The following is a 144,179-nucleotide window of genomic DNA, read 5'->3' as shown; positions in this document are numbered from 1 at the left end:
TATAACAAAAATCAGAAACAACTAAAAATTCTAACAATAGTGGGTAGTTAAATAAATTATGATATATCTATACATGGAATATTATATAGCCAATAAAACTTTGTTTAAAATACTTAAATGAAATGCTTATATTATAATGCCCATGTAGAAAAATCACAAAATTCCTTTTAAAATATGATCTCAAGTCTGTTTTTAAAGAACTATTTTTAAAAGTTAAAAGGAAGTAAACCAATATGTTAACTGGTCACCTCTGGGCAGTAGAATTATGTGTGATTTATTTTTCCCATACTTTATCCTGATTAGGACTTTCCACATTTTTCTCCAAAAAAACCCAGCCAGAACATAGCCACACACCAAATAAAGAAAATTATTGCTATTTTTTTAGGTCAAGAATAATGTAATTGAGAAAGAGTAAGGTACAAATTTTAGCTTAGTTTGCTTTTAGAAGTCTGCTTTAATAGTGAAAGTTATATAGACTGTTTCAAACATACAATGTAAAACATACACATCAAACACATTACAGTTATTGGCTATGTGGGGATCGGAAAAAGAGAATAGGAATAAAAGGGAATGAATAAAATACAAAAATAAACTATTCTAATAAAGGCATAAAACAGCTTCCTTCAATCATAAGCAAATATGTCCCAGACTTGATTGAGTAAACTAAATTGTAATTTTAAGATTGTATGTATGTTTAGGTTTCATTGTTTACTTTTGAAAGGTTAATATCTACTTTGTAAAGTTAGGTCTGTAAACATTATTCAATGAAGCCAAAAACAATGCCGTACACCATTTACAGCATAAAAGAGTTTCCAGACTGGTTTCTACCGTGAAATTTTCTTCTCTCTTCCCTTCATTGTTATCCTTGAACCACAGTGGATCTACTTACAGAACTTTATCTTAACTAATAATATTTTTTCTCCCCAAGGCATCACAACTCACTAGAAAAGATTCTCACAGGAAAATAGTCTCATAAAAACTATGCTATAAAGAAGTATTAAGAGAAATAGGACATTTTGAATGTCATTCAGCCAAATGCCTGATTCTCATTCATTCCATACTTCATTCGAACTCTGGATCTTTTTGCATATTCTTTACAAAAACATGTTTGATATGTAAACTAAGAATCCAAATCAGTGAATACTGAGCTACAGGGTTTGGTAGGAATTTGTGTTATATACAAATTAGGAAAGTAGCTGATCATATTTGACATTAAAACAATACAAAAGTTTAAAAATAAAGCAATAAACTATTTAGAAACAGAATACTACTGCTTTATGGTAGGCATTAAATTTATCCAGAATAATTTATACCAGGTAAGAAGTAAAGAAGGTTGATTTTATTTTATTTTTTTCCAGTATAATGTTGTCTGTATAATTTACTGTATTTATTGAAAATGCTAATTTAGAGATTGTCTTAGACACTGCTTTTTGGTACCATATGCTATTTTACTCTTTTTTTTTTCATGAAAGAAATATTCCAGGAACGTCCCTGGTGGTGCAGTGGTTAAGAATCCACCTGCCAACACAGGGTACATGAGTTCAATCCCTGGTTCGGGAAGATCCCACATGCCGCAGAGCAACTAAGCCCATACACCACAACTACTGAACCTGTGCTCTAGAGCCCGCGAGCCACAACTACTGAGCCCACGTGCCACAACTACTGAAGCCCACATGCCTAGAGCCCGTGCTCCACAACAAGAGAAGCCACCGAAATGAGAAACCCACACACCGCAACAAAGAGTAGCCCCTGCTGACCACAACTAGGGAAAGCCTAAACGAAGCAACGAAAACCCAAAGCAGCCAGAGATAAGTAAATAAATTTATTCAGGAAAAAGAAAAAAACTCTGTAATGGCCTATATGGGAAAAGAATCTAAAAAAAAAAAATAGAGGATATATGCATACGTATAACTGATTCACTTTGCTGTACACCTGAAACTAACACAACATTGTAAATCATATATATTCCAATAAAAATTAAAAAAAATATATTCCAGGGACTTACATATATGGCCTTTTTTCCTTGTACATTTGGCTTCATCAAATTTCTTCTAAATATAATCTCTTATCCCTTCTGAGTAAATCAGGAACTAAGAAAAAAATATTTTAATCCTTTAGCTGCTCCCTGCTGTCTACAGGATAAAGTTCAAATTCTTTCATTCTTCCATTTATGGCCCTGCACCTTGTTTTCTTTTACCTTCTTGCATATCTTTTCACCGTGTAGAAAAGCCTCACTCATCCAACTCTCCATTCTGCTCATATTCAGATCTGGATCATCCTTCAGTAGAAGATTGTGACAATGGTCTGAGTGTAAGCTGATAGAATAAATGGCAGGAATAAAACAGAACACAGTCAAAGTCATTTTGAAGGTAGAAACCACTTAAGTTTCTTTCTTGGGAAGTCCTAAGTTATAGAGACAAAGAATATGAAGGGAGAGGAGAAGGAAATCTGAAAAATGATAATAATACTGTCTTGTACTATTATTTGAATGTTTCAGTTTTATGTATATTGTAATCTCCTTAAAGGGAGAATATTTTTTTTACATTTTTTCCTTTATATACTCATGTTTTTCATAGCAGTAGGCATTCAATAAATACTTGTTGAATGAATGAACAACATCAATTTTTCCTTGATTGCCATTTTATTACTGTCTCCTTTTGTTTAAAAATGTCTGTGAATGTTCACATTTATAATAATACATTTTACTTATGACAACTTGAATGGCAAAAATGGAGACGTCTGACAATATCAAGTGTTAGAGAAGATAAGGGTTAACTTTAACACTTACATGAGGACTAGGGTAAGTTGGAACAATCACTGTGGAAAACAGTGTGGTGTTACTTTGTAAAGGCAGAACATGTGCATAGCCCATAACCTAGAATTTCCACTTCTAAAGAAATTTTTGCACATACACTAGAGAAACTCTTGCACATGTGCTCCAAAAAGCTCACAGTAGCAATGTTTATAGTAATAAAGTAAAATTAGAAAAACCCAGTGGTCATCTAAAAGAAAATAGATAAATAAACTGTAGTGTGCTCCCACATGGAATAATAAAATAGTATAGATGGATAACTACAAGTTGTAACAACATAGATGGCCTCTTACATACATTATTAAATGAAAAAAGCACAAATCTGCAGGCTATTTCCAGTATGACACAAATGTTATAGCTCAAAACAAGCAAAAATAATACTATATCATCTAGGCTTACATACACATATTTTTTTTAATTTAAGGCAAGAGAATGATAAATCTCTGTGTTGATTCTCAGAGTGAAGAGAAGAGAGGAAGCGAGCATCCAGTTTAGATATAAAACATTGGTAGCATTTTTAAATTCAATGCAGAGTTCTTTGGTGTCCATTATATAATTATACATTAGAATTCACATATAAGTTACATATATTCTTGTTACGTAGCAAGTAGCATATTTTTTAACTGATAATAAAAGTGTTCAAAAATGGCAGCCTTAAAAATTTTTTCTTTTTAGAAAAAAATCTTGTTCTAGTTAGATGTAAACATGATTTGTAGATCCTACCCTAGAGAAATGGCAATGTCATAACAACTAATAGCAACATCTGACAGTGGGAGACTTAGAATTATAATGAATTTACTGGATTCATTACTTGTTTTTACTTCATTAACTTTTTTGCTCTATCAAAGTACTCTAAACAATAAACTTAGTTTGTCCAACATATGGGAAGAATTAGACAGAAAATCTTTTATTTCACATTGTTATGCCCGAACAATTTCTTTGTTTAACCAGAACACTGGCTTTGTCTTCAAATCCACCAGGGACAAGTAGGAGGGGAAAAGTTATGACAAACATCAATTCAAGTGTTTTTGTTCGGTTTTTCTATGTATTTTTGCAGCAACTTTGTCACAAAGAGCATTTCCAGAACTTTACATAGTCTGATTGTGGTACAGAACCTTTACACTTTGATTTAATACAAAGGTTATTAGAAACTACAATGTACCTTGAAAATCTTGAGCCTGTAATTTCCCATTTCCTACCAAGAGATTTTGTCACTATTCCCCCCATCACCATGGATATTCTAGCATATTACCATCATACGTGCCAGTCTTTTTTCTGAATGCATGTCTCCCTTAGGAAATCGTTCTAGTCCAGAGGTAATGTTTGCACTATAAGGTCACATCAAAAGTAAAGCATGTCCTTGAATAACAGCACAACACTTCTAGTGGAAGTGATCCTTATATCTATGAATTTTAAATATCCACTTTTTTTATTAACATCTTTATTGGAGTATAATTGCTTTACAATGTTGTGTTAGTTTCTGATGTATAACAAAGTGAATCAGCTATACATATACATATATCCCCATATCCCCTCCCTCTGGTGCCTCCCTCCCACCCTTCCTATCCCACCCCTCTAGGTGGTCACAAAGCACTGAGCTGATCTCCCTGTGAGATGCAGCTGCTTCCCACTAGCTATCTATTTTACATTTGGCAGTGTATATATGCCAATGCCACTCTCTCACTCCATCCCAGCTTACCCTTCCCCCTCCAAATGTCAAGTCCATTCTCTACGTCTGCGTCTTTATTCCTGTCCTACCCATAGGTTCTTCAGAACCTTTTTTTTTTAGATTCCATATATATGTGTTAGCATATGGTATCTGTTTTTCTCTTTCTGACTTAACTTCACTCTGTATGACAGATTCTAGGTCCATCCACCTCATTGCAAATAACTCAATTTTGTTTCATTTTATTGTGGAGTAATATTCCATTGTATATATGTGCCACATCTTCTTTAACCATTCATCTGTTAATGGACACTTAAGTTGCTTCCATGTCCTGGCTATTGTAAATAGTGCTGCAATGAACATTGTGGTACATGTCTCCTTTTGAATTATGTTTTTCTCAGGGTATATGCCCAGTAATGGGATTGCTGGGTGATATGGTAGTTCTTTTTTTAGTTTTTTAAGGAACCTCCATAGTGGCTGTATTAATTTACATTCCCACCAACAGTGCAAGAGGGTTCCCTATTCTCCAAACCCTCTCCAGCACTTACTGTTTGTAGATATTTTGATTCTGACCGGAATGAGGTGATACCTCATTGTGGTTTTGATTTGCATTTCTCTAATGATTAGTGATGTCTAGCATCCTTTCATGTGTTTGTTGGCAATGTGTACTTCTTCTTTGGAGAGATGTCTATTTAGGTCTTCTGCCCAATTTTGGACTGGGTTGTTTGTTTTTTTTGATATTGAGCTGCATGAGCTGCTTGTATATTTTGGAGATTAATCCTTTGTCAGTTGCTTCATTTGCAAATCTTTTCTCTCATTCTGAGGGTTGTCTTTTCAGCTTGTTTATGGCTTCCTTTGCTGTGCAAAAGCTTTTAAGTTTCATTAGATCCAATTTGTTTTTATTTCCATTTCTCTAGGAGGTGGGTCAAAAAGGATCTTGCTGTGATTTATGTCATAGAGTGTTCTGCCTATGTTTTCCTCTAAGAGTTTTATAGTGTCTGGCCTTACATTTAGCTCTTTAACACATTTTGAGTTCATTTTTGTGTAGGGTGTTAGGGAGTGTTCTAATTTCATTCCTTTACATGTAGCTGTCCAGTTTTCCCAGCAACACTTATTGAAGAGGCTGTCTTTTCTCCACTGTAAATTCTTCCCTCCTTTATCAAAGATAAGGTGACCACATGTCTGTGGGTTTATCTCTGGGCTTTCTATCCTGTTCCATTGATCTATTTTTCTCTTTTTGTGCCAGTACATACTGTCTGATTATTGTAGTTTTGTAGTATAGTCTGAAGTCAGGGAGCCTGATACCTCCAGCTCCGTTTTTCTTTCTCAAGATTGCTTTGGCTATTTGGGGTCTTCTGTGTTTCCAAACAAATTGTGAAATTTTTTGTTCTGGTTCTGTGAAAAATGCCATTGGTAGTTTGATAGGGATTGCACTGAATCTGAAGATTGCTTTGGGTACTATAATCATTTTAACAATATTGATTCTTCCAATCCAAGAACATGTTATGTCTCTCCATCTGTCTGTATCATCTTTAATTTCTTCAGTGCTTATAGTTTTCTGCATACAGGTCTTTTGTCTCCTTAGGTAGGTTTATTCCTAGGTATTTTATTATTTTTGTTGCAGTGGTAAATGGGAGTGTTTCCTTAATTTCTCTTTCAGATTTTTCATCATTAGTGTATAGGAATGCAAGAGATTTCTGTGCGTTAATTTTGTGTCCTGCTACTTTACCAAATTCATTGATTAGCTCTGTATTTTTCTGGTAACATCTTTAGGATTCTCTATGTATAATATCATGTCATCTGCAAAAAGTGACAGCTTTACTTCCTCTTTTCCGATTTGGATTGCTTTTATTTCTTTTTCTTCTCTGATTGCTGTGGCTAAAACTTCCAAAACTATGTTGAATAATAATGTTGAGAGTGGGCAACCTTGTTGTTTACCAAAGGTTGGGCAATCTTGTTCCTGATTTTAGAGGAAATGGTTTCAGTTTTTCACCATTGAGAATGATGTTGGCTGTGGGTTTGTCATATATGGCCTTTATTATGTTGAGGCAGGTTCCCTCTATGCTGACTTTCTGGAGAGTTTTTATCATAAATGGGTGTTGAATTCTGTTGAAAGCTTTTTCTGCATCTCTTGAGATTATCATATGGTTTTTATCCTTCAGTTTGTTAATATGGTGTATCACAAAGACTGATTTGCGTATATTGAAGAATCCTTGCATTCCTGGGATAAATCCCACTTGATCATGGTGTATGATCCTTTTAATGTGCTGTTGGTTTCTGTTTGCTAGTATTTTATTAAGGATTTTTTCATCTATGTTTATCAGTGATATTGGTCTGTAGTTTTCTTTCTTTGTGACATCTTTGTCAGGTTTTGCTATCAGGGTGATGGTGGCCTCGTAAAACGAGTTTAGGAGTGTTCCTCCCTCTACTATATTTTGGAAGAGTTTGAGAAGATTAGGTGTTAGCTCCTCTCTAAATGTTTGATAGAATTCGTCTGTGAAGCCATCTGGTGCTGGGCTGTGGTTTGTTGGAAGATTTTTAATCACAGTCTCAATTTCTGTGCTTGTGATTGGTCTGTTCATATTTTCTATTTCCTGGTTCAGCTTGGAATGTTGTGCTTTTCTAAGAATTTTTCCATTTCTTCCAGGTTGTCCATTTTGTTGGCATATAGTTGCTTGTAGTAATCTCTCATGATCCTTTGTATTGCTGCAGTGTCAGTTGTTACTTCTCCTTTTTCATTTCTAATTCTGTTGATTTGAGTCTTCTCCCTTTTTTCATGATGAGTCTGGCTAATGGTTTATCAATTTTGTTTATCTTCTCAATGAACCAGCTTTTAGTTTTATTGATCTTTGCTGTTGTTTCCTTCATTTCTTTTTCATTTATTTCTGATCTAATCTTTATGATTTCTTTGCCTCTGCTAACTTTGGGGTTTTTTTGTTCTTTTTTCTCTAATTGCTTTAGGTGTAAGGTTAGGTTGTTTATTTGAGATTTTTCTTGTTTCATGAGGTAATATTGTATTGCTATAAACTTTCCTCTTAGAACTGCTTTTGCTGCATCCCATAGGTTTTGGGTGGTTGTGTTTTCATTGTCATCTTTTTCTAGGTATTTGTTAATTCCCTGTTTGATTTCTTCAGTGATCTCTGGGTTATTTAGTAGTGTATTGTTTAGCCTCCATGTGTTTGTATTTTTTAATTTTTTCCTGTAATTGATATCTATTCTCATAGCGTGATGGTCGGAAAAGATACTTGATACAATTTCAGTTTTCATAAATTTACCGAGGCTTGATTTGTGACCCAAGATATGATCTATCCTGGAGAATGTTACATGAGCACTTGAGAAGAAAGTGTATTCTGTTGTTTTTGAATGGAATGTCCTATAAATAGCAGTTAAGTCCATCTTGTTTAATGTGTTATTTAAAGCTTGTGTTTCCTTATTTATTTTCATTTTGGATGATCTGTCCATTGGTGAAAGTGGGGTGTTAAAGTCCCCTACTATGATTGTGTTGCTGTCGATTTCCCCTTTTATGGCTGTTAGTATTTGCCTTATGTATTGAGGTGCTCCTATGTTGGGTGCATAAATATTTACAATTGTTATACCTTCCTCTTGGATCAGTCCCTTGATCATTATATAGTGTCCTTCTTTGTCTCTTGTAATAGTCTTTATTTTAAAGTCTATTTTGTCTGATATGAGAATTGCTACTCCAGCTTTCTTTTGATTTCCATTTGCATGGAATATTTTTTTCCATCCCCTCACTTTCAGTCTGTATGTGTCTCTAGGTCTGAAGTGGGTCGCTTGTAGACAGCATATATATGGGTCTTGTTTTTGTATCCATTCAGCCAGTCTGTGTCTTTTGGTGGGAGCATTTAATCCATTTACATTTAAGGTAATTATCGATATGTATGTTCCTATTCCCATTTTCTTAAATGTTTTGGGTTTGTTATTGTAGGTGTTTTCCTTCTCTTGTGTTTCTTGCCTAGAGAAGTTCCTTTAGCATTTGTTGCAAAGCTGGTTTGGTGGTGCTGAACTCTCTCAGCTTTTGCTTGTCTGTAAAGGTTTTAATTTCTCCATCGAATCTGAATGAGATCCTTGCTGGGTAGAGTAATCTTGGTTGTAGGTTTTTCCCTTCCATCACTTTAAGTATGTCCTGCCACTCCCTTCTGGCTTGCAGAGTTTCTGCTGAAAGATCAGCTGTTAACCTTATGGGGATTCCCTGGTATGTGATTTGTTGCTTTTCCCTTGCTGCTTTTAATATTTTTCTTTGTATTTAATTTTTGATAGTTTGATTAATATTTGTCTTGGCGTGTTTCTACTTGGATTTATCCTGTATGGGATTCTCTGTGTTTCCTGGACTTAATTGGGTATTTTCTTTCCCATGTTAGGGAAGTTTTCAACTATAATCTCTTCAAATATTTTCTCAGATCCTTTCTTTTTCCCTTCTTCTTCTGGGACCCCTATAATTCGAATGTTGGTGCATTTAATGTTGTCCCAGAGGTCTCTGAGACTGTCCTCAATTCTTTTCATTCTTTTTTCTTTATCCTGCTCTGTGGCAGTTATTTCCACTATTTTATCTTCCAGGTCACTTATCTGTTCTTCTGCCTCAGTTATTCTGCTATTGATTCCTTCTAGAGAATTTTTAATTTCATTTATTGTGCTGTTCAGCATTGTTTGTTTGCTCTTTAGTTCTTCTAGGTCCTTGTTAAACATTTCTAGTATTTTCTCCATTCTATTTCCAACATTTTGGATCATCTTTACTATCATTATTCTTAATTGTTTTTCAGGTACACTGCCTATTTCCTCTTCATTTGTTTGGTCTGGTGGGTTTTTACCTTACTCTTTCATCTGCTGCATATTTCTCTGTCTTCTCATTTTGTTTAACTTACTGTGTTTGGGGTCTCCTTTTCACAGCCTGCAGATTCATAGTTCCCATTGTTTTTGGTGTCTGCCCCCTGTGGGTGAGGTTGGTTCAGTGGCTTGTTTAGGCTTCCTGGTGGAGGGGACTGGTGCCTGTGTTCTGGTGGGTCGGACTGGATCCTGTCTTTCTGGTGGGCAGGGCCATGTCCGGTGGTGTGTTTTGGGGTGTCTGTGAACTTAGTATTATTTTAGGCAGCCTCTCTGCTAATGGGTGGGGTTGTGTTCCTGTCTTTCTAGTTGTTTGTCATGGGCCATCCAGCACTGGAGCTTACTGGCCGTTGGGTGGATCTGGGTCTTAGTGTTGAGATGGAGATCTCTGAGAGAGCTCTCGCCAATTGATATTACGTGGGGCCAGGAGGTCTCTGGGGTCCACTGTCATGGACTCAGCTCTCCCACCTCAGAGGCTCAGGCCTGACACCCAGCTGGAGCACCAAGACCCTGTCAGCCACACGGCTCAGAAGAAAAGGAAGAAAATAAATAAATAACATAACATAAAAAAGTAAAAAATAAGAAATAAATAATAATAAAATTTAAAAATAGTAAAATAAAATAAAATTTTTTAATTAAAAATATAAAAGAAGAGAACAACCAAACCAATAAACAAATCCACCAATGATAACAAGCACTAAAACTAAACTAAGATAAACATAAAAATCAGAGACAAATCAGTCACAGACAGCAAACCCCAAGTCTACAGTTGCTCCAAAAGTCTACCACCTCAATTTTGGGAATATTCATTGTCTATTCAGGTATTCCGCAGATGCAAGATTCATCAAGTTGATTATGGGGATTTAATCCCCTGCTCCTGAGGCTGCACGGAGAAATTTCCCTTTCTCTTCTTTGTTTGCACAGCTCCTGGTGTTCAGCTTTGGTTTTGGCCCCGCCTCTGCATGTAGGTTGCCCTCAGGCATCTTTTCCCCGCCCAGACAGGAGGGGCTTAAAGCAGCGGCTGATTAGGGCTATCTTGTTCTCTCAGGCCAGGGAGGCGGAGGGGTACGGCAGTGATAACTGGAATGCAGGGCGAGCCTGCTGTGGCAGAGGCCAGCATGACATCGCAGCAGGAGGCACACCATGTGTTCCCCCCAGGGAAGTTGTCCCTGGATCTTGGGACCCTGGCAGTGGCATGCTGCACAGGCTCCTGGGGTTGGGGGGTTAGGAGTGACCTGTGCTTGCACACAGGCTTATTGGTGGCTGCAGTAGCAACCTTAGCATTTCATGCCTGTCTCTGGGGTCCGTGATGATAGCCACGGCTCACACCAGTCTCTGGAGCTCATTTAGGCAGTGCTTTGAATCCCCTCTCCTCGAGCACCCAGAAACAATGGTCTCTTGCCTCTTAGGCAGGTCCAGACTTTTTCCCAGACTCCCTCCTGGCTAGCTGTGGCGCACTAGCCCCTTCAGGCTGTGTTCACACAGCCAACCCCAGTCCTCTCCCTGCGATCTGACCTCTGAAGCCCGAGCCTCAGCTCCCAGCCCCCACCCGCCCCGGCGAGTGAGCAGACAAGCCTCTCGGGCTGGGAGTGCTGGTCGACACCAATCCTCTGTGCAGGAATCTCTCCGCTTTGCCCTTTGCACCCCTCTAGCAGCACTCTCCTCCCTGGCTCTGAAGCTTCCCCCCCACCATCCCCCGTCTCCACCAGTGAAGGGTCTTCCTAGTGTGTGGAAACCTTTCCTCCTTCACAGCTCCCTCCCAGAGGCACAGGTCCCATCGCTATTCTTTTGTCTCTGTGTTTTTCTTTTTTCTTTTGCCCTACCCAGGTACATGGGGAGTTTCTTGCCTTTTGGGAGGTCTGAGGTATTCTGCCAGCGTTCAGTAGGTGTTCTGTAGGAGTTTTTCCATATGTAGATGTATTTCTGATGTATTTCTGGGGAGGAAGGTGATCTCTACGTCTTACTCCTCTGCCATCTTGAATGTCCCCCTCCACTTTTCTTTTTTTTTTTTTTTAATGAATGGCTGGATTTTATTTATTTATTTATTTATTTATTTATTTTATTTTTTTGGCTGTGTTGGGTCTTCGTTTCTATGCGAGGGCTTTCTCTAGTTGTGGCAAGCAGGGGCCACTCTTCATTGCGGTGCGTGGCTTTTCACTGTCGCGGCCTCTCTTGTTGCAGGGCACAGGCTCCAGACGTACAGGCTCAGTAGTTGTGGCTCACGGGCCTAGTTGCTCCACGACATGTGGGATCCTCCCAGACCAGGGCTCGAACCCATGTCCCCTGCATTGGCAGGCAGATTCTCAACCACTGCGCCACCAGGGAAGCCCCCCTCCACTTTTCTATTACAAGAGTAAGTTTTGTGTCCCCCTTCATGTTTTGAGGGATTATGTCTTAAATATTTTTTTATTCCTAAAAGTAAGAGATATGAGTGAATGATTAAACAAAAAGTTTTCAAGCAATACAAATCTAATGTAATTACTAGGAATTAGAAGAAACCCAGAGATGCTTCATTTGCATGTCTAAATTTTTTACTTATTCACTGTAGGAGAGAAATCAATAAGAGGACTGCATAGAAATTTAGCAGCCAGGGGTTAACTAGAAATTTCTGAATTTCCTAAATGTCTTGAAGAGTCCTATTCCTTCCCATTCCTTATGCACCATACCCTCTCCCTTTGACTCATTCAAATTTACAGATGCAAACTAAAGAGACGTTAACCCCATAAAAGTTAACAAATGCCAAGTCAATAAATATTTCCTGATTAGTATGATAGATTAAAAATAAAAATCTGCAAACCACACCCTAACATGCTTGAGAATCAGAAGTTTCTTTAAGGCATCCTTCCATGTCATGAACACTCCTTTACCCAGCATCTCTGACCAATGGTCATATAGCCTCCAGTGATGGGAAAGGCATCACCATCAAGGGAGGCCCGTTCCATCAGTGGACAGCCTTGTTAGAAAATTCTTAGGTTAAACTGTAATTTATAGCTTTGCATTTTTCCTACTTTTGGTTTTGCTTTTAACCTATTATAATAAGAAACCTGTCCTCATGTTTACATAAAGTTTTTAAAATAATGACTATTTAAAATGTCTCCATTTTCTCTTTTGTTCCACTATAACATTCCCCATAGGACACAGTTTTTAGTTTTTCTTCGAGTTTCCATTTTATTCTCCTGCATAGCATTTTGTCAGTGTAACTCTAAAAACATGGTACCCAGAGCAGATGTACTATTTTGGGTGTAAATCATCTTACATTATAGACTCTAGACTTCTATTACTACAATCAGACATAATGCTAGGTTTTATATAATTCAGTAATTATTCATTCAGCAAACATTTACCAAGTACCTAAGTGCTACGTTTTAGGCTAGACTTTGGGGATTCAAAATCAAGTAGTCCCTGCCCTCATATAGCTGTATTGCACTATTAGCTCATGGGAAACTTATGATCAGTTAGAACCCTAGTTCTTTTTCATTTGTGTTTCTACAAGCAGATCACCATCTCTGTCTACTGATATGTAAAGAAATTTTCCTCCACACTGATGAAACTCACTGTGACTTTAATCACAGCATTCCCTTTAAGAATGACAATTTTTAATTCCAGTTCCCCGTACTGTATATTCTATTCATCACCCCGTTAAACCCTTAAACCAAAGATTAGAAAAAAACATCATTTTTCATCTTCTTAAATGGCTTTTATAAAAATGAGTAGCTTGCAGTCAAGGACAGACACCTATCATGAGCCTTCGACCTCTCTGCTCTGTAAATCACCATGCAACACACCTTGAGTACAGTGTTTTTAACCAGACCAGAATTTATCACTTCTGTCATTCACCCTGCATTTTATCAATTGATTTACAAATGAAAATTACACGAAGCATATCAAATACTTTACTCAAGTGATGTTGTGCACATATTTTCCTGATTTACCATATTAACAACTCTATTACAGAAGGATATAAAATACATTATGGCTTGTTTCCAATGAACTTATTTTGAAGCCTTGTGATGTCACAATTCTCCAAAATTCTCCAAAGTGCTCGCCGTTTTCTTGTTACTGAATTCTACACTTTTCCTAGAGATTGAGATTATGTTTTCAGGTCTTGTTCTCAAGACTTAGGAAACAACTGTTTTCTAACTTTATGTGCTGACATATTTATTAAAGCATAAGCTTATACCAAAAATAATTTATAATAATACATATAGTTGAGAGTCACATGGAAAACATTAAAACTCAGTAAACATTAATAAGGTTATATATTATAAGAATGGTATACCATTGTAAAGCAATTATACTCTAATAAAGATGTTTTAAAAAAAAAAGAATGGCATGTTAAATTGAGACTGAAAAGGTACTTAAAATGGATAAGTTGAGCCAAAAAAAGTCTGGCAGAAACCAATATATTAGAAATAGATAGTAAAGTTAAATTTGCTCAGTGTGTCACTAAATAGAGCCTCATTCTAAATCTCTATACTAGACTTAACCATCTCTTTTCATCCTCCGGAAGTTTAACAATTAGCTGTCTACACTTTTCTGTCACTTTTCATCTCCCACTCCTCCCCAGCACCCACCCCCCCCATAAGAAAATTGTGATACTTAAAGAAGCAGGTCAGTAATGCGAAATGAAGTCATGGACTTACAGTGGGAATAGAAACGTCTGAGAAGAGAATGTCTCTGCATCTTTTACAGCTGGGATTATCAAACTTTTATTTCAGCTCCCATACAATTTCTTCAAGTGAAAACTTAGTAGTAGCCCAATAACTGAAGCACATACAACTGAAAGTTTCTCTGGTTAAAGGAACAGAGCCCCTCTTATAGAACCTTGCCTCTCACACTTTTATATGCATATGAATCTCACCTGAGGATCTTGTTAAACTTCAATTCCCAAATCAGTAGGTCTGTGGTGGGGTCCAAGATTCTGCTTTCTAACAAAGTCCAAGGTGATGCCCATGTTCTGATCCATGGACCAGACCTTGCAAAGCAGGACCCTGGGCCATCTTCACAGTATTCCAAAGATTCCCCCAAAGAATTATACTTCATGTGGCTCTAGCATTTCCACCTGTTTTCTCATAGCTCCACTTCATCTCCCTCTATGGTAGGCACAATTATGCCCCCAACAATGATGTGTCCTAATACTTGGAACCTGTGAATATGTTAGGTTTACATGGCAAAGGGGAATTAAGTTTGCAGATGGAATTAATGTTGTTAATCAACTGACCTTAAAATAGGGAGGTTATCCAGGTAGATCCAATGTAAAATAGGGAGGTTATCCAGGTAGATCCACTGTAATTAATGTTGTTAATCAACTGACCTTAAAATAAGGAGGTTATCTAGGTAGATCCAATGTAATTCAATGTAATCACAATGTAGTCCTTAAAGATGGAAGAGTAAATCAGAGGAAGAGAGAGATGTGAGTCTTGAAGAATTGTCATGGAGATACAGTATTGCTGGCTTTGAAGATGGAGAAAGGGGGTCAGGAGCCAAGGAATGTGAACAGTCTCTAGAAGTTAAAAAAAGGCAAGGAAACATATTTTTTCCTAGAGCTTCCAAAAAGGAACATAGCCCAGCTAATACCTTGATTTTAGTCCAGTGACTGGTGTCAGACTTCTACCCTACAGAACTGTAAGATAATAAATTTGTGCTGTGTTAAGCCCCTAAATCTGTAGTTATTTGTTACAGCAGCAATAGAAAACTAATATACCTGCCTCATGACGTTTGTCACTGGATAACTAAAGAGCTAACTCTAATGGTCTAAAAAATATCATAGCTCTCTCTTTTTTAAAAAAAAGTAGAAAATATTGGGACTTCCCTGTTGGTAAGGTGGATATGACTCTGCTCTCCCAGTGCAGGGGACCCAGGTTCAATCCCTGGTCAGGGAACTAGATCCCACATGCATGCCACAACTAAGAAGCCCACATACCACAACTAAGGAGCCTGCCTTCCACAACTAAGACCCGGTGCAACCAAATAAATAAATAGATAAATAAATAAATAAAAGTGGATTACTGTATATACAATGAGCAAGTGGATTAAAAGGAAAAGAAAAGGAAATATTCGAGTGACACTTTTTCCCTGAATTGCTACTTCATTTTAAGCTATGAGTTGTGTAGATGCTGCAGGGGTCTCTCTATTGACGGAAGTGATTCCTGCACGTAACAATACAGTATACTTTATTGTACTAACCTAGCATCTGAATTTTTTAAAACTCAATTGTTTTGCTGGTTTTAGAACCAGATTTATTATTCAAACAAATTGCCTGGAGTCTGACTTTAAATATGACATTTCATTGTTTTTTAGTGTTCAAAAATGTGTCACCATTACTGTTTTTAAAAAAATACGTGAAAACCCATAAAATGATTTTTGTCAGTATTTTTCGTCATCATGGTATTTAAAAAGAATTTGCCACATTTACCACCAAATAAGTTTAAACATCAGCATAATAAATTTTCCATGATTCTAAATTAGTTAGAATTTTGATTGAAAGGAACCAGTACAAGTATTGAAATTGAAAGTATCAGGAGTTAGACAGGCCTCTTACATGAACAATCTTTAATTTCCCAGAGATGAGGGGTAGGGGTGTCAGATGATGGTTAGCATTTTTTAGCAATAAAGTATTTTTAATTAAGGTATGTACTTTTTTTTGACATAATACTATTACACACTTAATAGACTGCAGTATTGTGTAAATAACTTTTATATGCACTGGGAAACCAAAAAATTCATGTGACTTGGTTTACTGCAATACTCACTTTATTGCAGTGGTCTGGAACTGAACCCACAATATCTCTGAGTTATGCCTGTACATGTGTAAGGAGTCCTTGAGGTCACAAATTCTCTATAAATACATTTACTCCAATCTGACTGAATTTGAGGACATTATGCCACTGTTTTCTGCCAGTTCTCTTGATCCCCAGTTTAAATATCCTGCTCCTCCTGTTAAATTACATTTAAAATTTAGCTACTGGCTAATATCTTACAATAAGCAATATTTTGACAAATGCCTGTATGTTACTGCCTCAAGCACAAATTATTAGCTAAACAAACAATTGGATCAAATACAAAAGTCGAGAAACACATCAACTAACTATTTGCTGAGTAATCTTGCCTGTGGTTGAACAAATACATATGCCAGCTGACATCTGTTTGATTCTGTCCTCCTAGATATAAATTGGTAGTTTTGACCTTATATTTTTCTGCTGCTATTAACTGTGATCAAAGCATCCTATGACAAATTGTACAGGGATCATTGGAAAAAAGAAAGTCTGCTGAAAACTAGTTAGATCAAATCATGGGGGGAAAAGATTTATTTATTTTAAGTAATGTTGAAAGGTTTCCATGTTTCTGAGTTTGTTACATCCGTAGTGGAAACAGTATGTTTAACACCATACCCTGAATTTTGTTACTTTCTATTATTTAATGTTGCTTTTTTTTCTATAGGACAATACAACTAATGTTTTATCAGAAATTTACCATTAGTCTTTTTCAATCTGTGACTTCACTTTTTTCTTGTTAAGTAACAAAATTTTAACTAGTTAAGTGTCATTTCCAATTTAATAATGAAAGCAACAAGAAAAACATAACCGATTCACTTAAAGATTTGGAGAGCAAATCCTCTATTCCACGAAGGGAAGGGTGGGTAAATGGCTATGTGTAGCTCAAACTGTGAAATACCTTCTCTAGTTAAACAAATGCTTATTTATACACAGCTGCAGAAAACTGAAGCATATGAAGAAAGAATCAGAAGTACTCTCAACAAAAATTTCTTTAATTTTTGATGCAGGCCAAGCTCTTCATCTTTGAGTAATAGTTTGTATAGAGAAGTGTCCTAAATTCTTCCAACAGTGCAATTCTAGCTGCTCCAAGTAATACATCTTGTCCTTGTACATGAGAAAGTGTTTAGTAAAACCAGATGGCCAACTGTTTTCCTGTGCTGAAGCACTTGAAACTGGCAAGAATATATATGAGGTCAAAAACCTTACAGATCCTAATGACATGAACAGACACTTGAAAACTCTGGTTCATCAATAATTAGATGATTTCAGTTTTCCCCACCCAACTCTTATTAATTCACAGTTTGTTATCTGAAAAAATATTATTCTAACACACACAGAGCTCAAATCTCCTCCATCCCCATCTCTGTGAAAGTCTATACAAGTCCTATACCATCATTTGAAGCACTAAGGAAATAATGGGGAATTAAAACTAGATTTAAACTTAGCATTTAATCAACTCACCTTTATTACTGGATATACTGAGGGTCACCCCTGAATATTCAACTCAGACAGATCCACTCATGCACCAGAACCCAGCTTGACCATAAAATCTATATGCAAAGACAAATGGATACTTTAGGCCAGTACTTCCCAAAGGAATTGCCTAGCGATCTTATTAATATAAAGATTCTGACTCAGCAGGTCTAGAACAGGCCCTGATGATATGCATTTCTAATAAGCTCCTAGGTGATACCAATGCTTCTGGACTGTGGAACATTTTGAATAACAAGTTTCAAGGGCTAGACAATATTCAGATTCTACTACAGCCATTTCTCTCAACTTTTCCCATGATTTGTTCCCAACCTACTTATTCTCTTCTCCATGACCCACTGTCATGATGCCTCACATCAATTCCCCTTCTATTAACTATTGGTGTAGCCACACAGTTTGTCTCTTTTTCCATCTGTCCAGCCTCCATGTTTCTCATCTCAATGGAGAGTATCTCTTATAGTCTCTGATCTCTAGAATCCCTTCCTTCATTTTAACATCACCTCCAGAGCTTCTTGTCTAGATAACAAGAGTGAAGAGAAAGAATAAAAGAAGATCCTAAAGTACCAAAAGGAAGTATAAGATAGGAAAGGTGCCTTTGGGGAATCTGAAATCCATTTGAGAGTTATCAGATAATTAAACCTAAAAATCTGTTATCAGTGCAAGCTTACATGTATAAGACAAGTGATCAACCAGTGCTTAGGAGTTCAGAGAGAAGAGAAAGTAATCTCAGCAGACTAAAAGTATGGGAGCTTTATCAGAAATAGGAGGGATAAACTTTACTTTAAAATTTGTATAGGGATTAGATTGGTGAAGTAGTATGGAGATAGCATTCCAAGGAGAGAGAATAATGTAAACAAAGGTGCAAGGGTCGAAAAGTTTAAACAAAGGATGTGAGGAGATCAGTGAATACACCCATCAGAGAGACAGGAAGGGTTAATATGAAGTTCCTGAATGCCAAGCTAAAAAAATTAGTTCTATTCATTGGTGATGGAAGGCACTGAGGTTATAGATGGGAGTGACATGACTACGATGAGCCTACTTCCCACTTTGCCTGGGACAGTTCTAGTTTATACCACTAGGAGTAATTATAATAATTACTAATATCCTCCCTTTCATTGTTCAAAGTGATCCCGTTTGAACAATAAATTCTATAGTTGCTCTAAACATAATGAAATTAGTATTTCACTATAATGGATTAGAACAGTGGTATGTAGCCTGTAGCCCCAAGTTGTGTGGTCCACAAATGGAGGACTGCACAGGGTGCTAAAAGAGCATATTTTCTTTGTGTGGTTATGCTGATTATTACAGGTGGATCAAACTTTTATGGTAGTTACACATTACATATCTTGGATTTATAAAATATAGGTAAATTAACTAAGTACCATGCCAACTTATAAATGCAGTTTATTTTATGGTTAGAACTTTTCAAAATATAAAATTCAGAATGAGAAAATTAATAAAAGGATGTGCAGAAGTAACCTCTGAATTAGAATATATTGAGAATAAATTAAGAAGACAATGGTAGTTTGGGAAATGGACATGAAAAAAAAATAAGTTAGATGTTAGATACATTTTAGATGGAGAACTAAAAGGTCTTAGAACTACCTGCCTACAAAAGGCCAGAGAGGGGAAAAGGTAAAGGATGATTTTTGAGTTTTAGACTTGGATACCTGGAAGAAATAAGAAACATAAAAGGAATTATAGAGTAAGAGAGAGGGGAGTTCGGAAGATGGCTTGATGGCATGATCTTCAAATGGACATATCCAATAGGTATTTTAAGTTCTATTTTTGCCTAGGAACTGAATCATTCCCTTTCATTTTTCATTTCTAAAAGTCATATCTATATTGTCTGTTATCGCTTACATACCTTTAGATCCAGAGAAAAGAAAACTCAATGAAATGAATCCTTCCATTTTTGTAGAAATATCAAATTCCTGGTTTATAGTCCCAGTTGCAAAGACATGGAGGTTCAAAATATTTATGTGATTAACTTGACATTGCTTTTTAAAAATTAAATAATCAACACCAGGAAAATTATGAATTTAAGGGATGGTTTACAGTATGTCACCTTAGATATCAAGACATGCCTAAATTCAATATAAGAAAGCAATTTTCGTTAAAAATCGTAAATGAAGGGGAAAAATGGCTTGATTTACATATGTAAGGGTTAGTCTGTCTTCTTTTTTTACCTAGATTCAGTTTACATCAGCAATATATTCCTGCTTTACTCTCTCTTCTTTCAATTCTTAAGCCAGACCTAATTGGGGTTTGTCATTGCCTGAACAGGAAGTGTATGAGGGATTGGAGGAGGCAAAATGTTGGAATAGAGCCTTAAATCTATCTTTCTATTCATTTGTCCTACACTTATGGCTCTTGTCAGTTCCCTAAGTTCAGACTGATCAGATTTCGAATCCTCCAGCCTGCTTTGCCCTGGGCCATGTGTTTCCTCCTGAGTCCGACCAGAGTCCTGACATCCATATTCAAGTACACCCACACTCTTGTTTTTCATCCTAGGTTCTAATGGCATTTCAAACTAAGTCTTTTGTACTCAGGAATGCGTCTGGGCTTCTTACGACTCAAATCGTAATGTTAAAGTAGGAAAAACTCTTGTGGAACACACACTAATTTTATAGATGAAGAAACTAAGCCCAGATAGTTTAATTAGTCAGAATCATATAGCAAATTCGTGGCAGCATTAAGACTAGGAGCCAAATGTTATGTCTTCTAGTTCAAGGCTTTCTTTACCACAAAAGCTTTATTCCTTAGCTGTTGTCTCAGTGCTGAGACCAAGTTTAACAATAATTGTATTTTGATCTTTACCATATATATCATCCTATCATTTGTATCCTCTTACTAAGCTTCATTTACAAGATACAGGTAATTCATTTTCACCTGTAAAACTGAGATACTCCTAGGATGAAATATAATAGCTACTGAAGCAAATCACTAAAAACAAATTAAATTCAAATGACAGACTATAATGTTACCAATTTGAAAGGACATGGGGAATCTAAATGATGCTGAGTAACTATCAAAATGAAAAAGTAGATACAGCTCAAATAATTGTCACCTTAGTAATGTTCTTAGAGAACTGCTACCATCAAGGAGAAGTTTCATGAGGTTTTAAGAAGTCAGAACTTTAAGATTTCCCAGGAGCACAGGACTAATTCAATTGTAAGGTACTGATTCAGAACTGTTTCAAAAGAATAATTCCCCATTCTAAATCGCCAACACTGCTGCTCTAACAAGCAGAAACTCGTTTTGTGTACAGACTTCAATTCCATTTAAAGATAAATTAAACAAGCAACAACAACACAAATGTTATAACCCAGCCCTGATCGTTGCTACCAAAAAAGAAAAAAAAAAGGATGAAAATCATAGTAGAACTCCAGAGTCTCAAATATACATCTTGTTCCAGCAATAACCCACATGAATTTTATCCTTCCCCACTGAAAACCAAAACACTAATTTAAGTGCTTCAAAGCTAGCATGGTTTTTGTGCAAAAGACTTATTGGATGCTTGACAGGGAAATAAATCAAGAGATGGTGAAAAAATGTTTTGCACAAAAGAGTAAGGATTCAGAATCCAGGTCAATGTATTATTTTCCTCACCCTTTTCTACTTTCCATAGCAGGTCCCAGAGGAGAAGATTAGGCATAAATAATGAGATGGGAAGAATAAAAATTTGAACATCTAACCTCTCAAACCCTCAGTAGAAATATATCAATAGAGAAGAAAGATAAAAGCTGAGGCTTGCTTGGTTTCTCACTTACTCTCAGGAGTGGGTGCTCGTTTTTGCTAAAAACTCTTTTTTGTGTGCATCTTTAAATAGAGAAAATAGAAATACATGAAAATAACAAGGCTTCTTATAAAATGCCTTTATAAAATTAACAAAATCAACTTCAATCAGAAGATTTATTAGTTTTTTGTTTTTTTTTTTTTTTGCTTTGAGGAATATAGATACCATACAGACTTCTGAACTAATGAAAGATAAGAAGATATTTCACATTTATGTCCAACATCAGAAATTACTATGTCTCTGTTGGATGTTTTCTCCATCAGTAAGTTAGAGTGGCATGGATGATCTTTTTTCTTACAGTTTTAATCCTGCAAATATTCATGGTAATGGCAAAAAGCCTGGGCATAGGTCAATCCCCCTTGCTACACTTCTGAAAATCTCAGGACTAAAAGTAACCCAATTCACTGAACAACTACTGTGTTCCTGTTTTGATGCTAAGGGCATTAAATACAATATTTACAGCAACCTTAGGAAGTAGATATTATTGACCTTCTGTTAAAGACTATCATGACTCAATGTGAGCCAATGAAGAGGATGAGAATTCTAATCTAAATTTTTCTGACTCCAAAACCTATTCTCGGGACTTCCCTGGTGGTCCAGTGGTTAAGATTCTGCGCTTCCATTGCAAGGGGCACGGGTTCTGTCCCTGGTCAGGGAACTAAGATCCCACATGCCCCATGGTGCACGACCAAAAATAAATAAATAAATAAATATTTTTAAAAATTAAAAAGAAATTTTCTCTCCACAGCTCTGTGCTGCCACTAGTATCAATAAATGCAGGTGATCCACCAAATATGTGAATTAGACAATGAGTTATTGCATTTACTGTGAAGACCACATATGGTCATTTAATTGCATTTGCTGATAACTACAGAAAAACTACTTATGTAATTACTTTAACAGATAGGCTATTCGGAGAAAATACCATGATTATTTTTTTCTTAAAATATCACCGATGCACATACAACTAAAAAATTCTTCTAAGTAATTTAGAAAAATCCCCACACTATTCAGTGCATCATATTTGTGAATATGCATTTAATTGCTCTCTTATTTTCCTCTACATTTCCCTACTAGAAAGAATAGTTAGTGATAAGATGATTTCACAGATGAAATTCCAAAGAATTCGTACAAGATGCAACTTCAAGTTGATTTCTATTAATAGATGTGTTTGCTCCAACCTTCAATTTTGAACAAGCATATGGGGAACAGCCAACCAGAAACTTGAATACAGCCTGTGGCTAAGGAACAATGTGTGTCTCTGTGTGACACTAACCAACACATAGAGAGAGCCAGTCATGTTGACCTCACTGAAACCAATCTGTCATCAAGTAAACTATCTGGGTAGAATGATCTACGAACTCTTGATGGCCCCTCCAAAAACCCAAGAGTTAGCTATATGCATTAGTTCCAAATATAGTCATATATTCAGTTACCAAAAACCTCAGTCATGCATGAAAATGTTAGAAAAAGCCTTCAAATCTACTTTAATCCAGAAACACGTTCTGATTTAAGGAAGAGAATGAAAGTGTTGGTTACTCCTTTATCATACAGAGAAGGCAATAATCCACATACCATTCAATGATCAGAAGCCTCTTAAAATGAGATATCCTCTCCTTTAAGACTCTAAACTTTGCTTTCCTTTAGAAAGGAGTGTTTGGTATTAAGTTCATCTTGTTCAAAGCCACATTACTGCTGAGTGAAATAACAAAACTGGATTATCTAAGCACGGCAGACCGCTAGGCAGCACATTTCTGAGTGGTTATCACAGACCGTACCTTAAGTGGCTGTTGTAAGGCCTGAGGCCAAAAGCAAAATGATTCACAAGAACTGCATAAAACAGCAAGAAATTATTCTGTTTGGCTTTCATACTGATATTGTAAAATGGAATTAATATAGACTAAAGAAGAAAAAACTCTATTAGGTGTTTTCTCCTCATGTTCACAAACTTTGGTTGGAAATGTACCACAGGATAGAAACTATGGATATAACTCTCCAGCTTAAACAGAAATTCTGTGGCTTGTATGTGGTTTCTGGCCACATACTAAGTAAATTAGCCATTGATACATTGTTAAAGTCACTCATGTGACAAGTGAGTCAAAAAGACCATGTGTGCAGTGAGGTAAAGAAGGGAAAGGTGTTTTTCATACATTCAGCAGGAAAATGTTAGCCTCAAAGAACTTTTAGAGAAGATTAATCACCAATTTTCAACAGGTAGTTTTGAGTTACCTGCTTGGGTAGCTCAAGAGAGCTACTCATGACAACTGTACCTGTTGCCAAGGGACCTCAGACTTCCACTTGTTCTACCTGGAATTTAGTAAATTTCAACAAAAAAAATTGAAAAAGCTTAGTTATAGACCAAAGAAAATATGCTAATAATAATAATAGGTACCATTTCATAAATACATGTTATGTTTCAAGAACTTAGTATTCATTACCTCATTAAGTCACAATACCTTTATTTTAGGAAAACTCTGCCTTAGAGATGAGGAAACTAGAGTTCAGACATCAGATAGTGTCTTCAATCACTTGAATATTATCTCCATCAGGGCCAACATGGTACAATTTATTAATGTGAGTTTAGCTCCAAAAACAGTGCCGGGCACACAACAGATGTTCGATCAATAATTGTTGATGGATGGTCTGAACACTTCCAAAGTTGAAGACACTTTCTCCTGTTCCATGCTACTTCTCCAGACACGTAGAAAGACAAGGAAAGAAAGAAAGAGCGAAGGAAGGAAGGAAGGAAGGAAGGTAGGAAGGGAGGGAGGAGGGAGGGAGGAAGGAAGGAAGGAAGGAGGGAGGGAAGGAAGAGAAAAAAGTATCATTTTCTTAGTGGGAAAAAAACTTCTATATTTTCAACTGTTTAAAACGAATGAGCAATTTTTTTTAATTGAAATGACTTACAGTATTATGTTAGTTTCAGATATACTACATAGTGATTTGACATTTGTATACATTATGAAATGATAACCACAATAAGTCTAGTAACATCTGTCCCCATACAAAGTTATTACAATATTACTGACTGTATTCTTTAGGCTGTATGTTACATCTCCATGGTTTCTTTTTTTAACTGGAGGTTTGCACCTCTTAATCCCCTTCACCTATTTCTCCCCACCATATCCCTTCCCCTCTGGTAACCACTGGTTTGTTCTCTGCATCTATGAGTCTGATTTTGTTTTGTTTTATCTATTTGTCTTGTTTATTAGATTCCATATAAAAGAGAAATCATATGATATTTATCTCTCTCTGTCTGACTTACTTCACTTAACATAATACTCTCTGGATCCATTCATGGTATTCCCAAATGGCACGATTTCAATTATTTATGGCTGAGTAATATTGGATAGTAGGTATATATATATATATATATATATATATATATATATATATATATATCTATTCCCCATCTTCTTTATCCATTCATCTATTGATGGACACAAGTTGCTTCCATATCTTGGCTATTATAAATAATGCTGTAATGAACATTTTTGCACATATGTCTTTTCAAATTAATGTGTTTTTTCCTTCAGATAAACACCCAGAAGTGAAAATGCCAGATGATATGGCAATTCTATTTTTAATTTTTTGAGGAAACCTCATACTGGCTGCACCAATTTACAATCCTACCAGCAGTGCACGAGGGTTCCCTTTTCTCCACATCCTTGTAATGGGCAATTATTTTTATATCCCATCCCTGTCTGACTAATGAAAAACTTCATGCTTGTAAATTCAACAAGTTAGATAAAATGGATAAATTCCTTAAAAAATATAAACTACCAAAGCTCACTCAAGAAGAAACTGATAACCTGAATATCTCATTATCTATTAAAGAAACCAAAAATAACTTTCCCACAAAGAACACTAGATTTCATTGTCAGTCACTTTCTCCCCTACATCTAATCAATAACCCATGCTTATCAATTTTTCTTTAAAATTTCTTCTTGCATTAATCTCTGTCTTCTACAACTACCTGGTCAAAGCCTTTTTCAAGTTTTGCCTGAATTAGTATAATAGCTTCTAAGTTGTGACTCTGCTTTCTTTCTTTCCTGGTTAAATATATTATTTAAAGCATTTCTTTTATTCATCTGCTTAAAATAATTTTAAGATTCCCCTTTGTCCATAGATGTGGTCTCAACTCTGTTGAGAGTCAATTTTGCACAGGTCTACCACAGGTTCATCATGAGAAACAAAGCACTGACTGCCCTTTGTTTCACATTATCTTTCAAGGATGTTTATATAGAAGATAGAGATAGCGTCTCTCCCTCTGGAGCAAAGGGTAGGCATGCTACTTTCTAGTATAAAATATGCAGGTCCCCTAAACTCATGAATCCTCTTCTGTAATGAAACCTACTATGTGTAAAGGTATCATCTGGCCCTCTTTGTATCACCCTATGGGACTTATGGCTCGAGGAACCAGCACCAAAAACGTTGATATTTCTATGAATAATAAGCTGCCCTTCATCTCTAACTAAGGAATCTCATGTTTTATGCCAGCATCCTTGAAACTGTGGCAGACTAACTTTTTAGCGAGCAAATAGAGTAAAATTTCAGACCCGTCACTCTTCTTAAGAATTAGAATCATCTTGGGAGATATTTAAAAACACCATGCCAGTCTCCATCAAATCAATTAACTCAAAATCTCTGGAAATGAGCCCGAGTTTTTGGCTTGTTTAAAGCTCCTCAAATAATTATAATATGCAGCCACATTAGAGCAACCTATAGGATAGAATTTGCATTCAAGGCCCTCTAAAATCTGACTCAAATTTGCTTTTTCAAACTTATTTTCCAAGTAGAAAACTGAACACAAATAAGAGACTAACTAAGCTGGAGAAAGAGAGACACCTTCACAAGAGAAAATTGAAATATGGAAGAAAGGATAAACAAATATGATGGAAAAAAATGAGATTCTGAAGGTCTGAATAGAAACATATAAAAAGGAAAAAGAGATGTATCCAGGAATGTTTGATGTTAAAGAAGTCATTAGAAAAGGAAGAAACATCTAATGGCTACTAGAGCCCAACAACATCTGAGAGAGGAAGAGAGAGGTAAAGTCTCAGAAAAGAAAGAAAGGAATGATTTCCCCAAGGAGGCCAGGATCCTGGAAACTATTAAGATGTGGTTTCTTAAGCTACAAATACGGATTCCATTGTAAAAGTAATTGGGGAACAAACTCTTAAGTTTAGGACAGCAATATTAAATTGTTAAAGAACATAAAAATCTGCATATATTTGAGGGGAGAACATTGGGATTACCACAGTAAAATACTCCAAGAACTATCAGGTGAGTTTCAGAGTAATAACAGTGCCCTGAAAGCACATACCAGAAATATGGGTGAAATTAGGACTGTAAGGGATGGTAAAGCAAAGAAGGGGCACATAAAAGTGGAGCCAAGCAAGACCAAAGCAGATGGAGTCTGAATTCGATGTTGGTCTGATGGGAGAATAGCTCCTGGGTAAGATTATCCAACCCAAAACATATAAATTGGGCAAGATATATTTGACAAGCAAAGGTTTTGGCAGTCCTGGAATCATACTATACCACTATTAGCATCTACAAGTAATCTGGAGGAATAGGGTAGAAATAGAAAGAATAAATTAAAAGTAAAAAAGTGAATAGATCAAGCAAACCGTGTTAGAAAAGGAAAGAAAACAACTTAAGAAGCTGATTAAAAATTCAGTTGAGCTTCTCTGAAGATGTAACAGAATAGTAGAGATAAGTGAAACTAGAGACAAATATTCTACAACTACAGAAAAATATTTGGGAGAAAATAATGTTACTCAAGACATTTAAAAACTAAGTACAATGCCTTAAACCGCCGGCCCTTAGGGGTGCAGTTTTCACAGTTATCAAAAGGGTCTTCAGTTGAAAAATCTATTGAGTGATTCTCAGGTAGGTGCCAGGGGAAAACTTCCCTAGCAACAGGTTTCTGGGATCAGGCTGTTCATATTAAAAGGAAAGAACAGGTACGGGTCTGAAAATGCCTGCTGACGAGACATTGGATGGCTATACCTCTGATAAGAGTCCACACTCATTAAGCTCTGGAGTGCCAGAAGCACAAGATTCAAAAGGAAAACTGGGAGTTGAAAGAGTTTAAATACACAGAAGGTAAAGAAAAACATTTCAGATGAGACCCATGGGCCAAAGTTGTCACCATCATAACTCCTAAGCTTGGAGAAAAAATACACAGCACATGGATACGTTCCGCTCCCCAATTCTGGCCATGGGATTTTGCCAAAATTACCTCTTGCTAGGAGAGATCTCAGGCTTTTGAGTTCCCTGGTTGTAGATTTGGATTTCAAAGAACTAATCAAGGACAGGAATTGCAGCAACTCTAAACAGAGAAAAATCTAACTTTCTCCTCTCAAATACTACTTGGACTTTGGCAACACTAAGTGAAAGGCCCTGGAGACAAACTTTTGCTTGGGACCACTGCTCTAGGAGATGGGAATTGGCCCACTTTCTCAATTAGGCTAGTGAGGGGTTGGTGCTCAGATGATTTTTTTGTTCTGTTAACTATTTGGACACTTTTTTAAAGACAAGGATATGAAAGACTCAACTCTTACAACTGAAGGCACTGCATGTTTTTTGGTGAAAAACCTTAGCCAGAGATGCTAAAGAAAACCTGACACAACCCAGGCACCAGAGAGAGAATAAGAAATTGGGGAAGACTTGAAGTCCTTTGATTTTAATTTAACCTCAGCAATACAATTTGATTCGAGACTTTAAATCTTTGGAATCTCCCCAGAAATGTTATACATAGAAGGGATTTATATTCAAATTTAGGACATCTCTGTGTTGATAGCACTTAATTACCAGAGTATCTTAATGTTTGCATTCAACCTCACGGCAAAACCCTGCTAAGCGATTGTGGATACTATGGTCAGCCTTGGTTACAAAATGTCAATTTAATTGGTATGATGTTCTGACTTATTTCAGAGCCTTGAGTGCTAAATCTATACTGACAACCGGTGGTGGTAGAAGTTCAATAACAAGTAGGAGGGGAGTGCCCTCGAGAGGAGTGAAGCTGTCTCAAGATGTTCATCTTCTCCCAAAAAAAGGGAGAGCCACACTCCTAATTGACCAGTCTTTTTTTTTTTTTTTTTGGCCATGCCACTCACATGGCATGTGGGATCTTAGTTCCCCAACCAGGGATCAAACCCAGGCCCACTGCAGGGGAAGCGCAGAGTCTTAACCACTATACCACCAGGGAAGTCCCGACCATAGCCTTAATGGTTAAACCCAAAGGGTTAAAAACAACAAAAACAATAACTCCATGGAATGTGGCAAATAGAGAATGGGGGAAACTCAGTATTCAACTGACAAGTTTGGGAACAAGAACCAGACAAGCAGAGCTGAGATCCTTCCCCTCCTCACCTTCCTTTTAGGAATAATTTGTTTGCAGAGAGTACACATTATCCTCTATCCTTAACACAACTATAACGTTACATCTCTGCCCTGGGGGAGGAGGCCTGCCAGAGTCTAGACAGGCCTGTGGGTTGGAAAGTCTGGGTATTTATGGGATTCAATATTTATGGGGTTCAGTATCTTTGCCACATACCCAAGACGAGTGTCCCAGCAGCCCTGGCAATAATACAACTAACATTTAGATTCTCCTCAGCTAGACTTCTTTGTCTATCCCAGTTGAATCAGAATTCAGAGGAAAGATTCAGGTGGATGTTATGCACTGCTCCTCTCCAAACCCCAGATCTCTCTGATTCTACAAGATGAACCAAAACCATATTGCCTCACACCAGACAGCTCTGGTACCGATCTGACCCAAGTAGATATTTAAATATGACCCCTGGAACAGTATAATCACAGCAGGAGCATGGATGGGATTTAGTGATAGGTTGGTACCAGTTTGGTAAAAGGAAGGAAACTTCATAGATGATGCCAAACATTTTATTTGGGGAAACAGAAAGGAACCTGAAAAATGACGGTGCTCCTGTTAAAAGAAATGGGAAAGCAGAGCTCAGCATGATATCACTACTCTTAGCACATCCATGTGCCAGGAACTATGTTATGAGTTAGTGGTACACAGATGAAAAAGCATGAAGGAAGCTCTTTGCCAGTCACCCCATTGTCTCCTGCCTGGCAGCACCAGCAGTAGCAACAGTAGCACATAACATACAGCACAGTGTAAGATGTCTGATCCAAATCCTTTACTTGCATTCATCAAAGAACAGAAAAAGGAGGTCTAAATGCATGGTCCACAAAAACACAGCAGAGTTCGTTTTTCTCCTCAATTCTCTTGCTCCCCCAAGGTTTCCAGAAACTCGCAGTCTCTAAACTCCCAATTTTTAACTCAGAGATTTTGTTGCTGCCTCCTCTTGAGCCCGGTTCTTCTTCTCTCTTCATCTACCTTCACACCTGATGCTCCTGAAATTTTATCTTCCTGAGGGATGTCATCTAAAATGTCCATGACTTTTCTCTGCAAGAATCAGCCCACTGACTTTATCCTTTCCATATCTGCACCTGTTCTCATCACTCAGCATCACAAACAACCTAAAATCCTTTCTGGAAATATCAGAATCCCTTTGGAAGGTGGTTGAGGGGAAGAGGCTAAGTGAGCACAACCAGAGTCCTCTTCAGGGGAAATGAGAGGGGTAGAACTGAAAACACTTATACAATTTTATCCAATCATAATTATAATAATAAACATAATTAATTAAAAGATTTACTATATGCAAGGACTTATGCTGAGCACTCTTACATGGACTATTTCGCTTGATGTACCAGTTTTTTGAGATAATGGCTGTAACTATTTCTGTTTTAGAGAGAAGGGTGATAAGGCTTAGGAGTTAAATGTTGCCCAAGGTCACAAAGCTAGAAAGAAGCAAAGCCAGAACTGGAAGCTGGGTCTGCCTGACTTGGGAACCCTTAACATTTTCATTTCTTGTTTAGTCCCTGACAGCCTTGCCCTTTTCTTCCCATCACCTTCCCCCCAAATTCCAATTGTTTTCAACATTTTCCAGGGCAAAATATCAGGAATCTTAAAGTGTTTGGAACATCACACGGTATATAAAAGCATGGACATGGTGCCAGCACATTGTGCACACTGGAGTAATATTCACTCATTTGACTTATAATATTTGAAACAAAATCATATACCTCCATCCAGTTCTTAGCCTCCAAATCAGTTGCTGCCAATTTTCCTTCTTCTATAAAGTATATCATTTCCCACATCCCTCTACCCCTAGGTCACAACATCAATCTGGAGTCCACTCTCACAGAATCTGTTGTTGGCCTCTCCTGTTGATTCTTAAGACTGCCCCTCTCATCAGTCTTTTCAGGACCACTATCCTGCCTAGCCTAGACCCCCATCATTTTAGATCATGAAGCACCACAATAGAACCTTAATTGAATTCCTGTTTCTAGTTTCCCAATTACAGTAGATTTGACACACTACATATCAATTTTACATCAGCCCTTCAGTTAGATCCTTTACCATTGCCTTTAGACTAAACTTCTCATTATTTTGTCACAATCTGGACCTACATCTCAAATCTAATAACCTATTGATCCCCAGATCAAAGACTCAGCTCCAAACTGCCTTTTCATAGTTCCCTGAATATATGCTTACATTTCTTTCTCCTAAGTGAAATGCAAACAACAAATAATACACAAAAAATGGGTTCATCCTTACTCACAATTAAAGATACATTAGTTAAAACAATGAAATAAAATTTTAATCCAAGACATAGACAAAGACAAAATTAAAAGGTTGATAACATTCAGTGTTAATAAGGAGGTGGGAAAATAGGCACTCTAATTCATTGACAACACAAATTACTTCAGTGTTTGGAGGGCTATTTCTCTCAAAAATTTAAAAGGCATCCTTTATAACTCTAAGAACTTGTGCTATAAATTCTCTAACACAAGTAGGCAAATATAATATATGCCTATATATATATATATACACATATATATATATATACAAATTTACTTACTAAACATTATTGTGCTATTAAAAATACTATCTAGGAAACAACCCAAAGGTCAAATAAGAAATAAGTAACCAGCTAAATAAATTATGATGCATCTACACAATGGCACACTGCACTTTGGAAATTAACAAATATACATATATATATATATATATATATATATATATATATATATATATATATGATTGATCTATATGTGCTAATATGGAAATATATTTATGATATGTTGTTAAGTAAAAAGAAAAAGTTGCTGCAATAACATCAATGAATCTCAAGGGAATTATGCTGAGTTTTAAAAAAAGGCAATCTCAAAAGTTTACAAAGTATACAATTCCATTTACAGAACGTTCATGAAATAAAATTATAGAGTTGAGCAGGTTACTTATGGTCAGGGTTGAGGGACTGCGGGTGTAGCTGTAACAGGATAGCACCAGGGAGCCTGTGGTGAGGGAACAGTTCTGTACTGTAATTCTGGTGGTAACTACAGGAAGCTGCATTTATGATGAAATTGCACTGAAGTATACACCCACAAACATACTCACACACAAATGGGTGCATATATAACTAGCAAAGTCTGAATAAGCTCTGCAGATTGTACCAATATCAATTTCCTGGTTTTGACACTGTACTACAGATTGAGGAAGTGTAGGTGAAGAGTGCATGGGACCTCCGCATACACATATTTGCCATTTCCTGTGAATATATAATTATGTTAAAATTAAAAAAATTTTTAAATATATAGGCACTCTCTCTGTGTTCACACAAAATATAATATAATAGTGAGTTTAACAACTGTTCAAGTCTTACTAGAAAGGAAGGCTGAATATAGTTAGTACACTAAGAGATCACTTTTGTATAAAGAAGGTTAGAATTATAGAGCATGCTGACATAACCTTATGATCTTTTAATAAACCTTTTAGTAAACAAAAATAAAGAGAACAAGTTGCAAAATAGACAGATTGGTATATCTCATTGGTGTAAAATATAAGAATATTTATGTATTAAAATATCAGGGAATATCCTCAGCTAAGTCTTGATACTGGCTACCTCTAGGCAATGTTAGGAAGAGTTGGGGGCCAGCTCTTTATTGTTTTACTTTCTTTTGTATTAGCACGTATTTCATTTATAACTTAAAATTGATCAGGAGGATAATGAGTAGGAAGAAACTGAAAGAGAAAAGAAAGGGAAAGAAGGAATTTTTCTTGTCTGAACCTTTGCTCATGCCATTTCTTCAAAGCCCAACAGAGGGCCTGAGGTCTCAATAGAACTCTGAACTCCAGAGGTATTTACTTATTGTTTACACTATGTATTTGGGATTTAGAAAAGTCTTCCTTGAAATACTAAACCCTGGGATAGCAGGGTTCTCAAGAAATGTTTATCATGGCAATACTAATACTTTATATTTGCTAAAAATGGATTGTTCACAAAATAGCTGTACCATATTGTCTACCACAAAGAGGAGAATAAAGAAGATCCTAATTTGAAAAACACAGACCTTAATTAAGTACCATAGTCTTAAACTTCTGGGTCAATTAGTCATCAGAAGAAAACAAAATGCAACCTTAAAGAATTATTCAGATTTAATAAAGAAAGATTTTAAGGGTTGTTTGAATACTGCTACTTCTTTTAGAAAAACAACCTAAGTTTTAAAAATTATGAAAACTCAGATTAACACCTAAAAAGGGATTCTGTCCAGCCACACCAGTCCAGTGCTCACCAATCCACTGCCGTACAATTTCTTACAAAAGCCTGCCCTGCACTCTTGTGGTGGCTTCTGTCCTATGCAACAAACGGGAAGAAAATTAATCCAAACTGTATAAGCCACGGCATTCAGACTTCCTGTATCTTTCATTGCTGTTAGGGAAGAGATGGGAATTACTTAATGTATATGAAGGCACAGCAGCAGTAAACACCTCTAAGAGCTAATATGAAGTACTTGAATGTAGACTACTTTGCATTTTACATTGATAGCGGTATGGTTAATGATGGTAATGATATTTGAAAATGTATGATTCACTTGAAATAACTAAAAGAAATGGATAGGATATATTAAATTTTTCTTCACTGAGGGCTAGAAATTAATTTTATAATAATACCAAGAAAAAAATTATATCTGCAATTTAGTATACTCCAAGCAGTTATTGTAATCATGCCACTATCTCAAAGATATGACAAAATGTCATCTCAATTATTAAATTATAATAGATAGATAGAGAAGATTTGGTTTTATTCAGATGCAAGATAAAATCGAGAAAGGCTTTAGGAGTTTTCTATTGATTTTCCAATAACAACAAAAAAAACTGTGCTTTGTGCACCACCTAGAGGAAATATGTAAAATTTATATTGAACATAGTTGCATTGGTTATAGAGACTGAGTGAACAATCTCACCATTAGAGTTATAAAAGAGAAACTACTTTCATCTGCCTGCGGTGATTTTCAGGTAGTCCTGCTGGAATGACTTCCAATCTTATCTAGATGAAGTAGATGTCAGTTGGAGTCTAGCATAAATACTTATAGTTGCAGTTACTAAAAATTTTTTCTTGAACATAATTTAAACTCTAATTTCCCTTCGTAAATTGGAAAGCCTACAGCTAGATTTTCTTCTAACATTATACCAAAGTCTATCTATTTAAAATTAAATGTAACACTTGTGTTACCAACAAATAGTTTAAATAACAAGGAAAAACCTCTCTCTCTTTTATTCTCCTTACCAAAACAAAACAAAACAAAACAAAACTGTATTACTGACAGGGAAACTGAAATGTAGATTATAAAAACTTCCAAACCTAAATGTTTTATTGCCAAAAAAGAGAAGGAAAAATAACTGAATTTCATGACCATTTTTACCAGATATCTTTCTGAGCCTCATAGCCTCTATGTAGCAAAGTGTGTTCAATTAATAGTTACACTACCCTCTATGAGTAAACATTTTTAATATGCAACTCTGTCTTTATGGCATATATTCAATTTATTTTCTAGAAAAATTATTGATATTACTTATAAACACAATTTTTTTAAATGAGAAGAGGCTCCTTACTATGCTATATTGAAAATACTTAAGACTAAAACGCTATGCCTTCAACTCTTCTCACTTATACTCGCTCTTCCTAATTAGTCTCATTCAAAAATAAAGTCTCAGTTAATAGTTTTACATTATTGACTCCAAATTAGTATCCGTATACAGTATACAGATCTTACATCTACATATTCAAAAGCCAACTCAGTATCTCTATTTGCATATCTCAAGGACAGTTCAACTCAACCTGTTCAGAACCATTATGTTCTTTCCCCCCCAAGCCTCCTTCTCTTGCAGCTCCCCTTTGTTGAGGCTATGACACCATGAAACTTGAAAGTCATCCTTAAAAACTGCCTCTTCCTTGCTCTTCAAATCTACTCCATTGTCCAAACCACTAAATAGCTCTGAAATCTGTTCACTGCTGTCCATGTCCACTTCTGCAGCCCTAGTTCAAACAACCGACACTTCTGAATTGGGCAGCTGTCCTAATGTCCAAACTCATCTCCCTTCATCACTCTCACCCACGCTCAGTTTACCACTCAACAGCTAGGCCATTCTCATCACATTGCTCCCACCCCCGAAACCCTCTTACAATCCTTCAGTGGCTTCCCAGTGCTCCTAGGGACCAATACTCCAGTCTTGAATCTACCTAAGAAGGCTAGTTTCACTGATCATATCTGGCCAGTACCTGCTTTACCTATCTCAGGTCACACTGCTCTTCCCCTTGTGCTCCACATTGTAGCCACCAGAATTCTTTCAGTTCCTCTAAGCACCATTCTCTTTTCCCAGCCTGGACCTTTGTAAATAACTTTTGCTTTTTCTAGAACATGCTTCCTCTTACCCCATTTTAATCTAATCACCTCATTCTCAGCCTATTCCTCAGATCTCAACTCAAATTCACTTTCTCAGGGAACCTGCCCTCTGAGATTAGGCCAGATGCCCTCTCTTATCTGCCCCCTTTGTTGTCCTCATGAGCATAGGAAAACTCTCTGGTTTTGCTTATCATTGTATTTTCAGTGCGTGGCATAGAGTTAGCAAGCACTTAATATTTCTTGAATGAATGAATAAATACATGAACGACAAAGGCCATTTTTGTCCTCATTCCAAGAAAAAAAAATCAAGATGAAAGACAGAGTACCTATGTTTATCTCCTCTCTTTCCCAAGACTCAATAAAAACAATATAGAGGTATACACAAAAATGATATACATGGACAATGAGAAAGAGATCGAAAGTGTGGCACTCACCAAATGATTGCAACAAATTTGGGGAAGACCGAAAGCAGATGATGATGAACTAGTGACTGATAAATTAAGGCAAAGGAAGATGCTATACGTATGCACACAGAGTGAGCTGTAGAAGAAAGCTAATCTGCCCGGTGGAATCCAGATGACTGAGAACTTTGAAGTGCCAGCTACAGTGGAGAGCAGAAGTGAGGCCTGGGCTAAAAATGAAGAGATTCATTGAAAGACTTCAGAGAAAACATGTTATCTCCCCCTGCACCCTCCTCTCTCAGCCAACATCTTTCTCAGAAGGTCCAATTACCTAGCATTCACCCTCATCCCAAAGCTGGGTGAAAGGAAGAAAAAAAGAAGAAAGAAAGAAGAAAGAAGGAAGGAAGGAAGGCGGGGGGAGGGAGGGAGGGAGAAAAGAAGAAAGGAGGTAGTAAAAGTAGCCATTCTTCTCTATAAAAATTGAATACGGTGCTTGAGAAGAAGTAGGGCAGCTTGTGTAGGAGTTGGAACTCTGACATTTAAGAGTCCCAAATTATAATGTTCATCTCCGCACCCACACACCTTCAACAAGGCTTGTCAGGGCAGTAACGGCCTTTGACAAAAACTCACTCAGCTTTTCTATTACCTCTTTCTAAAATATAAACAAACAAGCAAGAACCACCAAATATCTGAAGAAAGAAACCTGCACTATGAATGAAAAAGATCAAAATAAGCAAAAATGACTCTAGGAAAAACAGAGGTAATTCCTCAACAAGGAGATTTTTTTTAAAAACTTGTATCCTAAGAAATATTCAAGAAGATACCATATCTATTGCATGTATAAAGCAAACAAAAAAACAAGAACAGGATGCTATTAAAGATTAAATATCATAAAGCAAATGTGTTACAATATATGTCAAATTAAAATATAAATACTAAAAATCTTCCAGCGTAATAGAACTAAAAGACAAGAAATAAAAAATATAAAACAAGATGCCCAACATTAGAAAGAGAGAACAGAGATCATAGAAGAGAGGTGATAATAATAATAAATACTAATAATCATCCTAGAAGAAATCTCCTACAGCTAAAGTACTTCAGTGAAAGTCTGCTCAGTGATATGTCTGGCTCAATTACTAAAAGGAAGACATTCACTGAGCCATAGCATTTTAAAACCTCAAAACAATAAACAAAGAGAATATACTTTAAATTTCTAGTGTGGAAATAAAAACAAATTCCATAAAAAGGAACAAAACACAGACTGTCGTCAGAATTATCAGCAGTATCCGATGATAGAAACCAGTGGATGAATGTTTAAAATTCTGAGGGAAAATGATTTTCCACCTAGAAGTCTGTATACAGCAAAACCACCCATGAACTGTGAGGGCAGAAACAAGAAATATTTTCAGACATGTATGCAGTCGGAAAGTTCAGCTACCATGGTGCTTTCTGATGAAATTCCTTCTAGGATATATGCCAAAAAAAAGAAGGGATAATCCAAGAAAAAGTAAAATACCAGCAAAGAGTGGCTTCTTCTCAGAAGGGCAGTAAAGATAAGCCGCAGGATGACAGTGGAGCCCCCGAACAGCAGGTCATACTGGCTAATCATGAGGATGATGGAGGGCTCCAAGCAAGAGAGCTTGGCAGGAAGAAAATTCACAGTGTCATAGACCGCATGATGGGTAGTTTGAACAAAATGTAAAATGCAGTAAAGGCAAATGATCAAGGAAAAAACAAAACCAGTTAGAAACTCTACAAGAAAGAAACAATTGTAAAAGGAAATATAAATATAATGCACTACTTGCCTCTTCAGTGAATGACATTTATATTTTACACACTCAATCACTAAAAACATGAACAGTGTCTACTGAATTTTATATGTTAAAATCAACTTATGGACAAAGTATAAAATTATCGTGGTTATAGCGTAGAATGTATGTGATGTGAACCGTGAAAAAAGTAAAGTTCAGTGACAAAAGGTGAAGGCGGAAGGGAAACTAGGAAAACTGAAGAACAGGGTTACTGTTGGTGTTTATAGAGAAGTGTCAAAAGATACTCTATAGTTGGAGAAACAAGAAATCAAGATAGTAAAAAATTATACTAGCTAAACTAAACTAAAGCTACCACATAGAAGATTAAATTTTTGATAAAAATATACTGAGAAGCAGGGGAATACTGGAAAGCTTGGCAAAAATGAGCTAAATCCTGATCTATCATAGCAAGAAGTCAATAAAGAATAAAACTGATAAATCTAGCAATAGATATATAAGCATATTTTAGCGATAGAGGTTTACTGTGTGAGAGCTAAATTAACTTAACCACTATGCCTATCTCCTCATCTGTAAAATAAGAACAATAATAGTACATACTTCATGGTGTTTATTGTGAGGATTAAATGAGTTAATATACATAAAATCCCTTACCATCCCTCGGTGTCTTCAGGGTATTAGTTCTGGAACTTCCTCGGATATCAAAATCATACTCAAGACACTCAAGTCCCTAATATAAAATGATGTGATATTTGCATATAATCTACCTCATCCTCGTGTATAATTAAATCATCTCTAGAGTACTTATAATATCTGATACAATGTGAAGGCCATGTAAATAGTTACGTGTGCATGGCAAGTTCAAGTTTTGTTTTTTGGAATTTTCTGGATTTTTGTTTCTAATATTTTTGATCTAGGGTTGATTGAATCCACAGATCGTAACATGTGGCTATAGAAGGCCAACTGTACTGCTTGGTATATTGTGGGTGCCAAATACAAATGTGTGTGTGCGTGTGCGTGTGTGTGTGTTTGTGTGTGTGTATTTTATGCCTCTTGATGAGTAATGCGGGTGGAGATGGGGAAGGGAGCCACAGGGCTCTTAATTTTCATTATTTACCTTTCTTATTATTTTATTTCTTTTAACAAGAATAAGTATTGCTCTGATAACAGGAAAAGTACTTGTTTAAAATAACTTTCAAAATCATGTCTTACCATTGATTAAGGTTAATTCCAAAGCTTAGAAAAGCCAAATTTAAATTTATACGATGAATTTTTAAGCTCTCTCATAATAGTAGTAAACACCTCTATAAAGTCAAATTGAATTAAAGGATTAATATGAGTGCAACTAACCCAAATTCTCATCCTTCTATGATCTTCCAGGCAAAAATGTTTTGGTGCTCTACTCCCCTTTGCTACATACATCAATTGTTCCTTTCTTTTTCCCCTTCACTTCCTTTCATTCCCCACCCCTCCCCCTCCCCCCGAACCCACCCATCCCTTTTTCTCTTTCATTGTCTTCTCTCCCTCTATACTGGTTGCCCTGCCTGAGCGTTAGGATGTTAGTGGCCTGTCTTACAGTGCTAACTTATCCCTCTTGGGGGTATTTAATACTCAGTGGATTGGTGACCATGGAAATAGTTTTCTCAGAAATTAAAATTTATATCAATAACATAACATAGTTATTGTAATACATATTATAAATGCAATTTATTCTATATTATAATGCTGGCATCATTTCCTAGGATCTCAGAAATGACCACACTTTTAAAGTGTAAGAAAATAACCTTTTAAAAATGTTTAAATAAATATTAACCATACTCTAAGGGTATTACAAAACTCTATTGTTCTAGTGAATCATTGAAATACTCAGAGAAATCATGTGCCTTTAGCATCATGTAGACACTTTTTTTTAAAAAACATACCTACAAATAGAATCACTTGCTATGCATTCATGTCTTATCACTAAATATAAAACTGATACTAACCAAGGTGAGAAAAATCTGATCCTAGGAAACAACTCTCTGAAGTACTATATTCAGTGACGTGGCTTTGCTAAGAATGAGCAATTCTAGTGCTGGGATAGTGGAACTTAGGAAATTAATCAAATTAAATACCATTTGGGGCTTCTTAAAATGAGATTCATCTTTCTTTAATAGGCATTTTTTCTTATAAGTAGTCTTTTTCTGCTGTATATATTTTTCACTGAGCGGCCAAAAATAACGCGTGGATTCACAGGTCGCAGCAGTAATGCAGCGTGAACAGCAGAGGGAGCTAGAGGCACAGGCCAACCTGGGAATGTCAGTGAGCCTAGTGTCTCACCACTACAGCTGAACCACGCTGGAACTCGTAGGAGGCATGCATATGCAAAACTCCGCAACGTGAGGGCGTACAATGCGTACTGGTGGAAATAATTGAGAGATTTCTTTATTCTCAAAAATAGCATGAAACTTTCAAACTACCCTCAATGGAGCTCATTCTCGCCAAATACTATTTCATGGGCAAATATAATTAGGAAATTATATTTTAAAAATATTTTGGAAACACCATTAGCAAATATTTCACCACCTCCGTGATCGTCATTGTGAGTATCATCAATCAGTGCAGAGTCTGGGATACTTATATGAAGACTTGACGCCCTGGGTGGGGAATTATGCCAAAACAAATCATCTGACTCATGACTTCTACTAAGAAGGACTTGCTAGGGTGGCCCAGTTACAGATTTATTCCCACAAGTGAGGCATTTTAAAATGCCTATTCAACGTTGAGAGGCGGTAAGACAAGCCTGGAGACAGGGCTGCCTGCAAGGCCTTGGGTGTCCTGCTCATCTCCGCAGCATCTGTTGTTCTGGCTAATGTCTCGCATACTCACATCATGAACCCAAGAACCCTGAGGAGAATCCAGTGATGGTCTGCTTTTCTTGACCGTTTTGTGGATGCTTGTTTCACTACTCAATTTTCCCAACATCGGTATCGTATATAAAGCCCCGGATTGTAAGCAATAAACAAGAATTATCTATCAAAAATAAATAAATAAATAAATAAAATGCCTATTCACTACTCTCTTCTCTATTGTCTCATGTTTTTCTCACTTATTTTTTCATATATTTCTTTTCCTTTGTATTTTACTTCTTTTAATTTTTCTTTCATTTCTACAACTCCTTTTCTCCAAATGACACCTATGTTTTCTATTTTTATCTTTTGTTCCAATCACATTTTATTTCAACCCCTATTTTTATTGCTCTTTAATTTCTTTTTCATAATTTATTCCTTTTTTCATTCATCCTTTTCTTCCATCTGCAAGCTTCCCCTCTTTTATAATCAGCCATTGTTTCAAAATTTTTCTTTTCCTCTTTCTCTTTTCACATTCATTGATAAAGCTACCTCTTTTCCACTTTTGTGAAATGGGAATAACAAAATCTGCTGCTGTAATCACTGATTTACTTATTTTATAAATGCTTAAGGCATGCCTACAGTATGAAAAATATGTAATAGGCAACAGGGTTGCAGGGTGGGGTAGCAATAAGGAATGAATGAAGAAAATAAACATGAAAAAGACATTATTCATTTCCTTTGCCGCTCATAATATAATAAGAAATAGACACAAATAAATATCAAGGCAGTATAATATCAGTACTATCAGGAAAATATAATATTTTTCTATGGGGATATAAGGGATTAACATGAAAACTTTCTAAGGACACAACCTCTGTGAGGAATCTTGAGGGATGGAGGGTTACCAATGAGTGTAAATGGAGAGAACAAAATGAATAATAACACGAGGTGAGAGAGGGAGAAGTTTAAGCGTGTTAAAGAATAACTGGGGGTTTTGTACGTTATTTGTCAAACAACGAGGATGGTCCGTCTGCAATATTCATAATAGACTCTCCCTTTCGGTTAACCTCTTCCACCTTCCTGTAGACTTGGTAGGAAAGACTGAATATCACAATTACTAATCCTCACCCTTCCTTTGCCTCGTTCCCCCTTCATAAAATGGGATTAAAATAGTACTTAATTCATAGGGGTTTGGTGAGAATTAAGTGAGTTAATAAATGTAAAGTACTTTAATTGTTCCTGGAACATATTACGTGCTGTAAAAGTATTTCTTACTGTTGGTGTTTTTGTTATCTTAAGAGTTAATTGAGGCCAATTCAAATAGTACTCTACACTCTTTCCATGAAGTTTTTTCTAATCTCTCCAACTCACTCTGACTTTTAATTTCACTGTACTCCTAGACACTGTTACCCAGTTAATATTTATTCTCTAATTATTTTATGTATTTTCATTTTGTGTCTTCATTGGATCATAAATTCCTTTTGGCAGGTCCCACAAAGTATTGTATGCTTGCTTGATTGGTCCATGAAACTAATATAATTGAGGGCACCTAAAAGACACTCAAAGAAGCATCAGCTAAACTCATCAATGTATTCCATGTCTTAGAAGTGAATAAGTGACTAGTATGACATGTAAGCCTGCACATTCATTAGTGGAAAGTGAAAATTATTAGTAAGCTCAGAAGAAATCTGAGAACTGCTCAAATAAATAAACAGTATTTCACTGTTTCAGGGTTATTTGACAGTATCAGGGAACATTTGTCAGATATTTTACTTTTACATATCTATTTATCCACAATGAATTAATTATTTAATTGAATTTTTGCAACCATCTTATGAGATTTTGTGAGTGAGGCTCAGAAAGGTCTATAGTCACACTGTCATTAATAATGACAGAGCTGGGGTTCAAATCCATGTCTACCAAACTCCAAGTATGTGCTCTTCTATAATAGAAGTAAGATAAATTGGAGAAATAATTTTTTTGGATTAAACAGTTATATTACACAGGCAAAACAACTATGGAAATACCAATAAAGTGAGAATTAAAAAATCAAAATGCATATTTCTAGAGTTATCCAAGGAAATTTACCAAGAATTAGCAAATGTCAAAAAGTAACTAATATAAAAGATTAGAACTCTGTAAATTTATTGTAAAGTCTCAAATCATTACTACTGTAATATTTTTTACAAGTGGTATGGAAAATCTTAGACACATGTTTATTGAGGGAACAAGTAATAGCAATAAAGTACCTTGATTTGTATTTCATGTTTTTAAGGGTCAACCTAAACTTTTTATTGACCCCATTAGTGGGTCATTTCTTTGATAACTTGGAGTAGGGCTAATACATTATTAAATGGAGCCTGTCTTTCCGCCAGTTCCATTTTTTTCTTTTTACGTATCAAGTATTGCTTATTCATTAAACATTTTCTAGCTAATGACAAATATCACAGAGTAAGGTGAACTTCTTCCTTACCTGGGCCAGGACTGATGCCCAAGAAAGCTAACCCAAGGAGTAGTTGGGGTGCTGTAATGCTCACCTGAGGTATAGTTTGCTAAAACTGCCATAACAAAATATCACAAACTAGATGTCTTAAACAACAGAAGTTTATTTTCTCACTATTCTGGAGCCTAGAAGTCCAAGATCAATGTGTTGGCAGGTTTGGTTTCTTCTGAGACCTCTCACCTTGGGTTGCAGATGGTCACCTTCTCATTATGTCCTCACGTGCTCATCCCTTGGTCTGCGTGTTGTCTGTGTCCTAACCCTCTTCTTCTTATAAGGACACAAGTCATATTGGATTAGGGCCCATCCATCTGACCTTATTAATTACTTCTTTAAGGGACCTGCCTCCAAACAGTCACATTTTGAGGTCCTGGTAGTTAGAATTTCAACATAGACATTTTTGGCAGGGGGGTGGGGGAAGACACAGTCCAGCCCATAACATCAAGATCTGAATCATCTGTCTGGTTAAAGCAAGACTTGAACTGTAGCACTCAATTACCTAACTAAGCACTAGGCAAAGCAGGAGAACCAAAACATGTTTTTGTTTGTATTTTGGGGTTTTTGTTTTGTTTTGTTTTTGCAGATTTTGATATTTTTAAAAAGCATCAAAACACTCATCATGGAAAAAGCAGAACTTTTTTGCATTTTCTTATACTTATGATAACAGTCTTGTTAATTGGCCTCTAAGGGTCTTAACCAGTCTGTGGCCAATCCTGGCTAAGGGCTAAGGGAGCAGCGCAGGTAAGTGGATGGGTAGCCAAGGCAGGACTCTGACCTAACATGGGAATTAGAATGCAAATCAGAAGACTATGACTGAATTCCAGTTATAGGGTCCACAGGAGTTAAGAGAGTTGAAAGGGAAGGCTGCCACTGTGGACCGGGAAAGCCACACCCTCACTCCACGTACATCAGATAGGAGGCCTGGGATACCAGGTTTGGTTTGGATTCCTTTAGAGTCCCCGAAGGGTAAATCCTAAACAAAGTGGTGGAAAGACATCAGCTTTAAAGTGAAAAAGTTCTGAACCAAGACACTAAATATGAATCATACTGTTTGTGAATCTATGAAAATGTGATCACACCTCTTTGGGTCTCAAATTCAGTAAATATCTCCATAAACACTAGTTCTTTTTCTTTACCCTTTTTGCACAGCTGAGTAGGACTGGAGGAGATAATTACCAATTATAAATGTAATCTAGTGAAAAGTAAACCAGAACTAAATCGGGCCAGTAGCAACATGGAATGTATCTTCAGCCACCAGTGTCACAAAGTCACATGTAATAAATCTACAGTTTCCTGACTTTGCATTAATATGTTATGGAAATATCTAAGAACAAAGGTATCTCCTTTAATGTCTATCTAACAGTCAAAACTTCCCTGAACACCACATATTAGAGTATTTTCTGTTAAGCTTAAACATTTGCTTATTGCCATAGTAGCGTAGTGTTGACATTTCTGGTTGCTAGGAGTGTCATAGTGTTGGGTACGTATACAATAGCATTCTGTCAGCTCAGATGTGGGACCTTTTAATCAGCAGGACTTTCTTTTTCTATGCTGGTACAATAATCGAATGTATAGATTTACCATGCAAATTATACATGAATATCTGAACTCACTAATCCAGAGAGATAAAACACGAGTATTTAATAACTTATATTTAAGGATTTTTTTTCAGCATCTTTCAGAGTGAAAAAATAAATAAAAGCCTTGAAACAAAATGGATGCCCGCCAGTAACATAATGGCTGAATATATTGTGCTGCACACACACCTCGGATACCATGGAGTCATTAAAAGAAGTAAATTACAGCTATGTCAGTTGACTTGAAAGAATTTCCACCCTGCGTTGTCAAGTGAGGAAAGCAAAATGCATAAAACTATGTATCTATAGTAATGTTCATAGCAACATTATTCACAATAGCCAAAAGGTAGAAGCATTTAAAATTTGATTATGTAATTCTTTTTTTTTTTTTGGTTGCGTTGAGTCTTCGTTTCTGTGCAAGGGCTTTCTCTAGTTGCGGCAAGTGGGGGCCACTCTTCATCGCGGTGCGCGGGCCTCTCACCATCGCGGCCTCTCTTGTTGCGGAGCACGGACTCCAGACGCGCAGGCTCAGTAGTTGTGGCTCACGGGCCCAGTTGCTCCGCGGCATGTGGGATCTTCCCAGACCAGGGCTTGAACCCGTGTTCCCTGCATTGGCAGGCAGATTCTCATCCACTGTGCCACCAGGGAAGCCCTGTAATTCTTAATATTTTATAACTTTAAAACATATTAATATAACCTTAATTTTAAATACTTTTACATTTACTTTAAAATACATTTTGTAAAATATATTCAAATTTGGATTTTAAATGCAATCATGCTTTGAATACAATTACATTTTAAATTATTTGATCATTACCATTAGAACACAGATTATGCAAAAATCTTGATCTTGACAAGATCAAATCTTGACAACCTAACTAATGATTTTGTTGAAATAAAGGCAAGAAAAAAAGTTTATAGAATAAACATATAATGATTTATGAATTATATATGTCTTTATTTTATTAGTCATGTAAAACACTTCCTATTCAATGGACACCAGACAAAAATAACTAAATTTGGTCTTTTGGATATTTTGCCAACTTATGGTCCTTATAAAACTATAGTTTTACACATATCTTTCAAATGTTATTATGAAGATATATTTGTCAAGGTAGGAGGATTTCTACCTTGTTTTTACAGTTTGTTAACTTGATTTGTGATGTTCAAAGGTTCTAAAATGCGTATGCGGGCCTCTATTTTTACTTTTGACCCAGGCTACCCGAATCTCCTGAACGGGCCTGGAAAGCACTCTGAACACAGGATTTATGAGAGTCCTAAGGTTAGAGCACCTACAGAATGGCAGAGGCTACTGGCTCAAGATATCTTGTTACTCAGTTCAGTTGAGAGTGGAGAAAGCCTATTGGCTTTCTGTTTCTAGTTGATGTTTCTAGTCGATACATGTATCCTGAAGTTCATTCATTTCGCCAAGGAAAAATCACTTCCACATCCATTTTCCTAACTAACAAAACTTTTGGTTTTGGTTAATTTTTTTTTTTAATTTTTTTTTTTTTAATGAAATTAAGATAAAGCCTTCAGAGAGTGAGCTTTGCTTAATCTTTCAAGTGCTAACTAACACCCCTGGAGTCTGCATACATAACTAGGGTAATTCAAATGTTAACTAACTGCCCTTAGGGTGCAAATTACACTGAACTATCACACTATATACCACTGTTTAAATAGCAGTATTTTAAAGTAAATTATAGCAAATGTAACAATCACCGTATATAAGGGCTTTATAATCATGAGTTCTGCCATTAACTAGCAGGTCTTTAATATGTTCTTGCATTCAAACAATGCCCAGACTTTTCTCTGAAAGGTCAGAAGTCATTCAACTCTATCCTAACAGACCTCAATTTGATATCTGCTGTTCAGAACCCACACTGTGAGCCCAGAGACTAGAAAGGACATCTCCCTTTCCAGCTGGTCCCTCGATGCTGCTCATAGTAATTGGCTAAACTGTAAACAGGTTAGAAGTGGTTGCCACCTCTCCCTACACACCTCTCAGATCATGGCACACATCGCTGACAGTGGTATCTCCTCACTGAAGCCAATTTCTCCAGTTCAATCTTGGGTTCAAGGTATGGGTAAATTTCTGTACACAAGCCATATAACCCACCCAACTCATTTGAGGGGGCTCAGATCTCCACCGTCAAATGATTTGAATAAAATGATCATTTAAACCCCACTGTCTAGAAAGATGAAGTCCAAACACCTATCTTGGCTACCACCTCCACTTGGAGCAAAACCAGTCCCAAGGGAATGGAAACCGGACCCCTAGCACGATGCTATTCTAGTGGAAGGCTTACATCACAGGCCATGTCACCAATCTACTACATTTTTCTAATGCTTCCAGTTCTTTTAAGTTTTCTGGCCTTGAGTTCTCTTCCTTATCAATATCTTTCAGCTTGGGTCTGGGCCTCCACTAGGATATTGGTTTGTGGGGTACATAGATTCCTTCTTTTTATCAGCTATCTGTTGGGGGTGCCTGTGAAAGAGTACCTCCACCTTGCTTCCAGAAAGGCTAAGAACTGCATTAAAGTTGTAGATCTCTCATTTGTGCTAGCTGCTATACAAGTCACCTGGCTTAGCTTGATAAGTCAACGCTTCCTGTCCAACATTGGTAGCTTGAAGAGGCTGGAGTTATGGTGACGAACATTCCTGGTTTTCCTGGGGCTGAGGTAGTACCCGGGACATAGGATTTGCAGTACTAAAATGGGAAAGTCCTGCACAAATCTGGACCAGTTTGTTACTGTCATTGGGTGATTGGCTGGATTTTAGCACATGTGGCATACAATGGAAGTTTCATGTACAGCAGTGCCCGCCCAAGGCTGGTACAGTGATACTAACACATTTCCTACTTAAAAAGCTCCTCCGGCCAGTCCCTTTTACATCCAAGTTGTAGCCTTAGAAAGAAAGAAGATTCTTCTTTGACCTTCTTGAAAATTTTAAGAAATTAACTTTCACAGTCTCCTAGCCCTCTACTTATTCAAAAGCCATAGGGTCTTTAAGCATTTTGCTGCCATTGCCAAAGGTTCGTTTGTTTCAAAGACAAATGACCTCAAGCCTGGGACTCTATGACATTCCATTAATGTCTGGCATTTCCAGGATTCTGATACTTATTCCACAAATAGCTCCTCAATCACATACCTTTCAGCTGAGCTATCCTTAAGCTCCCCTTCCCTTCATTTTCTTCTCCTATAAACTAAAAAGTTTGTATGGACTGAGCCCTAATAAGTTGTAAGGTGTTTCTTTATTATTAAGTAGAGTACATTTTATGCAAAAGGTATCAGAAACTAAAATTATTCATTAACAAATATTTATTGAGCTGTTGCTATATTATAGCACTGTGCTAACTGCTAAGGATACAAGAGTGAACAACGCAAGCACAATCTGCTAGGCTAGTGAGGGTTGCTGAGAAGTAAATGAGCAACTGCAACGTGGCAAATACCATGAGGGTCAAGTTCCACATGCTATGGGGGCACAGGGGAGGAACGAGTCATCCAAATTTGGGGGTCATGGAAGATTAAACGGATGGTTAGCACTCATCTGTTCACGTATTCATTGCTTAATTCAATAAATATTTATTGAGAGTCTTATGTGTACCAGCACTGTGAGAGCCATTTTAGATGAGAATAAATGTAAATATGACTTAGTCTTTATGCTGAAAGTGTTTCATAGTCTAGTATGAAAAAAACACATGTAAATAAATAACAAGTAGTTATTTATTTAGTTATTAATAAGTGCTATTATAAAGGCCTCCGGGGAGAGTTTGACTGAAAGAGGTGACTTCTGTATGGAATTGTATTTGACCTTGAAGGTTAAGGAGGAACTTTCTTTTGGGACAATGGGGAAGAAGAAGGGCTCTCCACACAGAGGTAACATCTCATGGACATATGTAAAGGTATGGAAGCACAGGATCTGCAAGGTAAGTACAAGAATTGGGTGTGGCTAAGGGTTAGGTGTTTGTGGAGAGTGGTAGACAATGACTGAAACTGTAGGTGGCATCAGATCACAGAAGGTCATTTTATGCCATCTTTAAGGGGGTTTGGATTTATTCTGAAAATAATGGGAAGCCGCTGAACAGTTTTAGGTCAGGAAGTGACCTTTTCAGATTTGTGTCTTGGAAAGATCTCTGTAAAGATTGTGAGCGTGGACTGAAGGAAGAAGCGCTTTATCGAATTCTCAAAACCACTCTGTGAAGTGAGTATAACAGGTATTTTTACTCACATTTTACATAGAAGAATCTAAGATTTAGAGGTGTCAAGTGATTGGCTTAAGGCCCCATAGGCCATTCCAAAATTGACGAAAATCAACACTTGGTCCAGATAGGAATATAAATAGCTGGGAACCTCTATGCAGTTAGCCTTTGGCTTCAGTCTTGCTACCCTTGAAAATAATAATTACAAGCTAGTTCCGGTTGTAGTGCCGACTCTAAGTAGTTTTGCATAATCGATTAGATAGAATTGATTCAATTTGAATCAGACACTTTGAAGTTTCAAAGCACACCACAGTGTGCTTTTCTATTTCCTAGGCAAAGGTCTGGGTCACTCATATTTTCTAATGTTATTCTATATCTTCTAAATCTTACATTCCAGGCTGCAAGTGAGCCATGGAAATATTCCAACTTTTCTAATTTGTAGCCAACAGGAGGCAATTCACTTTAAGGAAATGACATTTTTATCCTCTAATATTGTAAACATTTCAAAATTGTTGACCCTGGCTCAAATATGTTTCTTCTGATATTTGTGGGATATTGTAGGTGGCAAATAATTGAGAATTAGTTTGATTTGGTTTTCTTCCCTTCTCAGTTTTATATTTAGGTGCAAACGAGCCAATAATGATTTTCTTTTCCCCTAAATGTCTCTAATCAGTACTTAAAGTTTCCAAAGAGTTTATTAATTACAATAAATATTAAAGATTATGTTCATAGAAAAAGAAAACACAGTAGTTTAAATTATTCCTGGAAAGTCTGGATTTTGTTGAGGTGAAGGGTGAGTAGCAATGTCTGTAAATGTTAGCAAGGGAAAGTCAGTTTACTACTTTTTCCTATATAACAATGGTTCTCAAAGTGTGGTCCGAGGGTCAACAGTTTCTGCGTTACCTGGGAACTTGTTAGAAATAAAAATTCTTAGCCTGAACCCCAGACCTACTGAGTGGAGCTGGGGAGTGGGGGAGAAGCAGCAGTCTGTTTTTTCAGAAGCCCTCCAGGTGATTCTGATGTAGGTTAAAGCTTGAGGCACATTGATATAAAGGAAGAAAGCATATGTTTCAGACTATGAAAGACATGGTTTCCATTCCAACCTCAGACATTTGATTTTAGACACATCATCTATTTCCTGGTGCCATCATCACATTATCTGGTTAATAACCCCATAGCTGGCCTCGTGAGTATTATAAGTGATACCTGATCATCTGTTATAGTGACAGTCTTCCGCCTCCAAGTGATTTGGATACATGCTTAAGTTTGAGAACCACTGGTCTATAAGTGTAATATATTGGAAGCAGACCAGCTACGTAATTTGAGAGGCCCAAAGCAACATGAAAATACATGGTCCTTTGATCAAAAACTAAGAATTTCAAGACGGTGACAGCAGAGCATTAAACCAAGTAAGGGGCCCTACTAAGCACAGGCCTACAACTACACAGGTTGAATGCCCAAAGAGGAGTTTTTGCTTGTATCTAACCACACCATTTTGTTTTGTTTTTAGATGGAAACAATACAATGCCATGAAAGTGGGCCACATTTTCTCCTCAGACACTACCTCCTGTGCTGTCAGTCTCCACAGGCGGACGGTGCTCATCGGCCTCCCCATCTTTGCTCAGTGTTGTCTTCTTTTTAGCTAGCCAAATGCATTTGTACTTCAAGACCCAACTTAAGGTCCCCATCTTCTGAGAATTCTTCCCTTACGACCTTAACTCACTCAACTCTTTCTAAACGTTTCAGTAGTAGTTATAGGACATATTTAGCTCTTTTTAAAATATTAATGATTGCTCATCATTGTGTTCCTCTTGTGTCTTAAGTCAGAGTATAAACGTCTTAAGTATTGAGATGGTGTCATCATCATACAATGGAAAGAACATAGGCTTTCAAACTCAATAAAGCCTGAGTGTAAATACCCTCTCTTGTTTACTAGCTGTGATATAGGTAAATTTGCTCTTGAGTCTCAGAATCTTCATTGGAAAAACGGGTTAATAAGACCTACTGCACTGGGTTGTTGTGAGGATTAAATGATATAATATATGTAAAACCCTGGGCATATGTAAGTGCTCATCAAATATTAGTTCATTTATTGGATGTCTCCCACCACACACCTGATTTTGTTTCAGCAAACAGATCATTGCTAGACACAAAGTCAAACACAAATTTCAATAAATATATGCTTGTTGGAAATTGTATTTTATTTTTTATTGTATTAAATTACATGTACCCAGGAGGTAAACCAATCCTATGTTGAATTTCTTATAAAATGTTAATTATTATCTGACTTTTTGTACATTCGTATGTTTACACTGACTCATAAAAAAATTTAAATTTTGTACAATTCTTTATATTTTCAAATCTCCTATGTTATTAATGTTATCTTAAGGGTGAAAAGAGAGACAGTTTTATTCCCAATGAGGAGATGGGAAAGACCGGCACAGACAGGTTAAGGGATAGCTCTAATTACATACACTACCAGTGTAATTAAATATCCACTAATGTGTCCTTGAAGCTGGGTCTAAACTCATATGCTGACTCCTTGTCCAATATTTCTTCCACTATGCCAAATCTGTAAAGGACATACAGGGATAATTATCTTAAGAACATACCTGTAAAGTACTTACAGGAACAATTATTTTAATTGATTAAAACAGAATAAATGATACTATTTCTTTTTATGCTGCGCACATAGTGCGCATTCCATGTCTGTTAAACAGCATGTAAGCTGCCTATTACAGTTCTTGGTTCACTGTAGTACGTGTTTAGTAAAGAGTGACTTATTTAAATTCCTCTATTTGATAAACGCGTTTTATAGGAACGATTTTTTTCCTAATGAAAATTTAAGGACAAGGTTCATTATTATTAACACAGTTTCAGTTTGGGGCCTAGCAAATCATGCTTGAAAGCTGCTTTTTTTCCCCCCGTGTGAACTATTACACTCCTTCCTCCTGCCTGACTGGCGCAACCCACACTTTGCCTACCAAACTTATGACTCAAAGGCCCCTGAGGACTTTCTGTAGCCTTGCAGACATAGCCCAAACATCCAAAGCTGCTTCCACGTGAAACAACCAAACACAGTCCCACAAGCAGAAGATCCGCTACAGCGAGAGCTCCTATAGACAGGGCAAATGAGAAAGCAGCGTCCCCCTTTGCTCCCACCCCTCCCCATCGGCAGCATCCAATTGCTTTCCTCTGTTGTGCGGTCGGCTCCTGGGATTGGTCGGGAACGGGACCGGCGCGGGACCAGTGAGCACAGGCCGAGCGGGGAGACTGGTCAGTCACGTGCGGCCGCCGGGTTACCCCGCCTCACTGCGCGCCTGGCGGGGCGGGGCGGGGCGGGGCGGGGCGAGGTGGGCGGGGCCCGGGAGCTGCTGCGCCTGCGTTGTGGGCGTTCTCGCGGAGCAGCTGCTGCCGCCGCCGCCGCCGCCTCCGCCTCCGCCTCCGCCTCCGCCGCTACCGCCGCGTTTGGGTGTAGAATTAAGAATTCCTGCGCCTCGTTAACAATGAAGCAGAGTTCGAACGTGCCGGCTTTCCTCAGCAAGCTGTGGACGCTTGTGGAGGAAACCCACACGAACGAGTTCATCACCTGGAGTCAGGTAAGGGTGAGGGCACGGCGGCCTCCGAACCCCCTAACTAACGTCCTCCTCTCTCGCGCTCTCCCGCGGGGTTGTCTCTCGCGGCCTGCGGCTCGACGCCCTCTGTGAGGCCCGTGGCGCGGGGGTGGCACGGGCCTCGGCGTGCAGCCTCGCGGGGGACCCCGGTATTGTTCGCGCGGGGAGCCGCGGGGGTCCCCGCCGGCGCCGCTGGCTCAGGCCGCGGTGGGGGAGGGGCGGCCGGCGCGGGGCGCCGCGGCCCGGGAGACCCCGTAACGGTCCGACCCGGGCGGCGTTCGGAACCAGCCCGGCGGAACGAGGGCGGCCGACGAGCCGAGGGAGCGGGAGCCACGTTACTGCACACTCATTCTCCGTCCTCCCGCCGGGCTCGCGGGCTGCGGCTCACTGGGGGCACGGGCAGCTCTGGCCGGGATCTTCAACGCGGGGTTTATGTGAGGCAGTCTTTACCTTCGCGACCTGATTCTCGCCCCTAAAACAGACACACAGTCCGCCTCGCATCTGAGATCTTTATGAGGACGGCAGTCAGGGAAGGAGGCAAATGTTCAAACGCAGGTTACTGCTTATCAGGAGGCTTGAAAATATTATATAGAAAATGGTACGTTATTCTTTCGCGATTCTGAGCTATTTTTATAAACGGATTTTTATGATTACTTTAATAAAAGTGCCAATAGACAGGTGTTCAGTACCATCGTGGAGAGCAAAAACGAATCACTGAATTTCACTAAACAGTTGCCGGCAGTGTGGTGTATAGATGTCTTGATTATTGGTTTGATCCCAATTCTGCCACTAAACAGGCTTCGTATCTCGTCTGACCCAAGTGTCGTCGTCCATAAGATGAATAGGTTACTTAGGTGATCCAAGACCCCCTCTATTTCCAAATACTGATTCTAATTAGAATGATTATTACACAAACAGAGCATTTGCGTTACAATACACTTAGGCTATTGGAATCGTTTTGTGAAGGGGAGTGGAGTTCTCTTATTTTAGATGGTCATCTGTTTTGGATATTATCTTGTTTAGAGGCCTGGAAAAGAGTAAGTGAAAACTACCTGCACAGTGCCTGGCACCTGTTAAGTGCTGAGTAAATGTTATCTCCCCTCTTTCTCACTTTCTTTTCTGTTCTGTTTCCTATGCTAGGAACCCTCAGTTTTATTATTTTACCTTAACAGGGAGCACTGTATTGAGTACGTGAAGTTTTGACTACTGTAACACCACGGTCTGCCTTATATTGCTGTCATTTGTTTATTTTCTTTATCTCCCTCTAGGACTTAATTTTCTTGAAGGTCAGTAGCATCGAGTGGATGTTGTGCATTAGGCATTTGATGAATTCTGCACAGTTGTACAAAGAAGGGGTGAAAATAAGGAAGCCAGCCACCAGTATACACTTAAAAATAAACAGATGTCTCATGCTTTTCATCAGTCATAAGGATTAAAAGTTGACAAGGATGGATCAGCACAGACTGCAGTTACTCAGCCTTGTGCGTGTGTAAGAGATTGGACTGAGAGTCTCCCCACTCCCAAGCTGACTTTATCACACCTGTTTGTCTTGGGTGGGCCTTCTTGTTTTTATTGCCTAGAAATGGTACCTAAATATATTGGAAATTGGTTTTAGTTAAAGGGTATTCTGTCAGCAGGTCTAATAAATTCTCATTAGCCAAATATTTTAATAATATTTTTATTTTATGGGCAGTATTAAATGTGTAGAGTTTCATACTAATCCATAAATGCATCATTTTATGAATTCTAAGCCAAATAAACAAACCACTTAAAAATCATTCTTATTTTTTTTCCATTATTAAGTCTAAGCTTATGTTTTGGCTACTCATTTTTTAAACACATAGTGGGACAATTAAAGTATAAATTCAGTGAGGACAGGGACAGTATCTGTGCCAAGGGACACAGTAGGTACTTAATAAATGTTTGATGAAGCAGTGAAATCCTTGGACTATGTAATGGAAATGGTAGGAATGATAAAAGTGGAATGATGCCTGAAAAGAATCTCAAAGATCATCTGGTTTAGTCTCATTATATAGATGAGGATTTGAAGCTTAGAAGCTTAGGTTAGATTATTTATCTATAATTACAAAGCTAGCATTATTAGAGGTGGGGCTCTAACATAGATTTCTGAGCTCCCAGATCATTCTTCCATCAACGGCCCTACACTTAATACAGGTCATCACAGTATTTAGTTTTTACACCAAAATGTTACTCCTCCACAAGTCAGTGGACAATTCTGGATTAATGTCTAGGGCTATGCTTAGTTGCCTAAGGAAGTTGTCTTACATTCCCACAGATTTTTCCGAAAACAGTGTTAACAATGAAAGGTAAAACTTTAATTGAACAATGATGTTAGATGGAAAAACCAAAATAATTTACTCTCATCTTTTATAAGTTGCTGTTTATGATTGTTTCTGGTTTCCTTCAAACTTGTTTTGCTGGACTTCTGTTGAGGTAATTTAGCATTTATACTCTCTGAGTGAAAATCATATTAAGACCTTTTAGAAGTAGCAGATGTTTGGGAAAGGAGGCGATCTTTTATGCAATTGTTTTCACTTGTGGAAAATAATTTACTCTAGCTAGAGTATAAGGCAAGGGGAGAAAACTTACCAACTGCAGTTTGAAAAGCTTGGCTTAATATTCCTGAAGACTTATATAACTTTAGTTTTCCTTGAAATTTGTAGTGTGACAGAAATGAACTAATACCCCCATTGATGTCATTAATTGTAGAAATATAATATTCTGAACAATCAAAATTATACTGTTATAGACTCAAATAATAGAAATGTCTTTAGATTCTGAGTGTCTTTAAAACATACAGTACATCCCCCAAATTCCCCACTGATATTTCTCTTTCTTTTTTTGCCTGTTTTTACATTTCCTATAGCTATTTTGGCTCTGGTAGGCAGTCTGTTACCAGAATCGAGGACAGGGATAGTACTGTTGAACAACCTAAAGCTGTTTTAAATGTAACAGAGTCCTAAACAGAGGGCACAGGTTTAGCTTGGTAGCAACTGGGGAAACTTGATCTTCAGGGGCAAGAAGTTGTGGAAGTTGAATGGAAGTTCTTGCCATTGATCGTAAGGAACAGCCTTTACTGTTACTGATATATGATACTCAGTGTATGTTGAAGTGAAGCAATATTAAGAAAAGAAAGAACTGTAAAGTCACTGTTTTACCAGTGTTACTGCCTTTGTCTCAGTTCTTCAGGTTGCTTGAGAATACCAAGAAGGGATTTCCACTAAAGACTTCATACCTGTCTGTTCCACCTTTTTGTGCCCTATGGCAGTCTCTACTTCCCTATCCATCTCAAGTCAGCAGAGACAAATCAGGAAACAGGAGGGAAAGGGAGCAAAACCAGAATTTGTCCAGTGTTTTCTAGCTGTTTTGGATGAATTTGAACAGTAGATCTTTAGACTTGCCAGTGTTATGGTATTGTTTTGAATTTCCCAGCAGTACTCTCAAGTGAAAACAAGAAAGGCCACAAATGTGGCAGAATAGGGGTTAAATCCACTTTAGATGGACCTACAGAAAACTTCACTGATTCACAGACAAGTATTTTTTATTTGTATACGTAAGAGAAAGAGCTAGAGACTCAAAAGGAATGGTTGGTAAACATTAAGAAATTATAGGCTGGTTGTTTAAAAAAGAGATTTCTATTTTGGAAACTTTTAAAGTAATGGGGCTGAAGTATTAGATTATTATTAAGAGTATTTTGGACGTTTATAACCAAGAGTACCAGTTTGAGCAGAAACAATTACTATTTGGAAGCTTGCTAACGTTTATGGGTTAGGCCTAAAGAGAAGCTACCATCCTTCCCACCCTACTGAGTAATAGTGGCTTTTTGTCTCTTATAAAATGCATAGGGAGAGTTCTGTGTTGCAGTGCTTAAGCTTCACAGGTTTAAACAGCAGTAAGGTAGAAATTTTGCACTCAAAGAAGTTATTTACTAATTTTGAAGTAGAGACTGAAGGAATACCATAAGCAGAGACACAGAACGATATTAGTGAGTTAGGGTTGTGTGTGTTTGAGAGAAAGAGCAATATAAACAAGAGGCATTCATCTCCTCATTTGATATATATAATCCAAGAGTTGAAATTCTAAAAATATAATTTGGTCCACTGTGATCAAAGACTCATTTATTGTCACTCACAAATAGTTGTGACTCTGTTACAACCAGACAGTGTGCTAGGTAGTAGGAATTCATTCAGTAGTTAACAAAATAGCTGCCTTCATAGATCTTACATTTTAGTGAAGGATACTGATAATTAAGAAGTAAGCAAACACAAATAATATAATTTCAGTTAGTGGTAAGTAACAAAATAAAGCAGGGTAAAGAGAGAGTGCAATTAGGAGACAGAAATCACACAGTATTTTGAACAGAGAAAGTTTAATAGGATAACTATATCAGGAGAATTGGGGTAAAGAAAACTCTAAAGAAGGTAGGAATAGCAGTTATAAGAAGCAACCATCACTGGTAGGCCTAAGAGCGAGTGCCCAAGTAAGAGCCCTTCCCCGAAGTCTGAGACCTTGTTGGAGAGAGAATGACCATATCTCACTGAATGGCAAAGACTTCACTGATGCCACACTAGTGGGACTTACTAGAAATCCATCCTTCAGAACTTGCCGGGAAATATGCTTTCTAGGGCAGGGGTTGGCAGATTATGGCCTGTGGGCCAACCATGTGTTTTAAAAGTAAAGTTTATTTGGAATATAGCCATGCTCAGTCTACTTACATATTGTCTGTAGTTGCTTTCTTGCTACAGGGGCAGAGTTACGACCTTATGACCTGCAAGCCTAAAATATTTATTGTCTAGCCCTTTAAGAACATGTTTGTTAACCTATGCTCTAGGATACCCTAGAAAGCTATTCATGGAGAGATGCCTGGCCAGAGATACTCTGATTTGAACCCTCCCAAGGGAGAGGGAGTGTTGGGGGAAGCTGCTGGCCTTAGGGTGCTGCTGCCTTCTGTGCACTGCAAGAGCTAGGTGCTGGAGAACCTTCCTGCACAGCAGGAACCTGCCAAGGATACACTGGAAGGGTAATCCCTTCCTCTTGTAATATCTCTCTAGTATCTTCCATGACAAAGCTTAACACCGTGCTCGAAAAGAAAGTTAAGACTCAGCTCCATATTTGCAGAGCAGACATTGAAGAATGAATTTGGCGCAGTAAGTTCATAACTAGCATGTAAAATGACTGGAATCTGTTGTATTTTAGGTAGAGTGACGATGAAGCCTCTTTGGGGAGGTGATATGTGAGCAGAGATCTGAATGATTAGAAAAGATGGGTCTGGCAAAGGGGAATGGAAAATGTAAAGGCCTTGAGCATAGCATGTTCATATGATTGCAGAAGCCCCATGTGGTTGGATTATCTTTAGATAACATGAGAGTGAGGTCAGAGAGGTAGGCAGAAGCAGATGGTATAGGGCCTTAGGGCATGGTAAGGAGATTGGAATTGAGGGAACTAGTTAGAAGACTATCACAGTTTTCCACTGTGGGATTGAAAATAGCGTGGCTGAGACTAGGGTAATAGCAGTGGAGGTGGTGAGCAGCAGATGTAATATCTACTTTGAAGGCAAGGTCACGGATCTTAATGGTAAATTTTCTGGAGTTGGAGGAGAGATAGAAAAGAATTAGAATGACTCATGTATTTGGCCTGAGCAACGGATGGATGATGGTGCCATTTGCTGAGATGCGGGAAGATTCGGAAAAGTGCAGGTGGGGATTCTGTTTGGCCATGTTAACTTTGAGATTACAAATGGATCGCTAGTATTACTTCAGACATGTTTTGTTTTGCTTGCATTTCACTGACCACACTTGGTCATACGACCACACCTTATTTCAAAGGAGCTGGGGAAGTGCAGTGCTGGAAAGGAGAACAGCATGAATGACTTCTGTACTCCAAGACCTTCCAGTGGCAATGTTGAGTAGGTTATTTAGATGATGTAACACTCTGGCATTCAAGGTGGAGTTTGGAGCTTGTGAGTGGTAAAGCCATGGGACTGGATGAGATCATCCAGGGAGACAGATGAAGATAGAAGGACCTGCAAGATAGGGTATTCTAATATTTAGAGGGTATGAAGACAAGAAAAAGCCAGCAAGAGAGATTGAGAAGGAACAGTGAGAAAGGAGAAAACACAAGGGAGTGAGGTCATACAAGTTAATGGAAGAAAATGGTTCAAGAAAGAGATGATCAACCATGTCAAATGCTGTTTTGACTTTTCTTATACACCTCTTCTGGTGTATATAAGCAAAAATTTCTCTAAGGTAGTTAAACCTACATTGAAGAGTAGAATTTCTGGAAAATAAGGTAAGACATGCTCAACCTCAAGATTAAATTATTTTCCAAAGAAGTCAAATCAGCTTGTACTCCTTTTAGCCATGCATGAGATTTCCCATTAATTTGTCTCTTCAAAACTTGATATTCTCATTCTTCTGAGTTTTTACCAATCTAGTAGATATAAAATATTATCTCAGTGAGGTCTTAATTTATATTTCCCTCATAATTAATGTGTTCAAACACTTTTTCATATTTATTGGCCATTTGTGTTTCGTATTCTATGAAATGTTTGACCATTTTTCTGTTGGGTGGTTTATCTTTTATTATTTGTAGGAACTACTTGTAATTCTGCATCTTTTTGGATGTATGTGTTGCCTCTGTCGTCTCCTAGTTGTGGCTTTTTTACTTTCTTTTGATGAGTATAAGTTCTTAATTTTAGTATAATTTAATAGATCAGCCTTTTTTGTGGTTCATGTTCTTTGTTTCTTCAGGATGTTTTTGCTTTCCTACCCCAAGGAGAGAAAAATACTTTTCCATCTCTTTTTTTTTTTTTCTTCTTCTGAAAGTTTTAAAGGTTTGAATTTTATATCTAAATCTTTAATTCACTGGAATTGATTTTTGTGTGTGCTATAAGGGATCCTGTTTCATTGTTTTCCATATTTAGTTGTTTTAGCCCCTTTATTGAACAGTTTCTTCTTCCTCTAGTGATTTGTGTTGCTACCTCTGTCTTATAAGCAAAATTATATGTAGATTGTGTTTTTGTGTCTAGGTTCTCTATTCTGTTCCACTGGATAATTTATCCTTTTTCCTGTATCACATGTCTTAATTACTGTAGCTCTGTAAAGCTTTTTGGGAGGGCAACCTAGTGTTCAGGAGTGCCTTGACTACTATTGGTCTTTGCTCTTCCATATATGTTTTAAAATCAAGTTCCATTAAAGAAAAAAAGCAAACCTATTAGGATTTTTTTAATTGCAATTGTACTGAAACTGTAAATCAGATTAGGGAAAATAGGTATCTTTATGATATGATATATTCATGGGAACAAGGCATTTTTCTAAATTCATTTTGTTATTTAATAAAGTTTTATATTTTTTGCAATTAGATCTTGCACAGCTTTGTTAGATTTTAGAGATATTTTAAATGATATCCTTTAATGAAAAATAATTGCTGTTGCTGGTAATTAGAAATACAAGTAACATTTGTATATGGATAATAAACCAGTGAGCTAATCATTTTACTGATTTGGATTCTCTAAGTGTACATCCATAGGTGTCTGGATATGACAGTTTTGTTCTTATTTTCAGACCCTTATACCTTTGTTTTCTTTTTTGCAGTGGCTAAGACACCTCAGGGTGTCAGATAGAAGCAGTGATCATGGGATCCCTTTCTCTTATTTTTAAAGGAAATGTTTTAAATATTTCCCCTTTAAGTTACTAGCTGTTAAAATTGAGAATTTTTAATTTGCCTTTTTGTTATTGATGACAAAATTAATTGGGTAGCTTAGAGGGGACAGGGCATGCCGGGATGGAGAATACAGGAAAAAGTTGATTTTGGAGTAGGATGATGGGTTTGAAATAGACAAGTGAGTGAGTCAAAGAACATTGTGTAAAAATGTTAACGATTGAAAAATTCAAGTGGGAAATTTGAGATGGTCAGGGGCAGAGGTATAGTTGTGATAATCATTATATATAATAAAGTCAGTAATTAGAGAAATTGGTGTGGATGAGACTGCCTAAGGATAGAGTATAAAAGGTATCATAATCAAGGATAGAAACTTAAAAAACCCACTACCTCTTGATAGCTGGAAGACAATTGAAAAGAAATATGAGAGATAGGAGACCCAATGTATAGTTTCAAAGGCATAAGAGCAGAGCATTTAAGAAGGGGAGTGTCAGAAGTGCCAAATGAAATGCCACAGAGAGGTGTAGGAAGATGAGGACTGAAAAGAGGGCATTGAATTTGGCATTTGGCATTTTAGAAAAAACAGTTTCAGTAGAGGCACAAAAACTGAAACCAAATTTTAGTGAGAGTAAATAGATGGCCCTGAATTGGAGAAGGGGGCTTTAAAATATTTGTTTGTCAAATTTTTCAGTGAATGAAAAGACAGATGGGATGGGTAGATTGAGAGGAAGTAAGGTAGAGGGAAAGTCCTTTTAAGATAGAAAAAGATGTATGCATTTTTAAATTTTAATAGCTACTACCTAATAACCAACAGTGGTTATTTTTAAACTTTAAAAATTTTGCCAATCTAATAAGTGAAAATCATTATTTTGCTGTACATTTTATTATGAATGAGATCCGATCTTCTAAATTTCACATTGGGTGTTTCATCTTACTGATTTGTTAGAAAATTTTTAATTAATGCAGTTAATCGTTTGTCATAAATGTTGGATATATTTTTATGTTAGTAAGCTTTCAACTTTATTGAATTTTTTAAATGTCTGTTGCCAGTTAAGTTTAAGTTCAGACACAAGTAATAGAAATCCAGACAACAATGGCTTAAACAAAATAGAGATGTACTGTATTTTTCTCTTACATCTGAAGATACTGAGTCACCTTCTCAACCTTTCAGCCATACTTAGTTCCTCTACTTCAGTGATTGCTGGAGCTCTAGCCGTTGGCTCCAGGTTCTGAGCAGGAATATGAGATGTAGGGGTTTGACACTTTGAGTCTTTTCCCTTTTAGAAGCTTTTGTGGAAGCTCCGCTCAATCCATTTTGCTTATATCTTGTTTGCCAGATGTGTTATTTGGCCACCTTTGCTTCTAAGAGGGACTGAGAAATGTATTTGTAGCATCAGACAAAATTGTGTTAGTAAGAAATTAGAGGAGCATCCATGTTGTTGCAAGTGGCAGGATCTCTTTTCTTTTTAAGGCTGAATGATGTTTCATTGGGTATGTATGTATAAAGTATATCAATATATGTATAAAGTATGTATATATATATATCTCACAATTTCTTTATCCATTCTTTCTTTGTTGGACATTTAGGTGGTTTCTGTGTCTTGGTTATTGTGAATAATGCTGCAGTGAACATGGGAGCACAGATATCTCTTAGAGATACTGATTTCATTTCCTTTGGGTATATACCCAGAAGAGGGCTGCTGGATCATATGGCAGTTCTATTTTTAACTTTTTGAGGAACCTTCATACCATTTTCCATAATGACATTACCAATTTACATTCCCACTGACAGTATACAAAGGTTCCCTTTTCTCTTCATCCCTCACCAACACTTGTTGGTTCGTTTTTTTGTTTTTTTAGGAATAGCCATCCTAAAAAGTATGAGGTGATATCTCATTGTGGTTTTGATTTGCATTTCCCTGGTGATCAGTGATGTTGAGCACCTCTTCACATACTTGTTGCCCATTTGTATGTATTCTTTGAGAAAATGTCTAATCGAATCCTTTGCCCATTTTTTAATTGGGTTGCATCTTTTTGCTGTTGAGTTGTGAGAGTTCCTTATGTATTTTAGATATTAATCCTTTATCAGATATATATTTGCAAATATTTTTATTCCATTAAGTTGTCTTTTCATTCTGTTGATTATTCTTTGCTGTGCAGAAGCTTTTTAGTTTGGTGAATTAGCTTGACTTGTAGTAGTCATTTCACTGTGCATGCGTGAATATATGTTAAATCATCATGTACACCTTAAATATATACAATTTTAGTTTTAAAAAATAAAAAAAAGTAGAGAAATCTGAAGATAAGGTAGGCAGCTAGTAGTCTCCATGAATACATTTATTAGTTTTTACCTGTATGACTTCTGGGGTTTTTTATGTGATGCTTTCAAAAGCTTGGTTATAAAGAGTGAGGTAGCTTTGAGTTAGCATTGAGCTTTTGTTTTTTCCTTCCAAATGGAAAGTTTATTAACTAATCCTTTTCCCTCCTAATTTTTCCTCCTGATTTGAATGCTGCCCTTACTTATTACCTATTAAATTCTCAAATAGATTTGCTGCTGCTTCTGTTCTCTCTAGTCTGTCCATTCAGCTATTTGAGTATCCCTTCTTTAGTACCAAACTCTTGTAGACACTATAATTCTGTTGTCTGTGTAAGGTACGGTTAACACCTCTCTCTCCATTGTTTTCAGTATTTTCTTGCCTATTTGTTACATAATTTTTATGAAATGAACTTTAGTATCTAATATTTGGTTGTGTTAGCATCTATTCACCTTGTCTCCAAAAACTTTTTTTTAATTGAGAGAGAAGTCAATGCACTGGTTAACTTAATTAGACTTGACATCTTTACAACACTGTCTCTCTGTAGTTTAATATTTCCTTAAAGTTCTTGTGTAGTCTTAAAATTTATTTTTAGATACTTGATATTTTTCTGTTGTTGGAGTTTTTTATTCCATTTTAGTTTTAGGTTTTTGTTGTAAAATACATATATCTTAAGATTAACCATTTTAACCATTTTTACGTGTACAGTTCAGTGACCTTAAGTACATTCACTTGTTATGCAGCCGTCACTACCATCCATCTCCAGAATGTTTTTCATTCTCCCAAACTGAAACTTCATACTCATTAGACAGTAATTTCCAATCCCCTCCTCCTTAGCCCCTGGTAACCATTCTACTTTCTGTCTTTTTGAAGTTGAGTATTCTAGATACCTCATATAAGTGGAATCATACAGTATTTGTCCTCTTGTGACTAGTCTAACTTAGCATAATGTCTTTAAGTTTCATCCACATTATAGCATGTGTTCTTTCTTTTTAAGGGTGAATAATAGTCCATTGTATGTATGTACCACATTTTGTTAATCCATTCATCTGTCAGTGGACGTTTGGGTTGCTTCCATCTTCTGGCTATTGTGAATAATACTGCTGTGAACATCGGTGTACAAATATCTTTTTGAGCCCCTGCTTTTAATTCTTCTGGATCTATATGTAGAATTTTAGGATCATTTAGTCATTATGTGTTTAATTTTTTGAGGAACGACTGTACTGTTTTCCATGGCAGCTGCACTATTTTATATTCCCACCGGCAGTGCAAAAGGGTTCCAGTTTCTCCACATCCTGACCAATACTTATTTTTTGGGTTTTTGTTTTTTTTTTTTAATAGCCATCTTAATGAGTGAAGTGATATCTCATTGTGGTTTTGCTTTTTATTTCCCTAATGATTAGTGATGCTAGGCATCTTATGTGTTTATTGAACATTTGTGTATCTTTTTTGGGAAGAAATATCTATTCAAGTCCTTTGCCCTTTGCTAATCAGGTGGCTTGTTTTTCGTTGTTGTTGAGTTGAAGTTTTTTTTAATGTATGTTATGGGTATTAACCCCTTATCAGATGTATGATTTGCAAATATTTTCTCCTATTTTGTGGGTTACCCTTTCACTCTCTTGATAGTATTCTTTATGCAAAAGTTTTTAAGTTTGAGGTAGCCTCATTTGTGTGTTTTTGCTTTTGTTGCCTGTGCTTTTGGCGTTATCCAAGAAATTTTTGCCAAATCCGTTGTCATGAAGCTTTTCCCCCTTGTGTTTTCTTCTAAGACTTTTATAGTTTTAGCTGTCACGTTTAAGCCTTTGATCTGTTTTGAGTTGATTTTTGTATATGGTATAAGGTAAGGAGTCAACTTCATTCTTTTGCATGTGAGTATCCAGTTTTACCAGCATTGTTTGTTGAAAAGGCTGTTCTTTTTCCGTTGAATTGTCTTTTTTTTTGGCTGAGTTGGGTCTTCGTTGCTGCGCGCGGGCTTTCTCTAGTTGCGGCGAGTAGGGGCTACTCTTCGTTGCAGTGCGCGGGCTTCTCGTTGCAGAGCACGGGCTCTAGGCGTGCAGGCTTCGGTAGTTGTGGTACGCGGGCTCAGTAGTTGTGGCTCGTGGGCTCTAGAGTGCAGGCTCAGTAGTTGTGGCGCGTGGACTTAGTTGCTCCACGGCATGTGGGATCTTCTGGACCAGGGCTCAAACCCACGTCCCCTGCATTGGCAGGTGGATTCTTAACCACTGCGCCACCAGGGAAGTCCCTCCATTGAATTGTCTTGGCATCCTTGTCAAAAATTCTTGGACTGTATATATGAGGGTTCATTCCTGGGTTCTCTATTCTGTTCCATTGATTGGTCTGTTTTTATGTCACTACCATATTATTTTGATTATTTTAGAAGGAAATTTCAAATTGTTTATTTTTTATATGGAAATACACTAGTGACTTTTTTAAATTCTTATTTTATATTGGAGCATAGTTGATTAACCATGTGTTAGTTTCAGGTGTACAGCAAAGTGATTCAGTTATACGTGTGTCTATTCTTCTTCAATTTCTTTTCCCATTTATGTTGTTACATAATATTGAGTGTAGTTTTCTGTGCTATACAGTAGGTTCTTGTTGGTTATCTATTTTAAATATAGTAGTGTGTACATGTCAATCCCCAAATCCCAATCTATCCCTTGCCTCCCACCCTTCCCCCGGTAACCATAAATTTGTTCCCTGAGTCTGTGAGTTTGTTTCTGTTTTGAAAATAAGTTCATTTGTATCTTTTTTTTTTTTTTTTGGATTCTGCATATAAGCAATATTGTATGATATTTGTCTGACTCTACTTTACTTAGTATAGTAATCTCAGGGTCCATCCATGTTGCTGCAAATGGCGTTATTTCATTCTTTTTGATGGCTGAGTAATATTCCATTGGGTATATGTACCACATTTTCTTTATCCATTCATCTGTCGATGGACATTTAGGTTGCTTCCATGTCTTGGCTATTGTAAACAGTGCTGCAGTGAACATTGGGGTGCATGTAATCCTTTCAAACCATGTTTTCTTCTGGATATATACCCAGGAATGGGATTGCTGGATCATATTGTAGCTCTATTTTTAGTTTTTTAGGGAACCTTCATAGTTTCCCGTAGTGGGTGAACCAATTTACATTCCCACCAACAGTGTAGGAGGCTTCCTTTTGATCCACACTCTCTCCAGCATTTACTGTTTGTAGGTTTTTTGATGATCGTTGTTCTGACTGGTGTGAGGTGATATCGTCTGCCCATTTTTTGATTGAGTTGCTTGTTTTTTTGATATTGAGCCCCATGAGCTGTTTGTAAATTTTGGAGTTTGCAAATATTTTCTCCCGTTCTTTGGTTTGTCTTTTTGTTTTGTCTGTGGTTTTCTTTGCTGTGCAGAGGAATTTAATTAGGTCCCATTTGTTTATTTTTGGTTTTATTTCCATTACTCTAGGAGATGGCTTGAAAAAGATATTGTTGTGATTTATGTCAAGTGTTCTGCCTATGTTTTCTCTAAGAGTTTTATAGTATCTGGTCTTACATTTAGGTCTTTAATCCATTTAGAGTTTATTTTTGTGTATGGTTTTAAAGAGTATACTAATTTCATTTTTTTTTACAGGTAGCTGTCCAGTTTTCCCAGCACCATTTATTGAAGAGACTGTCTTTCCTGTATTGTATAGTCTTGTTTCCTATGTTGTAGATTAATTGACCATAGGTACATGGGTTTATTTCTGGGCTTTTCTATCCTGTTCCATTGATCTATATTTCTGTTATTTTGCCAGTACCATACCATTTTGATAACTGTAGCTGTGTAGTATAGTCTGAAATCAAGGGGCCTGATTCCTCCAGCTTCATTTTTTCTTTCTCAAGATTGCTTTGGTTATTCAGGGTCTTTTGTGTCTCCACACAGATTTTAAGATTTTTTTGTTCTAGTTCTGTGAATAATGCCATTGGTAATTTGATAGGGATTGCATTGAATCTGTAGATTGTCTTGGGTAGTATAGTCATTTTGACAATATTGATTCTTCCAATTTAAGAATATGTTTTATCTTTTCATCTGTGTCATCTTTGATTTCTTTCATGAATGTCTTAGAGTTTTCAGAGTACAGGTCTTTTGTCTCCTTAGGTAGGTTTATTTCTATGTATTTTATTCTTTTTGTTGCAGTGGTAAATGGGATTTTTAAAAAATTTTTCTTTCTGAACTTTCATTATTAGTGTGTTAATTAGTAGCTAGATATCTTACTGAATTCTCTTGTGGTTTTTCAGTTGATTGTACAAAGATATAATTATGTTTATTGATAAAATATGACTTTCAAATTTTATCTTATTTTTGTCTTAATTGCATTGGCTTTAAAACATTGTTAAGTAATTATACTAGTTACATACTGTATTTTATTTGTTTTTGATTAGAAGAATGGAAATCTTTCTAATATTTAACTATAAAGTTTGATGCAGCTTTTGGTTTGATACATACTCCTAAACTTTTGAGATTGACATCAAAAAGTTTAATTGCAGTTTGGAGCTTAATTGAAATTTGTAACTTAATTGCAGTTTGTTTTTGCTGCTATTAACAGGAATAAAATGATGGTCTGAAGGTGTCATGGAAGGACTGCCAAGTTTTGGGGTTCATATGTATCACCTAATTTCAGAGGATCTTAACTAATTGACGTTTTCAATTTTTTTCAGAATGGCCAAAGTTTTCTGGTTTTGGATGAACAAAGATTTGCAAAAGAAATTCTTCCCAAATATTTCAAGCACAATAACATGGCAAGTTTTGTGAGGCAACTAAATATGTGTAAGTATGGACAGCAGTTTAATTGGAGTACTGTCATCAGTTACTGATTAAACCATTTTCCCCATTAGGTTGATAAAGGAAAATATATTCCATAGAAGCACCATTAATTTTTAAAGCTTTTACTTTTGTCTATTTAAAATTTTATTTAAAATCTGAATTTTGAATCTTTTTCAGATGGTTTTCGTAAAGTAGTACATATTGACTCTGGAATTGTGAAGCAAGAACGAGATGGTCCTGTTGAATTTCAGCATCCTTACTTCAAACAAGGCCAGGATGACTTGTTGGAGAACATTAAAAGGAAGGTGAGCTATTGTTAACATGATTTAATTAGGGCATTAACATGTAGTATACTTGGCCAAGACATATTTTATTTGTTAAAATTAAGAAGGTACTGAAATACACAGGTTTTCTTGTTGGGACAACTTAAACTAATAAAGCTTTAATTATTTTGTCCTCTATTTTTTTTTTCCTCTGCGCTCAACTGTATGGAGGGCTCAGTCTTTAAACACTTTTTAGAGGAAAGGAAATGTTTACATTCTGACTTAGGATAAGGAGTCATCTATATTGTGATGGCTCACTCCTTATAATTTAGCTTAAAAAACATAAGTTCCTACTAGAAAGTCAGCTGTCTGGAGGGCCTTTTTCTTTAGTTCACTGCTGAATATCTAGTGCTCAGAATAAGTCCCTTATATATAGTAGGAATTTAATAATACATTTTTGAATGGATGATATGTTTTGCTGAAATAAGATATTTTGACTAAATTCACAAGGTGGGGTGGGGGGCGGTAAAAGGGTAGTGGGCCATGAAAGAACATGGTCTTAGCGTGCAACTGTTCTACATAAATTTAATTAAAAGTGGAATGCAATAATAAATAGGCTTGGGGAAATTACAGGGAATTTGACAGAAGGAAATGAAAACAAAAAAAAAGCCCTTAAGTTGCTCCTGCTCATGGAAACTTTTCCACATTAAAAATATATAAATAAACTGATTATTCCTTATCCTCTCTTTGAGCTATGAAGTCTATTCTTTTCCTGGGCTTTTGGAAGTAAATCTCACTTCCTGGACAGGCTACAAAAACGTCTTATAACAGGGAAGTTTTGAATTATAATCATGGTGTTTAGTATTTGTTTAATTTCCTACATTTACTTTTTGAAAGGTTTCATCTGCAAAACCAGAAGAAAATAAAATTCGTCAGGAAGATTTAACAAAAATTATAAGTAGTGCTCAGAAGGTTCAAGTAAAACAAGAAACTATTGAGTCCAGGCTTTCTGAATTAAAAAGGTAAAGTATTATTTCCAAATATAATCCTAATATGGGGGTTGGTGTGTATGTGTGTGTTGAGGTTTGGAGGTTGGTGCTTTAAGTACCTAGATTACATTGTTGAAGCCAAGATCAAAAGCCTTTTTCTTAAGTATTGATTCCCTTTATTTTTTATTTGTAGCCATAGACTTTACCCCAATATTGTATTTTCATGATGGTGTCGAAAGAATATGTAAACCTGGTCAGTCAAAACAATTTGATACACCAGTGTTACTGATGAAATAATAGATCATTAAGTTGGTGTAGGAAACTATGATTCTACTTAGGTTGACTTTCATATGTTTACACACATATGAGGACCACAAGCCATACTACAGGGACTTCTCTGGACCCAGTGGTTAAGACTTCACCTTCCAGTGCCAGGGGTGTGGGTTCGATCCCTGGTTGGGGAGCTAAGATTCCACATGCCTCGTGGCCAAAAAACATAAAAAAACAGAAGCAATATTGTAACAGATTCAATAAAGACTTTAAAATTAGTCCACATAAAAAAATCTTTAAAAAAAAAAAATACCACATACGTTACCTAACTTTTCTTTCATAGAAGTTTCTTAGGACATTTTCTATGTGGCCTATCTTTTAGGAAAAAGTAGGACACAAAAAATAGGGAAAAAAGGGCACTAGAGACTTGTCCTACTTGATACTTACTTTACATAGACTTGGGAAAGTGATATTCAAACCTTTTATCTACAGAAAAGTGCTGTATTTTGTTTTAGTACAATTTTTGGCACCGTTATCCTAATGCCACAGTAACAACTTGTGTATAGAGTAGACCTATATTTCTCTTCTTAGTAAGTACTTGGAATTCTCTTACAGTAAATAGGCGCCAAGGTCTTAAGAGTAGTTATTTTATGTATTGTCTGTCCCATTTCAATTGTGGGACGTTAGTTTAGCTATTCTAACTCAAGTATCTTCATTGAGAGTAACCTTGGACTTTGATTCCCTTTTTCAATAAGCCTTAATTTGAAGCTTGCTTGTTTTGCATGTTTTATTTAAGCACTTACGTTGGTTTACTCTATGTATCTTGTGTCTGTTGAAGTGCCCTTTGACCCAGTTCCTTGAATCTCAGGTTTAGCTTTTAAGGAGTGGGATCCCAAATTCATCCTGTAAGTCTTAATGGTAACCATTCTCCTACTTATCTTTAGTAGGCAGATGACAGTATCTTTATATTTCTGAGTCAGAAAAAGTACAGTAGTTATTCAGTAAGTATCAGAATCTTATTTTCTGTGCCCTCTATGTTTAAGTTCAGTCCCTTTTGTAATAGTTTGGATTGAGGAAGATGGCTTTTGTGTGTAAATTAACAAAAGAGCAAAAATTAGAGCATTTAATAGAGGAATTATCTTTCAGGCCTTCTCAAAATTATCATTGCTGCTAACATTTAATAACTGCAATTTCAATAGAAGGTGGGGAATGAAAGAAAAAAAAAACTATTACTGCTGGGCATATAATTGGTTTGTCATGTATTTAGATATGCTTTTAAAAAAACACATTTTTTAATATGCTTTAAAAAAACCAAACATTTATATGCTTGTGTTTGAGACAGATCTTTAGACAGTTTTAGAGTCTTATAGACTTTAGCTCGACATCAATACTTAACCAAATTGTCTGTGTGATCTTGGGTAAGTCTTCTCAGTTCTCTGAGTCTGTCTTCTCATCTATAAAATAGAGATAATTCCTTTCTTGACAGATTTTAGAGAAGTTTAAGTAATACACATAAAATGTTTAGAATAGTGCCTGGCATAGCAAGTGTTGGGTAAATGTCATTTCCCCTTTAAGAATCGTTTCCTAAGCACAAGTCCTGAATTCACATGGTAGCCGTAGTTGAAAAGTTAGCTTATTTTTTAAACAAGAAGTAATGAAGCAGATTGTCAGAGGAGTAAATGGCCTACTATGTATGGATGTAAGCATAAATCTTAAGTTTTTGTGCATACATTGCCATGAGTAGAAGATACTACAGTTAGGAAGGAAGGATTCTGGAGTTGTGTCAAGGTTAGTTGCCAGTCTGTGTAATTGAACCAAAGTTTTCCTAGTCTCATAAAGATATATAGTAAAAACTAGTTCAAGTCTGGTATTCTTAATTAAAGATATTGAGGTCTGGCTTGTCTGACTGAATTTTTTTTTATTTTTCATAAATGATAACATAGTGAGAATGAGTCCCTTTGGAAGGAGGTGTCAGAATTACGAGCAAAACATGCACAACAGCAACAAGTTATTCGAAAGGTAAGCTTTTTTCTCTGTGACTGTAATCTGCATTTGTTTAATGAGTACCATTTGTGACCCCCCCAGAAATCTCTATTCAGTAGTCAGTGGTTGATCTTAGTTTCTTATGTATTGGGCACACAGAAGTAAAACTATGAAATCAAACAAATTAAGCCAAGTGTTACATATTCTTTGTAATAAAAAAAATTTCTTATTAGCTAAATGTAGTCATTCCATACCTCCAGATAATGTTTCGTTAGCTTTTAGTAAAATATTTTTGCCTGATATAACAACTTTATTATACTTCATTCTTGGTAGTATAATCAATATACTACCAATTTCTTAACCTTTTATATAAAAGACATAGCTTTACTGTGTGGGATTTTTTTTTTTGTTTTTTGTCTTACTATTTTTTTTTTTTTAATTTTTTTATTTATTTATTTTTATATTTCTGGCTGTGTTTAGTCTTCGTTTCTGTGCGAAGGCTTTCTCCAGTTGCGGCAAGTGGGGGCCACTCTTCATTGCGGTGCGCTGGCCTCTCACTATCGTTGCCTCTCTTGTTGCGGAGCACAGGCTCCAGATGCGCAGGCTCAGTAGTCGTGGCTCACGGGCCTAGTTGCTCCGCGGCATGTGGTATCTTCCCAGACCAGGGCTCGAACCCGTGTCCCCTGCATTGGCAGGCAGACTCTCAGCCACTGCGCCACCAGGGAAGCCCTGTCTTACTATTTTTTATTCTAAAAGGCATAGATATGGTCTTGGAAGATAAATGACTAATATTTTCAAGTCAGTCGATCAAATTACGTGTTCAAAAAAATGAGTTATAAGTGTATGCCACTATTAGTATGTGCAGAAAAGCAGTTAATGTAGTGTTGTAAAATAAATCCTAGATTTTAGTATATAAGCTGAAAATTACTGGGGGAACAGAAAATCTCTCTGCTGCAATTGTGTCCTTGTGATTTAATCTTCTCGTATCAGCTTTCATATGTTAATAAGAGGTGAAACATAAAAGTAATTAAGGCAGCTATTTTTTGCTCATGAGTAAACTGGACTAAGTTTAAGCAACAGGTTTTATGGGGGCAGGGAGGGTGGGAGAGCTTCAGTTTGTTCCTAGTCAGAGGCCGTTAGCTAAAAATAGTGTTATGACTGAAAGGATATGGGTGTAGTGGAGCAGGCTTAGAACACAGAGATGAATGGTAGCTGTAGCCTTTGGCCCATAGTCAAAACAGATATACTGATTTTTAAAAATAAGTATGCAAGTGAAGGTTGAATGTAGGATTCAACTTTAAGTGTTTAGTCCAAGTACATGTATTTTTAAAACTTCCATAGTTGATTCCAACTTGAAGCCCTGTTTAAGAATACCTGATTTTAAATGATAGGTTTACCTTAACCTGTGCTTTATTTTTAAAATCTGTTTATCTTTTTCAGAAAACAATGTTATAGTTAAATATCAACTCACAGTACTCCATAATTTGTTGGGGTTTTTTTCTTGAAAGCAAGGATAGTTGGTAAAATACTTATTTAACATTTCAGTTTTTCATGAAAGCTAACATTCTTTCTGCTCAAATTTGAGTTTGAATCTATGTGTTTTAGTGGGGTTAGGGAGTTTACGTAATGCATGATGACAGGCGATAATTTTTTCTCTATTCCTGGAATTTGTTTCTAACTCTACCATTTACTGTTTGGCCTTGGATTAATTGGAATAATATATGGGAGGTGTCTGTTATAGAACTTGTCAGCTAAAGAAGTCCAGTGATGTAAATGTTAAATGCCTCATCTTCTCCTTCAGGAAACGAACTCTAAAACATAATGCCAAAGTGTCAAAAGAGACCTGAAATACACAGCAAATTTCAGGAGAAATTTAGCCAGAGATTCATGTTCTTGTAAATTCAGCCAACTAATGTTTTAAGAATTTTCCCTAACACTTTTTTATAAATTAACAAAAGTAATTGGACTATTTCATAGATACCTTTAAGGTTAAATGTTGTCTTTTCATCAGCTGTCAGCATTTTCTTTTGAATAAGCAATTTAGTGGCTAACCTCCTTTTCATAGACTCTAATGCTGTCTAACTATTCAACTAAAATGTCTATATTTTTCTCCATGGCAAAGTTAATACTGATTGTAAGGCAAACCATTTAGTAGCCTCGTTTGGAGGAGAATGTACAATATTAAAGCTATACAATGTGTATTTTCAATGGACAGTTCTCTATTTTAATTATGTAATTATATTTCATAAAGCTTGTACAAGGAACTCTTCTGCAGAGTCTAAATTGTCGTCAGTCACTTGGCCTTTATTCATAACATCTCAGTGATATACTGCTGCTTTTTTTTTAAATAAATTTTTTTAAAAAATATCTATTTATCTTGGGCTGCCTCGGGTCTTCATTGCTGCATGCGGGCTTTCTCTGGTTGTGGCGAGCGGGAGCCACTGTTTGTTGTGGTGCGCAGGCTTCTCATTGCGGTGGCTTCTCTTGTTGCGGAGCACGGGCTCTAGGCGCGCAGGCTTCAGTAATTGTGGCACGTGGGCTCAGTAGTTGTGGCTCGTGGGCTCTAGAGCGCAGGCTCAGTAGTTGCAGCGCACGGGCTTAGTTGCTCCGCGGCATGTGGGATCTTCCCGGACCAGGGCTCAAACCTGTGTCCCCTGCATTGGCAGGCGTATTCTTAATCACTGCGCCACCAGGGAAGCCCCTATACTGCTTTTAATAGTTTACTTTTTTAACTCCTTTAGGCAGTATAATTTCAAGGCATACCCTAAACCAGTGGTTCTCACATTCACATCAGTATCACCTGGAGGTCTTGCTAAACAACACATGTTGCTGGACCTCATCCTCAGCATTTAAGATTCAGCAATTCTGGAGTAAGGCAGAGAATTTGCATGTCTAAAAAGCTCCTAGGCCAGTGCTGCTGGTCCATGGACCACACTTTAAGAAACACTGTCATAAAATATGAAGGATTGTTTGCATGTCTTGATCTGTTTAATAGTCTTTTTCTAAATTTAATCAGACTTTGAAGATTAAATCAGCTTCCCGTGATTGTCAGCAGGAAGCTTTGACAGATGTTCAGTGTCTCAATAATAATTTTTCTAGAGTTAGCCAATAAACTTTTTCTAACTTGAAAATATTAAGATCTATTCTGAGAGAGTTGGCAATTTCTTTTGCCTCTAATTGTATTACCTGGTATAAGAAAAATATCTGTCAAACATCAGTTTTCTTTTCTGCATCATAATCTTCTTGAAAGAATTTTAAGTAAAAATAGGGATCTGTATCCAGGCATGCTTGGTACTTATCATCAAGACAAATAATTGAACTGAATATTTGATAGATAAATAGATGGATGGGTGGGTAGGAAGCTAGATATATAGATAGATATATGGGTAGATGGATGTCCTAGGTACCTCTATATCTTAGGTAGCAGCAACTTTATCACAGGTTGTTCTTCTGCCTGGATGCTGGTATATTTCTTTAAATATCATTGTAAGATGCATCCAAATTTAAAATGTTAATATGTGAGAAATTATGTGACTTAGAATAGAGGACATACAGTACCTGAATTAATTTTATAAGACTTGTAATATAGACTAAAGAATTAAGAATCTATGATGGAGTATTTCTTATTTATATTTTCCTTTTAGATTGTCCAGTTTATTGTTACGTTGGTTCAGAATAACCAACTTGTGAGTTTAAAACGCAAAAGGTAAGATTTTATGATAATACATTTTGACCTATCTGTAGACAACCAGACATGTTAGAATTTAATCATGAATGGTCTACATTTGCTGAGTATATGCGTGTTGTCCCAGATGAACAGTCCTCCCTTGTTAAATTATACTTCTAACATTTCAAGAGTGGTGGTGTTTCCTACTATTGTCATCTTGCTGTTTTTGAGAGATTAGGATAGCCTAAATGGTAGTTTTACATACATACGGTTTGTAAAGAGTTCATCTTCCATTCACATTAGCAAATTATTGTAGCATTAGAAGGCCTCAGTGAGAGAAACTCTTAAAAAGAGGATGCATGCTGAAAAAAGCATAAAAAAATTTTTGATATCTCATGTTTAATCCACTCACAAGGGTCTTTAAAAACCTGTACATTGGCCATGAGTTGTGATACCCATAAATGTCAGTAACTACCTTTGTCACAATTAAAACATACGGAAAACAGTGGACAAAGGAATAAGTAGAAGGAGAAAAAGATTATCTTGTAAGGCAAAGGATTTTAGCAGAGCTTGGTTATACTTACAACTTATGCTGTAGAATTAACTCTACTTCCACTGAGTCTTTGTGATATTACCTACTTTTTACTATGTAAGTACCATAAAGAGTTATATAGTTCAGTCAGCAATGAAGTAGATTTGGGGAGAGTAATTTATAGTGTTTATTATAACAAAGATAACACAGAAGAATGGAGAAATAAAAGCCGTAGATACACTCATCCCCCATACCCCTCCAAAGAGGTAATCGTTTTTAAGAGTTTCTTGTGTACTGAAATTTTTTATTCATTATTAAAATGAGTGTGTTTATATGTGGCTAAATTATTAGAAGCAATTTAAACTTCATGTATGTTTGCTCACTGAACTTCATGTATATCTTCTGATTTTCAGACCGCTACTTCTAAACACTAATGGAGCTCAAAAGAAGAATTTGTTTCAGCACATAGTAAAAGAACCAGCTGATAATCACCATCATAAAGTAATTTTTAAAATTCTGTTTTATATTTATTATCTCAAACTAAATTTTATTACAGCAGTATGTCATGCATTTGAAAAAGTTTAGTGAATAATCTAACTGTTCATCCTCCAGCTTTTAAAAATCGTGACATTTTTTATCATTTGCTTTAGATTATTTTAAGAAATAAACTATTACAAATATAGTTGTCTCAGTTGCCTGTTCCCAAGTTCATTTTTCTCCCCCTCTCCAGTCTCCCCTGTCACCCAGAGATAAATCACTATCTTGAATTAGTATATATCATTCCCATGGCTATTTGATGTGTGAATCCATGAACAATATTTGGTATTATTTTGCATATGTCTAAGCTTTTTATAGATGATATTATTTTGTACATATCATTTTGCAGTGTGGCTTCTTTCACTTGGTCTTTTGAGATTTATTAAACATAGAGATTTAGTTGATCTTAACTACTATATGAGATTAATTGAATATTATGATAATGTAATTATGCACTTGTCCATTGGTTATTTTAAGTTGTTTCCAACTTTTATTATAAATATGTACAGACTTAGACTCTTTTACTGTAGCAATTTCAAAAAATGTTTTTGTTTACCTTCATTTTTTCACAAGCTCTCTGGATAAATTGTCAAACTTATACCCAGTGGCAATTAGTTGAGTCCAGACTTCTTTTAATACCTGATTATCATTGTTACTTTCAAATCTTAGAATTCTAAATACTGCTTTAGATTTATTATTAAAGTATTGAGATTTTTGTTCTCAGGCAAGTCAGAGTTAACCTGACATCTGGTTCCTCTTCCCACTGTTTAAATAATCAAGCATACCTGTTTTTAGGATTGAAGACTCATGTAAATGGGTGAAGATTTCTTAATTTATCTTGATTTACATCTTTTGCCTCTGTATTATCTAGAGTTGAAATTGATAGAATTTTCTATTATAATAATGACTTTAGTTTGCTTTGGAGAATTGAATGTTTTTTTATTAGTGTATCCATAGTCTGAATATAGCTGTAGTTGAATTAAGAAAAATAATAATTGCTAAAATGCCAGACTGACATTTAGCTGTGGAATAGTTGAAGTGTTTATTTCCCCCTATTAAAGAAACCATTTAATGAGTAAGAATAAAACATGGCGTCAAACAGAGTAACTTAAGATGAAATAATCCCCATCAGCCCAGTGGCCATCTGGTTATGTTTGAGATTTCTGATGAAGTCCTAAGACTTTTTTACTCTTTGGGTATAAAAAATACTTTAAAATTTGAAGATCTTTTCATAGAAACATTCTGAGGCATGTCATCTTTAAAGTCCCTTACAGTAAAAGAAATAGTTAAGTAGCATGCAGATAATACATCTCATACCTCTGTAAATTGGTACTTCTAATACCAATTTAGTGTATTAAGTCCCATAAGGGCAGAAAACATATCTGTTTTGCTTACCATCGTATCTCAGTGCCCAGGTAACATTTTTTAAATGGTATGTTGTTTGGTAGTCAAAATAATTTCATTTTTTTGATATATTTTCTACCGGATTTTTTAGGTTCCCCACAGTAGGACTGAAGGTTTAAAGCCAAGGGAGCGGATTTCAGACGATATCATTATTTATGACGTTACTGATGATAATGCAGATGAAGAAAATATCCCAGTTATTCCAGAAACTAATGAGGATGTTATATCTGATCCCTCCAAGTAAGGAGATTGTGAAATAAAATTTTTGAAAATATTACTCTTCTTTTATCAGAGATCTAAATTTAAAACTACTTTATTCTTTGATAAACTAATATCTGACTCATATTTTAATTATTGAACTGAAAAATTAAGCCAAATTATTCAAGCACTTAACCGCCCTCCCTCCAGCAAAAAGACTCCCAGCAAAAAGTCATGAGAATTAATTCTTATTTTTAAAGTTTGGAGTTAAAGACATTTAATTGATTCTTTGTGGTCTTATATTGTATGAAGTATCAATATTTTTCATTAAACTACACACCCAAGAAAAGCCTTTTGACAGGTGGTTTTGGGAGAGAGTTTCCATGGAGAGTGACTGGATAGGCTGAATTTATTGAATTAGTCTGAGAATGTAATTGGTTTTTTCTCATATTGCTGATCTAGCTGTAGCCAGTACCCTGATATTGTCATTGTTGAAGATGACAATGAAGATGAATATGCACCTGTCATTCAGAGTGGCGATCAGAGTGAACCAGCCAGAGAATCCCTAAGTTCAGGCAGTGATGGCACCAGCCCTCTCATGTCTAGTGCCGTCCAGCTAAATGGCTCATCTAGTCTGACCACAGAAGATCCTGTGACCATGATGGATTCCATTTTAAATGATAACATCAATCTTTTGGGAAAGTGAGTCTCATCTAAAGGTTGTCTAAATTTATTTGCTTTCTTTGTTTACTTCACATGTTCTTTTTCTCTTTGAATGATTTTCCTTTCAGGTTATGAACCTATGTAGTCAACCTTTCTGTTCTGGTTAGTGCTGAGCTCTGCAAATGGTATTTTGAGAAAGATTTAATTATCCCAAGAGCAGTCTTGGGATTTTCTTGTCAATTCCTCAGATTTCTGTAATGAAATACTTCTTTTTGAATGTCTTAAAAGTGTGTGTGATTGTGTGTATTTGTGTTTTTATCAGGACTGTGGAATAATACAATCTCTGTGAAGGAACTTATTTTATAGCAAAAGAAAACTAGAAGTTAGTAGCAATAACCAGTAGTAAGAGGTTAAACATTTTATAATTTATAGTATAGAGGAAAAAGATAAATCAGACTGGGTTATTGCAGAACCTTTTTTCTTTAAATACTGAAGTTTTGTATAAAGTCTGTGGGTTCTTAATTAACCAAGTTTTTTTGAATCCTAAATACTGAATAGGATCTCTTAAGGTTAAGAATTGGTAAGGATTCAGCAATTGCTAGGAATATTTTGCCTAGCTAGACTGCAGTGTGATTTTAAACATAAAAGCAAAGAAACCTAATATTTGATTTTTTTTTAAATCTTTTTTCCTTAGGGTTGAGCTGTTGGATTATCTTGACAGTATTGATTGCAGTTTAGAGGACTTCCAAGCCATGCTGTCAGGAAGACAGTTTAGCATAGACCCAGATCTCCTGGTCGATGTAGGTACTTTGAATATTCTTTGTTGTACCGGCAGTTTGTGTATTTATGTATAGTATTTATAAATCAATGCATCATATTCTTGAACTCTACACTGTTTTTGCAGTTTATTTTTTTAATTGAATGGTTTTGTTTATTAGAATGAACAGATGGGTTCAGGACAGTGAAGGAGGGTGATCACTATTCGTCTCCGAGTAGAAGTTCCGTTAATCCCTGTGTAACAACATATCAACTCCGTTCAACAGTACTGTTAAATCCAGGTCTTGTCTGGACTTGTTGCTGTGTTATGTTTTGCTCTAGAGTAAATTGTCATTGAATAGAAATCAGTGGAAATAGTATAAATAATTAGCCAGGAAACAGCATGGAGGCACTTCCTAATACTTGGGGAATTAATGTTTTTCAGTCAAATGTATTATATGTTATTATATTTAAAAAATTTTTGTATTGAGTCCTAAGATTCCCCTATTCCAGTCCTCACCACCACCTATATGAACTTGATTCCTATGTTGTCTGGACTTTGAATCCTTGTCTGTCATTTCTGGTACTAACCTTGCTCTCTTTTCTCTTGTTCCTACCACTCCTCTCTCTCTTACCTAAAGCTTTCTATGTGGCCTGGTCTCATCCAGATGAATCTTGTTCTTTCCCCTGTTTCCATTTCGTGTTGTGAACATTTTCTGTTGTGTTCTTTTTCTTGAAAAGTTTTGTTGTTCTTTGTTTTGCATTTTTTTCCTTAAAATCCAGCTTCTCTCACATCAGAAGATTCTACAGTTTGTCAGTGTCACATGACTGTTATTTTTCCTAAATCATCAGTGCCTCACAGGATGGATTTCACCTTCTTTGAAGATTTCCTTTCCATGTTACTCTCTTAAATGAATTCAACATCCATGTTAATGACCTATTTGGACTTGTTTAACAGTAACTTGACAGCCCTTCTTGATTCTATCAGTCTTTGTCCCCAATCTGAATCCAGAGACCTTTTAGAATATCTCTCCCTTAGATCACTAAGAAGGAAATAAAATCCTGTAATTCTGACTCTCTACAAATCCCCACAGTCTTCAAGTAGGTCATTTTAATTTAACTTTGGAACAGTTATCACATTCTTTTGTCCTCACGACCTTATCCAGCCAACACTTCCCTATTCACAGAGCATAATTCACCATGCCCTGGTACTCTCATCAGCTGTGGAATCTCATATCCTTTCTTCTTAGAGGAAGTACTTCCTTTTTAAAGCCAGTTTGTACACCTGCCCCCCGCCTCTCTGTTTTTCTCTATCTTTGATCTTTTCCAGCTGCCTTCAGTGGGTACAGATCATCTCCATTTTGATGTGTTGCTCTGCTCATTTACCATTCTGCTTCTCTAATCCTTTCACTACAAAACTGTAGAAATGAGTGGCTGTATTCATTACTTTTTTTTTTCACTCTATATTTCTTTTGAAACCCTGGATTGTCTTGCTTATTTACTCGAAGCCTGTGCTGTCTTGGTATATCCACTGTAAGTAGCCTGTAGCTTTTTTTTTTTTTTCTTTTTTCTTCCTCCAAATTAAGCCACTGGGCTAGTGGAAGAAGGTTTGTTTTGAATCAGACAGATTTGGGTTCCATTTTTGGCTCATGTTACTTACTAGCTAAGTTATTAATCTTGGGAAAGTTAACCTCTCTTGCTCAGTTTCCCCATCTGTTAAATATGGCTGATGCCTGACATGAAGGGCTTTTGTAAGGATTATAAGTAATTAACACTATTACTATTTAACACTATTGATTTTCTACTATAGAACTTTTCCTGGTGATTTTAAAGGCACTGGACCTCTTTGTTCTCTTCCTATCTCCCTAACCATTCTGTTTCCTCTAAGAGCTTTTCTTTTTCTTGCTGTCTTCTACTTGTGGATATTCCCCAAGGTACCCAGTCTTTTATCCTGTTTTTGCCTACCTCTCTTCTTTTTTCTATCCTGCCTCTCTGGAGGGATTTTGGCTTGTAGGATTGCTCTCAAATGTATATTTCCAGCTCTTAATATTTTTTAAAGTAACCTTTGCTTGAATTCTAATTCCATGCCTTTGGGATCATCAGTTAGATCTTGCCTTAAATTATTTGTGTTTAACACCAAACCTTTGTTTATTTTCTAAACTAGCTACCTTTGTAAGCTTTATTTTCTGTAGTGGTATCAGACTTCTGTTTACCCACACAAGATAGTAATCACAGTAATCTTGGTTTCTTTATCTCCTTGTTCACCAAGCCTGTGTATTTCCCAAAATAACGTTCACAAACCATCCCTACTTTCTATTGGGTTGGCCAGAAAGTGCCTTCGGTTTTTAAGTAAAAATAAGACAATTTTTCATTTTCACCAAGAACTTTATTGAACAACATATATTCACCGTTTTGTTCCACTACCTTCTGCCATTTTTCATACACCTTCGTAATTCCATCTTCCCAAAACTTTTTATCTTTTTGAGCAAAGAATTATTCCAGGTACCTTTTACAGTGTTCCAGGGAATTGAATATTTTTCCATTAAGAGAATTCTGTAAAGATCAAAGTAAATGGAAATCTGAAGGTACAATATCTGGTGAATATGGCTGATGAATCCAAACTTCCCAGCCAAGCTGTAACAGTTTTCGCCTGGATATCAAAGAAACATGTGGTCTTGCATTATCCTGATGGAAAGATTATGAATTTTCTGTTGACTAATTCCGGATGCTTTTCGTCAAGTGCTGCTTTCAGTTGGTCTAATTGGGAGCAGTACTTGTTGGAATTAATCATTTGGTTTTCAAGAAGGAGCTCATAATAGAGGATTCCCTTCCAATCCCACTATATACACAATATCACCTTTGGATGAAGACAGGCCTTTGGTGTGGTTGGTGGTGGTTCATTTCACTTGCCGCACGATCTCTTCTGTTCCACGTTATTGTACAGTATCCACTTTTCATTATTGTATGGTATCCACTTCTCATCACAATTTGTTTTAGAAAGGAATGTTTTCGTTACATTTAAGTAGAGAATCGCATGTAGAAATATGTTCGAGAAGGTTTTTTCATTTAACATATGTGGAACCCAAAGTTCTAAGCGATTAATATATATATTAACATAACAAACTTCATAGTGACTTTCAGTGCTCAATTTGAATATTTTGAATATGTCAGCTATCTGCCGCATGGTATAATGTTGCTTGTTCTAATTAATGTCTCGATTTGATCGCTGTCAACTTCAACTGGTCTACCCAACCGTGGAGCATGGTCCAGCGAGAAATCTCCACGAAACTTTGCAAACTACTTTTGACACGTTCAGTCAGTCACAGCACCTTCTCCATACACTGCACAAATCTTTTTGTGCGTTTCAGTGCGTTTTTACCTTTCTTGAAATAGTGAAGCATAATATGCTGAAGATGTTGCTTTTTTTCTTCCCTCTTCAATATTAAAATGACTACATAAAAATTCACCAATTTTAATTTTTTTTTTAAATACACGCTGATATGACAGCTGTCACAATACAGTCTAGCAAGATTGTTTCAAATGAAGTTAAAGACAACTAAGTGCTACTAGAGCCATCTTACAGAAAAACCAAACGAACTTCTGGGCCAACCCAATATTTTCACTGTTGCCTCTCTCATCTAAGACCTTTATTGTTTATTGTTTCATCCTTGAATTATGGGGTATTGTCATAAATAAAAAATCTACCCATAGGTTGCCTTGTTCTCTGAGATGGCAAAGATGGTAAGAACATGTGGGAGTCTTAAGTATGCTGAGAAGCTCATGGGTTCTTGCTGCAGAGTTCAGTGCAAGTGACCCAGTGTGGAATCAGTAGGAGAGACTTGACCTTAGAATTCAACCGTGTCAGCTCCTCATACATGATCTATTTTCCAACTTCAGACCATGTGTCTGCTGGGAATGCATGAAGGTATCCCTGAGTCAGTGAGTAGAGGGATTGGGGCAAAGAAGGAGTGAGGAGTTTATACTGCTGGTCCTCCTCAGATGCCACTCTCATTAGGGACAAAATCTGGTCAGACCTCTGAGGCAAGTACAAGCTGAACTGGTAGAGATTGGCAGTGATGTATAGTTACCTGCTCTTAAGAAACTGAGTCTCTTCCTCTTCATGGATCAGTAGGTGGTATGAAAGGAGGAAAAGTTAATGAAAGGAAAAGAAGAGCTGGGGATATTTTTAGGGCTACAATGAATGTGGAACTTGAAGGAGAGGAATCAGTGTTTAGAGAGGGTGGAGGAGCCTCTCTGCATTTCATTCTATCCTGCAAACCATTTGGTGTGCTCATTCTCTTAAAATGCTTTAGTCAGTATATTTCATTACTCAGGCCACTCCCAAGTCTCTTATTGCTGACAGAATGTCCTGTCCATTCACTGGCCTTGCCTTACCTTTGAACCTTATGTATACAACTTACTATTCAACTCAGAACTTCTGCATTATTTGGACTTGTCATCTTATTTGTAGAACTTACCTCACAAGCATTTCTTCCTCTCTGTTGTTGCTAATGCTGTAACAATGTACTCCTTCATCCTCTCCTTTCTAAGTCATAACCATTCTCCAGGAACTACATGTCACATAGTTTTATCAAGACTTTTTGTTTCATCTGAGGGACGGGGTGTGTGTGTGTGTCTGTTTTCCTTTCTCTTAGCTCCTTAGTACTTTTGAGCCCCACCATCCATTATTATTGTAATACTGGATTGTATCTGATCATATGTTGCTATTTGATGTTGTTCTTATTTTGCCTTTTAGATTGTAAGCTCCTGGAGAGCAGGAATAGTGTCTTCATCTTGTATTCTTCATGATGTCAATTATTTCTTAGATGCTCAATAAATCCCTGTGGACTGGATGACTTTGAAGCTTATGACATAAACAAAAGTTATGTTTGTGAAGTGGCTGGTCTGAGGAGTGCAGTAAGCAGTAGGCAGTGGTCTTTGCATTCGTGGCTTCCCTTGCTAGGTGAGGTGAAAAGAACCAACACGGAGTTAAGCCATTTGGTCAGAGGGCTCTACTTGAGGTGTAATTTAGGAACCACTGTCATAGAGCAGATTCTAGAAATGTATCACATAATTAGCAGGTAGTCAGTGAAGGCTCTTGTCAGGGCAAGGGACTCAGCCTTGGGTGCCATTTAAGGCCAGAGGCTTTTAGGGAGGAAAAAATAAAGGAAATGAAGGAGAGGGGAGGTGGGGAAAACCACCATTTGTCTCAAGTGATTTACCTTACTACTTTATAGAATAGAAATTCTTAAAACAGCTAATGCATGGGCTAGCTTGCTCTGCTTTTGTTCGTTTTTCTTTCCGCTTTCCTGCTTTTCTCTTCCAAACTTGTTTTACTATATGGAAACTTCCTAGTGCAGGAGCTACATCTCTTCACCCAACATGGCTGTATAAAAATTTTGAACACACAGTTAATTTTTTAAAAATATTTTTTAAACTTATCATCTTTCTTGTTTGGTCTTTCAGCTTTTCACTAGTTCTGTGCAGATGAATCCCACAGATTACATCAATAATACAAAAGTAAGTTTTAATTTGTGTTGCTCAGGACCCGTAGCTGTAAGAATTTGAAAAAAGTCCTAGTAAGTAGAGAGCAGTATCACTCCCAGTTACAAAAAACATTTTATATTCTTACCTAGTACATGTGATCAAGATAATAAAATTCTAGATGAAAAGTTAGCTTTTGGTTATGGGGTGAATCATTGCCCAGTTCTTCTGTGCCTTGTGCTATTAAGTACCAGTGTGAAATCAGCCCTCAATGTGCTGGGAGATAAACTGACTAAATTTGGCATATTCAGGTATATCACTGAAAAAAATTATTAAAATATGATTTCTTCATGTTCTGTGTCTTCATTTTACATTCTTATTCCATCTATAAATAACTTCTCAGCATTTTTTATTGAAAATTTAAGGGTACCCATATTTTAAAATAAGTTCCTTCATTTTATTAGCATACAGTAAAAGCACAGGGATTTATACTATTTGTAGGTAAGGTGAGTTGAAACAGTGAAGTATGGATTTTGGACTTTTTTTTTAAGTAATTGTTTTATTTTCTTAAATGTATAGTACCTGCAGTTAGGATTAGCAGATGTTAACAAATTCTTTAGAACTGGTTTTTAATGAGTAATAAGAACAATGTGAAGTTGTTAGAGCAGACATTTAGAAATCATTCTGTTTCGTTGTGTAGCTTATTGTCTTGAATAGGTATATACTTCATTTATCTTGTATTTATACCAAATTGTTCTGTAATCCCTGTTTTTCGTTGAATGAAAAGGTACATCAGGTCCCCTGAAATGTGTACAAATTCTAGATTAGTGGAATCAAAATTTAATTTTTATTCGTGTTCTTTATAGTAAAAACTGAACACATATTAAATAAGTATGAGGTATTAGAGTGAGGAGGTGGAATTTTTCTGACCATTGTCATGTGTGAGGATGGCCTGACCACATTTTCTACATTTTCAAAGTTATAGCCTGGGTAACTTAAAGTTGAAGGAATTTGTGAATTTTTGAACTGGAAGGTTGATTATACATTCAGTATTTGGATGATTTATATCAGGGGTTGTCATACTTTTTCTTTGAAGACTAAATATTTTTGGTTTTGCATGAAGCCAGGTGTTCTCTGTCACAACTAGTCAACTGCAATTGTAGTGCAAAAGCAGCCATAGACAATACATAAAAGAATGAGTATGGCTGTGCTTCTGTAAAACTTTACTTTCAGAAACAGACAGGATGCTGAATTTGGCATTTGGACTATAGTTTGGCTAGGTTTATATTATAAGAATCTGTGGACCACGTCAGTACTGTGTTTCAGTAAATATATTATTGAATGTTAGACCTTAAGTTGAATAAACCCATATCATGCATTCATTTAGTGAATGTGCTGTACTGTTTGTTTATTGTTAGACATTGAGTTGTTCTCTATTCTTGAATCATCTCCTGTTCCCAAAAGCTTTTAGAAATAGCAGTTAAACATCAAGTTTACATATTGCTCTATAGTACTATAGAAAAATTAAAATTGAGAGTGATTTTTTTATCATAGTTTTAGAATCTAGATTGTTTTTAAATAATTGACACATCAGCTGTCATTCCCTTGCTCATGACAGGTATTATGTGACATGTATTACAGCACTCTTTACTAATGAGTCAGGATGCCTTATACTCCTCACTATAGCAGTCTAAGTGGTCACTACTAATAAGCAACAATTTGTATGGGAGATGAAACCCATTTGTCATCCTGGTTCTCATATGCTTTAGAATAACAACAGTGGCATCCTTGGAAAATACCTATTTTAGGAAGTAGTAAAATATAGAAGGTATTATTTCATTAATGTTTATTTATTGTGAATGCTAAATGAGAAATATTTTAATGTAAATTTTTGGGGAAGTTTAAGTAGTTTTTATTATGTCTTGGAGTCATTATTATCTATGAAGCCTGGAAACTTGTACTGCTTAATTTTGTGATGAATATCAGGGAAATTATAGGAATTAGTATGTTTGTTACATCATATATAATTTACAAGCATGCAGATATCTGGGACTCACAGCTATTCAGGAAAAATTGTGAACCTCAGCACCTCAGTTTGAACATCGTTGAAAAGAGCACTGAAGACCTTAACATTTAAAGATTAATCCCCTTACAATCAGATGTAAGGAGAGAAGACAGTGGTTGAAAGAAGCAATTTAAGTGACAGAAAAGAATTGAAAGAGCCAAAAAAGGAAATGAAGAAACACCACCTCAATTTTGAGGCTTCCAAATATAGGGATAAATAGTTTGAAGGATGTTATCCTGAGTTACTGTAAACGTGTTCACTTATGCTAAATATTCTGTTTGTGAGTGAAAAGAAATGTGTAATACGTTTTAAATCAAAGCTGTTTAAAATGAATTTAATTGTTTAAAGAATTATCTATTCATTAGCAATTAGAAACTAGCCATCTTTGATTCATTACCATCTTCTACTCTTGTCAAATTCTGTCTGTTCTACTGTTGAAATGCTCCCTCCTTTTTGTACTTAGTGTCATCCTAGTTTAGGTTCTTTGTTTCATCCACCTGATGACAGCAGTAGTTTTCTTAGCCAGTTTCATTACCTCTACTCAAATCTCTTTCTCTCCCTAGTTCATCTTTCCTGATGCTCCCCTTTCCCATATATTTCAGAGAATGTACCAATACTTATACTGTACCAGTTTTTAATTTTTTGCTATTTTTCAGGAACATATAAAATGTGAGACAAGTATTTTTATATTATTTTTTCTCTTTTAGTCTGAGAATAAAGGATTAGAAACCAAGAGCAATGTAGTTCAGCCAGTTTCAGAAGAGGGAAGAAAATCTAAACCCAAAACAGGTAGGTATAAATGTAGTATTAGTTTTTTTAAATAAAGATTTCTGTGTAGAAACTGGGGGCCAAGGAAGGTTTTGCCATGCTTAACAATTGAACACAGATTTGTATTAGTCTGAGTTCTATGCATAATGTACCAAGGTTCCAGCATATAAAGGAAATTGAATTGGTGTATTAATAGTTCTTAAAGATTGTCATTTTTTCCCCCCTGTTTAACTTCAGGAGAACTGAAAGAACCCTCAGTTCTTAATTGTTGAATAAAAGTATATATTTTCTGACTTGTACATTTTTAAATTTACTGACACAAAGTGTGATATTTCTTGTTTGGCTATATAAGGGTAATGATTGCCGCATATGCACATCTGCTTCTGTTTTTTCCACCATATAGCTTGAACTCTATATAAGCTGGTGATAAAAGACCAGTCTTCTTATCTTTGTTATAGATAAGCAGCTTATACAGTACACTGCCTTTCCACTTCTTGCATTCCTCGATGGGAGCCCTGCTTCTACTGTTGAACAGGGGAGTACAGCATCATCAGAAGTTATGTCCTCTGTAGATAAACCCATAGAAGTTGATGAGCTTCTGGACAGCAGCTTGGACCCAGAACCAACCCAAAGTAAGCTTGTTCGCCTGGAGCCATTGACTGAAGCTGAAGCTAGTGAAGCCACACTGTTTTATTTATGTGAACTTGCTCCTGCACCTCTGGATAGTGATATGCCACTTTTAGATAGCTAAATCCCCAAGAAGTGGACTCTACGTGTATATATTCATCAAAATGATGAACTATTTATTTTAAAGTATCATTTGGTACTTTTTTTTTGTAAATTGCTTTGTTTCGTTTAATCAGATACTGTGGAATCAAAAGCACCTTTTGCTTTTCTCACTAACCACACACTCTTGCAAAGCTTTCAGATGTTACTCAGCTATGTAGGTACATAAGATTTGATGCGTTAAATCACAGTATTGGCATATCTTTAAGTTGGATTCAAATGGCCATTTTTCTCCAATTACAGCAAATTGGATTTGTTTTTTACATGTATGTTCATTAACCCCAGTTAAACTTTTTGTTTGTTTGTTTTACTTGTTGATGCTGTCTTGTTTGCATTGAGTGTAAGTCACTATAACTAATGGTAGAACTCCTAAAGCTTCCTCTGTTCCAGTTGCTTTTATTAAGTATTTTTCACTTGGCTTCTTTATAAAACTGGGAACATAAAGTGCCTGTATCTTGTAAAACTTCATTTGTCTCTCTTGGTTCAGAGAAGTTCATTCATGTTCAACAGAAAAGGCAACATATACTTGAGTGCTTGCTGTCTGATGCAGTTGCAGCTCCATATACATAGAAAAAGGGGATGGGATGGTGTCAACCCATCCACCTCACTGGACTAGTTTTAAGTAAAAGTTTTCTGGTTTGTTTGTGTTTTTTTGAAGCATACTATTTAGTAAAATAAATATAATGAATGTTGCGTACTAGTGTCTGTTATGTGTCTTCTTTGGAGGTGACATCCATGTGACAGTTTTTCCTTTTCATAGGAAGTAGACAGACTTAAACTGTAAACTTTATCTGTTGTCCATTATTCTTAATATGAGTCATACCAAGATCTTTGTGCCTCATCTCAGAGGATAGACTGTGTATTGCAACAAGGAAGAAATACAATGCCTCCAAATGTAAAAATTATGCTGGCTTGCTTTCTATGTTGCTATTAAAGAACTGAGAAAAGTATGCTTCCAATTGTCCCAAATTAGGTAAAGAACATTATCACTGGATGCCAAGGGCCTATAATTTTTGCCCTGAGAGAAGATAAGAGAAACAGTTAAATCACTTCTTTCCTTTGGAACACTTGCTCAGAAGAATTAGAGAGACTTAATGCAAGGCCAGGGCACTATCACTTGAAGAATTGTACCTTCAAGCAGAGGACTGAAAGCAGTGAGCTAGCATCTGAATATTTTATAGGGCTGCTTGATGAGGAATTGCAAAGATGGCCTTCCTGTTGGTTATAGTCTCTCAGTATCTTGGAACTTCTCTTACTGTGATGTAAAATTTCAAGTAAAGCGTAGCACAGAGGGATAAGAAACCCTTCCTTAGCAGATCCTAAAATACTTGGCTCTGACAATGGGATCTTAGTGAACTAATTTAAGAACCCAGAACAGTTTTCTGCGTAAGCTTTAGAGGTCACTTTCTTAGAGATTGTTAAGGTGCGAAGAGCTTAGAGACTGAGGAGAAGAGAGCTTCAGAGACTTTTTCTTTTTCGCTTCCCTTCCTCACTGTGGGATATGATTAAGTTGCTTCTACCTTTGGGGATAACTTGAGAAGTATTTAAAAAATAATTTTGAAAACCTTATACCTCCTAGTACTTTTTAAGGTGACATTTAAATTTTTTCATCTTAAGTATTCGGGAAGAATTTAGGATATTGTTAATACTGCCATTTTAAAAAATAGTTGTTATGTGCTTTTAAATGTATCTGAAAGAATCTAAATGCCATAGTGATTTGATGTTCTTCATCATCCATTCCACTTCCTCCAAAGAGTTTTATCCTACTTTTATTATGCGTGACAGTCATACATTGAAAATAATTGTTGCATTTCTCTGCAACTAAATTTGAAATTGCGTCCTGTAACCTTAAGATTCTAAGCAGTAAAGTTTGTCTCCGATTATAAATACACAGTTGATCAAAACAGTATAAACGTATGTGGCAGAGACTGTTAACTGATTGCTGAACCATTTCCTATCATGCAGTTAGATTATTTCCACCTTTGTAAACAGGGTAGCTATGTAATTGAATTCTAATAAATCAGGAAAAGTGATGTTCAGAACTTGCAGGTCTGGTCTGTGAACATCTCCCCCATGCAACCCTCCTCACCTTTTTACCCGTCTGCTAGCTTGATGCAGAGGAGTATGTGGCTTCCAAGTATACACACGAGAAGGAAGAAACCTGGCTTCCTGAATCGCCGCTTAGAGGAGAGCCACCCATCAATCCTGGATATTCATTTAGACTTCAGGTGGGGTGGGGGGAGACAAACCTTCATTATGTTCTGCCTCTGAATTTTGGGGGACTGATCTGTTAGAGATTTTAGTGTTCACTAACAGAATATAGTCCAAATTTTGATGAACTGTTAAACATACAAAGTAAAATTTTACCAGAAATACATCTTTTTGTGGGGTGCACAGATCTCAGGGATCTTTTTTCCCCCAAATGTTTTATTATCTGGGGGTAAGTTTATATCAATATAATAAGAGCATCAATTTTTTTTGTTTCTATAAAGTCCTAAGAAACTTTTATAATACAAAAAAGAGAATAGAAGGGATTTTGTTACAGCAGTGTCACTCAATTATTTGAAGTCCTTCAGAATTCACTAAGTATTTTAAAATTTATTAGCTAGTAATTTCATTAGATCATCCTGATTCAATTTCATTGAAAGAAAAGAAATAAAAATCACTTCAGGATTTTTTAAACCAGTGTCGTTCTCTTACCAATATTTAAAATTGTCTCTACTTCTGTGTTTAGCGATTTTATCCAAAGTGCCTTGGTATTAAGATTCAGAATGAATTAAGAGGTATTATATATCCTTTGTCAAATGTGAAAAGAGTAATTGTTAAGAGGGATGATGCCTTGTCCTGAGGCATCTTTTCAGGCACATCAACTTTAGGAAAATGTATGCATGGAAATTGAAGATCTGGAAACTGATTCCTTTAAAAGTAACCTAACTTGTGTTTACAGCAGAGTCTGTGTGCTGTTTGGAAAACAAATAGCATAGTATGAATACTTTAGAGGGTACCCCTCATCTTCATCCCACCTCCAAGCTTCTTTTGCCTCAGTGGGATACAAGTAGGCCCATAGGAGAGCCTGTGACTTAGAGCTAAGTGTTCTTTTAGGGTGTGTCACTGTGTGTTTCATAGGGATGGTATATACTCAGGAACTTAAGAGGCTGAAGTGTGAGAACAAAAGGTCCACAGACTGGGAAAATGACACATGATGAACATAAAATGCTACATTTGACAATTAGAGCCTAATTGAAATATCAAGCATACATGAAATATTTTGAGAATCAGTTGCATATTAGGCCATAAAGCAAGTCAAATTTCAGGGAATTGGTTTCAAACAGACTAACTACAATACAAATAAGCTAGACCTTGACAATTTTGAGGCATACTGGCATATTTTGTAGTGCCCCTCAATTTGGGTTTACCTGATGTTTCTTCCCATTAGACGACTGGGATTATGAGTTTTGGGAAAGATCATAGAAGTGAAGTGCCACTTTCAACACATGAAAGGTAAATGCTATCATCAACCTGATTTTTCACTGCTGATATTAACCTTGACTTACTAAATTGAGCCCAAAGCTGCTGTAATACCTCTTGTGCAGTCTCAAAACCAACCCAAGCAGCCCAGTCAGCCTCTGTAATTTGTACACACACACACACACAAACACATACCCTATTGGTCTGTCTCTCTGGAACAGGACAGTACTAAAAAGGGTGTAACAATGGCCAAATAGTGACAAGTTGTCTATTTAGGTCTTCTGCCCATTTTTTGATTGGGCTTTTTTTTTTAATATTAAGCTGTATGAGCTGTTTGTATATTTTGGAAATTAATCCCATGTCAGTAGCATCATTTGCAAATAGTTTCTCCCATTCTGCAGTTTGTCTTTTGTTTATGGTTTCCTTTGCTGTGCAAAAGCTTTTAAGTTTAATTAGGTCACATTCATTTACTTTTATTTCCATTACTCTAGGAGACGGGTCCAAAAAAAAAGTGCTGCAATTTATGTCAGTGTTTTGCCTATATGTTTTCCTCTAGGAGTTTTATAGTATCCGGTCTTACATTAGGTCTTTAATCCATTTTATTTTTGTATATGGTATTAAACAATGTTCTAATTTCATTCTTTTACATGTAGCTGTCCAGTTTTCCCAGCACCACTTACTGAAGACTGTCTTTTCTCCATTGTATATTCTTGCCTTTGTCATAGATTGTCCACAAGTGTGTGGGTTTATTTCCAGGCTTTCTATCCTGTTCCATTGATCTATGTGTTTTTTTTGTCCCAGTGCCATTACTGCTTTGATTACTGTAGCTTTGTAGTATAGTCTGAAATCAGGGAACGTGATTCCTCCAGCTCCAGTTTTCTTTTTCAAGATTGTTTTGGCTATTTGGGGCTTTTTGTGTTTCCATACAAATTAAAAATTTTTTTGTTCCAGTTCTGTGAAGAATGCCATTGGCAATTTGATAGGGATTGCATTGAATCTGTAGGTTGCTGTGGGTAGTATGGTCATTTTAATACTGAGTCTTCCAAGCCAAGAACATGGTATATCTTTCCATCTGTTTGTGTTGTCTTCAGTTTCCCTCATCTGCATCTTAAGTTTTCAGAGTACAGGTCTTTTGCCTCCTTAGGTAGGTTTATTTCTAGGTATTTTATTCTTTTTGATGCGAAGGTAAATGGGATTGTTTCTTTAATTTCTCTTCCTGGTATTTCATTGTTATGGAATAGAGCATTTTATTATTATTTTTTTTAATACTATCATCTATCTTAATTGTCAGAGAAAGAAGCATCAGTTGGCCACTCAGGAAAAAAATGCCTGGAGGACACAGCAAGTGTAGAATATCTATCAATCAAATGAATTAAAAATATTCTCCAAACTTAACTGGTCTCCCTCCTGAAGGTTCTTTAGGAGAACACCACTTGAATTACCTTTGAGATCCACTCAGGAGTTTCTTACAGAGGACCAAAAGAGTGAATTATCACCTTAAAAACAATTCAGTTTTTCAGTACAGAAAATGGTCAGTTAACCCTTAGTGTCACATTCTTTAATACACACGAAGAATGTAGATCTGAATATTGTACTACCTAAATTCGAACTGCTAAAGAATTAATACTCCACACACTTTCTCTGAATTCATTTATTTAAAGATAGAACACAGCCATTTGAAGTGAACACAATATCAACACAGGTGGGAAATTAAATTGTTACACTTCATTCACATTAATAAATATCTTAAAAGAAGCAAATGTAGATTTTAAGATTCATTAAGACACTAATGACACAAGTAACTAAGAGTTTCTACCTAAGTTAACACTGATACTGCTTGATTTTCAGGTTGAAAGATTATAATAACCTATATATTTCAATTGGATGGCAGCAAATACAAAAGCATCTTTTGAACTGTATAGTATACTGTAAGCAGGAGTTTACTCTACAGCAGTCCATCATTCTCCTGGCCTGTCTGTGTGTAGAAGGCATGCTGGACACCAGCAACTCACATCACATAAATTATCCACCACTCACAAGGTGTAAAATCTATTATGCATATATTTGAATAGTAATTATTTTTGAATGCCAGAAAGAATGCCAGTTGTTTTGACAGACTTGGGATTTCCCAGCTTTGCCACTGATTAGCTGTGTTTAAGCCTATGCTTGTTTCTTCATTTTTTAAATGAGAAAACTAAATTAGACTTTGTCTACTGAAGCCTATTTTGCAGTTTCTTCCTGTTCTGTCAAAAGTTTATCAACTCTGATTTTCAAAACGAAATTTCCAAGTGATTTTCAGCCTCCTTCTAACCCATGATTAGCCTTTTCAAGACCTTTGTCTAAATCCTTCAGAGTTCTTAACCACTCCACTGAACACATTTTAACACATCTGCATGTGTTTATAATGACCAAAACAAAGTTCACTATGTAAGTAAGGAAGGCCATCCCTACCCAGGAATCATTACAAACCAACTTGGGTACTCAATTTAGTACCCACCACCAGCAATCTTTCTTTGAAAGCTCTGTGTCTCAATCTCCACCATAAGCTACACTGTTGTCAATCAAACACTCCATACCTGTGTAAGTTCCTTCTCTTCATATCAAGGGAAAAATCTGAAAAGATTTTTTAGAAAACTGGCATTTAACTGACTTGTTTATACAATTTTAGGATAGCCATGTTCTTTGCAGTATCCTGTAGGGCAAGGCATCAAATATTTCAGAAGGCAGCCATACATTTCTTTTCGTATTTTTCTAAAACAGCTTAAGTTCTAACAATTTAAAAATCAAACTGTCAAGCAGTTTTGTTTTTATTCTTTTCACAGGTACTGAGCAAAGGATAAACCTAACAATGTCCACTTCTCCTAACTTACCACCACCAACATACTCAAAACTCTGCTTCAATCTAAAACACCTATCAATGTGCTTGGCAAGACTATAATGAATAAAATGGCAAGCGGTAAAATCTAATTCATGCCAGAACACTGGAGAAGTTACATGGGAAGCACACATATACGCAACTTTACGAAAGTTGGGAATACTGTTAATTTCAAATAAGTAATGATCAAAGTGAGACTTTCATGCCAGAAGTCCCGTTCAGTCAAAATCACGATTTGTAAGAACAAGTGGTGCCACCAGTGTCCAAACATACAGCACAATGCCAATCCAACTAGAAGAGATTTTCACCCAGACAGCTGTCCACTGACTTTTCATCTCACGAGAAGGCTCATACCTAAAATTTAAGGAAAACAAAAAGGGGAGAGATGTTGGAATATCGGTCATCAAGCCATCAGGCTTCATTACTTCAGAAATATTCTTTGTAAATAATTTGTGATAACAGATATACAGTTGCTGGACTAATTATCTGTTGCCTTGCTTTTCCACACCACTTTGATAGCTAATGTGAAGATTAAAAAAAATCAATTTCCTTTAAAGGAGTAGAGGACATAGGCCTCTGAAATAGCTCTTGTAGGTAATACTCAGAGAATATGTTTTTCTGGCTCACTAATTACGAGATAGAGAAATGGGAGTGTGACCTCTAGATAAATAAGACATTATAACATAAAGACTTAGCAATTCTAAACTGTATAAAGAATATAATCTGGGGCTTCCCTGGTGGCGCAGTGGTTGAGAATCTGCCTGCCAATGCAGGGGACACGGGTTCGAGCCCTGGTCTGGGAAGATCCCACATGCCACGGAGCAACTGGGCCCGTGAGCCACGACTGCTGAGCCTGCGCGTCTGGAGCCTGTGCTCCGCAACAGGAGAGGCCGAGACACTGAGAGGTCTGCGCATCGCGATGAGGAGTGGCCCCCGCTTGCCACAACTAGAGAAAGCCCTCGCACAGAAACGAAGACCCAGCACAGCCATAAATAATAAATAAATAAATAAAAAAGAATATAATCTGTTCAGAGTGTATATGGGAACCCCTTCCACCTTCTCAGATTTAAGAAACTGGGAAGGAAATATATCCCAAAGTTAGCTGACTTCTATGTTGATGAAACATACCAAAAATATTTTTCATCTAATCTTAACATTTACTATTAACCTGACAGCCAAAGCTGTGAATTACTGAGAACTATTTGGGTTCTTATACCTTAAGAAGCTGCAGTGTAGGAATTTTTAAATATATGTATTTTTCAATAATAAATGCTGGTAGAGGCTGCTCTCAAAGAAATAAAGAATAATCTTTTCTCTACATGTTTTGCTGGTATTCAAAGCCCTCTTACAAACTGTTAAGGATATTATGCATTAAAAATTATTAAAAATAGAACTGCCCTAACCATATAGTTCAACTTGAATCTTAAATCTTTCAGTAATCCTTTGGACAAAATCGTAATTTTTTTTTTTAATTTATTTATTTATTTTTGTCTGCACTGGGTGTTTGTTGCTGTGTGCGTGGGCTTTCTCTAGTTGCGGTGAGGAGGGGGCTACTCTTCGCTGCGGTGCGCGGGCTTCTCATTGCAGTGGCTTCTTTTGTTGCAGAGCATGGGGCTCTAGGCACAGGCTCAGGAGTTGTGGCTCACGGGCTTAGTTGCTCCGCGGCATGTGGGATCTTCCCGGACCAGGGCTCGAACCCGTGTCCCCTGCATTGGCAGGTGGATTCTTAACCACTGTGCCACCAAGGAAGTCCCAAAATTAGAATTTTTAAAAACAAAATATAAACCGCTATCTTCCAACTAACAGAAAAAGATTTATTAGTTTTGAAGTGATAAAAAAACAAATTAGTTTTGAAGAATTCTAAGAATCCATCTATGTTAATGTATTCGCACCTCAATTTTGAAATCTTCAAAGATTTTAATGACAAAGTTTGAACAAAACAGAAGAAACGTATCTTTTTATTGTACTATGTTGGGAACTGGTTAGTATTAAAAAGAAAAGCAAGCACTGTGTTTGATCAACTGTCAACATGTATTTCCCTAAGCAATGTGTTAGTTTCATGAAACTTTATTTCAGTCTCTTCAAGATTTGGAAATATTTCAATGACTGTTATTGCTGAAGCAAGGAAATAAAGCCTGCATTTCTGAAACTGATCTCACTATTCATTTAGTTGTAAATTTTGAAATATACTGGAGGATTAAAAAGTACTCCATACCACATTTAACAATGGAATCACAAAAAAGCCATCAGTTTCCACATGCAAAGTTTTCATGAAATATAAGTACCTGTACCAGTTGGTAAGGGTCATCATGATATAAAGCGAAGCCAGGAAAAGCATAAAGTGAAAGAAGGAGTAACTGTAAGTGACACCATCCCTTTCATTATCTATAGCTCGGTGAACATCATCTCTGTCCTCCAGTGATCCGTCACTTCTGGCTCCACCATCTTCTATTAATGTTGATTCATCACTTGTTAGAGTCAGTTTATTAACCTGACTATTGTTTGAAGTACGGATGCTGCATGGAAGACAGTTTAGAAAGAGAGAAGGAAAAAAAAGGGGAATTTAAAGATTCATATATGAATAATAGCTGGACTTCTTTTTTAAAAAAGAAAATCCATAACTTTTCTTACCTTGAATAAAACACACACAGTAAAAAGAGGATTAGTCCAATAATTCCTTGAGCATGCCACCACTGTACAGACTGCCCCTCCTTCGGGACAGTGCTTGTTGTATTATATCCAATTATGCTCAGTAGACTTGGGTTGCATTCTGTTTCTATAATGTAAATTAAGGTCAAATTAAAATGTTAGAATAGTATAAAAATTTTTTCAGAGCACAATGTAGTTCTTTTTAACTCTTATACTCTTGCAAATTCAAAACATTTTGTTAGAAAAAGGCACAAACGTAACAAAAAAATACTTTAAGACAACTTATATTTATAGACACCTTTTTATAAAAATTTTATAGTGCTAATTTTATAGACGTGCTTGGAAAACAATTTCATTTTCAACCTCATGCAGGAGCTGAGACATTAAGCTTCTTGTTGATCAGGAAACTGGTGAAATTTAGAGCATAGTAAAGCTCAAGTAGAGTCAAGAATAAAATTCAGATATTCTAAACTAAAATGCACTGGCTTTTCTATTACAAACTGTGAGATTAACTTTATAAAATGACTATTGTTATTATCAATTTGTCAAACTACATTGTTATATAGTTTATACATAAAATCAGTTACTAGAATTTTAGCAAATAGTTTGTGGAAATGAGCAAATAAGGCATAATGACCTAATGCTTATTCAGCTTCTTGACTCCCGTAAATAAAGAATTTAAATGGGGTTGGTATTCACTTAAGTGTCCCACATATGTTTTCCTCCCACAAAGCCAGATATGTCAATTGCCACCTTATCAATGAAAAATGATTTTTATCCTTAAGCCATTCATATAAGGATAATCCCTAAAGCAAATTACTATTAGTTTTTTTCTAGACACTTACCTGGACAAATATAAGGAATCTTTCTCTAGTATACTAAAAAAAAAACAAAAACATTTTCTCCAACTAGTGATAAAGCACCTATGAAATTTATAAACTCAATGAAATATAAGATTCAGAAAACATATTTTATAATTTTTCTTTATTCTGAGGAAGAGAGACCATTTTTTTCCTTTTCAAAAAATAGTACAGTTGACTCTTGAACAAGTGGATTAGGGGCACCAACCCCCTCACACAGTCGAAAATCTGCATATAATTTTATGGCTGGCCTCCATTTCCAGCCATTCATATCTGCAGATCGTGTAGTAATGCAGTACATATATTTGAAAAAAATCCATGGATAAGTGGACCTGTGCAGTTCAAAACTCTGTTGTTCAAGGATCGACTGTAATTATTTCTAATTTGTTTCACCACAAATGACATATACGGGCTTCTACTCCCACAGAATGCAATAAAACTGGCCTATAAAAAGATTACAGAGACCAATTATATTCACTTTTAAGGTAATCACAGACAAAAAATAATAAGTGAAAAAAACTATTTACAGTAGAATCAACAAACATTTTTTTAACAGCTCTTATTTCTTTCTACATATACTATCATATGCACTGTACAAATTAGGTATATTTCTTATAATTTTCATATAATTTCTTATAGTTTTGCTAGTGAAAGAAGAAACTAAGTGAAAAAATATAGCAATACATCAAAGATGAAAACAGTATTATTCCCATTCTCTTCATTTCTCTATAAGCTTAATTTTACAAAATGACCATCTTTGAAAAACGAAAAGCTGTAGGATTCATTAAAAAGAAACAAATCCAGGCAAACGAACATACCTGGTTCATTAGTCATAGCAGACCATGTCAAATACATTGTGTAGACTGTAATTACTGAAGACTGTAACAAACCAGATCTTGGTTGTGATTCCTACAAAAAAACAAGCAAAACAGAAAAATATTGTTATCATTCAAGATTTAGAAAAACTTAAAAAATAGAAGCTTCATAAAAATTAATGAACTAATAATCCAAGCTTACTTGGATCTTTGGCAGTATAGACATTACAGAAGCACCAAGGCAGAGGAGCATGTTGACACTGATGAACGCTTTATTTTCTGCACAACTGGCTGGATGAGTATAGTAAACAAAAAATAGGACGATAGCAACTAAAGACAGCAGATAATTCAGAGCTGTAGCTGATAACAAAGCTGTGAAAGAAATACATTGGACAATTAGATTTTATCACTAATATTAGGAATTAGGCATACGGCTCATTTTACAAGCAATCTTATTTTATTCAAAAATATTACTTTAAGCAACTAACTTTGTGTCAGCATTACACAGGCTATATAAGTAGGTAAAGATATTCTGAGCTTTATCACATTAAGAATTTTATAGTCTTAACATATAGCTCATTATGATGATGTGTTTTCAAGGACAATAACATACTAATATGATCTTCATTTATAGTAATATTTACATAGTTTCCAAAACACATTCAGATGTATTAGCCATTATTTTCAAAATACAGAAAAATAACTAGGAGGAGAATAGTAAGGTTTTTAAAGAATGATAATCATTCAGTTGTAAACAAGGGCATTAAGAAAATTATTTTGTTAATGCTAAGCCTGCAAAACAGTGCTTTTCCTCATCAACTAAAATCTTAAAAAAAAAAAAAATTATTCAAGAGTAAGTCATTATTATTTAGTAAGACAACCTAAGCTTCTTCTAGCACACACACACGTTTTAGTTTCTGTGCTAATGTATGCTTAATATACATGTATTTATGTCGATGTGCCTCACTGACAGGGGATCCATCAAACAAATATTTACTGAGTACCTACAAAGGCCCTAGGGATATAGTAGGGAACAAAGCAGAAACTCTTACACTAGATTTAACATTAAAAAATGAGATATTCTATATAAGTAAATTTTCCAAATGACCAAAGCTCATTTCTTTGAATACCAAACCCTTTATTTTAACCACTGAGATCAAATACCACAAACTAGTTGTATGAGAGAAAATATGAAGCTAGCAGACATGCTGGATTTAGCTTTCATTCTGATTTAAAAAAAAAAATTGTTCTTTTTTTTTTAGCTGAAACTCAGATCATTTCACATAAAAATCCAGATTTATGGCTTCTTTTGGAAAAATCAGAAAAATTAAGCAACACTGGGTTCACATTTCCACAAGGCAACTACTAGGTGGAACCGAGCAGTAGCTATATGCATTTTAGATAAAGGCCTTTACATTCTCCAATTCATCACAGTCCCTTCTATTAGCAAAAGGATTGAAAATGCACTTAAACCTGGTTCTCCTCACTCATTTTTGTTACCTGTTGTAAGCATCTGAATTTTGATCCCTGTTTTAGAGTATAACCACAGGACTCAAGCTCATCATTATAAATAAACATTAAATACACTACTGTAAAAACTCCCTTAAGGGCATTCTTTGCACTTACGCAAAATGTTTCAGAGTTGCTTTTTTATTTGTCCTGCTTGCTGATGTTTAAGAATTGTACCACTGTTTGTTCATCTATTTCTAGCAGTCCTTGTCCCTTTAATATTTTACTTTTAACCTTCTGTAGGCTTCCCAGGAAATTAGGCTGTAAAATATACATGCATTCAGCAATAGGCTTTGGAACTTCTATTTTAGCCATTCATGGTCTTCTGGATTATTTCCTGGTTCTTGGGTATGTTCCTAGTTGACATGCCAAAAACTCTCTCTACAAGTAAAGTTGCTGATATAATGTGATAAGATGCCACTCACAAACTTAAGCTAAAAACCTCCTCACAGAAAATTATACCATAAAAATCGTGATTTTCCCATAGTCTACATATCTGTTCTCACTTTCAAAGTTCAACTATCTTGAAGATGTTCTGTAAGACAAAAAGCTTACCTGCGTACCAACATCTTGAGTTCCCTTCTTCCATTTTTTCAACCCATGATTCATTCCACGAATGGGCAAAATCAATGAGTAAGACTAGCTGTATGAGAATGAAGCAAAAGGCACCTGCCATGCCTACGTAAAACCACACTGAAAGAAAAAAAAAAAGCAAAAAACCACAAATGAGTGACTGGTTCACTTTTCATTATTTCATTTTCACAATCAATACACAAAAGGAAAAATAAAATTTTACATAAATGCCTTGATTTTGCCAACCGGCGGGGGGGAGGAAAAGGAAAAAACAAATAGTTACAGTTCCAGGCAACAATTATTTCAATTTCCTTATAAAATATCAACATCACACAAAGAAAAAAAAAAGATTTCTTACCAGTTGTAAAAGTTCCTTCTGGAATGAAGAAGGCCCCAATAATAATTGCAACTGCTGCAGCAAATTTAAAGAACCAGAATCTAAAACAAAAAGAAATAATTTTTTATTAATAAATATTAATTCAACAAGTAATTTCACATATGAAATCTTTGAAGAGCTATTCTTAAAGAACAGCTACACTTTATGTGACTATTCTATTCTTTCTGAGGATATCCTGAAAACGAGAAGTGAAGAATATCATGTAAACTATTTTAGGACAGTTTTAATTCATTATGATAAAATGAGAATATTAGTTTCATTTCACAGGTTTATTTTACATTACACCAATAGCTATTATAATTGGTGTACATGAAAAGTGTAAATAAGGTACACTGTACAAATGAATAGTTTTGAAAACACACAATAAATGCCTGGAAAACAGATTTCCACTAGCTAGCCAGATGAGTTGAAAGAACCAGAGAAGACATAAAAGCTTAAGAATTCTGCCACAGAAAGGAGCAAGAAGTGAGAAGCAGGTGTTCAGAGTCAGAGAGAACCCTAGATATAACAGGATCAATAAACTTACCTGAAGACAACTGGTAGAGATTTGAGGCATCTGCTACTTCAAATGTGGAAGCAGCAATGCAAAACTACAAGGAACATGAAGAATCAAGAAAACATTTCACCACCAAAAGAAAACAATAATCCTGCAATAATTGAGCACAAAGGCATAAAATCTTGCAGTCTAGCAGATAAAGAATTCAAAACAGCTGTTTTGAGAAAACTCAATGAGCTATAAGAAAACACAAAGATAATTCAACAAAAACCAGGAAAAAAATATATGAATAAAATGAGAAATTTAACAAAGAGACAGAAATCATAAAAAAGAACCAAACATACTCTGGAGCTGAAGAATTCAACAAAAGACATGAAAAAAATACAATAGAGATCTGCAGAAGGGCAGATCAAATGGAAGACGGAAAAAGCGGACAGGAATTTTGATATAACCCAATCAGGGGTGAACAGAGAAAAAAATGAAAAAGAGGGAAGAAAGCCTCAGTAATCTATGGAATTCAAATATTAGAATGATTGGGTTCCAGAAGGAGAAGAGCGGAAGAAGGGGGCAGAAAGTTTATTTAAAGAAATAATAGCTGAGAACTTCCTAAATCTGGACATCCAAGTTCACAAAGCTAATAGATCACACTATCAGCTCAATGCAAACAAACCTTTTAAGCCATATTATATAATGAAAACTGTCAAAAATCAAAGAACATGAGAGAATCCTAAAAGCAGCCAGATGAAAAAAAGATTGTAATCTACAAAGTCATTTCCATCAGGCTCTCAGTGGATTTCTCAGTAGAAAACCGTATAGGCCAAGAGAGAGTAGAATGACTTTAAGAGACATACTCAAAGTGTTGAAAGGAAAAACATGCCAGCCAAGATTACTCTGTCCAGCAAAGTTATCCTTCAGATACGAAGGAGAAATAAAGATTTTCCCAGTCAAAATCCAAAGAATTCACCACCACTAAACTTGTCTTGTAAAAAATGGTGAAAGGAGTTCTTCAAGCTGAAACGAAAAGACACTAAATTAGTGACACGAAAACATACAAAAGTATACAACACACTGGTAAATGGAAATACACAGATTTAGAAGAATCTAATTCTTTAATAGGATGGTGTGTTAACTATGTAACTGTAGTATAAAGATTAAAGAGTATTAAAAAACAATAGCTATTATAATTGGTTAATAAATATACAATATAAAAAGAGATAAATTGTGATATCAAAAAAATAAAAGAGGAGTAAATGGGTAAAATGGGTAGGTCTTTTGTATGCAACTGAAGTTGCTATCAGCTTAAAATGGGCTGTTTTATCTATAAGATGTTTTATGTAAGCCTCATGGTAACCACAAAGCAAAAACCTAAACTAGATTTACAGAAAATAGGGAAGCAGACCATACCACCAATTTACAAAGAAAATCACCAATTTACATAGGCGTTAACAAAGAAAAAATAAATTATGGAAATATGAAACAGCCAGACAGCAATGAATAAGATGACATCAGTAAGTCCTTCATATCAATAATTACGCTAAATGTAAATGTAATGAATTCACCAACCAAAAGGCACAGTGGCTGGATGAATTTTAAAAAAAAACTGAAAAAGACACAAACATATGGAAAGATAACTTGTGTTTGTGGATCTGAAGAATAGTTAAAATGTCCATACTACCCAAAGCCACCTATAGATTCAGAGTACTCCCTATAAAAATTTCAATGCCACTTACAAAAAAATAGAAAAAACAATCCTAAAATTTGTTATGTAACTACAAAAGACCCCAAATAGCCAAATCAGTCATGAGAAGGACAAAGCTGGAAATATCACACTTACTGATTTCAAACTATACTACAAAGCTACAGTAATTAAAACAGTAGTACCATAAAAGAAGACACATAGACCAATGGAATAGAATAGAGAGAGCTTAGTAATAAACCCTTCCATTTTGGATCAACGAATATTTGACAAGGGAGTCAAGAACACTCAATGGGGAAAGGAGTCTCTTCAACAGTCTTCGGAAAACTGGGTAACCACAGGAAAATGAAAATGGACTCCTTTATTACACGACTCACAAAATTAACTCAAAATGGATTAAAGACTTAAACATTTAAGACCTGATACCATAAAAGATATCAATACTAGAAATATGCTGATACTGGGAAGAAGAAAGTAAGGAAGAAACTCCACAACATTAGTCTTGGCAATGAGTTTTTGGATGAGACAGCAAAAGTACAAGCAACAAAAGTAAAATCAAACAAGTGGGACTACATCAAACTAACAAGCTTCTGCAAAGCAAAAGGAACAATCAACAAAATGAAAAGACAACCTACAGAATAGGAGAAAATATTTGCAAACCATGTATCAAAAAATGGTTAATATCAAATATATATAAAGAACTCATACAACTCATTAAAAAACAAACAATCCAATTAAAAAATGGACAGAGGAACTAAATATTTTTCCAAAGAAGGCATACAAATGGCCAACAGGCATATGAAAAGGTGCTCAACATCACTAATCATCAGAGAAATGTAAATCAAAACCATTATGAGATATCACCACCTCAGACCTATTAGAATGGCTATCATGATGACAAGAAATAACAAGTGTTGGTAAGAATGTGGTGAAATGGGAACCCTTATGCACTGTTAGTGGGAATGTACACTAGTTCAGCCACTATGGAAAACAGTATGAAGATTCCTCAAAAAAAATAAAAGTGGAACTACCATACAATCCAGCAATCCCACTTCTACATATATATCCAAAGAAAGTGAAAATAGGGTACTGAAACGATATCTGCACATCCATGTTTATTGCAGAATTATTCATAATTGGCAAGATATAAAAACAACCTTAAGTATCTGTCAACAGATGAATAAAGAAACTGTAGATATATACACAATGGAATATTATTCAGCCATGAGAAAGAAGGAAATCCTGTCATTTGCAACAACATGGGTGGACCTTGAGGGCATTATGCTAAGTGAGATAAGCCAGACAAAGAAAAACAAAGATTTATGATATTACCAATATGTGGAATCTGAAAAAGAAAAATGTACTTTAAAGCTTCTAAGAGACTAGACCTTAACTGTTCTCGTCACAACTAAGAAATAATAATTACGTGATGTGATAGAGGTGTTAGCTAATACTATGATGGTAATCATATTGTAATATATAAAAGTATGAAATTAGCACTTTGTACACTTTAAACCTAACACGATGTTATATATCAATTATATCTCAATTTAAAAAAAAACATTAACAGTGACATGAGTGCTTAGTGCATGCTTTGAGAAGAATGTTATCTCATGAAATGACTGTGATAGCCATCCTGTAATGCACTTTGAGAAGTGTTTAAAAACACATTTAGTAAAGATGTTTTAAGAGTGCAAAAAAATTAAAATTAAAAAATTAAAACAACCAATGCCTAAGGGAACAAAATAAACAAAATAAAATCAACATGGCACAGCACATCTTTTTTCATTAATATTTATATTTCACTTGTTCATTCTTCCTGTCTTTGGTAGCATGTTAATAGATAAGTGATAGCAGATATTCCAAAAAATTTTTTTAATTTATGGGGGGGAAAAAACAGTGATAAAATTCAAAACATTCAAAATTGAGTGTGAGAAGTAGTGCTCTATATTAAGGGAGACTGATAAAAGGGACCCTGAAGTTTCTAGGTTGTTCAGTATAACCATTTAGAAAATCAATCAGTCACCTTGTTTCAAAGGACTAAAGTTTTTCATTTTGGCTTCACTGTACGTCTTAGGAACTGAGTTCAGTTTTATGTAGTGAGATTAGCCTACAAAAAGCTAAGAGGAGAAGGAGGAATAAGCTCCTCATTATTAGTCACAGATATGATAAATCTTCCTTTTTAGGATGAAAATACAGTTGACCCTTGAACAATGCTGGAGTTAGGGGTTCCAACTCTCTGCATGGTTGAAAATCCATGTATAACTTATAGTCGGCCCTCTGTATCCGAGGTTCCTCATCTGTGAATTCAACCAACTAGAGATCAACATGGATTGTGTAGTACACTGTAGTATTTACTGTTGAAAAAAATCTGTGTATAAGTGGACCTGCACAGTTCAAACCTGCGTTGTTCACAAGGGTCAACTTTATTAAACATTATGCAGAGACTATACCAATAAATGACCCAAGGCTACTACTTAATATTTATATTTCCAAATTCCAACACATTCTCTAGTAGAGACAAGAGGATTTTCTTACCTTGTCATTCATGAATAAAATAATTCTGCAGATTGTTCAAGTTTATTTCACTTTAAACTTTCTTTAGACAGACTCAAAATTACTGAGAAGAGACTATCCAGACTTTATACTGAAGTTTATTAAAAACCTTACCCATTGTGTACTGCAGCTCTAGGATCACTGCTGCTCTTCACTTTGATCATTAACAGAGATAGGAGAAGGTAGAACATAGCCAAGCCAAAGCACAAACGGTATACAGCTTTATAGCCAACCAGAATATTACAAGGGACCACTCCTTTCTCATTCTCACAAAATCCAGGAATCTGAAAACAAAACAAGAATTTGTGATCCAGAATTTTTTCAAGAAAAAATGAAAATTCTGTGTAATCAAATAGTTTAAGGTTTAGAAAATTGAAGTTCACTTTACAGTTTATGCTGAAATGTAATCAAGGTAAGTCTACACATTTTCATAAGACAGAAGTGTAACTCTTTTTTTACTTTATGTGAGCACCGGATAAGCTACAAATGTCAATGCTAAAGTGGATGCTTATTTTAACTTGCAGACTTAATTCTAAGTTTTTTTTAAAACTTGCATTCTACTGGGATATACTAATCACACGTATAAGAGAAAAATACAATCAATAAAAGTGTAAAGAATCACAGAGTGACTAAATCAGTTTCTAAATACTAAAGAAAACAATGATGGCATTTTGAGTTTAGGTCCCTCATTCTACAAGTGTTATTTCTGATAATGGATGGATTTGGATTAACAGCAAAATGGCTGGCTGTATTTTTATTTTTTAACTTAAAATCTTAAAAAAGACTGATGACCATTTCAGAAAAGCACACTGGAATCAGAGTACAAGAAAGTATTTTTAAAATATTTTTAAGTGAAACAAATGGGAGTAGATACACTATTCACATATATCAGAGTGAATTACTGCCTCCAGAAACGTTAAAGTAAACCAATATGCCAACATACAACTGTTAATGTGTGCCTTTAAAATCAAGAACCTAAAATTATATTTAAGTTAATGCAGGTGCTACTTCCTTTTTGCTAGTTCCTGTACAATCTATAAGCTCTTGGTCTCACTTGAACCCTACTTTCCCAACTTAGTTTAACAATTATGGCAATATGTACTTACCCATACTCACTTGCAACATGTACTCACTAGCACCCTTAATTATCCCATGCCCTTAAATGAGAGCAGCACACCACCTGGCTAATTCCCATCATTAAGTTTTAATTCAATCACCTATATTAGTCAGGTTAAGTTGCTACAGTAACAACCTCCAAATATAGGTGGCTTAAACAGCAAAGATGTATTTCTTGCTCACGTACATGTACATGGTTGGTTCTAAGTAGTCAACTAAAAGAATCCAGGCTGCCAGAGAAGCCACCATCTCAAATGATATACAGGTTGTGAGAGAAAAGAAAGGAGAATCTGCATTAGCAAGTAGAGGGTGATGTTTATCACTTCTACTCATAACTCACTGACCAGTACTAGAGACATGACCCTACATATCACAAGCACTCTAGGAAATGCAATTCTCTGATGACCTTCAGAAAGCAGAGAAGCAGAAATATTGGGGGTTACAAACTATCATCTATCAACTAAACCATTCATAAACAGTCAACTGGATCCATGACAAAAACCATATGAACGTCTTCTGCTTATACCAAGGACTTGAATAACATTAACTGAGCATCTACATATGCCATGTGCAATGCTACTTTCAAACTGTAATAAGCTCATTTCCCAAACTTACACTATTTTTCCTTACCCCAAAGTCAACCCTAAGCAGACAACTGTGGTTTAAAATAGAGGTTATCTGACATGAACACTCTCTCAACCTCAAATTTTCTATTATCATTCATTTTTCCTTGGAGGAAAAGTAACTTCTATATGCCTTCTCTTGATCACATTCTCTCTCACAGGTTAGATCCCTTATGACTATTCTCAAAATACAAATAATTAAATCTCCCCAGCCTAAAAACTTCTTTAATTCAGCCTCCCTCTAAGACTTACTCTCTGCATTACAAAACTCCTTAAATCAGCAGTCTATTCTCATTGGATACGTTTCCTCATAGCCATCTAACTCTCCCTCCCAATCTTTCTAGGCCAGCACTCTATAAATGCTTTTTCAAGACACTAGACATATACTGGCTGTCAAATCCCAAGGCTACTTCTTAATCCTCACACTCCTTTACTTTTTTCACACAGACATTATGCTGTCATTCTTAAGACTCTGTTCCTAAGGCCTACTAAACAGGTTCTTGGTTCTCTTTTTTCACTGTTCCTTCAGAGGTTCCCTTTTTTCCACCAACTCCCTTAAGAGCTTTTGTCAAAGCTCTAGCTCTCCTCACTCCAAATGGTCTTCTTCAGCATATGCTGCCATAGTTTGAATTTCATCTCTATCTCTGATTTCTTTTATGAGTTACACACCCAAATTTTTTACTTCCTGCTGGACACACACACACACAATGTAGTGCAGTACCCACAAGCCAACATATTATATACTAGATTATATTTTCCCCATCTCTTTGCACAACCTGACTCCCTGGGGGAAAAAAAAAGTTTAATAAAACATCTTTTCTTTCTTGTTTTTCCTGAGTTAACAGCAACAGTTTCCTCTCAGTTATCTAGGATCAGAACCTGGTTATTATTTATTATTCTATCACTGCCAATATTTAAATCCAGATTCAGTCAATTCTACATTCAGAGAATTATTTCAGGCCCTCTATGCCTTTTTTGATTACACCATTCCAACAGCCGCCATACTTAACTGCTGCCTTCTATCCTAATTCTCAGATCAATCTTCCTAAGGCGTACACACTTAGCTCAAAAAGCTTTTATCCTCATTCTGCTTCCTATTTTTCAATTTCTGCATACAAAAATTTACTGATTCTTAAAATGTCCCTTTTTCCATGAGACCCACAGTGATTCCGACATTTCCCTGGTTAGAATTACCGATTTCCTCATATTAACACAACACATTTTCTGCCCTATCATCAAAGAATTTTAATAAACTGCCTTTCACTGTTTGTCTTTCCTAAATGATCATGAACTACTAAAACTGGGATTAAGTATTCTTCCTTTTTACAGTATTCTGTTTCCAATACACAAGAAGCAGTTTTATGCATATACATACTAAAGGTTCAGTTAATCATTTAAAAAAAAAAAAAAGAAAACTAACCTTATTTAGTTGTTCTTCCATTCCAGGTATCAACATTACACAAGCTACACACACTCCAACAAGCAAAAAAAGTGCATAGATCAACCTAGTTACAGTGGAGTTGTTTCCACTAGGACAGCATCGGCACAGCAAACATGGGGCACTGCCACACAAACATGGTATCTGGAAAAAGAACATTAAAAATCAGTATAGTTTAAAATGATATAGTGAAAATTTACATTCTATCTACTCAAAAAAGAAAGGATTGAAGTTAAAGTAATTACCAAGAAATTTGGTTCACATACATTATCTATAAACTATAAAATTTAGTAACTTCTGGGTAAAACTGAAGCAAAGTAAAGCTTGCCCTTTATATCAAGCAAAATGAGTAAACTCAGTTAAAACAAAAGGGGAAAAAAACCCAGCAGCAGCAACAAAAGTTTAGCTGAGAAAAGGAATGGAATATTCATAATTACAAGCTGATCTCCAACTCCTGCCTTTTAACCCCAGAAATCATGCTGGTGAATTCACAAAAGTCTGATATTTCTCAGATACGCCAGAGGAGGAAAAGAAGTGAATTGGTATCCTTATCTTTTCCCTCTTCTGACTTGGTGGTACTGATAACAGTAAAATTTTCTATTAGAATCAGCTGAAACAGGATAAGTGAACAAGTGGGGCTAGCTAGCATTGTCTAACAGAACTCCACACTAAACTAGTAGTATATCCTAGGGGAATAGAATATCTCCCTCAGCAGGAGAAGCGAATACTAGTAATGGAACTTAACAATATCTCAGAAAGGCAAAATGAAAGTATCCTCAAAAGAATTGAACATAATCTAGGCTGAGCTCCACCAGACCATCAGATACCACATGAAGGGAGTATTGTAGAAGCCAGACACACTATAGTAACCAATATAAGGTAGGATAAGAACCACTTACACTAAACTTCAGTAAGATAAAAATAAATGTCGTGGAAATAATGCAAACACACTTTAGCAAAACATAAAAATAAGCAAACATGCTCCCTCAGACCAAAAAAAAGGCATTTGAAAAATCCAATCTGAAATAAAACATAACTCAGTAAGAAGAGGAAATTCCCTAAAATTGGTACATCTGAAGCAAAAAGGAGAGCTCAAAATGAAAAGAATAGAACAAGTTGAAAAGGAGGATTGCAAGGCTGAGAAGAAACGAGAAGGGGAAAAACATGCTTAAAAAAACAGTAATTATCATGGAACAAAACAAAAACAGCTGAAAATAAAATCTGATCGATAAATAAAGTTTGGGATAAGTACCATAAACTCAAGCCAAGATAGAGTAACAGTGACCAGACTTACCCTACTGCCTTAATCCAAGGGAAAAAATTAATGAAACAATGGTTTTTCAGAAAACAATAGGCAATGTAGGACACTAGTTTCTGAGAGAGATGAAACAGTGTGAACTCTATGATTGGCCCAATCTTTCTGCCTGGGAAAGAGTTTCCAGGGCAGGGAGGAGAATCCAGACAGGACAGCAGTCTACTGAATTGAGGAGACAGAGCTGGGACAGAGTTGAGAGTTCAGGGAAGTGAAGGCAGCTAAAGTTCATAGGGCAGAAACAAGGAGAGGAGAAAGCTACACCAAGAGTGAGCTCCGGATATCTGCAGAAGCTTCAACTTGTGTCTTCAGCAGAGCACTGATCAGTACATGCATTTGATTAAATTACTCTGTGGGGTGGGGGTGGGGAGAGTGGGGAGGGTGGTGTTACCAGCCAGAGTGGAAGAACTTTATAATCCATGAGGCCTTGAGCAGAGTTATAAGGCTATTATTATTACACAGTATTGGCAGGGGCGGGGAATAAGCCATAAGGCTAAAACCACTCCAGTCTCACTTAACAAAGCCTAAAAGCAAACACTGAAAAGATCAAATTCTCTTCAAATAACTCACCTGTGTCTAAGAATAGGGCCCAAGAATGTTTTTTAAAAATACAACACATCCAGCACCCATCAAGGTAAAATTTACAATATCTAACAGCTAATAAAAAAAATTGGTAGGCATGCCAGTATGGAAAAAACAACCTACAATGAGGAGAAAAGTCAATAAATCAAAACCAACCTGAAATTACACAGATAACTTAATTCAGTTATAAATAATGGTATTCTAATGTTATTGTAATTATACTTCATTTGCTCAAATAGAGAACACAGCATGTCAAGAAAAGATATGGAAGATAATTTAAAAGATCTATATCAAACTTATGAAGATGAAAAATAAGATCTCTGAACCAAAAAGTACTTGATAAGACACTGCAGAAAAGACTAATGAACTTGAAGACATCGCAAAAGAAATGATCCAAAATTAAAGAGATAGAAAAACTAAAAAAAAAATAACAGAGGATTAGTGTTGTGACACAATTTCAAACAGCCTAATATATGTGAAATTGGGGCTCCTGAAGGAGACAGGAGACAGGAAAGTCCTTTTGAGGAAATAATTGCCAAAATGTTCCTGATTTAATGAAAACTATAAACTCACAGATCCAAGAAACTCAAGAAAGCCCTAGTGATACAAACATAATGAAAACTACACACCAAGTCACATCATAAACTGCTTAAAAACAATGATAAACAGAAAAATCTTAAAAGCAGGCAAAATAATAAAGGCACATTATATAAAGAGGAACAAAGAAAGGTATCGACTTCTAGTAAGAAATACTGCAAGCCAAACGTCATTACTGAATGAAAAAAAAACCTGTAAGCACAGAAGTTTATACTCAGCAAAAATATCTTTCAAAAATTAAGGCAAAGTGAAGACATTTTTAGGCATAGAAAAAAGAATCCAAAACTAGCAAATCTAAACTATCTTTCAAGAAGGAAAGTTACACCAGCAGAAATGTGGATCTACACAAAAGAAATGAACAAAAGACGTAGTGTGTATTTTTTCTTACATCAAAAAGGTTACTTTAAAAGATTATTATTTTTTTAAAGCAAAAATAATAGCAATGTATTCTGGTGGTTATAACAAAGATGGAAGTAAAATGTGTGACAATTACAAACAGGCTGGAAGGACTTCCCTGGTGGCACAGTGGTTAAGAATCCGCCTGCCAATGCAGGGGACACGGGTTCAAGCCCTGGTCCGGGAAGATCCCACATGCCGCGGAGCCCATGGGCCACAACTACTAAGGCTGTGCTCTAGAGGCCATGAGCCTAGAGCCTGTGCTCTGCAACAAGAGAAGCCACTGCAGTGAGAAGCCCATGCACCGCAACAAAGAGTAGCCCCCGCTCACCGCAACTAGAGAAAGCCCGTGCAGCAATGAAGGCCCAATGCAGCCAAAAAATAAATAATAAAAAAAAATTAATTAATTTTTTAAAAAAACAAATAGGCTGGAAGAGGAGACATTCAACTATACTACTGTACACTTAAATTAGAAATAAAGTGGATATCACACAAAGGTAGACTGTAGTTAAGTTAAAGATAAATACTAAATACTAAAAACTAAATACACACATACCATGCTACAGCAGTATCAGACAAAGTAGACTTCAGAGTAAAGAATTTTACCAGGGATAAAGAGGGCCATTTCATAATAAAAGGGGACATATCGATACATGGAAATATGGGATATTCAGGGAGGAAACATACAACATACAATCCTAAATATTTCTGCATCTAAAAGAGAACTTCAAAATGCATCAAGGAAAGAATTAATAAAACTAAAAGGAGTAACAAACAAATCCACATTTATGTTCTTTCATTAACTGAAATAGAATGAAAAAAACCCAATAAATATATAGAAAACTTGAACGACATTATTAATCAACTGTGTCTGACATTTAGGAAATACTCCATCTAATGAAAGCATAGTAAAAACTATTTTCAAAAGCAGAGAACACTTAACCAAAACAGACTATATTCTGGGCCATAAAACAAATCTCAAATCTCAATAAATATAAAATTATTCAAATCATACATGGATTCTTGATCCACAATGGAATTAAATACTGATCAATAACAGAAAGATATCTCTGGAAACTAAACAGCATAGTCTAATTAACCCACAGGCAGAAGACATCAAAGAATAAATTAGGGGCTTCCCTGGTGGCACAGTGGTTGAGAATCTGCCTGCAAATGCAGGGGACACGGGTTCGTGCCCTGGTTTGGGAAGATCCCACATGCCGCGGAGCAACTGGGCCCGTGAGCCACAATTACTGAGCTTGCGCGTCTGGAGCCTGTGCTCCGCAACAAGAGAGGCCGCGATAGTGAGAGGCCCGCACACCGCGATGAAGAGTGGCCCCCACTTGCCGCAACTAGAGAAAGCCCTCGCACAGAAACGAAGACCCAACACAGCCATAAATAAATAAATAAAATTAAAAAAAAAAAAAAAGAATAAATTAAAGAGAAAGAAAATAACATATCACATTTTTGGAATGCACCTAAAGCAGTGTTTAAAGGAAACCTATAGCATTAAATGGCTATATTAAATAAGAATAAATATATCAAATCACTGATCAGAGCTTCCACCTTAAGTTATTAAATGAGCAAATTGTAGCCCAAATAGGCAGAATAAAGATAAATCAATGAGGTAAAAAACAGTAAACAAGGAAGTCCGTGAAGCTAGTTTTAGAAGAACATTACAATTTAGAAACCTATATAGTCAGACTGATCAGGATAAAAAACAGCAAGAGAGTGAACACACAAATCATCAGTGTAGGAAATGAGAAGACATTATTACAGATCTTACAAGCATCAAATGATTATGAGAGAAAACTATGAGCAATTTTATTCAATAATTCAACAGCTTAGATAAAATGGACATGCTCCATGAAAAATCCAAACTACCAGAAATCATTCAATAAGAAATATATAGGATGAATAGCCCTGTATCTATTCAAGACACTGAATTTGTAGTTACAAGCCTTCGCAAGCACAGATGGCTTCACTAGTGATAATTCCATTAAACATTTAAAGAATAAATCAAACCACTCTACCCAAATTCTTCCAGAAAACTGAAGACGCAAAAAACTGATACTAAATCCAAAGATATCATAAGGAAACAACAGACCAATATCTTTTATGGACATTAAAAAAAATCCCTAATATCTTGTCAAGTCAACAATATAAAAAATATACAAAGATTTCCAGTTTCCATTTCCACAGGTAAGGAGCTTAGAAACCCCACTCCATCCTAACAACAAGTAAAAAGTCAAGCAGACTAAAAAAAATCAACAATTCTTCTAGGATCCATAAACTAGATGAGGACACAGGGTAAGTCACTGCCCCCAAGACTGAAGAGACAGACAGGTGAGTATAGGGAGTCGTGGCTTACTAGAGCCCACAAGTGGAAACTGACTTGGGAACCACTGTGCAGGAAGGATATCCTGGAGAATAACTGAAGAATTGCTGGAGCCTCATTGTGGACAAGTCTGAGAGTCAAAAATTCCAGGAAAACCCAGTTATACAAAGGTCCCACAAATTTGTGAACTTTTCCTCTAGGACTTCAACCAGGTTCTCATAGTAAACATGAGAGAAAAATTCCCCCCTGCTTCTTGCAGCAAAGGGGAAAAGGAACCATTTTGAAATATACTAGAACACTGTTCTTAGCACCCGACCTCAAAAGAAACTAGTTAAATAGAGTCTAACTTGCTAGGGTATTATCAGAGGATAAATAATCTAGGGGAAGAGAAATACTCAACTCCAGCCTATTCTAGCCATCCTCCCCCATTTAAGGGGGGAGGAAAAAACTGAGAAACACTTGTGAAGTTCACAGTCCAGAGGCATAGGCTTATTAAAAGACTAAGACCTAATCAGAGAATGATGGAATGTTTCTCCTTCCCCACACCTCCCTGTGACACGATCCAAAGTCTATTTATAGCAGTTCCTTTTAGCTGGTACATAGTGTCTGGCTATTAGGAATAAAATTACTGGCATAACAAAAGGCAAAAAACACAATTTGAAGAGACAGAGCAAGCATCAAAACCAGCATGGCAGGAAAGTTAGACTTACCAACCAAAAATTTAAAACAACTATAATACGTTAAGGGTTCTAATGGATAAAGTAGACAGCCTACAAGAAGCAGACATGAATATCCTAAAAAAGAACCAAAAAGAAATGCTAGAAATAAAGAACACTAACAGAAATGAAGTATGCAGACATGGCTGAGAAAATAATTTCTGAGCTGTAGACTATCTCAATAGAAATTTCCCAAACTGAAAAGCCAAGAGAGTAAAGACTGATATTCTGTTCAACAGAATATCCAAGAATTGTGAGACAACTACAAATGGTATAATATAATGGGAATACCAGGAGAAGGAAAAAAAAAAATTTTTTAAATGACAGAATTTTCCCAAATTAACATCAGACATATATACCCCACCCTCCACAAAATAAACAAACCCTACACCTAGATAAATCGCTTGAAACTACAGAAAATAAAAAGTCCTGAAAGAAGCCAGAGGAAAAAACACCTTACCTATAGAGAAACAAGTAACAAATTATATCCAAGTTCTCCTCAGACACCACAAACAAGAGTGAAGTGAAATATTTTAGCACTGAGAGAAAAAAACTCACCCACCTATAGTTCTCTACTCTGCAAATTATCCTTTGAAAGAAGTAGAAATACTTTCTCAAATTAAAGCTGATGGAATTTGTTGCCAAATTGTAGACCTACTTGCAAGAAATGTTCAAAGTTCTTTAGAGATGAAGAAAATAATATAGATCAGAAACTCTAATCTACATAAAAAAGGAAAGAGCATAAAGAAAGTAAATGAAAGTGAAATTAAAACTTACTTTTCTTAGTTGAGCTAACGTTTGCTCAAAATAACAAGAGAAACAATGTATTAAATTATGTCTGCACATATGTTATGCGTATACACATACTTCTGTATACATAAGTATATGCAGGTATATATATACACACACATTGTTTATATATATATATATATATATATACACACACACACACACACACATAAAGTGAATGACAGTAATGTAGAAGGGAAAGGAGGGAAGAATTAGGACTGTTCTGCTATTACAAGGTATTCATACTAGCCATCAACTGGTACAGCATTATACTGAAGTGTGTATAGTGATATACTGTTACTTGAAAGTGGGTTAATTGTAAACGTACACTGCAAATCCTATGGTGCTACAGATGGAAATTCATATGTTGAAAATCTAATGCATACGATGATGTTAGGAGATAGGGCCTTTGGGAAGAATTAGTTCAAAAGGGCAGGGACCTCATGAATGGGATTAGTGCTCTTACAAAGGAGACCCGAGAGAGATCCTCACCCCTTCAGCCATGTGAAGACGTATGAAGAAGTTCGCAGTCTGCAACCCAAAGAGGGCCTTCACCAGACAGAGAAGATAACCACGCAGGCACCCTAATCTTGGACTACCAGCCTCTAGAACTGTGAGAAACAAATTTCTGTTCTTTACATGCCACCCAGTCTGTGGTCTTTTTTTTACAGCAGCCCAAATGCACTAATAAATAGGGCAACAACCCAAAAATAAGTAAATAAATAAAACTTTACAGAAGTTAAAAAAAGTTTAACTGATATGCTAAATAAGAGAGAAAATGGAATCACATACAATGCTTAAACAGCCCCTCCCCCAACACACAACAGGAAAAACAAGGGCAACAAACAGAAAACATTAACGAATATGGTAAATATGAATCCAAATCTATCAATAATCATCTTGGAGATCAGAGGTCTAAATTTATCAATTAAAAAACAGAGACTGTCAGAGTGGATCAAAAAATAAGACCCAATTATGTCATCTACAAGAAACCCACTTTAAATATAAACACATATACAGAATAAAAGTAAATGGATGGAGAAAAATACAACAGGCTAACACTAAATGAAAGCAGGAATAGCTATATTAATTTCAGACAGAGCAGACTTCAAAACAACAAAAGTTATCTGGGATAAAGAAAGGCATTCCATAATGACAGGGGTCAATTCTCCAAGAAGACATAACAATTCTTAATATGTATGCACCTCACAGCAGAGCATCAAACTGTGTAATGCAAAAACTGATAAAACAGCAAGGAAAAATAGATGAATCCACTATCATAGTTAAGAGACTTCAACACCTGTCTCTCAGAAATGGACAGATTTAGTAAGCAAAAAACCAGTAAGGACACAGTTGAACTCAACAACACCAAATGGGTAACTGACATTTATAGACTACTCTATCCAATAACCAGAGAATACACATTCCTCTCCAAGATCACACAGAACATTCACCAAAACCACATTCTTGACAATAAAACACATTATCAAGCTTAAAACAGCAGAAACCACACACTGACTACTCTCAGACTACAATGAAATTAACTAAAAATCAACAGCAAAAAGATAACGAAAATCCCAAAATTCTTAGAGATTAAACAATACACTTTTTAATATAAACACATAGGTCAAAGAAATCTCAAGAGAAATTTTTAAAAATTTTTGAACTAAATGAAAATAACACAATTATAGAAACTTGTGGGATACAGTGAAAGCAGTGCTTTAAGGAAAATTTATAGCACTGAATGCATTTATCAGAAAAGAAAATCTAAAATCAACCACCTAAGCTTCTATCTTAGGAAACTAGAAAAAGAAATGCAGATTAAATCAAAAATAAACAGAAAAAATAAGAACTAGATCAGATATCAATGCAATTAGGAATAGAAAATAGTGAAAAATCAATGAAACCAAAAGCTGGTTCTTTGAAAGGATCAACAGAATTGATAAGCCCCCAGCAAGGCTAACTGAGAAAAAAAGAGAGAACACAAATTACTAATACCAGAAATGAAAGAGGGGATGTCACTACAGGTCCTATGGACATTAAAAGGATAATGAAAGAATACTACGAACAATTCTATGCCAACAAATTTGATAACCTTCATAAATGGACCAACTCCTTTAAAGATACAAGCTGCCAAAACTCACACAAGAAAGAGACAATTTGAACAGGCCTCTATTAAAGAAAATTAATCAATCATTAATAGCCTTCCAAAACAGAAAGCACTACGCCCAGACAGGTTCACTGGTGAATTCTACTAAACACTTAAGGAGCAAATTATATCAATTCTCTACAATCTCAGAGAACAGGAGTAGAGGGAATACCTCCTAACTTATTCTATGAAGTCAGCATTACTCTAATAACAAAATCTGACAAACACATTACAAGAAAATAAAAGATTAACCTCTCTCATGAACATAGAGACATAAGTCTTAACAAAACATTAGCAAATCAAATCCAATAATGTATAAAAAGAATTCCACACCATGACCAAGTTATCGCAGAAATGCAAGACTGGTTCAACATTCAAAAATCAATTAATGTAATCCATCAAATCAAGACGATAAAATAAGAAAAATTATATGATCACATTTTAGATACAGAAAATGCAGTTGACAAAACCCAACACTCATTCATGATAAAAACTCTCAAACTAGGAATAGAGGAGAACTTTCTGAACTTGGTAAAGAATATCATCAAAATACCTACAGCCAGGGGGCTTCCCTGGTGGCGCAGTGGTTGAGAATCTGCCTGCCAATGCAGGGGACACAGGTTCAATCCCCGGTCTGGGAAGATCCCACATGCCGCGGAGCAACTGGGCCCATAAGCCACAATTACTGAGCCTGCGCGACTGGAGCCTGTGCTCCGCAACAAGAGAGGCCGCGATAGTGAGAGGCCCGCGCACCACGATGAAGAGTGGCCCCCACTTGCCACAACTAGAGAAAGCCCTCGCACAGAAACAAAGACCCAACACAGCCATAAATAAATAAATAAATAAATAAACAAGCCACTATTTGTCAGATTTAAAAAAAAAACAAAAAAAACCTACAGCCAACATCATATTCAATGGTGAGAAACTGGAAGTTTTCCCATTAAAATCAGGCAAAGATGTTCCCTTTCACCACTTCTTTTCAACGTTTTACTGGAAGGTCCAGAATGTAATAAGACAAGAAAAGGAAATTAAAGGTATACATATTACTAAAAAAAAATTAAATTGTCTTCGTTCACAGATGACATTGTCATCTATGTAGAAAGTGCAAAATAATCAACAAAAATACTCCTGGAACTAATAAGCGATTACAGCAAGGTTGCAGAATACAAGGTTAATTTACAAAAGTCGATCGTTTTCCTATACACCAGCAATGAAAAAGTGGAATTTGAAATAACACAATAACATTTATGTTAGCATCCAAAAACACAAATTACTTAGTATAAATCTAACAAAGTATGTACAAGATCGATATCAGGAAAATTACAAAACTCTGATTAGCAAAATCAAAGAACTACCAAAATGGACAGATATTCCATGTTCATGGATTAGGAAGACTCAATATTGTTAAGATGTCAGTTCCTCAAACTTGATCTACAGACTCAATGCAATCCAAATCAAAATCCCCACAGTTTGGCAGTTTCTTACAAAACCAAACATTTCTTACCATAAAATCCAGCAATTGCATTCCTTGGTATTTAACTAAAGGAGTTGAAAACTTATGTTCACACAAAAACCTGCACATGGATGTTTATAGCAGCTTTATTTGTAAATGCCCAAACTCTGAAGCAAATGAGATGTCCTTCAGTAGGTAAATGGATAAACAAACTCTGGTACATTCAGACAGTGAATATAATTCAATGGTAAAAGGAAATGAGTTATTAAACCATGAAAAGACATGGAGGAAACTTAAACAGATATTACTAACTGAAAGAAACCAATCTGAAAAAGCTACATACATACATGTATGGTTCCACCTGTATGACATTCTGGAAAAGGCATAACTATGGAGACAGCAAACAGATCAGGAGTGGGGAGTGGGTGGAGGGATGAATAGGCAAAGCACAGAGAGGATTTTTAGGGAAAAAACTACTCTGTATGCTACTATAATGGTGGATACATGTCATTATACATTTGTCCAAATCCATAGAATGTCTAGCACCAAGAATGAACTCTAATGTAAACTATAGACTTTGGGTGATTATGATGTGTTGATGTATTGATAGGTTCATTAATTGTAACAAATGCACCACTCTGGTGGGGAATGTTGGCAATGGGGGAGGCTATGCACGTGTGGGGGCAGGGGATATATAGAAAATCTCTACCTCTCAATTTTTCTGGGAAACTAAAACTGCTTTAAAAAAAAATAGAAAAAGTATACAAAAGGATACACTGTGATCAGGTGGGGTTTGTTTAGCTGGGAAAAAGCAAGGCTGATTAAGCTTTTGAAAATCAATCAAATGAATTCACCACATTAACAAACTAAAGGATAACCATTTTGGCCATCTCAGTGAATGCAGAAAAATCATGTGAAAAAAACTCAATACCCATTCATTAAAAAACAAACTAAAAAACTTTCGCAAACAAACAGAATATCCTCGAGTTGATAAAGTACATTTACCAAAAAAACAAAAAACAAAAAACCATAGCTGTCACCCATACTTCATGGTAAAAATCTGAATGATTTCCCTTAAGATCCAAAACAAGGCCAAGAATCTCTGCTCTCACCACTTGTATTCGACTGCACACTGGAGGTCCCAGCCAATATAACAAGGCAAGAAAAAGAAAGAAAAGGTATATACTTTGGAAAGGAAGAAATAAAACTGCTTTCTTCCACACGTAATTGTCAACATGAAAAACCCCAAAGAACTTACAAGAATGTTACTAGAACTACAAGAAAGTTTAATAAGGTCACAGGACACAAGATCAGTATGGACATATCAATTATACTTCTGTGTACTAGCAACAAACAATTAGAAACTGAAATTAAACCAACAAAAAGAAATACTTAGGTATAAATCTAATAAAATATACACTAGCTTTCAAATGATGAAAATTAAAAAACACTAATGAAAGAAATCAAAGATTTAAATAAATGGCAAGATAAACTGGGCTCATGGATTGGAAGGATCCATATTAAGATATCAATTCTTTCCAAACTGATCTATGAATTCAACCCAATTCCAATCATAATTCCAACAGGAGTTTGGTAGAAACAAACCAGCTGCTTCTAAAACTTTTATGGAAAGGCAAAAGAACTAGAGTAGCCCGAAGTATTTTGAAAAAGAACAGAGTTGGAAGACTCACACTACCTGATTTCAAGACTAACTTTAAAGCTACAGTAATTAAAATAGGGTAATTTAGGCAAAAGTATGGACACATAAAAGGAACAGAGTTCAAAAACAGACTTAAACAAATATGGTAAAGAAGTTTTTGACAAAAGTGCCAAAGCAAATCAATATAGAAAGAACAATTACTTCTACTTTTTGAAAGACACCATTATGAGAATGAAAAGACAAGCCACAGACTTGAAGAAAATATTTGCTGGTGGGAATAAAAACTAATATGACCATCTTGGAAATCAGTTTGGCAATTTCTTATAAGTCAAATGTATATTTACCATATGATTTAGCAATCCTACTGCAAGGTATTTAGGTAAACAAAATAAGAATATAGTCACAGAAAAAGACTTTACAGCAGTGCTTACAGCTACTTAATCACCAAAATCTGGAAATGCCCCTCAACTGGTGAATAGACAGACAAGCTGTGGTACATCCAAGCAATGGAATACTATGCAACAATAATAAGGAAAAAACTACTAATACACACCACAATATGAATGAATCTCAAATGGATTACACTAAGTAAAAGAAGCCAGACTCCAAAGGCTATATGCTGTATGATTCCATTTACATGACATTCTGGAAAGGGAGGACTCTGAAAAAAACAGGGATTCTCCAGGATGGGGACGGCATAATTTTTTAAGGTGATAAATGTTCTGTAGTGGTTACACAACTACATGATCTGTCAAAACTCACAGAACCACATAGTACAAAGTATGAATTTTATATAAATTATATCAACTAAAAAAATGACAAAAATAAAAATAGGAAAAATAATATGGAAGGAAAACTAAGACAATATAACATGAAAGTAACTCATGCCTTTAAAAGAGAGAATCCTCTAAATAAGTAAAACAAAAAAGGACATTCAAAGATATAATTCAATAACAATTTCCTTAAAGAAATAAATCTGTATTTTCAAAAGAACAATATTTTCCAGAAAAAAAAAAGTGATAAAAGATTTAAAGTCAGACATACTTGGTTAATTTCAAAGATAAGTAAAGCTCTTCAGATACCCAAGCAGAAGAAACAGGTCAATTGTGTATATGAGATGTGTTGGAAGGGAATGACTACCAGGGTGGGATAAGACAGAACACAATTCATAGAAATAACTACAAAGTCCTGAAGGAAATGTGTACACTATTATACCAGTCTACAATGTCTCTCAAGAACATACGAGGCATTTTTAAATATGAAAAAATTCAGGGATTTCATCATCCATAAATCCTTTTTGAAAAAATCTACTGGATGACCAAATTTGGTCAATTATGAGATGACATTAACATTAAAAAAAAAAAAACTGGGAGAAGCCATGGTAGAAAAGAATGCTTTGAGCTTTGAATCCATTTAAGTGTAGAACTGTGGTTTTCCATCAGAATCACGAGGAGAGCATATTAAAACAGAATGCTGGGGCCCAGTCACTGTTTCCAGTAAGTCTCCTAGTGTGTTGATGCTAGTGTGGACCCCTAGTGTGGGTCCGGGATATTTTAAGAATGACTGGTTTAGTTCTAAGATTAAACAACTGTGGGAATTATGGTTATAAGACAATACAGCCATATATAAAAAATAATACAAAGGAATTCTGGTTAAAGATGGCAAACTGAATATATGAATTACTTTAGAAACACCAATAAAATGAAAAATAAAAGGATTTTTAACAGAAAGAATAAACTTAAAAAGTAAAAAAAAAACAAAATCCAGGAGAATAAACCTGGAAGGAACAAAATAATAACTGATTTAATGGGTCAAGAAAGTTGAATTATAAACCATCAAAGGAAAAAGTTAAGCAATAAAATTTGTATAGAATCCTCATATACATCAGGAATTGGCGGCACCAGGTGCCTCCATAAGTGAGGCTGAAGGTAGAGGTGAAAATAGGATGATTAGTTGAATGCCTTTTTAAAGAGCAGTTAAGACTCTTAAATTTCATTCCCTTTCTTACACTGGCCAAGTAAAGAGGATAAAGCAGGATTTCTCAACCATGGCACTACTGACATCCTGGGCCAAATAATTCTTTGTTGTTGAGGACTATCCTGTGTATTGTGAAATATTTAGCAGTATCCTACCCACTTGATGCTATTAGCACCCCTTATCCCAAGTTGTGACAATGAAAAATACCTGCAGACATTGTCAAATATTCCCTGCGGGACAGCTGAGAACCACTGCTCTAGAAACACCTCCTTAGAGAACTCTTTTTCAGAACCTCTCCTGAGAAGAAATGTTTACTTAACATTCAGCTATTCCTTTACTTTTACATTCTTTTGTTAAATTCAGAAAAAAAAAATTAAATTCTTTAAAAATACATGTCCACCATGCTACCGTTCCTTAACAAGGTATTTTTGTCTGTTCATTCATCCAACTGTATATATGCATTGAGAGAGAAGAAATGTTATTGGTGGTGGGACTTTGTTGGTGACATTTACATTTTGTACTCTGCACTGCTTGACTATTCATAACAACTATGAATCATTCCTACAAAATCAAGTCATTGTACTAAAAAATAAAAATCTAGCAGAGGCTGCTCAAAATAAGCAGTCAGGAATCACAAGCTCCTTCTTCTCAATTACTTAACTACATTAAATATCTTGGGCAAAAAATGATAGTTACTGTATATAAAGTACAGTGATTCAAAAAATCAATGTTATTCACTAACAGCATTGTAAGATTGGGGTGGGGAAAAGCACTTAAGTAGGCATAAATTGCTGGTAATGTTGTAGTTACAGGATTAGGCAGGAAGTCCACAGATGTTTATAATAATGCTTGAAGTAATCATCAATCAAATAGCCATGCTTGAACCAAGAATTAAGATCAATCTAATTCTAGGCCACTTAACAACAAAAACACAAAACAAGAAAACCACAAAATGAAATAAAAAAATCAACACTCTAATCTCTATATAGTAGTGTTACATGTAATCTTTTTATACTTTTTTTCATAGTTGAGATATTTTCTAGTTTTATAAAACAAAAAACCTTTACAAAAACTGATTAAGTCTAAAGAAACTTGAGCAAGGGAAGAATGAGGTTCATTTTAATTCTGGCTTAACTGATCTAAATTAATGACTTACTATATACAAATAACAGGCCCACTTGATAAATGGACAAAATCTGACTTTACAAACCGAATTAAACATCCCCCAAATTAAGACAATTCTATAATAATCATTTTGTAATACATTTAAATTATTACACTAAATATGCCTCTTATAAGATACTCAGTGGGTTCAAGTAGATTCTCTACTTTCTGAGCTTTGAAAGAAAGAAAAATATACCAGCTTTCCACACCGGACTACAAGAAAAAATAACATAAGACAATGACCTGGGTTGGAGTAACCTCTATGTATTATTTAACTAAAATTTAACACTTATAGTTCAAGCCATATCAAAAACTTTTTAAAAAGAGGTAAGGTATGTAAAACACTAAAAATGCTGGCTAATGTATATAATGGGGTCATCTGAGAAGTCAGGCCAGCAATTGTTGTAAGTGGAATTTATAAATCATGGATTAAAGAAATATGACTTGAACCCAAATATCTCGCCCCATATTAAAAATATCTTTATTAACTGTAAAGTCAATTTTTGTCTATTGGGGAGCGGGGGAGTGGTTATATCAAACTCAAATTTATTTGTACCACCTGAAACAAGAAATCTTGCCACTATAATGAAGAATGGTGTCACTCTAACAACGCTATCTAATCAAAATGCAACGTGCACCTAATTAAAACTGAGATGTCAAATTACACAAGCATCTTTATGTCAAAAAATAGGTATTTAATACAACAGAACTGACCAGCTTTTTCAGATACATAAATTATTACTTGAAAAGTACGTAATTTTCTCATACCATTGAGGTCGAGGACCCAGTCGCAGAGTTAGGACTATTTAAAAAGGATATAACTATATCAGTATTACTGCCAAGCTGCCCTACATATCCGTCACTTATTTGTGTAGTCTGCGCGACAGAACAAAGAGGCCGACATGCCTCCAGGGATGACAGTGCTGCAGTCTGAGGTCGCTGGGAAGAGATGACGAGAAGAGATGGGGTACTCCACAAAAGGAAGGGGCCTAAAACCTTTGTAGAAATAGCCTAGGCAGACATAAGAAAAACAGGACAAAAAGAGGCCTGGAAGAATCGGGAAAAGCTTTCACGAAAGACGGGTGGGGGAGGGAGACCACCAGCTCTCTGCTACACTTCTCCCACCGGGGTCAACTTCTCATGTCCATTGCTCCTCACGGCCACCCCGGTCAGCTCTTCGAAAGACTCAGGGCCCCGAAGCTGAGTCGGAGTGGCCAGGCGAGACAGGGAGAAAATGGGGAACGAAGGCACTCCCCGTTGGGTGGGGTACCACGGTCCCGCTGGGCCTCACCCAGCCCAGCTCTGGTGCCTTTCTTCTGTCTCTCACGCTAGCACCCCGAAGGCCGCTAAAAACCACCTTACCCAGCTCGCCATGGAGCACAGCCCCAAGACGCTCCCCATCTCCACAGCGTCGCAGGAATAGCAGATGCCAACAAGATGGAGACAGCGCCTCTCGCCTTTTCGTGCTTATTTACTAACTACAAGCCACTTCCGGCGCAGAGCGCACCCCGCCCCTCAGCTTGCGTGACTTCCTTCGTGGCCTGGGGAGGGGGAGGGGAGTACTGGGGTTGCGCATGCGCGACCCTGGAACCCGAGGCTAGCTTCTTGCGCGATTTCTCTTCCAATTCAGCTCCCGAACGCGTCTCGTTTTTCAACTTTTGCATCTTTTTTTTTCCCACTTATGTTCTCAACTTATTTCTGAAGGCCAGTGCCTAGGCCAGGTTTTACTGGGATATTTCTACTCATTTGGGTGCTTCCAGTTCTATCACTGTTTGCGATTGAGAACGCACTTTAATTTCTTGTCCTATTAAGATGTTACAAGAAGTTTGCACATTTAAAATTTTTAAATTAGTTAGATAAGACTTAGTAATAACTCAAACATGTTATTGATTCTACTGAATGTCACGAGCTGTTGAGGAAACATTTAGACCCTGTCCATAGGTGATAATGGACATCTCCATGGAATGTATTCATTAAAAGTTCCAGTTATTTTTATAGTGATTAGTCCCTGAAGATATTCTGAGAAAAGAGATCCCTTGATACCTTTATGTATAAAACCCATATAGCACTTAATCTTAATTGATCATCTAGAGAGCTACTCAGTTGCAATTTATGATTGCAGAGCTGTGTCTTTTCCTCAGGTAGGCTTATAGTTACTTATATGAGATCGACCTCTTGTATGCAATCCAAAAATAAAGTGGTATCTCCACTATAAAGATCATAGCTTCTACACAAGTTTGATTTATCACAATCCTTGGGAAGACATTTTAGGGACTCTACAATTATGGGAGATCAGAAGATCTACCAAATCCAGTTAAGAAGGAGTGGCGTGCAAGTAGTACAGAGTTTCAAGACAGAGGGGCAGATCCACATTTTCATCTCCGTAACGGGATTCATCTGGATGCCTAATGGGCAATTAAATGCAAAGAGTAAGAAAGTGAAGTATCACCCAATAAGCTATTAATACAAACATCTTTAAAATTTGAAATATTTTGACCTACAAAAAGGTAAGGAGAATAACGTCATAACCATGAACTTTCCCCTGTCTTCAAGAAATAAAACATTTCAAATAGAATTGCTCCTCCCCCTCCACCAAGAGATGATCATAATGAATGAATGTTACGGACCAACTAGCAATCTTGCTACAATGTCTTCAATTTATTGACTGTTGCAAATTGCTCTTCAAAGTGGTTTTACCAATGTACACTTTCTCCAGCAGTGCATGAGAATTGCTCCACATCTTTCTCAGCACTTGGGTTTGTCACACTTTAGCTAACATGAGAGAAGTGAAATGTCTCATTATACTATCAATTTGCATTTCCCTGATAACTAGTAAGATTGAGAACTTCTGTTATTGACCATTGCAGCATCCTCTTCTGAATAAAGTGCCTTTTCAAGTCTTTTGCCCATTTATCAGTTGGGTTATCCATCTATACTTTATTGATTTGTAGATGGTTTTAATATGTTTTTGGATACAAATTCTTTGTTATGTGTGGAGCAATTACATCTCCCAGCCTGGACTTATTCTTTCACTTTTTTGTGGTGTCCTTTGATGACACCTTAGCGTAGTTTTAAATTTACTATAATGTAGTCAAATTTGACAGACTTGATCCTTAAGTTACATGATTTTGTTGTTTAGAACGCCTTACTAGTACCAAGATTTTAAAGATATTTTCCTCTGTATATTTTCTTCTAGTTTTAACGTTTTGCTCTTAAACACTTAGGTTTTTAATCCACTTAGAGCTGATTTTTGTGTATGATATGAGGTAGAAATCCAATCAATGATGTGATGGTAAACTGCCTCTCCAGGGGGGGAAAAATAGCCCTGATATGTAGCATTTGCAGATTTCCAGTATAAATACTCCCACTGTGGCTGATTCCCATCTACCATTATTTTAACAATACACTTGTGAAATTCTTGACTATTTATTTAGCAACTGGTCGGTTTGATCTAGCACCAACATACCACCAGGTTCACTTGTATTCTAGTTTTTCTTATGGATAACCAATTGTTCTAGTATGAATTTTAGAATAATAATCCTTTCTCTCTCATCTCATATGGCAGCAATACCATTGCTGTCATATGTCACATTTCATACACATGTGTCTGTTTCTGAACTCTATTTTATGGATTGAGTTGTCCATCTATACATAATTTACTAACACATAGTTTTATAGTTGCATCTCTAAATACATAGTTTTAATTATAGTTGCTTTAAAGTAAGTCTTGATATCTGGAAGGGTTTTTATACCCTACTCTTCATACTTGTTTTGGCTGTTCTTGATGCTTTTTTTTATATATATATATTTTAGAGTCAAGTTGTTAAGTTTGGATAATTATATAGCCTCAGTAATCATAAGAGTTTGATCATATTTTAGAGGTGTGTGATAAATTTGACTATAAGCTTCTTCGTGGCTAGAGAGGTTCTCAAAGAGACATAATTTTCATTTTAGATTAGACAGTACTTTATTATGTGAGATTATGCTTTATGAGACAGATTTGTTAGTATTATTAACCTCCACTCACTAACTGTCAGAATTATCCCCTACTCCTAATTATTGTGATACCCACTAAGGGACAATATAACCATTAGTTGTAAACCAATAGTAAAGCAAAGAAAGAATTATTAGTTATAATTAACAGATTGTCTCCTTACCAACTGTGAAAGAGTTAAAATGATGGCTTTTTTAGATTTGTACTCGAAGACAACCCAAAACATGTTTTCAGTACAAATCAGCAATTCAGTAGGAGCAGTTTCTCCAGGCTACTTCTTATAGTACAAGTCAAAGTCATAATGCCAAAGCACAAATCAGTAAAAGTAAGTAAATTAGGAGTTTTAAAAAATGCTAATTGCTCATTTCTCCTATGGTGTGACCTGATTCAGGGATCAACTTTAGAAGATCTCAAGTGGGCAATTTCCAAAAATATTAGAAATGCTAATAGGTATCCACCCCCGAAAAGATTTCAAATATGTTTGGGTGGTACTGCATATTATATTCTTGTGATTGATGTTGCATGTTAACATTTGAAACATTTGACTTTTAAAAACCCTTTTTTCTTTTCCAAGAAACAGGTATTAATATCTATCATAATTAATATTCTGTGGAAGATAGTTTAAGATATGCTGATGGAGGAAAGGATGGACTGCAGAGCCTTCTGGCAATCCTCCTAAAATATCATTCTTCATAACTGAGCTTTTGATCATTAGATCAAAAGATTAGATCTTTTTGAGCATTAGACAGCTCAAGGTTATTTTCTTTGGCAAGAATGTGAGCATGCTCTATGTTGCCAATTAAAGACAAGATATAAACTTCGGCATTAAAATAAATGGAATTTAAAATTAGTAGTCTCAGGGAAATTCAGGAATAAGACCAAGACACAGGTCAGAATAGACATGCACAGGAGTGGGCTGAGAGAATTCTGGAATACTATAGGCAGGCTTAAGATTTTCCTCAGGAAACATTCTGGTTTCATTCTCACATATGGATGAACAAAGAATCAAAGTTCCCACGTAGAGCATGATTGTGATAATTTTAGCCTGAGAAAAATGTAAAGCAGGGTTACCAAGGTTATCCTGTTAATAGTAAATGTTTCAATAATACATTAATACAAATCAGCTTAGACCAGTGTAATCCCCAGGATGAACTGGGCACAAAATTTACCCTAATGTAACTAAATAAGTTACTCTGAAATTTAGACTTATTGACTATGTCATTAGTATTGTGAGAGTATCCACCCAAATAATAATTTTGGTTTCAGAATTTACCTGTATGGCAATAAAACCATATCCTCAGTGTAAAGGAAAATACTTAATATTTTTTCTGGCAATCCATGCCTAGTTTCAAGTCATAAACAGGATCAAAACACATCTTTGCTCTGTAATACTCTGGAAATTACTATCTGATCTGGAAGGAGACCGTTCGATTATCCCTAATTCTCAGATTAGATTAAAGTACAAGTTTAAGAAAAACAAAAGTAGTCAGGCTTCATATTAAATTCATATAGCATAGTCCGTGACTGATTTTTTCCTCCAGAATAAGCATGAATAATGAAAGATCTTTCTAAACATTAGTTATAGATGTCTCATAGTCATGCACTACTCCTTCTTGAGTGTTTGTTATTACAGAGTAATATAGAATGGACATTCTGGACTTCATGGCATTATACCTTTTGGAGCCTACCTCATACTTACTGCTGAGCTGCTGTAGTTCCTGCTCCCTGATAATTAACACTGTTGAAACTCTTCTTTTAAGAGGTAGAGATTTTCCCTTTCTTACTATCTATGTATAGACTGGGAAGAAATTAGTTCAGTATCTCATTCAGGTGCTGGCAATTTAAGGAAGCATACGGAGTATATAGAGTTCCTGTTGTAGATTACCAATGATGACCTATGGGACAATTTCCACTGCTGCCTTGGCTGGTTGCTGCTGCCATGCTCCTCTCTATATTGTCTAGTGGTCATCCGCAGAAAATTCCTTCCCCACTAATTGTTACTGGAGATGCCTGTGCCCAGAAGCCAGCGGTCTGTAACCTTTCACCCTCTCCTGTAATTCCTCACCCATATCCGTAAGGAAATGGTTTAGTATCTTGCACAACACTTTAAAAATTCCCTGTTTAACCTAGAATTAGTGTCCCTCCATCAAGGTTAACTGAAATCAGACTTACCTTTGGTCCCAAGGTTTTCCTGCCTTTATACAAATTTCTGTATCAACTTTAAAGTTAATTTCTTAATGGACTATAGCTATAAAACATTGTGAAAATAGAACAGATTTTTAATGGAAAATAATCAGGTCATATTTCGCTGTAAATTAGGGATTTTGCTATTGAGTTCCCCTGTCCTCAGTAGACCTACACTGAAACTATTGAGGGATAAAACACCTTGGGCCCTCGAAATAAATTGTCTTAAAGGATGAGTAAAATTTTGCATTTATAAGGAGAAAAAAGGCCTATAAAAAAGCATTTTATGACTAATCCTAAATGTAAACATGTTTAAATATTTCACCATATGTTCTTTAAGAGTAAGCCAGAAATAGATTAGGACATAACAACCTATAGAGGTCAGTATAAACTTAGAATTGGAAGAGACCATATCCTGATTTAAGATGTGCTTTTTTCAGTGATCTTGATATTTAAAATAATGATAGTAATAATGTTAAAGGCACACTCTCCTAAACTATTAACTTAATATTAAAAATATAAATGAATAATTTTCTTTCCACACAGATTTTCTTTTTTTTGCCCAAATCTAAGCCAGTAATTCTCATGGACAATCAGGTGTTTATGCCAGTGAAGTAGATGACTACAAAAATAGAATATTTATTTCAGGCAGAACATATGTAAATTTAGGGACAAAAAGCAAATATTCACAATGTAAATAATGAAGTGGGTAGAGAATTCAAATGTTTCTAATGTTTAATGTTTTATAATCATTGATAGTGACTACTTGAAGAAACGTTAATGGCATTCTAAAACATTTTGCATCTCAAGGGCAGTTAGCTGAAATATGTTTAGTACTTACTGATTGCGCATAGAAATTGATCAAGTATAATGTTACTATATTGAAGATATATTAAAATATTAAAATCAAGCATTCATTTACCCAAAAATGTTATTTATTATGCTACAGAAAAGAGCCAACTATTTCTGTTTGGATATTCATCAGATGTTTGAATTCTTATTAAATATGTTATGAAGGTAATGTCTAAATCAGTACTGTGCAATAGAAATATACGGCGCATCCGTAATTTAAAATTTTCTAGTAGCCGCATTAAAAAGAAAAAAAACAGATGAAATTAATTTTAACAATACATTTAACCCAATACATCCAAAATATTATCATTTCAACATGACATTAATATAAAAATTATTAATAAGATGTTTTACATTATTTTTCATAAATCTTCTAAATCTGGTTTGTATTATAACTTATAGCGCATCTCAATTCAGATCAGCCACATTTTAAGAGTTCAATAGCTCACATACTGGACAACACATATCTAAATGCTGAGAGAAAAAATTGAGGCAGTTATCCAGGTGATCCAGTTCAAGCTAAACAAACAAGCAAAACATACTTTTCTTTGGATAAATTATTAAGCTATTTCAGGATAAAGTGGTTTTAAGCCTGTACATTTACTTCAGGTATCGAATCTGTTTCATCTAATTAATATTTTGTATAAAAATCAAATCTAGGGCTTCCCTGGTGGCACAGTGGTTGAGAATCTGCCTGCCAATGCGGGGGACACGGGTTCGAGCCCTGGTCTGGGAAGATCCCACATGCCGCGGAGCAACTATGCCCGTGTGCCACAACTACTGAGCCTGCGCGTCTGGAGCCTGTGCTCCGCAACAAGAGAGGCCTAGATAATGAGAGGCCCGCGCACCGCGATGAAGAGTGGCCCCCACTTGCCTCAACTAGAGAAAGCCCTCGCACAGAAACGAAGACCCAACACAGCCAAAAATAAATAAATAAATAAATAAATATTTAAGAAAAAAATCAATGTCACAAAAAAAAACAAAAAACACTGGGGAACTCTTCTAGATTAATATAAAAGAGATGATAACTAAATGTGAATCTTGAGTGGATCCTGCATCTCCCCCCTCCAACAATAAAAAGAAAAAATAAAAATCAAATCCAATAGACTTGAATGAAGGGTAAATGTTAAGTTCTTATCATTATTTAGGCTATCATACTGCTATTTTCATATGTATGAAATTCAGCAGATTTGATTTTCAAGCATTCCAAATAATCCATAATTCTGTTTTAACCAACTTATCATCTGAGTTTCTATGGCCTTAGCTTTTCCCCCTCCAGAGTTAATTGTAACAATTGGGTGCTCCCAGGAAGTCCGTGACATTTTCGGCAGCCTGATTTCAAATAATTCCAGACAGTGCTTGTTGATTCTCACTCAGCTCTCCACACCTCATTCCACTACTTGTATTCTCTGTTACCCCATATAACACTTCTGCAAATTCTTACATAAAGCTGATCTCTTCTTGTTCTCTTTTTGCTGAGTGATCAAGAACTTTGGGTACTCTTTTTTTCACAGTCTTTCCTTTCTTGAAGATTTGCTTTAACTTCAAAAACAGTTAGAACAAAAGTGTGGACACCCTTCCACACTTTCCCTACCAAGTTTTACTCAACCCAATAATTAACTGGTAAGGTCCTAATTTCTTCATAAAGCATCGCAGCATTTCCTAGTACCACGGTCTTCATATATGTAACCCATTCTGCATCACCTGCAAAAATCCTATATGTAGCTGTTGGTAGCATCCAGTTGTGTCATTTGTTCTATTGTTTTCCCTAAACTTGTTTCTGGTATAGCTAGGCCTGGCTTCCACGAGCTCTGCCATGTTGCTCATAGATCTGTCTTCCTCTAGAAACAGTCCTATCTTCTTTAAAGATCTGGTGTTAGAGGAAGCTAGTGTATGAGCCAACCAGAAACCATCTTCCATTGACATCTCTCAAAGGGAATTTCCTGCCTCAATTGGCCCATCTTATTTATATTGTATAGTAGAGTTCAGTCTTTCAGGGATCATCCAGTTTTTGAAATCCTATCAGGGGCTATTGGGCTGAGAGCAGAGCTCCCTCCATCTAGTTTCTCTGCCATGGAGAGAACATTTCGAGTACGATTAATATAAATGCACATTTCTCCTTCCCAGAAATACTCATCCAGCTATATATAAAACGGTACTCCTTTTTCTATGGTATGCTTTCATCCAGGCATGGTTGGACAGCAATTTCAAACGGTAGTCTTTAGTAGAGAGAAAAAACATGAACAGAATTGGTTAACATAATAATACATGGGAATTATGCTTTAAGAGGTAGCTTTTACAAATGGAATCCAAAAGATGGAATTTTCCCATTGGATCTCCATACAGAAAATCCTTGGATTGAATGGCAGTTGAGGGAAATGTTATAGAGAAATGCTTAAACCTGAAGTAAGGTTGCCAGTGCTTAAGTGCTAGTTCCACCTCAAATTAGCTGTCAATTTTCTTAATTTTCTTAATTTCAAGTCCAGTAACTTTACTAGGATATATCTTAGTATTGAACACTCTGAGTCAAGTTTCCGTGAAGTATGAGGAACCCTTTCATGAACAAATTTAAGGTTTTTTTTTTTCCAGGAAAGTTGCCTTGAATTGTATCTTTAATTATTTGCTTATTTCTATTATTTTTTATGGAAACACCAATTATTTATATATTGACTCTCTTTTGCCTATCTTTCATACATATTATCTTCTTTTGTAGCCTTTTAAATTCCTTACAGTTATCTTTGAACAACACAGGAGTTAATCTGTGTAAAATTTATAGTTGGCCTTCCATATGTGCCGTTCCTCCACATTCACAGATACAACCATCGATAGAACATGTAGTACTCTAGTATTTACTATTGAAAAATATCTGCATTTAAGTCAACCTGCACAGTTCAAACCTGTGTTGTCCAAGGGTCAACTTTATTTGTATTTTATTTTGTTCAGTTTCTTCCACTTAGTGTCTGACCTCTGCCAATTCACAATTTCTCTCTTCCTACTCTTTCCCCATCTCTTCACTAAGTTCTTATGTCTATTTTCACTTATTCAATACTTCATAGAAGTCGATTTGCTTGTTTAAGATCATGGTTATCTATTTTATTTGCTCCACCACATTGCTTTTCTCGTCCATGATCATCATCTGCCATTTGTTTTTATTTCTTTTCTCATTATTCCTTATAATATCCTTATATACATCTTGTGCTCATACTATTTTAATATTTCATCTTTAAATGGTGAGTTTTGTCCTAGACTTGGTAATTAAAGGAGATTCATATGGAGAAATATCCAGCACCATGTTCTATCTATCTGAAAATTTCCTTTTGACCTTGGATATTTTGGGGGGTGGGGGTGCGGCTGTGTCATTTTTATTTCATTTCTCCTTAGCCAGTGAAATTTTTCCCATTCCTTACTGCCCCACCAAAGTTTTTTTATTTCTTCTGTTTTCTCTTTTATTCTACTACCATAGATTCCTTCCTTCCTAAATGAACTTACTTTCATGATGCTTCAGTTAACCCTACCTCTGCTTTTCAAACCCAAATTAGGTCCAGAGAAGCACTGCGACGTTGTCTACTAATGGTTTTAATGATTGCAAATAAGGAATTTAGGTTTTCACCTCCAAGTGTGCTCTTTCCCATTGAGAAGTGGATTTTGCTGGTTCTGTTGGGGATCTACAACCAAGGCAAACCCTCTTTGTTTCCTCCTAAATGTACTCTTATTTTATCTCCAGTAATTTATGTCAGCCTTTCCTCCAATTTCATCTAGGATTTAGCTGTTCCCTGATTTTGCTAAAACTGAGATTGTGTAGTTTTGTTTTCTTTCTCCTCATTCCATTTGGATGATTTCAAGGAATAGAATAGGGAAAATGCCAACTTCCACTTCCATCCTGCGACTGGAAGCCCAGTGTTATAACTTGCATTTCATTTTATGCTTCGATCACTCCATGCTACTAGGAGTTTACCCAACATGCCATGAACTTTCTTATCTTCCTGTCTTTGCTCATGTATATAATTCTACATGAAATATTCTCAGCACCATTCCCCATAAATGCTTGTATCTAGCTGGTACTGATTCATCCACTAAAACTCAGCTTAGGTGCATCTCCTTTATGGAATTTCCCTGACGGCCTCCCCTTCTTTCCTTGACTAATTCCTAACGTTAAGTAAGATGACTTAACTACTCTCTATGTAACCTATGCATTTTTGCAAGAGTGCATTTACCTCATTGTATTGTCTGTTGTATTTTATTAACCTCCCAAACCATTCTAAGCTTCTTGAGGACAGTGAGTGTGTCTTAGGCATTTTTGTATCCTCAGGCTAGAAAAACGTTAGGGCTTTGATAGGCAATCAATAAAGTTAGTTGAATGAATAAATAAATGTATTATTTACAAAGAAAAAACTGAAAATATTGGTAACTGATATGTGATCAGTAACATCACACTCCTGAACATAAATTCAACTAGAATTTAAAGTTTTTAGAAAGTTTGACAAATAATTGTTCATAACTATAAAAAGTAGCAATTCAGCTCAGGGAATATAGATTTGTGTGAATAAGATTACGAGTGGATCTATTTATTTCTCAGAGATCTCCATAGCAAGTCCATTTGCTGTTCAGTGGAAAAGTGATTTTTGTTGCTTCCAGTAACCCATGCTCCACCTGTGATCTGTCAGCAAGTAGTGCTATTTCTGTCTTTTGCATCCTCATCAGTAATAATTATTGCAATTGGATCTTAGCTGACAATTCTCATTCTGTAGTGTAAGAAAGAAATTCTATTATTCTTTCTGCAATAAATAAATAACTGGAAAAGTCAGCTTTTTAGTAAAATTTTAAAGGTAAGTATACTTTCATACAATCTAGAATCATATATCTTAATGTTAAGTTTAAGGGTACAGTGTTTTGCTTTTAGCCCCTTGGGAAATGTATCTCTGACATTTAGCAATATAAATCTGACATATATTTTCCTCAGTTGTGCATGAGCAAAACTGCACTGAATTTGGTTGTTTACTCTATAAACCTTTTGGAAATACAAACAAGCACATGAAAAAGAGTATCATATGATTTTTTTTAAAAATTGTTTTTGCTTTGTTTTGAGGAAAAGGTAGTACTAAATAGACTACATACTATTCTTCATTTACTATAAAGAGTAAATATAAAAGAACACATTTTATTGTTCAACCAAATAAAAGATATAATAAAACTAGTTAAATATACGCTTATTGATAGGAATAATAAAAATTATGTTGCATGATAATTAGTTATAAATAATAGGTTCTAATATGCTTACAGTTGCCATCTTTATTTATTTATTTATTTATTTATTTATTTATTTATTTATTTAAGTTTTGGCTGCATTGGGTCTTCATTGCTGTGCGCGGACTTCCTCTAGTTGCGGCGAGCAGGGGCTACTCTTTGTTGATGTGCGTGGGCTTCTCATTGCAGTGTCTTCTCTTGTTGCAGTTGCAGAACACAGGCTATAGGCACGCAGGCTTCAGTAGTTGTGGCCCGCGGGCTCAGTAATTGTAGCTCGTGGGCTCTAGAGTAGTTGTGGTGCACGGGTTTAGTTGCTCCACGGCATGTGGGATCTTCCCGGACTAGGGCTTGAACCGTGTCCCCTGAATTGGCAGGTGGATTCTTAACCTCTGTGCCACCAGGGAAGCCCCAGTTGCCATCTTTATATTTATCTGTGTGTGAAAAGTAGAAGGTAAACATGTGTTTTATGTAATGTTTGACTAAGTACATGGTGCCTAAACAGTTTACCAATATATATAGAGAGAATATTTTTTGATATTTTACTTGTAGAAGAAGAGTGAGTTTTAAAAAAAGAAAGCAGTTAAAACTTCTGTGACATAAAATCGATACCTTTATTACACTGCTCTAATACTTCTATGTTATTTTTAAACAATACCTGCTCTACCATCCCTCAAGTAGCCTTTATTAGATAAACCACTCTACCTTAAGCTGTTCAACTATCATTTCTGTATGGTGGTGTTTGGGGGGTCTTGGTCCATTTCTGAGAGAGATAGAGAGACAGTGGCAGATATCTCATCAAATTCCTAGGAGTGAAACAAATGGAAAACATTAGAAATGGAATACTGCCATCCAGAATAAACAAAGCCAACATGTTTATCGTGAAACTCAAGCAATCACTCAAATCTTTAGTAGTGTATGCTTACAGAATTTTCATCAAGGTACAAAATAAAATCAAAGGAAACTATGAGCACTTTGGTAAAACACTTCAATAATAAAATTGCTACTAGGTTGATAGCCTGCTTCATATGTATGTATTTCCTTGCTTGATCATGAGGAAATTTAATGATGATTAAGGGTTCAGTCTCTCGAGCAAATTGCTTAAACAGTTTTACCTTGGTTCCCTCATTTGTGAAACACAGAAAATTCGAGTATTTACTTTATAGGGCTCTTATGATGATTAAAAGATATAATATGTCTAACATGTGTAGTGGCACAAAGTAAATGCTCAAGAAGGTGCTGTATTATTTTCCTATGGCTGCTGTAACAAATTACCACAAACTTAGTGGTGTAAAGGAACACAAATTTATTATCTTATAGTTTGAAGGTCAGAAGTCCAAAATAGGTCTCACTGGGCTAAAATCAAGGTGTTGGTAGCACTGTGTTCTTTCTGGAAGCTTTGGGGAGAATCCATTGCCTTGCCTTTTCTAACTTCTGGAGGTTGTCCACTTTCCTTGGCTTACAATCTCTCATTACTTCAACTTCTACTGTGTTGTCATATTTCTCTCTCTGACTCTCCTGCCTCTCCCTTTATTTTATAATGATTCTTGTGATTACATTGGGCCCAACTGGATAATCTAGGCTAATTTTCTATTTCCAGATGATAAACTTAAACATACCTGAAAAATCCCCTTTGCCTTGTAAGGTAACATACTCACAGGTTCTGGAAATTAGGATGTGGCCTTCTTTGTAGGGGTCATTATTCAACCTACTACAGGTACTGTGATTTTGGCAATAACTGCAGAGTTTGTCATTGTCTGGTTAATGAGTTTTTTATTCTCCTTAATCTTTACATAATTTTTGTCTGAAAATAACTTTTCAGAAAAGATTTCAATATTATTCAGAAATAAATAACACATTTGCAAAATATATACCTGAAAATTTTAATGAAGTTTCTGGCTTGTTTTTATAAGGTCTTCTCTGGCAAAGCATACCATTATACATTTAAATAATGTGTAGTCTTCACCATGTCCCAAACACTAGACCCAGCAGTTAATCACACAATACCTATGCAATTTACTGTATTTGCAAAATGAAAGCATGCCCTTTACATAGTAGGTATGTTTAAGTAAATGTTTGTTGAATTAATTAATGAATTACAGAGCTGGTGTGATATGAACTTGACTATTCCTTTTAGTTCTGTTTCCCTGCTTGAATGCCCCACTATAGTATAAATTACGTAAGGCCGTAGATTATTTTATATGCTCTGATAGTTTTATTTTATATGTCTGATAGTACTCATCATGCATCTACATATAATATACATTCGATAAACACTTATAAATGAGTGAATTTAAGAGTGAACTTGATGGCAGGGGGAGATAAGAGAAAGTGGATTTGGATGACACTAAGTACTTACTTAGGGTCCCTTATTGCCTGCTCTTACTCTTGTAATGAAAATATTTCTTTAGGAGATGAAAAATTTCTGATGTCTTTCAAAATTATTTTCTTGGAAAATAATCTAAGTTACCAAAATCTGGAAATCATGTTTATTTTTTCCCAGATTGATTATTATTTTCTATGAAAAAAATCGAGCAAGTACATTGATAGTCTTAAATAAATAGCTATTATTAAATCTCACAATATTAACAAATTTAGAGAAAAGCAATCTATGACATTAACTGTTGAGAAAATCTCTTAGAGTTTTCTTCCTACTTCCTATCCCATCCCCCCAAATTCCAGTAAAAGAGAAGGGCTTTAATGCTGTTGGGGAGGAAGATTTTTCTTTACCCTTCTAGGTTCCTGGGGCTGGTCTAAGAATTAAATTAACATGAGATAGATTAACCAGAGAAAAATCAAACAAAATTTTAATAACATATACCCTTGGGTGAGACCCAGAAAAACTGAGTGACATGTCAAAATGACTAAAACCCTCACCTTAAATACTATCTTCAGCTAAAGACAAAAGAAGGTGTTGGGGGTGGTGGTTTGGGACTTCAAAGGGGAGGAAGGCAATTCACGTGGAGATGGCAAATCAAAAGTTTGGTAAACAAATGTTTGCTGGGCCGCACAGAGACAATAGGACACAGAGTCTCTGATCTCTAAGTTTTCCCCACAATACCTAGCCTATGTTCATTGCAGACATCTCTGGTAATAACTCTATTCTTGTAACTGACCCTCTAAATTCTTTAGGCAGTTAGGGGAAAGGTCAAAGTTTCTTCCTGAGCTTTTTGGGCCTTGATTATTTTTAGCTAGAAATAATCTGAATGCCAAAGAGATATTTGGGGGTGGCAAGTTCTGCTCCCCTACAATACAAAACAGTATTAAATTAAACTCTAGGTCACAAAGCAGATTTTCATTTTCTATTTTGTTCATCCTCAGTGATAGAAAGGGTAATGAGTGTGGTATATTATGATAAAATATCTCAACAAAACTTCACTTGTCTAATGAATGGGACATGAATGGGACCTGAAAACATTTGACCTCTTCTGTACCTAAGTGAGTAGAACAAGTGACTACCTTGGAAACAAAATTTGAATCTATGATTTGTCTTAGAATTTAATTGAGAAAGCCAGAAATTTTAGTTGCCACAAACTGTAACATTTAGAAAGCCAGGAATGTGAGATGCCACGAATTTTAACTAAGAAAATCCTTGCAGCCTTGAAGAATTTAAAAACTTTCCCTCTTAGCTTTTAGAGATATCAAGCCAATTTAAAGGTTCACAGTGTTCAAATCATCCGCTATTTCAGAAGCTATCAGCCTTGACTTAGAAAATTGGGATTAAAGAGATGTGGAGAAGGAAGCAAGTCTTTCAGAAAGTATGGTTGCTTAATTCATGAGATGCTTTCAAGTCATTGAAGAGAGAGAAAAAAAACTGAACTGAAAAAATAAAACATGATTGTGAATGTTATGTAAGTGAATAAAAAGTAAAACACTTTACCCATAGTGTGATTACAAATAATTCCATCATTATAGGTACATCTTGTTTGTCATTTGCTGTTCCCAAAACTCACAGACAATTTTTAAATTGGTATTTACTTACAAGCAAAAATAAAAATTTTCTATTGCATTTACTGCCTCTTCCAAAAATGCCTGCAGCCAATGTTAATTGCAAACGGATTGATTTTTGATTCTTTAAGAGCCCTTCATTGCTTCCTCAATAATACCCTCTTCTGTAGGCACTGGTAAGGGAACGTCATAAATTCTTTTGACATCTACAGCTTGACCTTTCTTTTTTATTTAAAGACAGAATGTAGGCTTCATAAAAAGCAGACATTATAATCCTTGAAAGATTTGTGTGGGCATTATTTATGCCAACCAAAAAATATGGTAACTTTTATATAAATAAAACCAATGTTTTGTCTGAGAAAGTAGAACAGTAAGAACAGTGAGAAATAGTAGAACTATTTCTTCTAAAAATAAAATGTTGATTCTATATATATCTCTGAATTAGAATTTCAGTTTCAAATAAGAGTTTTATTCTATAAAGATATTCAAATTTTATCTTGAAATTATACATTAAAACACTTGAAAGTTGGGTTAGTATATTTAAGATTAAAGAACACTGACTTATTTTATAAGGTTATTGGTATGTCCTGGGGTAGGGGAGAAATATGTGGAGTACAAAATAGGCTGCAATTTAAAAGAGATTGTGTATATTATCTGTTTGCAGTAGTAAGGTTTAGTCCTGTCCAATGCAAGGTAATGGAATACTCTACAATAGATGCACTTTAAAATATTACCATTCTGACATTGGTTTTAAATTATAATCAGATTTGTTTTTTCTTAATGCTCTATCTAGGCAGTGCTTGAATTATTAGAGCTAATTTTTTTGTCCATGAATGACTTCTTTTTTTTGTAACACATATTAACTTTTAAACCATGAGAACCAAATTAAGAGAGCTGACACTAACGGATGATATTCCATTTCAAAAGTAAAAGCCTGGTGGTGCAGTGGTTAGGAATCCACCTGCCAATGCAAGGGACATGGGTTCGAGCCCTGGTCCGGGAAGATCCCGCATGCCACGGAACAACTAAGCCCATGCACCACAACTACTCTAGAGCCCATGAGCTACAACTACTGAGCACACGGGCCACAACTACTGAAGCCCGCACACCTAGAGCCTGTGCTCCGCAACAAGAGAATCCACCACAACGAGAAGCCCGCGCACCACAGCGAGGAGTAGCCCCCACTCGCCGCAACTAGAGAAAGCCCACGCGCAGCAACAAAGACCCAACTCAGCCAAAAATAAATAAATTAATTAATTAATTAATTTTAAAAAAGTAAAAGCCAACAAGAACATTTTAGTTGATTATTTATACATATCACAAGTTAGTTCCTCTGTTTTGTATTTAATTTAGAAACACAGACATTTATTCCAGGGTAGTAAAAGTAATCATATAGCTGCTTTTCCTCTATATGACTTTTAACATTGTCATCAATCATAATAATAACAATAATAATCATATATTACTCTAAAACCTGTATTGTATGCAAACCATTATTATAAATATTTATATGTGTTAACTCATTTAATCCTCATTACAACTCCATGAGGAAAAATATTATTAATATTTCTATTTTACAGATGAGGAATCTGAAGCCTGGAGAAATCAAATGACTTGTCCAAGGCTACTCAGTCAGTAAGTGGGAGAACTTCAGGTAGCCAATTACAGGAAGAGTAATTTTATTGGTTCCTGTTGAAAGAAGGAGTCCTGAAATAAAAGGGGGGCCAAAATAAAGAGATTTTTTTCAAACAGGTTTGGTACTTTCCCTATTAGAGATTCACATCACACATTACTTTTTAGAGGCTTTGAGAAATGATGTGATAAAGCTATTAAGCCAGTGTTTCTCATATTTATATGACCTCAGGACTTTTTGTCTTCTGAAACAAAAAAAACAACCTACATCACATCTCATGGATCATGTTTGGGGAAACACTGTTAAAATATACTCTTTTAGAATGTGGTAACTAGGTGGTCTATACTTCCACTGAGAATAAAATTAGACAAAATGGGAAAACTGGATTAACCTATTACACGAGGTATAAATAAGAGATCTAAGTAAGAATTTACACACTAAAATTATTTCCCAAAGGAAAATTGGAATCTTGTTTTAAAAATAGAACAGATAGTCACCAATAAAGTATTTATTTGAAGGGTTTGGGTTAAAATATCAGAACAAACTAACATGTCTAAGCATTATTCTCTAGGTAAAAGGCAGATGTATCAGCAATAAAAACAACATGAAATGCTCTGGAATAATTCGGAGTCTGGATAAAATCAGTAATATGTGACTGGAATATAAAAATTAGGATCCAAGGGAAGCACGCATAGCAAACAAGAAACAAGCGACAAAGGAGTGGTTAATGCGTTTCCAATTCAAAGTTAGAAAAGAGCAGAGATGGTTAAAGACGGCTAGTTTAACGGCAGAAACGTCAAAAGCAGTGTTACTTCGATGACTGAAGTCATCTTCAGCAGAAGATGAAGTTCAGGTTTATGACCTGAAGGGTGGTGATAGAAATCCTTAGCAGATTGAAGAGTGCCTGAGGATTGAAACACTCAACTGCATCTGCTGATGTCTTCTTCGTCATGAATTAACAATGAGTGTGCTTGAATCAATTGAGAATAAGGGAGACATGATGCCCCCTTTCTGCTTCGTGGTCTTCTAGTTAGAGGGATTAGTGTTAATAAGTTTTTAATTTTTTGGAAGAATGTTTGATCACAGATAAAATCTACACTATGACTATTTTTCTTGTATATTTTACTTTTTAAAAGTGCAACATTTTAAAACTTTCTTAGTTGAAATAATTTCAAATTTACAGGAAAGATATAAAAATAATATAAAGAAAATTAATTGGTCCAGTACTATCTATAGAGCACATTCAAATTTTGCCAATTATCCTAATGTTATCTTTTATAATAGATAGATAGATAGATAGATAGATAGATAGATAGATAGATAGATAGATAGATAAGAGAATCTGGTCCAGGATCCAATGAAGGATTACATGTTGCTTTCAGCTGTCATGTCTCTTTATTACCCTCCATTCTGGAACTCATTCTCAGTCTTTCTTTTTCTTTCATGACCCTTTTATTTTTTGAAGAATGCAGTCTAGTTAATCTGTAGAATGCCTTTCATGTCTGAATTTTGATTCAATTTTTCCTACTACTAGTGATAATAACTTTTATCACTTGTTTAAAGTGGTATCTGTGAAGTTTCTGCTTTGTAAAATTTCTGTTTTTCTCTTTGTAATTAATACGTATTCTGAAAGGAGTTATTTTGAGATTATGTAAATATACTGTTCTCAATAATTATTTACCCATTCATTTCAGCATCTACTGGAAGTTCTTACCTCAATATATATTTACTATCATGGTTGCCAAATTGTGATTTTCTAATTTCATCATTCTTTCTACATTCTAGTTGCCTTCTTCTGGAAGTAATAGCTTTCTTGCCCCTCTTTTATTTATGTATTCATATGATATATGTATATGTGTATACACATACATGCTTATAGAGTTCTATTGATTTAAGGGGTTGATATCATTGCTATAATTATTTATTTTGATGCTCAGCTTGCTACTTATTTGGCAAATGGGATGTTCCTCCCTCGAGGCTGGACCTTATTTTTGACATCTCCCCATCACTTTCATTTTAGCCTTTCCTTACTTTCTGGCACAAGATCTTCCAGGTTCATATTGTTCTTTCATTTCACCAAGGAGCTCTCATTCTATATAGTGGAGAATTCTATTTAGAAGCTAAGATCTGAGCAGTAGGTCTGCTCACTGCCCCTGGGATGCAATTGCTTCTAGGCTTTTCCACCAGGCAGAGAAAATATGCCTATCTATCTATCTATCTATCTATCTATCTATCTATCTATCTATCATCTATCTATCTTTCCATCCATCTATATTCACACATAAACATTTATATCTATTTCTACATCTACCTCTATATATTAAGTAGCATGCATTCATATTGACAACTCCAATTACAATTCAGTACCACAGGGCTGATTCTGACCTTTGGCTTTTCCATATTTGTAACTCCTTTTTCTAATAGTGAGAAATCTGGTTCCCATTATTCTCAATTTACTTACTTGTTCATTCTTCCTGTATGTAATCAAACTACTGACCCAGCTATGTCCTGCCCACTTCAACAGCCCCAATAGTGTCCTTGGCTCTACCAGTTTCACTGGCCTTGGCTGCTTCAAGGGAAAAGAAGTGAAAGGAATCAATGAATATTTTTTAAATAATGGAAGGGGGAAGAGGAAAAACCTTTCTTTTAAAAAGGGAATTTTAAAAAATCAACTCTGTCCTCTTAAAATATTACTCATCATTGAATGAGTTAGGTTTTCTTAGACTGGTCATTTGTCAGAGGTTCCTTTTGGGGGAAGAAGACAAGGTAGAGTTTTAGGCTAGCAAGTTTGCATAGTGCAAAGGCTTTCTCTTCTTCTGTCACAGAGTCATGCTGCTTCCTGCAAATATAACTTTTCTTTATGATTCTTTTTATAGCCCCACTTCTTCTTAGGAGGAAAGATATGCCAACTCAGTCTAGCTAGTCCT

General features: G+C 35.8%; 2 protein-coding genes and 1 long non-coding RNA gene across 6 annotated transcripts; 2 read left to right on the top strand and 1 right to left on the bottom strand.

The window, feature by feature from the left end:
* The first annotated feature begins 51,822 nt into the window (after nt 1-51,822).
* Nucleotides 51,823-87,893, top strand: HSF2 (heat shock transcription factor 2). 4 transcript variants are annotated; one of them, XM_082474668.1, is made up of 13 exons: nt 51,823-52,043; nt 66,726-66,834; nt 67,009-67,136; nt 67,992-68,116; nt 70,297-70,372; nt 73,981-74,042; nt 74,949-75,036; nt 76,568-76,716; nt 77,137-77,376; nt 78,032-78,137; nt 83,560-83,613; nt 86,350-86,431; nt 86,814-86,925. In XM_082474668.1, exons 1-13 carry the CDS (start codon nt 51,951-51,953, stop codon nt 86,816-86,818), a joined length of 1,317 nt encoding a protein of 438 aa, XP_082330794.1. In that variant the 5' UTR covers nt 51,823-51,950; the 3' UTR covers nt 86,819-86,925. The 4 variants fall into 4 exon arrangements, with proteins under 4 accessions (XP_082330794.1, XP_082330795.1, XP_082330792.1 ...); XM_082474666.1 differs by having other exon boundaries at nt 51,825-52,043; nt 86,869-87,893; XM_082474667.1 differs by lacking the exon at nt 83,560-83,613 and having other exon boundaries at nt 51,825-52,043; nt 86,869-87,893.
* On the top strand, nt 52,559-56,557 carry LOC309667019. The gene is made up of 2 exons (XR_014267481.1): nt 52,559-52,656; nt 53,327-56,557. It is a non-coding gene; the product is annotated as an uncharacterized lncRNA (long non-coding RNA).
* Nucleotides 87,894-92,300: 4,407 nt separating the features above from the next.
* On the bottom strand, nt 92,301-124,921 carry SERINC1 (serine incorporator 1). The gene is made up of 10 exons (XM_082474814.1): nt 124,763-124,921; nt 108,250-108,411; nt 105,205-105,374; nt 100,304-100,383; nt 99,928-100,065; nt 98,066-98,235; nt 97,867-97,957; nt 96,171-96,315; nt 95,825-96,055; nt 92,301-93,893 (listed from the first exon to the last, which is right to left on the bottom strand). Exons 1-10 carry the CDS (start codon nt 124,799-124,801, stop codon nt 93,758-93,760), a joined length of 1,362 nt encoding a protein of 453 aa, XP_082330940.1. The 5' UTR covers nt 124,802-124,921; the 3' UTR covers nt 92,301-93,757.
* Nucleotides 124,922-144,179: the final 19,258 nt, after the last annotated feature.

The sequence above is a fragment of the Balaenoptera physalus genome (genome assembly GCF_965194825.1).
Source record: "Balaenoptera physalus genome assembly, chromosome: 9".
NCBI classification, from domain to species: Eukaryota; Metazoa; Chordata; class Mammalia; order Artiodactyla; family Balaenopteridae; genus Balaenoptera; species Balaenoptera physalus.
This window is presented reverse-complemented; position numbering and strand designations above follow the sequence as displayed.

What these genes read in the sequence shown, in the direction of transcription:
- HSF2 (XM_082474666.1), top strand. Translation starts at nt 51,951, where the DNA reads ATGAAGCAGAGTTCGAACGTGCCGGCTTTCCTCAGCAAGCTGTGGACG. An exon ending in CTGATAATCACCATCATAAA is followed by an intron (nt 75,037 to 76,567) that starts GTAATTTTTAAA and finishes CGGATTTTTTAG; the next exon opens with GTTCCCCACAGTAGGACTGA. An exon ending in ACCCAGATCTCCTGGTCGAT is followed by an intron (nt 78,138 to 83,559) that starts GTAGGTACTTTG and finishes TTGGTCTTTCAG; the next exon opens with CTTTTCACTAGTTCTGTGCA.
- SERINC1 (XM_082474814.1), bottom strand. Translation starts at nt 124,801, where the DNA reads ATGGGGAGCGTCTTGGGGCTGTGCTCCATGGCGAGCTGG. An exon ending in CTCAAGATGTTGGTACGCAG is followed by an intron (nt 98,236 to 99,927) that starts GTAAGCTTTTTG and finishes TTTCTTTCACAG; the next exon opens with CTTTGTTATCAGCTACAGCT. An exon ending in ACCCTTACCAACTGGTACAG is followed by an intron (nt 93,894 to 95,824) that starts GTACTTATATTT and finishes CTTAAATTTTAG; the next exon opens with GTATGAGCCTTCTCGTGAGA.